This window comes from Salminus brasiliensis, chromosome 19 (assembly GCF_030463535.1).
Source record: "Salminus brasiliensis chromosome 19, fSalBra1.hap2, whole genome shotgun sequence".
NCBI classification, from domain to species: Eukaryota; Metazoa; Chordata; class Actinopteri; order Characiformes; family Bryconidae; genus Salminus; species Salminus brasiliensis.
Genome location: NC_132896.1, coordinates 25310311 through 25432206, shown reverse-complemented (window position 1 = coordinate 25432206; position 121896 = coordinate 25310311). Strand labels below are relative to the sequence as shown.

At 38.6% G+C, this 121896-nt stretch overlaps 6 protein-coding genes and 1 long non-coding RNA gene across 7 annotated transcripts; 3 read left to right on the top strand and 4 right to left on the bottom strand.

The window, feature by feature from the left end:
• Positions 1 to 7730: 7730 nt before the first annotated feature.
• irg1l (immunoresponsive gene 1, like) lies at positions 7731 to 12126 on the bottom strand. The gene is made up of 6 exons (XM_072663811.1): positions 11904 to 12126; positions 11255 to 11318; positions 10933 to 11120; positions 10191 to 10283; positions 9427 to 9632; positions 7731 to 8689 (listed from the first exon to the last, which is right to left on the bottom strand). Exons 1-6 carry the CDS (start codon positions 12066 to 12068, stop codon positions 7759 to 7761), a joined length of 1647 nt encoding a protein of 548 aa, XP_072519912.1. The 5' UTR covers positions 12069 to 12126; the 3' UTR covers positions 7731 to 7758.
• Positions 12127 to 15211: 3085 nt separating this feature from the next.
• Positions 15212 to 15654, top strand: LOC140541490 (uncharacterized). The gene is made up of 3 exons (XR_011977930.1): positions 15212 to 15288; positions 15405 to 15497; positions 15592 to 15654. It is a non-coding gene; the product is annotated as an uncharacterized lncRNA (long non-coding RNA).
• A 506-nt stretch (positions 15655 to 16160) lies between these two features.
• On the top strand, positions 16161 to 17906 carry LOC140541430 (putative threonylcarbamoyl-AMP synthase). Its single transcript, XM_072664053.1, has 5 exons — positions 16161 to 16195; positions 16296 to 16458; positions 16562 to 16727; positions 17184 to 17278; positions 17367 to 17906. Exons 2-5 carry the CDS (start codon positions 16392 to 16394, stop codon positions 17450 to 17452), a joined length of 414 nt encoding a protein of 137 aa, XP_072520154.1. The 5' UTR covers positions 16161 to 16195; positions 16296 to 16391; the 3' UTR covers positions 17453 to 17906.
• An 11554-nt stretch (positions 17907 to 29460) lies between these two features.
• Positions 29461 to 34524, bottom strand: LOC140540751 (uncharacterized). Its single transcript, XM_072663179.1, has 9 exons — positions 34458 to 34524; positions 33755 to 33868; positions 31316 to 32992; positions 31122 to 31221; positions 30776 to 30924; positions 30565 to 30677; positions 30346 to 30435; positions 30129 to 30251; positions 29461 to 30032 (listed from the first exon to the last, which is right to left on the bottom strand). The coding sequence occupies exons 1-9, from the start codon at positions 34522 to 34524 to the stop codon at positions 29826 to 29828; spliced, it is 2640 nt and encodes an 879-aa protein (XP_072519280.1). The 3' UTR covers positions 29461 to 29825.
• Positions 34525 to 35578: 1054 nt separating this feature from the next.
• LOC140541426 (glutamine amidotransferase-like class 1 domain-containing protein 3, mitochondrial) lies at positions 35579 to 39218 on the top strand. Its single transcript, XM_072664050.1, has 5 exons — positions 35579 to 35626; positions 36227 to 36339; positions 37023 to 37194; positions 37329 to 37530; positions 38810 to 39218. The coding sequence occupies exons 2-5, from the start codon at positions 36232 to 36234 to the stop codon at positions 39000 to 39002; spliced, it is 675 nt and encodes a 224-aa protein (XP_072520151.1). The 5' UTR covers positions 35579 to 35626; positions 36227 to 36231; the 3' UTR covers positions 39003 to 39218.
• Positions 39219 to 40801: 1583 nt separating this feature from the next.
• LOC140541323 (L-threonyl-[L-threonyl-carrier protein] 4-chlorinase) lies at positions 40802 to 44917 on the bottom strand. The gene is made up of 7 exons (XM_072663906.1): positions 44889 to 44917; positions 43199 to 43492; positions 42617 to 42911; positions 42003 to 42094; positions 41575 to 41714; positions 41075 to 41179; positions 40802 to 40951 (listed from the first exon to the last, which is right to left on the bottom strand). The coding sequence occupies exons 2-7, from the start codon at positions 43326 to 43328 to the stop codon at positions 40859 to 40861; spliced, it is 855 nt and encodes a 284-aa protein (XP_072520007.1). The 5' UTR covers positions 43329 to 43492; positions 44889 to 44917; the 3' UTR covers positions 40802 to 40858.
• A 2516-nt stretch (positions 44918 to 47433) lies between these two features.
• LOC140541413 (uncharacterized) lies at positions 47434 to 63047 on the bottom strand. The gene is made up of 7 exons (XM_072664028.1): positions 62647 to 63047; positions 55971 to 56121; positions 55185 to 55328; positions 52527 to 52661; positions 51262 to 51492; positions 50114 to 50239; positions 47434 to 47897 (listed from the first exon to the last, which is right to left on the bottom strand). Exons 1-7 carry the CDS (start codon positions 62748 to 62750, stop codon positions 47679 to 47681), a joined length of 1110 nt encoding a protein of 369 aa, XP_072520129.1. The 5' UTR covers positions 62751 to 63047; the 3' UTR covers positions 47434 to 47678.
• Positions 63048 to 121896: the final 58849 nt, after the last annotated feature.

The window sequence follows — 121896 nt, the reverse complement described above, 5'->3', positions numbered from 1 at the left end:
TGAGAAAGAAATATACTGCAAACATTTAATTCACTGTGTTACTGACACGTGGCACATGTTCATTAAATAGAGATTAGATGGGGAAAGAGAAAGATACCGAGGTATATCGCATACCTCTTTATTTGCCTTTGTCTGCCCACCTACGTATCTGCAGAGGCACGCAAAAGTTTGGACACCTCTGGCCATTTCTGTTACTGTACTAAGTAGTAGATGCCCTGATCTCCAAAAGGCAAAACGTTAAAGGTGAAACATATATTTTTAAAACATTTTAAGCAAGATTAGTTTTTTTAGTAATTATTTTTTGCTTTGTCTTGATTTGAGAGTAGGAAAAGAAAGGAACACTGTGCAAATGTTTGGGTATACCAGGAGATTTAAGCTTTACCAGTCTCAGATCTTAATTAGTTTGTTTGGGCTATGGCTTGAAATGTCAAAGCTTTATAAATATTCTGATTTCTCAAACCTTTTCCCAACAATCAGCAGACCCAGGCTGCCTATAAAAAATAGAAAGCTATAAGAAGAGAAGAAGAAGGCAGAGTTTGTAATAGAATAAATAAATAAAACTGCAGCGGGACATTTGCACAGTGCACTGGCTCAGGCATTTCCTCCTAGCAGAAGGTGTAAGCTTATATGAGTAAACTGAATAAAGAAATGGGCTGGATTGGCCACTTTTGGGCTTGTTTTGCAGCCAGTGGCATGATAAACATTTCTCTGGAAGAAGCAAGAATGAGTCAGAATCTACAATTGACTACCTCAAGAAGCACAAAAAGGATTTTGCCCTGGGCCCCAAAGTCAAACATCATTACAAATCTGTAGAAATACCTTAAAAAAGCAGTGAATGCAAGAAGGAACAATGATCTCACAGAACTAGAAGCCTTTTGCAAGGAGGAATGGGTGAAAATATAATACCGTATACTGTTGTACTTGCCAAAGGGGGTGTGGTGGCTTAGCAGTTAGAGCGCTGGGCTATTGATGACAGGGATTGTGGGTTTGCTGCCACTTTGTTCTTATTTTAAAATGGTAATGGATGACAATTAAATAGCAATATTGTATTAAATGTTGCTAAAAAAAAGGAAGAAATGTGAAATCTTTACCTGAATACCTGAATGAAAGGAAATCATGTCATTTTTACTCACTTAGCTATTCACAGTGACATAACATTAGACTGGGGGTACCCAAACCTTTGCATGACACTTGAATTCCTCTTATTTGTTCTGGCTTTGTTTGTTTACCAGCTGCCTTCTTTGTGGCATCTGGTAAACAAGCAGACCCAATGGCACCCAAGACACTTTTTGATGTGTCACACTGCTGGCCTAAGATAGCTATTCAGCTAGAGCTAGAAATTTGGTGCACATGTACATTCCACAGACACACCAACAACAAATGCACAAAAGCCTTTTTATTAAATCTAATTTAATAAATAGTTACATGTCAGATGTATAAAATTATTTGTGGATTAGGTTAATTGTATCTTGTTTTATAAGCCCTCGTTAACAATAGAAAATACTTAATTGCTTACTTAATCTTTGGGTTACAACAAGGAACAAGGATTTAGAGTGAGTGTTTATTCTTGATAAAACTGCAGCGGGACTTTTCCACAGTGGACTGGCTCAAGGCATTTCCCCCAAGCAGGTGTAAGCCCATATGAGTAAACTGTTTAAGTTGGCATCAGAAAACCTTTCATTAAGTAATTAGCCATTATGAAGTTACTCACCTTTCAAGAATGATGAAGGATAATGAGGTTCAGAACAAATCATTTCTGTTTTGATTTGGTGGCATCAGATTGCATTGCTGGGTGTTACATTTAATGAGGACTCTTTGAACTGTGAAAGAGTGGAAATGAAGAGCTTACATTCATCTAATAGGACAAAATGAATGACTACATTTGATACATATTCATTTACTTGATTCAATACAGCACATCCATTAAAAATATACACCAACAAACAATCTAAACAAAATATACACCAATAAACAGCAGATCACTCACTGGTCATTACTATACATAACCTCATTAACATTAGTTATATTGATTGGCTGTTACTGAAGTTTCTCACTAAGAACCACCACATTGTGGCACATTTTGCAGGGTGTAGAGCCATTACTCTCCAGTTTTAAGAATCTGGCTCAATATTAAAACCAGGTTCATATAAAGCTAGAAGGAACAAAGAAGCAAAGCATCCCTCTGTTGTTCTGTTTGTGGGTTAGATTTTTTTGACCTTTATTTGACCATTTGCAATTATTCCTACATTTTCCTATCACTATCAGTACCCTCAACACTAGGAGGATGAAGACTTGCACATGTCTCCAATGCCAGCCACCGGCATTGGTAAGCATCCAGCATGTTTGGAGGAAAGCGCAGCTTTTTACCACAGATACAACAGCTACTGGCCAGTATTACACTAGGTGGGCTGTAGGGGGGAACTGCCATTAATCTACCCCTGAGAGAGCAAGAGCAATTGACCATTTTTGTTCACATTAAAAAATGAAATGGAATTGGCTTCCTTACAATACATTATTGTTTATGCTGTTCTAGAATGACCAGGGGTCTGTATGCGGATTTATACAAGCATATGGGTGCAACAGAATGGGCACTTTAGAATACACTAGAATATCATGATGAGAAGAGGCATAAATATTAATTAGTAATGCATGTCTTGTTGACTTAGCAGTATGCCATCAGAATGATTATAAAGAAAGATAAAGGAAAATAATATGATATTAAAAAAACAACAACAAAAGCATTAACAGCAACAAAAGCAAACAATTGGTGCTGGATTAAGGTAGCCATATATTATCGCCCAGTGTGTTCTGGCTATTCATTTAACCTGACAATGCAGTAACAATGGGTACGTTTAAACTAATGTGTGGATTTTTTGTGCATTAGTAATAATGATTTTGGATTGCAGTGCATCACACATTATGGTATCTGTGATAGGTTTCTGTTGATGACACAAAAGCAGAGAAGGCTCATGTGCATTGGGTCACATAGCAGATTGTCTGTGGAGATCCCATACTATCTCAGTGACTGTCAGGCAGTAACACACAGGGGCATTGCAGTTCTTGTTTTGTGGGAATTTTGACAAAGACCCTTTCATTGTCTTAAAAATACAAAAGCCTTTGACAGAGTGCCAAAAGCTGCTGACAGACGAGACTGCTGATGACTCACCGAGACTTGATGTAGTGCTCTTTATGACAATAGATAATGGGCTTCCTGTCTCAGATGTAGGTCAGTGACAGTGACAGTGACATAGAAATGCGGCCAGGTAAGTCAGCTGAGAATTTTATTATGCTTTACGACAAAATTAGTCAATTCTGAAAAAACAGCGACTGGCTTTGATAAGGAAGAACAACACAGTAAGTGATGTAGGTTTGGGCTATACCCTGATCTTTGCCCTATGACGTTTTTTGGAAAACACTTCCACAAGGTTGGACTATGACGGGAAAGTCAACTGGTCAACAGTCCCTATATCTTCTTCAGTGTTCACTTTTGTTCAAACACTACAGGATAGTTGGCAATCATAAACAGTGTCCTAATTTCAAGCAGCTCTTAAACAATTACTTTCCAGATGACTCCTGTAGTGTGGGATGTGAATAATCTAACTTCTACTCTTTCAGTTTACCACAGTTAAGTCTTGCCTGCCCTATTCTAAATTACGAATATGAATCACATCTCACAAAAGATCCAATTGAGATCTTGGAAAGTTGGGGGTCAGGGCAACATTTTGAACTCTTAACTATGTTCCTCAAACAATTCCTAAACATTGTATCGAGTGTAGATGCACTTGAGCAGAGATATGTATTGTCTTGTGAGGCTGAATAGTCTTTTACTTATTAAACAAAAGGAGAGAAGGATCACATGAACTGCCTATCAAAGCCTGGATAACTATGGAAATCAAGGTAATCATATACATATGATGTTTGATATTGTTTTGCCATTGGGAAATAAGATTACCATGAAGGGGTGCACCTGCTCCATTATGATGTTTGTAGCACATATGAAATGAACAAATATTCCTCAGACCCAGGGTTCCCAAAAAGAACACTGCTTAAAGCATCACACAATTACGCAAAATACTATTATACTAATTTCCAGGCTCCACAATGTTCAGGGTATTTGGCTTCACAGGTGTTTAGGATTACTTAGGTTTGTCCCACTGCTTTATTAGTGCAGGCATAAGATACTCTAACCTTTGGTATACAAGAGCAGTGCCAGTGAAAGTAAAATCAGGCCTAAGAGCATAAATATAACTCTGAAATTGCAAAAAAAAAAACACTGTATGGAATATTAATAAGAAGAAAGAGCACCCTGGTGAGCTAATTAATCGCAAAGGGACTGGTAGGCCAAAGAAGCTGATGGCAGAAGAAACCTCTCTATGATGAAGGAAAATCCTAAACTGTCTGTCAGACAGATCATAAACAGCCTTCATGAGGCCGGTGTGCAAATCTGCAGAAGATGCCAGATGCAAACCACTAATCCGAATGGTCAGATTACAGTTTGCAGAAAGGTACTTAAACAAGAAAAGGTCTTTTTGGCAGCAAAGTATGGACTGGCCAGGATCCAAAGCATACCACATCATCTGGCAAACATGGTGGTGGGGTGTCATTGCTTGGGCATGTATGACCGCACTTATCTTTACTGATATCACTACTGAAGGCAGTTTCAGTAAGTGCCTCTAAACTCATTGGGTGATGCTTCCTACAGCCCGATAATACACATACCACTGCGGCAAACAGTATGAAGGATACTGTATATGTATAAAAATGGGGATCATTGGACTTAGTGACCTTCTTCCATTACTACAAATCCAGTTCTGATTGCTAGCATGGGCATTCTGACGCCTCTGTAACTTTGCAGCTCTGTTCACAACACGGCATGATGTACTGTGTGCTGTGAGACATCCCTCCTTTAACCATCATTTCAAATTGATCTGGCTTGTAAACAGAGTAGCCCTTCTGCACAAATTGACTTCATTGTGTTTATACATTGATGAATCTTGGGTGTCCAAGATCCCGTTTTGTGGACCATTGTCAGTAGGTACTTACAACTGAATGGGCTAACGCCACAAGCCTCAGCAGTTCTGAGATTTTCTGACCCATTCCTCTCGCATTGAACATGCTAACTACATGAACTGGCTGTCTGTCCCATACCATGACATGTGCTGTTGTCACAAGATATTCAACATTATTCTCTTCAACTGGAAGTGAAAACAGTGTTTGGACACATCGGTGTGTATATCAATACACTATACTGTGATATACAGGTTAAAAAAGCAGGCTTGGGACCAGAGGGTTGCTGGTTTGATCCCCTATGCTGGCAGGAGAGACAGTGGGGGTGGAGCTAGTTAAGAAAGAGAGCTTTCTCTTTCCATAAACTTTCACAGCTGAGGTGCCCTTGAGAAAGGTACCTAATCCCTGAAAGCTCCCTGGGTGCTGATGTGGTTGTGGTCATTGCCTTTAGTCATTGGACTGTGTGTGTTCATTTCAATTAGTGGGCTAAGTAAATACAATTATGTTGTGCTGCTGCACAATGACTGTATCAAAATTTAATTTAAGACGTATCTAAATTTGAACATTAGTGTAAAATAATAAGTGTGAAGATGCACAAGCTGCTCCTCTGCAAAAGAGGGTCTCAAACAAGCACTCTTCAACTCAGTATTTTTGTGGTCTCTTTGTGGCTTTATTGATATATACATAGCACCTCTGTTGATTCAGCTGTTTTAACACTGACTTGGCAAGAGTTCACCTGCTAAGGGGACACACTTTGCACTCCCCTCACTGGTTCAGATTTATGTTCCCATACTGATTCTCCAAACACTTCCCCCAGAGTAAAAGGAACAAGGAACATATTCCCTTTCCCTGCTTCCAAATCTGGAACCTGTACTTCCTGGTGATGCTAAACTAAATGAATAAAATGGCCATTAGTTGTAGTTAGTGTTTAAACATGCGGTGAGAGAAAGGCACTTGAAAACAATCGAAGGTCCATCAGTCCGGTTCTGCAAAGCACTCAAGTAATTTATTATCCTAGGTTTACCTTAAGTAAATCTCTTGGTTAAGAGCTTAAATGCTACCACTGTTGTTACAAGGACGGATTAACGGCCGAGAGGTTCCTTTATTTCACTGCAAAGCTGCAGTTTTATGTGATTTTCCTAGCTTGGGGTGCTGAATTACTTGAGTCACTTGAGTTATTGGTTATCCTCAGTTTAATCAAGTCTCATTGCCATTAAATTAGAGGCCCATGGATAGATTACCACCTTATGTGTTGTGAACTCCACATAAGGTACTGGAAAATACTGAAAAGAGGTTTGTTTAACCCTTTGGTTATACTGTATATATATATATATATATATATATATATATATATATATATAGTATAACCAAAGGGTTAAACAAACCTCTTGCCTTTACTATATAACCTTTTGAACCAAAATAGCTTTTGGCTATGTTTGCACAAATGCACATGAAAAGCTACATTGTGTTTTCAGTTTTTGTTTTTCAGTATGTGACCTTTTTGTTTTAGACAATACTTTGCTAGGTTCCTGATGCTTTATTACATTGATTAAAACATGATGTGTTTTGAATTTGTCATGGAATTGTCATTAGAATTCATAGAGTTTTTCTTTACTGAAAATCTCTCTATGTCTATGTTTGGTGTAATAGATATTAAATTACTCATTGTTTATCCCCATTATTATTTCCTACCTTCCAGTTGCCTCCAGTTGCCAATGACACATGGCCAATGATGTCTTTTCAGAATGATCAGCATAGTGTTCTGCATGCCATTTGTCCAGTAAGGGGTGCCTGAGGAGGATAGGTTCTCTTCTGAGTCTGAGGATAAAAGTTTGCAGTGGATGCAATGAGGAAGTTTTACTTGCCACCATTAGCTATAGTTTGCTCACTGGGAGCTCAGGCCTGAAGCCCTGTAAATATGGCTTGTGACAATACTGTATAAATCATTTTGACTTGCATTTGCTCTATGAATTACCTTGTATTGTATGAGCGGCAGACTAATGTTGTTACTCAGTTGAAGGTATTCTTAAAAAGCTTAATGATATATAATGATACATTGATTATACATGAAAATGATAAAAGTACTAGGTTTATTCCAAGCACTGAATGCTGGTTTATTTTAGATGTTTAATTATTTTGAAACTTTTAAATAGTTGTAGGATATAGTGCTCCAATTTTAAATAAGCAGCTAAATTAATTGTAATTGTATTGAATTGGAAAATTCAATGTATTTATATGTTCTTTTTTATTGTTTTAGTGTATGCACAAGATGGAAACTGAAAATTCATGTCAGATGTAAGTATAAAATGGTAATAAAATGGATCAGTAATAGTAAAAGAAGAAATCTAGAGAGGCAAGAATGGATTCAATTATTTTATTTGTTCACTGGCTCATTGAAAAAGTAGCCCTGATCACACTACTGACACACAAGTACAATTCCATGATATTAAATGTATACAAAGAATATACAAAAAACTCCCAATGACCTTAAACAATTATATTTAGTTTTTCTATTTAAATAGTTATATTTACATTGTTATGTTACATTGTTTCCTCCCAGGAAATACAGTACTGTATTCCTTATTTATGATAATAACTAATAAATCATTCAGTAAATAAATCCTGTTATAGTTTACATTGTAAATCACAGATCATTTCAATATTTGGGAGAAAGCAAAATAAAAGTCCTTCAATCGAAAGTACAGTAATTGTTAATAAACAAAGTGAAAATGGCGAGGGTTGCTAAGCTGGTTACTGCAGTGGAGCTAAAAGCGGTGTGCAGTCATCTAGGTACTCCAGCCCCTCCACAGCCTCCACAAGTGCATCCACTTTTTCTTGGGTTAGCACTGCACTGGCGTTGTTGTGGAACTTCTTGCGCAGGCTTTCATCACTGAGAGGGTTCCTCCAGTGGCCATAGAAGGTATCGCAGCGGCCTCGGAACACATCTCCGCTCACAAGAGTGACTTCCACCTCAGCATACATGCGGTCAAAGTTGGCTGGGTTGTCCTGGGGGTGCTCCACTCTGACACGAGATAGCAGCTCATAGAGCTCAGGTCGCAGGACCGCCTCGGCCTGGAAGGACTGCACTGTCACCTCCCCGTCCAGCAGGGCAGTGCAGGCATTAAACTGGAAGGAGTGGCGAGCCTGGTGCTCTGACTCTGGAAAGGGGCGGTTGATGTACTTGGAGTGTGGTACTCTGAGCAGGATGTCTTGCACCATGCTTGGGGAGATGCTTCCTAAGGACAGGTCCATTAGGGCTTTATGGACGGTGGCAGCAGCATCAGCCACCCAGTGCATGCCAAGGTGAGCCGGGAATCTCTTGAAGGCCATGTCCTGTTCCTCTAATAGGAAGCTGTGCTGCTCCTCCTCCTCTGGGGATGCCAGTGGACGCGGGGCGTAGTCCTCGTAGAAAGCACTGAAGCCAGCAACCCCGGGCACTGCATCCAAGATCAGAGGGCTTGCTTCCAGCCCCCGAGAGGCCAGGAGGGCGGCTTCAAGACCCAGGCGGGATGCATTGCCGATGTGGAGGGGTTTGGACTGAGTGGCCGCATTAGCCATTGGAGCACCTGCTAAGGAGGCAGCGATGGCCAGGGCATTACTGCATTGAAAATTGTCCAAGGAAAGGAGGCGAGCACAGGCAGCAGCACTGCCCATCGTGCCTACAACACTAGGAGGGTGAAACCTTGGGAGGAAATGGGAAAAGAAATCAGATTTATGTTATATGGATGAAAGCATTTTTTTTCTTTCAATTTTTATAATGCATTTAATATTACTATTAATATATTAATATTATTTAATATTATTGTTATATGGCAGAATACTAAAAATCAGTTTGCTCAGTCTTTGGACATCTTGAGTTTTTCTTTAGGAGTCAGCCTTTGGAAGCCACTTTAATGACAATACACTGCATGTGGATTCTCCTGAGAGAATTATTATTTTGTATAATGACACTCCCATGCACCATTAACCACAGTTGTCTGCAGGCATCATTCAAATTACACAGGTGGATTCTGGTTAAAGCACATTTTGGGGAAATAACAAATTATAAGTCATTTTATTCCACTCGAAGAGTCCAAATAAGAGTGCAAGGGCAGTGAGTGCAAACAGAACAGAAGCAGTTTGTAGGCCTATAAACAGTTCTCTGAGCGGGCTCAGATTAACGTCCTCTGAATCTAAATGCAGTAGGTGCAACCCTTTCCAGCTTCCAGCTGTAAGAGCTTGGAAAACGCCCATGTTGTTCCCCACAGAGCAGTCTTGTTGGGACTGCCCATAACATTACTATGCTTAAATTCATTACTCATGTTCTCAATATATTTTAAAACTCTGAGGTACCCTGTTTTGATGGAGTTATACTTTTGGTTGTCCTTGTCTAGTTTGGGTGAAATAAACCACGGCACATGCGAAAGAGACAACTCTCACCTTTTGGGAATGTTGCGGGCCTCATTGGAGAACCTCATGAGGCGTCCCTGAATTTCAATGCCCACATTGAAGGCTATCAGAAGGTCCAGACCACGTGGCTTGCTTTTGCTGGGCAGCATATCGCTGATGGCAAGCAGGGCAGGAAGCACTGCTCCTGAGGGGTGAGTTGCAGGGTGCCAGGTGTCATCAAAGTCCATGGAATGAACCTGAAGAAGACCCACACATTCAAACACGGTCTAGAGATCACATTCACTGGGGTATTAAGTGAATAATTTTCAAGGTGCTTTAGTCTGAGCCGTGCTATCTGTCTTTGTACTCATAGTTAAGAGGTGTGTTACTTCCATTATGGGGAATATGATGTAGCCCTAGGCTGTCACCCCAGCTCTAACAATAACACTTGAAGAAAGCAGAGCTTGACTGAAGGGAAATATGACCAAGGCCTAATAACAATCCCAAGTTCCAGAAGGACCCCTTTAATATTTCCTGGTCAAATACACAAGCTATGTTATGCTATGTTATATCATAGGGAGGATCCCACCCCACAAACCCTGATGAGACCTCATGTCTTTGTGGATGTACTTTCCACTCCCACTAAGCAAAGTGTTTTACCACTCAGTGATGACAACAGTGAAAATAAATGCATCAGAATGAAACTGTGATTCACTGGTTCAACCACCATGACCTCTTTCTGGGAAAAACAATATGGTGGATGGGACAGGACAGGACATCCCTTTAAAATATAAAATAATAAAAAAAAGTCTTACCGCTACTCCGTTGACAAAAGCAGCCAGGGTTGGGGAAAGCTTGGTGCCATTGCGCCCGTAGACAAAGCTGATGTCATCAGGAGCATACATGTGCTTTGGGAAGAAGAAAAAGAAGGGTCAGTGGATCAGTCTCTTATGCTAATACACACACCAGGAGAGGGATTGACATAACAGTCTAAGACTTTGTGTAAGCAGTGGGCACAGTGCTGGTTTTGTCCACATGCAGGGAAAAAAGCAGCAAAAGCTTGCCAGTCTAGACGAAAGACAGACATATTAAAGTCTATGTAGGAATGATGTGTACTCTGTAAAGGCCAGGCCATCGCTCTACAAAAAACACTGCCCTGAATGCCTCTCCTTGTGATCTACTTGGAAAACAGGATTTGATATGAACTAGGTTTCTAGGGTGGTGATTCAAATGTTTACCCAGTGTACTGTATTGCTCCTCATATTCTGAAGTATAGGAGACCCATTAGGTGTGGCAAGCTTCAGAAAATGCTTATAATTCTATTAAAGGGGAATTCAATGGTCCGATATTGTAAATAAAGTCATAAAGTGGTTTGGTGGTTTATCTAGAACAGATAATTTCTCATTAGACCACTCTAGGACCACTCACAAATGATTTTGTTTGCATCTTGAAAAATGTATTGAGTTGTACCACATACAGTATGGTCCACAGACACTGCATCAAAAAGGCACATTCTATAAATTACAATTTTGTTTCCTCTTGACTCTGTGTCCTTACCTGGCAGTGCTGGAGAGCCAACTCGAAGACTTCAGTGGTGCTACCCAGCAACCCTACACCGATGCTGTCCAGCACCATGCGCTTGCTGCGTTGAAGCACCTTAGACGACAGATGCCTTGGCTGCACACCCTGGATGAACCTGCCAAAACTGCTGGTCACGGTTTCCTCAGAGGCTGGGCGTTCCACCACTGAACACAAAGGCAAGAGAATTTAATGCCTCGTCCATTTCAGCAGTGTTCAAAGACAAATGTCTTGGTAAGACCAGTTGCTAAAAATGTTTGTCAATCTGGACTAAAATAAGAGGGGAACTGTTTTGGCTTACCATCTAGTGCAGATTTATGCAGTCCTCTGACCATGGTCAAGGTGCTCAGGGGTCTGAAGGATCTCTGGACAAAACAAAGATATATGCTTGAATGTTTCAAATGAAACACTGATGCTTTTATTCTAGTGTAGAATAGACCAACTTAGTAATATCTCTCTAATGTCTTTATACTCATTTATTTCCCCAAGCCTGAATAGTTCATTATGGCTGACTCATCTTGTCTCAGTATATTAAGTAAACCATTGCTCAGCTAATCAGGTTTTACCAGATGCATCAGGATGTCATTGAGGAATTACCTTCCATTACATAAACTCCTGACTGAAATACATTACAGGCATTTCTCTAGAATGTAAAAGCTTTTAACTTTCACTAACAACACAAATTAGACATGATACATCACTGCCCTGGTATGAACAGGTAAGGCTTGGAGCATCAGCCAAGCCAAATCTCACTAGATATTGGAAAAGTAAACTAAAAGCCCTGAGGGCATACAGTACCAGTTCATTGTATAGTACCTATTTATTCTATGATATATATATATATATATATATATATATATATATATATATATATATATATATATATATATATATATATATATACACACACACATATATACACATACTGAGAGGCCACAAAGTCTAATTACCTGTACTTTGGAGAGCATGTTGTTGTGGCGTGGTTGAGGTTTTGCCTTCGAGGTGGTGAAGTCTTTGTCTCTCTCTTTCTCTCTCTCAGTCTCTCTATGCTGGACTCGAAAGGTGGTGATGCTCCTTTTGCTCAGGTGAGTCTGCATCTCCTCTTTATATAGCATGACCCTCTGAAAGGTTGATAATACACCCCAGAAGGAAGTGGGGCTGGAACTTCCAAAGCATTGCTTTTTTTAGCATCTTGGGTGGGATTTCTCATCATAACAGCAGGAAGCTGATTGTCTTAGACAGGGGTTGGTTATGTTGTCCCTTGAGATGAGGCATGGGGTTGGCTCTGAGTTTTGGTGCTCCTCCTACTCCACAGAAGCACATATCCTTTAAACATAGAGCATCCTTCTACTGCAATCCAACACTTCAGATCAAGGACCTTCACCAGGTAAGTTCCTTCTTCTATCATTTGGTCTGATTTGAGAGTGGGAGAGAAGGGATGGCATAAAGAAGCTTATTAGACATCAGTGTATTTGAGAAAATGAAAATCAGCTGAACAAATGAACACTAGCCTTTAACAGCTTTAAGAAAATCAAAGAAGTCTTACCACAAGGTCTACATTGGTGTCCAGAGTTTGAAGGTACTGAGCCAAACCAGGATGAAGCCCTTGAGTCTATTCTGGACCATAAGCTCCAAAGAAGTGTCATGGCAATGGAAAGGAGATAGGAGTCCCATTTAAGTCAGAGAAACAATATTATGCTCTGCCTCTGTGGGGAGCTCCAGGGTCAGTGTCAGCGTCTCAGATTTGCCAGAGAGCTGCCGCAGCTGAACAGAGCACCTGTGTCAGCTCTTGATGGTGGCAGGATATGAAATGAAACACACCTGTAGAAGGGCTGTAACCAAATGCTTACTCTGCAAGCTTAGAGGGAGGGAAAGGGTGACACGGGGAGAAGGTCTGACAGGAATAGAAAAACATTCAAATATTCAAAATTACAAAAATGTAATTTTCAATTGTACAATTAACAAAAACTGTGAAAAAAATAATAAACAACAAATATATTGATGCTTTTTTTTATCTTTATCTATACTTGTGCAGCTGAACTCTAAGTTATATGTAAAAGATTATAAGCTTAAATTTAACTTCAACCTAACACCTAACCCTAAATATAACCTTCATACATCATATGGTGCTCATTCAAATTAAGTGTGGATGATTTTTCTGTTACTGTTTAATAACTATAATATTTAATTATGGTTGTAAATTGGTATCATAAATGTTAACATGAATTGTTAATGTAAAGACATATAAGCACCCTGACCAACCTCATTGTAACCCATTTAATATTCATTTTGTCTGAACTTTATCCTTTCATTTTCTGGAAATGTTTCTGGAATATATATATATATGAATGTATGAATATGTAAATATCCTGATTAGCCAATAAATAAATCATGACCCGAATATCCGAACTGCCCGAATATCGAAAGTCCTTTAAAATATTTCTTTTTCGTTTCCTTGATCTTATCCCGCAGCCTTATCAGCTAAAGTCAACCGGCGTGATGGCATCAGGAAATGGCTTTCCTGCTAGTTTCTACAGTGAGCCTGGAGTGCTTGGCCTCTTGTCCAATGGCATCAGTGCATTTGTTGTGCTTCTACAGAACTTCAATGGAGCCAGAACTGGGATTCCAGCATTTGGAGTAGAGAGCATCCTTGCAGGTATTTTTTTTACATCTGCTAACCACTATCACCATCTATTTGAATAGAAAATTACAATAAAAAATATTTACAGAACAATGAACTAAAGTTATTCTGCGTCGTTATGCTGTGAGAATCAAATCAAAATTTCCAGCCTAGAAGGTTCCTTATTCTTAATGTAGTTTTAATTCCTGTGTTCTTTCTCTGGGCCTGTATAGGTGTTCATCTGATTCTAATTGGAGGAGTGTGCCAGTTAATCGCTGGCTTCTTATCATTCCGTAAATATGACCATCTTAGTGGCACGGCTTTCATTGGCTATGCAGCTCTTTGGGGAAGTTACGGTGCAACAAGAATATTTATAGGAGCGAACCAGGAAATACACACAAATACAAATACAAATACTTCAACCATGATAAACGTTACACTCAACAACCTTTTCTTAAACTCCACTCCTGCCAGTGAAACCTCCGTCCCTAGATACATCAGTGAAGCTGCCATAGCTGGGCTGGTGCCCTACATCTTTCTGTCCTTGCTGTTGGCATTCTGCTCGGCCACAGTGAACTACATTATGCCCTTTGTGTTTGGAGCCATCACCCTCACATTGGTATTTGAGGCTGTGGGACTAGTGGGTAAGTGGGCTCTGGTGGTCTCAGGAGTTCTGGAGCTCCTCATTCTGCTCTTTGCCATCTATGGCTCAGCAGCATTGCTCATCAAAGGTCTGGCCCAACGCTATGTCCTCAAGGGCTTCGGTAACCCTCTCTTTAATGTGCTGCTCCTCGGGACAACCAACGCCAGCAGCTCTCAGAGTCTAGGCCAAGAGAAAAAGAAGAACACAAAATATGCTGAACCCATGGCCTTGGGCTTCTTCTGTGACACAATCTCACCATTCATCTTCGCCTTCTACGCTTTTGGCTACTTCCCGACACTCACACTAGGTGCCATCTGGATAACTATTAACTCTGCCACCCAGCTCCTGTCCAGTTACTATGCTTACCTGCGACAAGATTGTTACCACACCACCAAGTTTGGCCTGCATTGCACCTACTGGCTTGTGAAGACCTGGGAAGAGTATGTTGTGTCTGTTGTGACTGGAAGGAGTGAAGAAGCTACAGGAAGACAGGCCATGGTGGGAGACTGGTTCTTTCTGGCAGCAGCTCTGGTTCTCTGCATTGCATGCCTGAACATGGATACCCTGGAGCTTCTCCACAATGCCGCCTTCTTCCTGCTAACCATCTCAACAATCTCCCAGATCCCTCTTCATAGGTACTACATCTTTTTTGGAGTGATGTGTTCCATCTTCACAGCTCTCTCATTATATGGCACATTTGCACGTCTGATCAACACCATAGCAGAGAAGTCTCTGATTCCGGTCGGACCTCAACCTGTCTCAACTGATCGACTCCAGAATGGCCTAGGTTGCATGAGGAAGTCTCTAAAGGAGCAACCCCATGGAAAAGGCTCCCAACTTCCCGATGCTCTGTTTTACCTCACCAATGGAGTGGCAGCGCTCTCAGCCATCCACAACAACCAGCCCCTCCCAGGCTTTCTAGAACTGACTGTACCCTGGGTGCTCATCCCAGGAGCCATTATCCAGGGGTATGTTAGTCGACTTCAGGTTCAAGGTGGCAGGAGGTTTGGCTCTGTTATACCATCTTTCTACGTGGCCATTTGGGCCACCTGGACATGGTTCAGGTTTGGAGGTATGTCCATGTAATATCGCATTCAATGTAAATACTATATATGTAATTTCTTGTGATACACTCTTACATTGAATAATACTGGATTTCTAAATAAAACTTCGATCATCTATTTACAGGACATCATCTGCATATTACCACTGAAACAGCAGGTGGCTTTACAGCTGGAGCAATAGCTTTTCTGGTGATCAATGCTTTCTTGATGCTAATTGGTAAGTTTTTTTATTTAAAAAATGCCATATTTTGGACATTGCCAATACGTTTTTTACAAAGGTAAACAACATTTCTTATTCTTATCATTTGCAGCTGCCTATGGCAGTCTTGTTCTGCTGACATTAACCACCATCATGGAGATCATGGTGGTTTGCTTTCTTCTCTCCACCCTTGGTAGACTGCCCTACCAACTAGAAGGTAAAGTCTGTCTAATACAAAATAAAAAATGCGACCTTGCTATCATTTAACACACAACTGTAATGAGTTTATATTCTTTTTGCTATTCTTTTTTCAGTTGCTATGCTTTCACTATTTGCCATCACCTGTCTGTATGGAACTCTGGCATCACTTATCAACTGCATCTTCTCCAAGAATCTGATACCGCTTGGCCCTGCACTGATAAAGGTAATTTTTTCCCCCAACTTGCTTTACTAAATATCTCATGAACCATCTCAAGTTATCACTGAGAGATGTTGATTATACTTTGTAATTTCCTTATTTTAAGAATAAAAAGAAGAAAGAATCTGCTCCCACAACTCCATGTCCAATTGCTAGCTCTCGGGGGACCGGTGGGCTCCTACAGATTGCTAAATTGCTTGAAAAAGACTGTGTGTGTGGTATTCCAACGGATACTGTCTATGCCTTGGCTGCTTCTTGCAAGAATCCTAGTGCAATAGAGAAGATCTACAATATCAAAGTGAGCTCCAAGTTTTACTGCATACACAATGCATTACCATGTTTATTAGGAATAAACTAAAGATCAGGTTGACTAACCTGTGCGCATTCCTGGTTCATAGGACCGTCCTGCAGAGAAGCCCATCTGCATTTGTATCTCTAGTGTGGAGCAGCTTGTGGCAGCCAAACCTCCATTCAGCCCCCTGCTGTGGGAGTTCATGAGAAACGTCTACCCAGGAGGCATCAGCTGCATTGTGCCGAAGGGTGACTGGCTCTTCAAACTTGGTGAGGGAGCAGCATTGTAGGACATCATCATCCATCAGTATACATCATAGACTTATGTTCTTGGGTTTCAAGTAATCTTCTTGGGTGATTTTCGTTTTTTAAGGTGTGGGACCTGCATATGACCGTGTGGGGACCAAGGAAAGCATAATGATCCGAGTTCCAGACCACACAGTCACTGCTCACCTGTGTGAGATCACTGGACCATTGGCCATCACATCTGCAAACCCTAGTGGTGAACCTGACAGCACACACCATGACATGGTCATTAGGTGAGTTGTGTTTTGGTGCTTTGTTTTTTTTTCCTTACGTGTTTATTACAGTGTGGTCTTCAGAAAGGGTTGTTTAAATATCCTTCATCAGTGCAGTCCAAGTAGCAATCAAACACATACAATCCACTATTGTCAAACCCTTTTCCTAGCCGACTTTGAAACCTCTTGCTTACTGATCCATTCATTTAATAAGCAGTGTGGAGACATTTGTCAAAGGTCTTCACCTTTAGAAGGCGGTTCGCTGAACAATTTAATTATTATATAAATTGTTTATGTCAATCACTATTTCACAAACAGAGTTCGCTTACATAATACAGTGACACGGAAATGGCCCTCATTATTTCCTGTCTTTTTAGATTAAAAAGTCAATGAATCCTTTAGTGCCAGCACAAATAGTTCATCATAGTTCAGTAGCCAATGATATTGTTGTCAGTTATACTCTTGTCCTTCTGACAGTCGCCTTGGACACAAGATTCAAGGAGTTCTGTGTGACGGAGAGTCCAATGAAGTGGTAGCATCAACTGTGGTCAACTGCCTGAAAATCGATGAAGGTAATCTGAAACTGAAAACGCCAGCAAAGAGATTCTGTTGTCTGCATTTTTTTTATAGATGCTTACGATGTCTATGTTTTGTTCTCAGGTACGATAGGCATTCTGCGGGAAGGTTGCGTTCCTGCAGTAAAGGTGCGGCAGATTTTTGAGAGGGTGAAGAACAATATGGCATAAGAGCTCAAGGATCAGTCTCCAAAAGTAAACAAAAAACAAAAAACAAAAAAACACTAAAGGGCAAATGTTATGTGGCTACATGACACACATATATAAAACTTTCATGACAACTGGCATAAATCTATGTAGACATCTACATAGCATTAGTAGTCATAACCCTTACCTCATATGCAGTCTCTATGACAACTCCAACACTGATTGGAACAAGTCTTTATAAACAGTTATATAGGGTTAATGTCAGCTGTTATGAAAGACTTATGTAGGTGTCATCCATTCCAAAAAATGAGAATATTTTATAAAGATAATGCAACATGCCCACACAATGTCCTCATTCTATTTATCAGCAGTGTTAAGAATTGTGAACAAAACATTGTTGGCTGTTTATTCTATGTGTGCCAATATTTTTTTTTTTTGCTCCTGGGTGAAGACTCACTTTTTGCCAAATGTACAAATGCTGTAACATGATTGCTTTTTCCTGTTACATTTATAATATACATATATATATATATCATATTTTTGTAATATACTGACATAGATAATATAAACATGACTTCAGTGTAATGAAGGACAGTGGTGTGACTATTTATACACATATGCACAATAATTATATGCAGGCATATGTATTATTTTGCATGATAAATCTATTATATATCAATGTCATTCTGTTATTTGTGTTTCTCAGTCATGAATACATTTTAATAAAACTATGAAATTAGACTATGTGATTGTGTCATTATTTTAAGCATTCCAATGACATACACACAAAAAGTTAGAATACTGGATAGAAAATGATGCACTCTGACACAGACAGATCCTTAGAAAAGATGCTTGTCACAATGAATGAAATTAAACTATCAAATTCAATTAGACAAGGGCACAAGATCAATTACCAAAAGGGGTCAACTACCCATTATTATGCAACGAAGGGCTTGAACTACAGTATATGGATAGATAATGGTAAAGGCTAACCTGCTCTAGATCTGCCACCTATCCATCTAACACACACAAATGTAAAGGAATTTCCCTTGATCGTACCGATAGTGGAATCCTTTTTTTGTGCTACATACACTATAACCTTTTAGCAGGTTCTATATAGAACTGTCTATAGCAGGTTTCCCACCAATGCAAAGAACGCTTTAACCAGGCCAATAACCATTTAAGAATCTGAATGATTCTTTGAGGTGTCATGTTATTACATATAATCATTGATTTGATTAAATAGCCCTTGAAAAACTGACTTATTTTACCATTAGATGTTCTTATTTATGACCTTGTTTACACCTGGTCACTTCATGCATCTTGACATACAAAACACAAAACAGGTCCAATACAAAACAGACCACTCAAACCACTTCAGGAGGTGGTCTGAGACGCATTTGAGCCACATATTAGCGTGAATGCTCCTGTCTCTCCAAAAAAGAAAAAACGCATAACGAGCAAATTTCCATATTCTGTCCCACGCAACAATCATTTTGTAGTTTAATTAACTGGAGACACATTTGGTACACAATGCTATAGTATATTAAACAACAGTATATTAAATAACACACCACCATTACAAGTGCATCTTTGTAATAAGGCTCCACAAACAGTATCATTATGAGTGTACCACTGGTTGATCTATGTGTAAAAAATATATAAATAGTAAAACTTTAGATATGCATTTTGTTTTGTTTTTTTCTCAAAAATGTTCAGTTTCTACCTGAAAGACTGACAATGTATTTTGACATTGCAAAACAATGCTGTTTCAAAAGGGAAATGTTGTTGTCCATTTAGGCTCTTTTTATTTCTGACATATATAGTCATAGTTATACATAGTTATGAAATATTGCTAAATTAATATATGACATGATTAGACATTTTAAACCTAAAAAGAATAAACCTTCACGCAGAAAGGTTGATTACACAATAAGGTGTATTACTCAATAACTACAGGAATTTCTGTAGAAACTGGTGGGGCTATTCTTTGACAATAGAAGTTTGTAAAAACACTTTCGGCCTGCCACCAGGCCATTGACTTTATACAGAGGTTACGTTGGGCAAAGGAAGCATCTTCAGTTGAGGTTTCACTGAAAAAGTGTATTACAAATCTCTTCATCTCATCTATTTTATTTTTTTATGGGCTTTGTAAAACAGCCACTTCCTTAAAGACAGGAAAATATGATAACTTTGGGGAAAACACAGCAATCTCCTGTGGCTTTTCAGACACTCAAAAGACGATCCTAACCTGTTGAAATGCAAAGGTGAAATTTGCATCAACCAGTATTATAGACTTTAATGCTATCGAAGGCATTGGTTACTAAGTCATCACAAAAACATTCTAACCCTATTGAGAGTTGAATAGAAGCTTAAAGTTTCAAGTAACACATCATCATGGAGAGACACTTTACAATCTACTATCTGTCTTACAATCTAGCCTCCCAGAGGCAAAGGCCTCAATGTCACAGAATGTATGTGACTGACCGAAAACAACACACAAAAGACAAGGAAAAGAAAAAAAAAACTGTGTAGATAAATCTTCTGACAACACGCACCTGCTTCGGAAATATTGAGTAGCATGAGAGTTTACGCAAGACTTTTACAAATTGGCTTTGCCCCTGTTATCTACAGTGGTCTAAGGGGTGAATAGGTGAGATCTACAGGCTTGTAGTGTAGCACGCACAGGCTGTGGGCTGCTGTTGAAAATAGGAAAGTTCTGGCAGCAGTGTGAGACATCAGCACACAGTCTGAGAATTCAGAGAACTGGTTGAGACCGTGGGGACAAATAAACAGGCTCATGGACCTGGACTTTCCAACCTCTTTTACCAACTACACAAACACTCAAGAGTACTGATATTTTAAAAGCATTAAAGTGGTGCCTGAAGGCAGGTACTATCTAGAGGGTATGCACAGGCACCAGATGAAAAAAGGGTCTTTGAGAGCTATCGTTGCATGATGGATATTGTTGCTGTTCTCTTATCTTCACAAATGGGAACTTTACAGGGGAAGGAAAAAACCTTCTTCAATGAAAGTCAAAAGAAAAAGATCATATTCCAGGTCATTGTAAAGCATTTCTATCAGTCCATTCATCATGAAAGTCTGACACAATGTAAAGTATAGCTGCCAGATCGAAAATGACAAAAACAGGGATAAAAGGTGTTAGTGATAGTGACAGTGATGATACTGAATGTTTTATGGAACAGTCTTATTCAACACAATAAGAAATGCTTAATTTACTGTGGCCTCCTCAAATGTTGCGACCCTTGAAAACCCCATATTTCCACTATGAAAAAGACTAGATAATACAGCAGTGATGATTAAGCTGAAAAAATAAATTGCCACCGATTTCCACCATCAGAGTTAAAATTTCTGAAGTTAAAATATCTGGACATTTGCAATGCAGTGAGGAGGATGGTTCCAGTGGCCAAAGGATCTCCATGGGTCACATCTAGGAAATGAGTCATTAGGTAAGTCTTGGGGTCAGAACATCTCATAAACTAAAACGAGGTACCACATACATAACCACATGTTGTTGGGGAAGGGGTGTGGTAGCTAGCTTAGAACAGAGGAAACACACACGCCGGTTCTGAGCAACCCAAACTGGACTTTATTTACACGCAAAAACTGTCACCACGCACCAAGCAACTCAAACAAACATAACCCTAAGCCCCGAGAAGACTCTAAGTGCTACGTTTTACTGGCAGGCTACTACTTAGCTTTAAACAGTCCCGTGGGGCTTTTAGGCTCTGCATGCTTACCACCATGTGTCAGTTCAGGCATAGTGCCTACCTCAGATGTCCCTCCATTGTCCCCCCCCAACCCTGAATGGGCCAAAATGAGCCCTTTTAAACACATCCTGAAAAGCTCCTTCTTACCTGACTCTAGGTCAGCTGTGTTAGACGCAGTCTCTAGGCCTATGTGAGAGGCTGGTCCGTTGTACCTATCTCCTCACAGTGCCAGAAGATTACTGGAACTTTCAGTGGTGCCATGTTCTATGGTCAGAGGAGACAAAAACAGAGATTTCTGGCAATAAATACCAAGAATAAGACGCAAATGTAGCGACTGTACAGAGAAAAGTACCTCATCCCCACTCTAAAGTATGGAGGTTTATCCGTGATGTTGGCCTGTTTTTACTCCAGAGGACCAAGGCAACTTGTATAGATACATGGTATCATGTACTCCACTTTTAGGTACCAGAAAATGTAAAATGGGACGTATCAAAGGACGATCTTCCAGCAGGACTATGACCCAAAGCACATCTCAAAATCAACCCCAAAATCGTTTACTGACCACAGAATCAAGGTTTTGCTATGGCCATCCCAGTACATTGACCTAAAGAGGAAATTCCACAAGCATGTACCTCAGAGTATGAAGATCTGGAGAGTCTGTATGGTCTCAGATTCCTTGCCATGTGTTCTTCAGTCTTATTAAGCATTTTAGGAGAAAACTGAGAGCTGTTAGCTTTGCAAAGGGTTAGGTCTTTTTATTCAATCTCTGTTCTTCAAATAAAGGTTGGATTCCTGTTAATATTTCCAAAACGAGCGACAGAAATTGTTTTTATATATGTTTACCAAGGGTGTCAGTGTTTGAGGAAGGCACTGTAAATGTAGCTCGACAGGTTGAAAACAGCAAGTACGTAACAGCTAATCAGTCCTTTCACATGCAAGTGAAATAAGTACAATTTGAAAGGTAATGCTTACATTTACAACATTTAAATTGTATTGCTGTTTGATCTTTAGGAAGATTTATTTTTACCATGCATGCAACAGCAGAACATTTAAAAATAAACAGTAAAATTATATCAGAATTAAGACTTAAAGATTTGGTAGTTGGAAGCATTTTACAACTTAAGCAGACAGCAGAGATTTCAAAGAACTGATTGAGTTCAGGCAGACAAATTAACAGGCAGACTTGGGTTATAGGCCTGGGCCTTCTACCATTCCCATATGTACTCAGGCTAATCGAGAAACCCAGTAGTTGTTTTTGCACATCCAGTACTGGGCAGCTACTTTCGTTTTATTTCTAGTGTTTATCCATCTTCACTGAGGTCAAAACAGAAAGCACTGGGTGTTCACTGTGGCATTCTGTCATTCTGAAACTGCAAGCAGTTTTGGACTGAGCTTACACTCCCAACCACACCTTTCAAAAATAAATATATTATTGAGTTGTCATGGTAATGAATAGGAATACTTAAAATAATAATAATAATACTAACAATGAAAGGTGGGGAATTGTAAGTGTGAATGTCCATGCTGTATACCACTTAACCCTTTTAACCGTGAAGTATATATAGAAAATCATTTTGGGGTAATTCCTACAGGTTGAGTCATATCGAACAGTACTTTGTTTTTCAAATGAGTCATTCAGTCCATTAATAAGTGTCCACTGACTGGTTGAACTGCATACTACCAGTATTACTTTTGCCGCAAACATTTAACTGCAAATGAATGTAATATCTAGGCATCCACAATCAGTGCTAGATAATAAGACCTTCCTATCCACCCTCTCCAGTCCTCACCAGAGGTTTACGCCCTACTTCGAGGAGACACTCTTGCCAGTTAACACATTTGCTTCACACAGACCTTCCACTGGTGTCAAGTCAAGTCAAGTGGGTTTATTGTCATTTCAACTACATACAGAGTACACAGTGAAACGAAACAACGTTCCTCCAGGACCATGGTGCAACATAGACAGTGCACAAGGTTTGGTGCTTGGCCCTCTTTTTTTTCACTCTACTCTCACTGTACGCTGAACATCTCATCATGGATGGCAACCCTTTACCTGCTGCTCAACCCCAGGAAGATTAAGCCACTGTAAATTCCTACAGGTCCTCTTGCCATCTGTTTTGAGAACTTACTGGTCATTCCAGCTGCAGAAGCACAAAACCTTGGCTTGACTCATGTTGCAAACTCAGTGATGCTGGTTTGTCCTCAACAACATCCAGAGAATTTGACCCTATCTTTCAAGAGAGCCATCAAAGTGCTCTTCAGCCCCCCTGTTATTTCAAGGTTTGATCTCTACAACTCCCACCTAGCTGCTCTTTCTATGAATGCCAACAGGCCCTTCCAACCCATCCTGAAGGCAGCATCACAGCTTGTTCTCAGTGTCCTTAAGTTCAGTGAAGTCAATTCTTTACTGCATTCTCATTACTGCGTTCTGTAGCTGCCCACATCAACTTTGTGATGAAATAAACTTGGTTTGGATGTCTGATCAACTCTGTTTTAATGCCAACTGAAGACACTTCTCATTTGAATGCATTAATCTTGCACTTATCAAAGGCTTGTGCTTGTACTGACATGTTTTTTTTTTATTTCTTTGGCATTTAAGTATAGCATAGTCATGGGTCAGTTAAGTATTTTGCTTTTGTAGCTATGTATCACTTTTGTATTTGGCAGTATCGATACCTGGAGGTATTTTTGGTGTCTGAAAACTGAAAAATAATGTAAAGTGATGCAGACAATGGATAATTTACAAATCCTTTGGCTGTATAAAAGCAGTGCTGGAGCAGACTGTGTTACTATACTTTCATTGCTGTCAAAATGACTAGAAAAAAACCACCCAACAAAGAAAGACAGATGGACCACTATAACTCCGGATAGAAGTCTGGATATGAGAGATATTAAAGACAAATAGCCTAACTGTCTGGGGAGTACAGATTCCTACACCATGAAAAGCTTCCTCAACAACATCAGAAGACAGGTCAGCAGGCGGCTCACATGACAACCCCATGTCATCTCAAAGAAGTGATTTTATCTTAATCACTTGATTAGGAAGTGGGTATACTCCATTGGGTAGTGGGTATATTCCGTTCTGTATATTATTTTCAAAATCATGTTTTAGACAACACAGAAGCCTAGTTGTAGATATATGATTTTAACAATGTCCAAACCAAGAACCATGTGGAACCCTTACATCTCGTCCTGACAGAAACTAACTGTGAAAGGAAAGAGGAAAGAAAACATCTATACTGCATATTCTCTACTTCCTTGTAAAGTTTCACTAAAATCTATGAAAATGCAAATAATCAACCATGAGTCCATCAACTTCAGAAGACACAGATAGGGCATTAGATTGGAAAAGATGTTGCAGTTTGTTTTACACATAGTTTCAGGCTAACATCACCAGGAAACTGTTCATTTCCTCATTTTGTCAAGCCAGATCACATATGGCTCTCCAGCTTCTTAGTCAAACATTTATTATACACACATGACAGTCTAAATGCACCTGTAAAGTCTTAATTGCCACCTGCAGAGTTTATTTCCAATAACTGGAACAGGGGACTTTCCTGACCTATTGACAACGGTGACATAATACAGAATTGCATGGTAGTAAAGAAAACAAAATGGCAGATTTTTCAATTTTTTATACTTGAAAAATTATATTCTGTTATAAAAGTATAGTACAGCGCAAAAGTCTTAGCCAGCCATGAAAAGTATCTCACAAAAGGTATGTTTTTGACAGTAATATAATGGTAAATACAGTGTGAAGTTTGTCATTATTAATGTGTACAGTTGGATTTGGTTTCTGATGTCTCTACAGTCAGTGTAAGGATTTGTTCAGAATCCAGCAGCTCACCTGACTTCATTTAATGAAGGATTGATTGGATAAACTAGGTATTGGAGTAGCTGTAAATATTGACCTTTTTTAGAGAGATCTTTGGAAATGGTTAAGCTAACACACATGTTAGAGTTATAGGAACAAAGAAAGTGTTTCTACACTAGTAAATCTTTTTACTGAAAATACTTAATTGCCTATACATGTAAAACATGGATCTTCAAGGGCCCTTTTGTTAAGGCAATAGTTCTTTGGGATTTATTCATTAATTAAAAGTTGTTCTATGTATGTATCTACAACCATCATGACCACAAAGCATGATAATCATTTGGATGCTTAAATAGTTTTGCCAAATTGGTGTAAAATCTTTCATTGCTTGTACTGTATAGAATGTTTAACAAATATATCCAATTAAATCAATCAAGTTAATTCTGTATAGCACCAAAAGGTGTTCACCAGAGGCTCGATTTTCAGCACTATAGAGAAGCTATTCCACACAGAGAGAACTAAATATTTCAAATGACACGAACTTGTGATTGTTCACAGCTAATATACTGTAGAAAGAGAAGGGAACTGAGCATGTGACCAAAAAAGAAAAGAAATGTCACTCTGAGGCAAGGGTAAAGGTTTTGACAATGCCTGCTTTAAAACAATAGGAAATATGTTAATGATCACTAAGAGCTTTCACAATTCTGCCTTTGGACATGAAATCTCATGTATGGAACAGTTGAGACTGGAATCCTGACAAGAAAATATGTGTCATCCATCATGAATATTTTTCCACAATGCTGCTAAAGAAGAGCTGCTAAATTCAGATGTCAAAAAATGTAAAATGTAAAATATAGACAAACAAGGTTTTTAAACAAATGAGATACATTATACATTATACAAAAATGTTTTTTTGTATAATGTATATTGTTTAACAAATGAAGCCAGTTTTTAACTTTGTGTGAAAAACAATAAAACTACAAGCCCTGAGCCAGCTTGGCTTCAAAAAAATGTTGTTTTTCTGGGAAGTGACTTCAGAATGTTGATGGAGGAAGTGATACTAAAATTCAGTCAACAATACCTGCTCTGTTCAAGTTACCTATCACCTTCCTGAGCTACATACACAGATGGCAGTTAATTTATTTACATTGGAAGACTGTCAGCCAATCCCCATTAAATATTTTGTGTACATGTCAACTTCAGGGGAAAAAATGTATTAAGACTGCTTAGTCACGGTTATTATTATCTTTTTACCTATTATATTAACCATATATTAACTTTTTCAACATAAAATATAACAAAAGAAGTAATAGTGCATATATGTCTAGAAAATCAATAAATGTATGAAATATCTAAAATAACTTTTTAAATGATCAGATTGTATTGTATCATTTTGTATAGAACTTTTAAAACATAGTATAGTCAAATATAAATATTATTATATAGGCAATGAAAACACTTCACAACAAAGTAAAAACACTTTACAACAAAGTAAAATATTTAACAATAAAAGCACAATTATTAAAATGACAAAATCACCACAATAAAATCAATTTAAACGATATAGAAAATAATATATTTTGAAATAAAATGTAAATTTATTTCTGAATAGCTATGTTTTGGTAACACTTATATATATTATATTATATTATTATTATATTATATTAATATTATAATGTATCGGTAATCATCTAGACAGACATTCATAACACATTATAATGTGTTCATAAGCATTATCCATATGGCGGTAAATATTTATCAAAATTTATTACACAATACACAAAATCAGTTGTTACCATATTTTTGTTAGCATTTTAATTTGAAAGAAAATGTACATATATGTCCTTATGAATACATTTGTATACCGTTGTATGTCATTTTAAGTAAAAATTGCAATATGGACTTTTCAGTGAACCTGAATGAAGAATGAAGCCAGTTCAATAAATTCACCTAATGAATATGTACATTTGTGCTGTAGTTTTCGAATGAATATTTGTGCTGTAGCTTTCAAAAACAAGTATGAAAAGGAATGAGTGATGTGAAAGATAATTGCTCCCTGGGGAATTTTCAGGCCCAGGTGGATGTGTTGTCAAAACCTAGATCAAGTTCTACATTAACAGCACGAGGAAGTTAACCTTCAAACACACCTATTCTCCATTGCACACATTAAAGTCACTAAGCTCTTTATAAAAGCTTCCTTCTATTTACAGTTCCTTCCAGACATCTCACAGCATCTTTATGTCATGTCTTTCAGTCTTACTGACATTTTTATGAATAACATTTTCCACAGACGTATTTAACAGTGCTTTTTTGATAATAAAATGACAAGGTCACCTGCTCATAATTGAACTGTCCCGCTGAGATCAGAAATTAAAGTAATATATCTCTCTCTTTTGACTGTTAAAGAAACTTATACAATATACTCATTCTGACTTCTCAAGAATGATTATTGCATAAAATCCCCCAAATTAATGAAATCCCATTTGTCATTACAAATGCTATTATTATGGAGAATTTCTGTGTGTAAGAAAGCCAAAATAAGCCACGCAGCTAAACAGGCAGCTCATCTCACTGCCTTATAAATATTCATAAATATGTGATTATTAGCTGACTGTGATAAAAAGTTCTCCACATTAGGAGCAAATAGTCTGCCACCATTTAGTAAATTCAATTAAGTCATATGAGACACATGATAACAACAACAATAATAGTAATAATGATAACAACAACAACAACAACAACATCAATAACCATTAATCATAAAGACAATAATGATAATAATATAAAACTTTATTTATAGACCAATTTTTCTATGCAAATAATATCTCAATGTGCAGTGGCAACATTAAGCTTAATAGAAGAAGAAGCAAAACTGCAAGTACCAATAAGATAAAATAAAGTACAGTAAAGTAATTTACAGAAGACAAAGTAAAAAGATTAAGCAGAATAACACTAGCGTGCATTAAAATGTTAAAGTAAAGCTGTTTTAATCATGTTTGCAATTATTTATTAATACAATGTGTAAAAACTTCTATGAGCATTCTTAATATGTTGTCATACATTCAGAAAGCGTATATATGGCTTATGATCTATTACAATTCAAACCATGTTTATTATTAACCAGGAACACATAATGTGTCAATGTAAAGTGAAGTGAGAGAATTTATATAATTTTCATTATGAGTAAATAGTATTATTCATAATTATATGATATTGGTTTAATCTTTCAAAGACACATTATGATATATTAAAGATGCTTATAGGATTCTAGTCCTTGAACTAAGCAAACTGGGAGTTTCTTCAACACGGGCATTTATAAAATGCATTCATAATGCATTTTAGGAATAGTTATAAAGTTTTTTGATTTTTAACAATATGTGTAACCGTGTTTATAATAAGTCACAGTATAATGTTTATGAATGTTTTCATAGATTCTCATACATGTGGTATTCATAGAAAGGATTAATGAGGATTCAGTGGAGTGTAATCCTTGAAGAAGCATAATAACAGATAGAAGTTTGTTCTGTAATTTACACAGAGTATTAGCAGAAGGTCAAAGTCAGACGTGGCATCAATAAGAATGAATAGAAAAACAGCAGGCTGATGTTTGCCAAGACATTCTTTTTTAAAACTCCAATTAAAGCCCAAATAGATACCTCTAAAAGCTCCTTCACCAGAATATATAGCATGAAATGACTAGATACACTGCTTGATGCTTGAAGTCTTTATTTTGTGATAGTTTTGAGAAGACGTTTAGCTTAAAATGTGTGTTTTTATTTTTTATATTCACATATGTGCAGAGTGCTGCATGGTAAAACAGTCCCCAAAGAATCCCCCGCCCCAGATTAAACACTATTTTTCCATGACAACTTTTCCATATGAAAACAGAAGGCTTATGTAGGTTCACTGGTCATTTCGTGAGGTAAATCAGATGCTTACATTTGTTTTGTAGCCATTGCTACCCCTGGTTTCCATCACCACCAATGTAAACAACTGGTTAAGAGTTTCTCAACAATGTGCCTTTTCTTAACTCAAGTTCTCACTCAAATTTGCTTTACCAGGAAAGCACACATGCAGAAGAAGAGGCATTTTGTAGATTTCTTAGTTGGTAGCTATGAGGAGCTTTGCTGATTCCTGTATCTGTAGCTCTGTCGCAAAAAAAGTACCAAAAAACTACTAAACAAAGTACTGTATTTTCTACCTTATCTAGTTAATGAGCTCAGAAAACCTCTGAAAACCTTTGAAAATGAAGAAACATAAGAAAAATAAAGAGCTAAGCAGAAAAGCGTCTGAACAGCAAGAAAGCAGGAAGCAGCAGCAGACAGCTTTTAGCTTTTAAACATGCATTTTACATGGACAGTCCTAGCTTGTACTTTACTGTGAATAGACTTTATGGAACTGTAGCTATTACACGGGAGGCCATTACATATTTATATCATGGAACTAAAAACCCTCAGCAAAGTGTATTGTATTACCAATGGAAGCTGTTTATATGTAAATGTATTTTATTAACTGAACAAATTTTGAGTTTTATTAGACATGAAACATATGTAAAAATAAATTACATAAAATATTTAGAACAAATAAAAGTACACCCAGAAACCTTCCAGTGAGGCAGGCTATAAAGTGCTCAGTCACATGAAAGTCAAATGAAAACCCATTGTATTATCTAAATACACCATGTATCAAACTTTACATCACAGTATTTTACAATGCATACAATGTCAATAACATAAATCCAGATGGGCACTTTTATGATATCTTTGTTTTTAAATCAGTTGCGGTTTAACATTTGACACTTGTTGGAGAGTCATTATCATTACATTGAACCATAATTACTGTTCGGCTGCATTTACAAAAAATCTTCTTCACTGTCCTGATTGTGGTGCTGACTGAGGTCAAGCGAGCTCAGCGACTCTGCAGGGGTTCGCTGGCTTAAGCCTGAGTCTGTTTCGGGATCTGTTAAATATGTCTGAGGTTCTGTGAAGTCTACCTCAAAACCTTCATTCAAATGTCCGTTCCGATGTCTCATCTGAATCTCCTCAAAGATTTGCAGGACCTGGAGAGGATCGCAGGACAAAAGGAGTTTGTTAATATGCCTGAGTGGACAAAACACTGCATATTAAGATCTGTGCTCTGGATAAGTGCGCATTACCGTAGACTTTGGTATCAGACCGACCCTGAAAAAGCCGATTTGACCACTATCAACCTTAGTACAGTCAACGACAGTGGAGGCAATATTTTCAGGTGAAGGCCCATCACACAGGACTCCATCGACCTACGCAAACAAATACAATGACTATTGTATCCGGTGTGTAATAATGGGAAACTGACATGTTTACTCCATTTATTACTACAGGGTAAAAATTTACCTTATCACCCAACTTGGCATACACCTGGTTGTGATGGGTCGTGTCTGCCTCACCCGTCGGGTTGGCTGATGTAACAGCAATAGGGCCAACCTATTACACACACAGGAAAATTTGGAATAATCACACAAAAAATAACATTATATTTATGAATCAAAACAGAGTTAACAGATAATAAATACATCATAATAGACTAAATCACAACAAAATGAAACAACATACCAAGCTAATAAGGTGAGTTGCAACGGTGCAGTCTGGAATTCTGATGGCTATGCTTTGTGGTGTGCCGATATATTTTGAGGAATCACCCAAACCAAAGAATTCCATCCATGGGGCTAAGGAACAGAGCAAGGTTTCACAAAATGTTCAAATAAAGTTCTAATAAGGTGCCTGATTGTTGAGCTGCAGTGTATAAGGCTGTAAAGAAACCCACCCCTAGGAATGACCATGCTGATTGATGAGGGCCAAGCAGCCTCCATGAAGTCCCAGAGCACTGGATTGATCTGTTGCCTGACTGGTTCTAGCTGCTTAAGGGAAGAGATCCATAATGACATGGGACGTTCTTGAGCCTGCTTCTTCACCCTACATAGAAAATCGCACAATATTAGATGTGACATTTTAGTTTGGCCCCTTCAGCACGAAACTCTGCAATGCTGTAAATGTCCGTTTTTAAATTATGCAAAAACTGTGTTTTTTTCTAATAATATTTCAGTATAATCACTGTTGTTGATATGTTTGGATTATATTGCCATTGTCATTAGAAAGGAAATAAATCTTACTTATAAGCTTTCTCGACAGCCTCTGGCCGATTGCAAGCCGCCACAAGCACATACACTGTGTCAGTGGGCATTCCACATATTCCTCCATTTTTCATGATCTCTAGAAACATACAAACAATGTCATCATGATCAGACTGTACCAACTGTCAGCTACTCTTTCATTTGAATTTCTGCCTCAATGATAAGCATCTCACCTGCAATCTCATGTACAGATGTGGCTTTCCTTGCTGGCAGATGCGGACAGCTGTCCTTGCCTCCACCAAACCCGCTCAACTTGATCAGTGGGTCGCCAAATGGAAGTTGCGGAGTCTCAAAAGTGCTGTTGAAAAGGTTGGCCAAGAAAAAGTAGAAGCTAATCAAGCCAAAGATGATGGTGACACCAATGTCGTAGCCATAGGGCAGTGCCCCCACTGCGTCCAGCAAGAAGCTAATGAGGATGAGCTCAAATGTCAGGGCATAGACAAACCATGCTAAGTTGAGGAACAGGGCTCCTGCTGTCACTAGAACATTGAAAAGCATGAAGCTGATGATTCCCACTGCTACTTGGAATCCACGGACATCGCCATAGAGACCACCGAAACGTGTCAGGCCCCAAACTGTCCACATGAAGCCATAGAGAATGAAGGCTGCACTCTCTAGAGTCTTACCTCGGGAAAAGGCCACAGATCCACACAGCAACTGCAGCACGCCGCCTGAAACCACAGCCCATGGCAAAATTAAAACTGCCAGGGGATTCTGACCAGCTGTACTAGCAGTGATGGCAAAAGCTGCCAGAACACTGCAGCCATGAGCTAACGCCTCAGCATCTGCATATTTGGAATAGCCCAAATATGGTGCATGCAGATCTTTGTCCTGGGTTCGTAGAGAGAGTTTACTACCTCGACTCAGAAGATTCTTGAGGAGACCCTCACCTGTGGGTATCTTCTTTGGAGACTCTTTGTTGTAGAGGGTCACCAGGAGCACAAGGGCAGATGCTACAAATATAGCAGCTTCAACACCCTGTGTGCCCCCCTGAAAAAAGCCTCTGGGTTGGGCAGCAATTGCTATACAGTACGCTACGAAGAAGAGCTCGTAGAGGCTGTCGAGTAAGCTTCGCTGGCAGCTAAACAAAGCCAGAACAAAGAAGAGCACTGAGAAGACCGTAGGGAAGGGTACTGGGGAATAGGGCTCTTGATTTGTTAAGTCCTTCACTAGCGCACAATACCCTTCGGAAAACTTCAGTATGGCCGTAAAGCCATAGAAGGTGCCAGACAGGGTGTCCATGGCTCTAAAGGAAAGGACACACACGCCCAGCTGGTAAACCCCAGCTGTCCACAGCCATGGAACATGGCCAGCGAAGAGCTGAGGGACCACACCAAGCAGGGGACATGCCAGCACGCTGGCTGACAACAAGTTCATCACCAAACCTACTGCAACTACATCGTTAGCTTCCTGACCCTGTGCTAACTTTGAACTTGTCTTGCTCTGTAGACCCATCCCTGGCAGCTGAATCTTACCACGGGTGATGTAGGACAACAAGCGTCCGCTCCCAAAGTAAGCGCCCACAAAACAGACCAGGAGGTAACAGGCAGCAGTGGCTGACTGGCCAAAGTTTGAGTTAGCCAGGCCAGCAATCTGGTGGGCACATGCCAAACATATGGAGAGGGCAATGAAGGAGAAGACAGTCTCTCTCTGTAGGACAGCCACTATACAAATGATAAACAGCGCTAAAGTAAAAGCGGCAAGCCCTGGCACCATTGCATTTCTCAGCTGGTTCACTATTACACCTTCGCCTTCAAGGATATAAATCAGCCCTGAGCCACACCACAAAGCTGACACAGTCAGACACAAACTGACAAAGATAGAGCTGTTGGACAAACTCCGGCGCACTCCTAAAACAGAAGAAACGTTCTATTTAGTACAGGCATGGAAAAGTACAGAGAGACTGGTGCAGTGTACACTCTAAAAAATAAAGGTGCTACAAAAGGTTCTTTGAGTAATTTCACAGAAGAACCACTTTGGTATCCATAAAGAACCATAAAGAATATTTTTGTAATAGAAATGTGACCTTGATGAGTATAATTCTATTATTTTTATAGAATTATATTATATAAAATATGACATATATATATATGTTATATATTACATATATATATGTATATATATTTTTTTATTATATATTATAATTTACTATCCAAAATGGCTTGTGGGCCCTAACCCGTCTAAGCAAAATAGAAATAAATTCCAATCATGAAATTGTTCTTACACCCTGTATAAACTTCTCTACTTTAGAAAATATGTTTCAGACCAGAAAATTAAAATTATTTGAAATTATTATTTTAAATGACTTTCTCTGATGGAATAAGTCTTAAATGCTTCAGGCATCTGATTCCTAAAATGATGAGCAATTTTGACAAACGTTTTTTTTTTAGAACTACACATTTTACATCTAACCAATCTGAATGACTTTGTCTGCATCTTACCCATTTAGAAATTCCAAAAAAAAGAACTAACTACGCAGTAATTAATACTGTATTTCTTGATCAGTCTGAATGTCCTGCATATATATTGTTTTTTTTTTTTTTTTGTCTATGACTCTGCCTCAGTCTTTCCAGTCATATGTACCCTTCTATGTTCTCAATAATGACTCTCACCTGCATAAGCCAGCAGGGCGGAGATAATGAGGAGCAGTACCCCGAGAGATGTGTCCGGGATAAGGGGTTTACCAGAGGAGCTGCCATAGTTGTTGACCAGCAGCAGTAAAGAGCCTTTATCAGGGATGGAAAGAAGGTTCGCTATTACAGATTTCTAAAACGCTGTGAAACGCTCACACACCTCTCTGTAATACACATATATTTACTTACATTCGTCTTTCGGCAGTGGAGTACTATTAAGCGCCCTCTACTGGCGACATTTATTAGTGTGGAAAAGATCGGTACCACACACTTGAAAAGCAGATTTTATAATAGTAATAATATTAGACATGCACAGTTTTAATTCAGTTTATTATTTCACCATAACACTATAACAAAAAAGCAAAAATACAGTGTAAAACAAGAGTGATTATATGACTGTCATTGCTATAATTAATAATATGAATTATTATTATTATTATTATTATTATTATTATTATTATTATTATTATTATTATATAACTTCAAGTGTTTAACATCATTAAAGCATTTACTTCCGTTAAAAATATAGTATATTAAAATAATAAAATAATAGTAAATAAATGTAAATGTGAGAACAGTAGTTTTTATAAATCATGCCCAAACAAAAACAAAGACAGACATATATAAAATTCTAAATATTCTTTAATATTTTAATATTTTTTTAATGTGATGTGTAACCTACCGCCTGAGATCCCCAGCACAGCCACGGAGAAGTGCAGCGACTCGGGGTCAGACTGTGCAGCTGCCATAGTAACCGCGCCGAATCGCTGCGCGCGCTTCACTTTATACACTGTCTGCTACATTACGTCACATGTCAAAACGTCACTGCCCTTCCTCGATTCACTCGGGACCCTCCTGGAATTACATTTCGGAAACTTCCTTATGAGATCAAGTTTCCGTCAGGTCAGACCAGCGTTTCCCTGCCCTTCTTTAGAGCTGAGTAGGAGTGAACCGGACTTACGATAGACTGAATCCTGGCTCTGAATCTGACCAATGATTCCGATGCTATTCAGTCGCACAAAACACAGCTATAAGGAAAAATCAACTATAAATCAACAATATATGAATAAAACTATTATTAATAATAATGCATGTATTATTCAGTCACTTAAATGCCTTATCATTTATATATTTATATTAATGATATTTATATATCATTATCATTTAAGTGAGGAGTGTGAGGGTGGTAACTCAAAGTTCTTGTCTTAAATATTCCAATAAAGTGCGTTTTTATATAAAAAGTTACAAAATCACATGAATTCAACACATGTTAAGTGTGAGTGAGTGCAAAAGGTGTTGTAAGCCAAAGCCCACCCCACCCCCACAACTCAAAAAACATGTAGGTTCCATGGTCATTTTGGACATTAAATAAAATGGCTGTATTTGCATTGTAGACGTTAAAAACCTGTGTCCCTATCACCACTGCTGCTATCAAGATATCAAAGATATCGAGTCTGTACATTTTCTATTTTGTCTTTAAAGAGCATGACAAAGCAAAAAACAAGGGACAATGCAGGTGCCATTTACCATGCAGCCATGAGCAGTGTAAGGTATTGTGCTAGAGTTAATAGAACACCAGAATCAATATTGATGGTGTAGACACATTATTGTAATTGCTGGGCTTAATCTTACTGAGTAAACTGGAGCTATAACTGGCTTTCTTCCTTCTTGGCAGCTCTCGTATGAAAGTCCCTTGTCCAAAAAGGGTGTGTCTACACTGGTCCAACTCGCCTTTGTGGGAGGAACTACAACTTGAGGGAGTATAAAAGAACTGCCAGTCTTTGTGAAGAGACACTTTCAAGGCTTCAGTACTCCTCAGTGCTCCTTGCTCATCTCCTTACTCCTTTCAAGGTGAGTGCTATTTTTCCAGCTACCTGAACTCAAACTGTGGTTCTGAGAAAAGAAGAACCAAGCCTAGTCTGTTTTGTTGACTATTATAGACTCATTTATAGTCAGTGTATTCTGTTTACTAGTGCTAGACGCCAACATGTGTCAGGGAGAGCCATTTGGAGAGCCATGTTTATGTGTGTACACTGTGATGAAAGAGTGTGATGATTTCCTGTGGCTGTTCTTGGCCATCTGCATGCTTAGTGTGCTCTGTTGAACCGTTTTTACATGAACTTCCTGGAGACAGAAGTGTTTACTCGTTTCCTGGAAAGAGCTCCCTGGAGACTGGTGGTTCTGTTTGAATATTTAATCGTGTAAAATGCTGTGTCATTGGCACCTGTTGTTTACTTTTGCCACCTATCTCACTTCTGGCTTTGTCTCAGCGGTGTATAAAGCAGATAAGCAAAATGAAATGCAATAGTATTACAGACTTTTTGCATGGTGCCATCAACCAGGTAGATATTAGCATCCAAATACATTTACCTGCTTCTTGAATGACTCGGTGAAGCTGCTTGCATGTTTTTTCTTGGCTTGCTGATCATGCTGTTGGGGTGTGTTTCTAAGGTACAATGGCAAAACGTGTGGCTGTCATCCTTGCTGGCTGTGGAGTCTACGATGGGACTGAGATCCACGAGGCTTCTGCCATACTGGTACACCTTAGTCGGGCTGGTGCCAAGGTAAAACAAACTCACACACACACAAAATGTGTCACGTTTTCAAATGTAGGGTATCAGTTGTCTCTCTTGGCAAGATACCTTGGTTCCTTTGAAATGAAGAATGCCAAGCCTACCAGTTTCTTATTACACTGCGCGTGCATGCAAACCAAAATTACTTAAAAAATATACATTCATTTCAAGGGGAATGCTATTCATTTTTCTACATTTTTGCATAATTAAATCTTTGGCATGTTTGGAAGCAGATTTTGTCATGTTTACTATGAAAATATGGATATTTGGATTGCTAATTAAAACTACTTCACATGTCTTCTGAGCTTTTATATGTAATGTTGATCATTATAAAAATAGTTGTTATATATATATATATATATATATATATATATATATATATATATATATATATATAGTTGTAAAGTATATATTAAGTTAGCTTACATTACCCTGCTTAAAGGTCTTAAACATGCATTTTAGGCCACAACCATTTTAAAAGAAGGTCTCAAACATCAACAAATTTGTAACCATCTCATGAAATAAGCTTTTTGTGAGGTAGCTTTTATCTGGCTCCTATAACCACCACTAAGAACAACTCTGACCCTGAGTTTCCATGCCACTCTCCTTTAACGAGTAAATGGTGCTAAGAATCTGGTGGAGTTCTCATTTTATTGGACCACGTTCCTCTGCAGGTCCAGATGTTTGCCCCCAATGCTGAGATGATGCACGTGGTGAACCACTGTGAGGGAAAACCTTCAACAGAAAAGCGCAACGTGATGCAGGAAAGTGCCCGCATCGCTCGTGGAGAGATCACTGACCTGGCCAAGCTGAATGTAGCTGACTTTGATGCTCTCATCATTCCAGGTTCGTTAAAAAAACAGCCATTATTCAGCCTTTATTATAGAACCAAACCCAATTTGGTGTCAGGAAATCCAGCCCATGAGTCTTCATGTCATGCAAAGTTTCGAATAAACATGGCTTTTAACTGTTCTGTGCAGGAGGGTTTGGAGCAGCAAAGAACCTGAGCGACTGGGCCACCAAGGGGAAAGAGTACTCAGTAAAACCACAGGTGGAGAAGGTCATCAAAAGTTTCAGTCAGGCTGGCAAGCCTATTGCCATGTGCTGCATTGCCCCAGTGCTCGCAGCCAAGGCTATCCCTGGCTGTGAACTCACTGTAGGCCACGACTGCGAGTGTGAGAAGTGAGTATCAGGGTGTAATTTCCACTGCTTGAATGGTCCTTTAATGGTTTGAGAATGTCCTATTCATTCATCTCATTCTCAAAGAGTTCTCAAAGAACTGATGAACTATGCTTATGCTTAACTGTCAGCAGGCCAATCAGAAGACAATGAACAAAAAGTCACTGCACCAGTTGGCCATCAGCTTTGCCACCCGTAGTCCAACAGTGGCCCTTACCTTAGTGTACCTTAGCTTCCCTTTGATCCAAATGCAGCCTGTGAACATTATCACAATAACGTTGCACATACACCTTTACAAAACGCCTTATCTTTCTTCTAGTATCAGTAAACACAGAGAAATAGAGAGAGTGCAACTTTTTAGAAATAAAGCAAAGGCCGGTAAGATGCAGATGTGCTTATCAGAGCATACAGATATCCAAAATCAGCTTGTGTGTATATGCAGAGTGCTGTTAAACCAAGTGTGGGAAAATGATTATTCACCACTGTTAGCTCAAAGCTCAAAAAGTGTATTACTCTGAGTTTCTCACACCTAATATCTAATATCATTACGTGGGATAATAGCAACAACCTATTTGACTTGCAACTGTGTTCGCACAGTCTCCTTCTCATATCTCATACTCAACATATTTATTCTGTGTAGCATGAGAAGGGTGTTGTCAGCAACGGTGATAACATAGGTTGAGTGGTTTGCATATTGCAACTTAGCTTTGTGCTCTGTTGCTAAGGCACAACATCTGCGCCCATAGTAGAGTGGAACCAGAGGGGACTGCAGAGGCTAAAAACTTTAAATAGTGAAAATAAAATAGTTAAATCTTTAATTATTATTAAATTACATTACAAAAAAATGAATAAGAAAGTAATTTATAAATCATTTTCCCTGATCTGTAGCTCATGGCCCCAGTAAATATACTGGCAAAGTATATTTACATTTTAAAACGTTACCCTCTTAATGTAGCCAAGCTACTGCATCACACTGAATACACACAGATCAGCTGGAGTCTAAATAAATAAATATATAAATATCTTAAATGTTTATTGTCCATGTCTTTCTGTTGAATTCTGTGGAAAGTACCCATTAAATTGTCAACATAAACTTAATTGGCCTATGCCATGCCTGCGTCTGGTTTAAAACCCTGGGCCCTAAACAGATATTGACAGTGATATTGCATTACATCCATAGTGTCCATTCACTGTGGCATCAGGTCTCTTGGGAACATGCAAGCATTTTTCCACACTGGTTCATCTGCAGTACTGATCTCTCTCTCTCCTGTTGTCTTTGTAGGTGGCCATACGCTGGAGTAGCCAAGTCCATGGTGGAGCTGGGTTGTAAGCATGTCAATAAGAATGTAGGAGAAGTGCATGTGGATAAAAAGAATAAACTGGTCACTACTAGTGCTTTTATGTGCAATGCTCCCGTACATGAGATCTATGATGGACTGGGGGTGATGGTCATAGAAGTTCTCAAACTTGCTTGATTTGACCTCTGAGCTGATCTTTGTATTGTTTGTTGAAGCATATCGTTTGAAGTGTCCTTTAATTGTGTAGTGTGCTTTTTTCTGATTGTGAAGATGGTATTTATTTGTGTTTTTCACACAAGCGAAAAATACATCATGGTATTCTTACATTTTGACCATCTGTGTGAATGTTTTTATGTGATAATACTTCTTAATAAAATCACGTTTGTGTCATAACTCTGTATACTTATATTTTATTTCTTCTCCATAACATAATTTGCATTTGACTATGTTTGGTTTTTGAAAACTGGTTTTTGAAATTTTCTTTACTCCAGCTCATCTATCATTTGCGTCTACAACCAGACCTAAGCTAAAAATAATTACAAAATTGTGAATTAGGACCCTGTTGTCAGTGTATGATGATGTAGGGGGAGACCGTAAGAGAGAGGGAACTCTGATAGCTGATTTTAGACGGCTTCTGCTGTGAGCTAGAAGGCCAAACCTTCCTTTGACAAGTGTAGCTAGGACTGTGAAATGTTGAGTTCCAGGCAGGAAATGGACGGGGTGGTGGTTGGGTGTGGAAACAGAAAGCAATCAAATACAATGTAGTGGCACCATTTCACACCTCACTTAGTTCTGTTTCTGTTTGTTTAATTTTTTTAGTTCTTTAGTAATAGTAGAAATGTGTTTACTCATAATGGTTAAACATGACCCGCCACCATGTTTAACAGCAGAGAAACCCCAAATTATCTTATTTTTTAGCTTGAAATTTGATAGCTGTACATCACCAGGATACAAAGATTGTCTTAGGGTCATTTTTGACCTGGCAGTTCTAAAACAAGCACTGCTGTTTCTGATCCACTTGTACCAGCGCAACACACACTAACATGCCACCACCATGTCAGTGTTCAAAATTAATTTTAGCTGCTTTATTTAAAGGGGTTTAGTGAAGGCCGGTCATTTTTTTTAGGACAAGAGTTAAAGATCATATTCAACATCATTACAGAAGAGGCATGTGTTTAATGTGTTTAATATGTATTTTGACATTGAATTATTAAACTCATTTTGTTCCCTACTGTTATAACCTTGGAAGTTTGCATTGCATGTAGTTACCAATTAGTAATCTTTGGTAATAAAAGTCAAAGAACATAAGAGGTTAATGAACAAATCATTGATATGTAAAACTGTCTAAGAAAGATTTAAATTGCAAATGCATAAAATGCAAGTGCTTAAATATGAAATGTGAATGTGAAAGCTCTTGAAAGTACTTGGCCATGCTACAATCCTGAATTGTCTGTTTACATAACTGGTTTAATATTGGTCAACCTTGAAGTGGAACCATAGTGATATTGTTCAAGACAACTCGCTTCTACCTTAACCCCTTAACACATAAAGGTTTATTACACACTAAAGTCTTCATAATATGTCATGGATTGAACATTCTTTTGAATTGGACTTGCAGTGAATTCCATCCAGGGTTGTCTTTATTGTTTTCTGTTTGCCATGTCTTTCATGCATAATTTGGTCTTTGTAATTTGAACATAATTAAAAAAGAAGTCAAATCAAAAATGTTCATGATAAATAATTTATTATTTGAGTTTCAAGTCAAGGAAGGTAACAAACTGCAGCAAGCATAACTTAAAAGACATAAATGTTATATAAAGGCATAGTAGACACAGTAGAATTGACAGAGGCCTAAATGAATTATTGAATTAAATGATTCACATTTCTTTAATTAACTGTGATCTCTTCTGTAACAGCTGAAATCAATAACCATTAAAAATATTATAATCCTTTAGAATAATAATCCTTTAAAATATATCAATTATTTTAAACATGTGTGGACTACAGTGATATAACATGTCCATGTATTGAAATCACATTTCAGGTTTTTGGCTAGCGAAGTGATTGTACTTGTCAAACCCGCTAACCAGTGTTGTGGCAGGGAAATGCCTGGGACGTTCAGGATCCTGTGACAAACACAAAGAATTTTTTTTCAGTTCTGTAAGTTCTGTAAGAAAAATCATATTTCTTTCCAAACCATAAACATATATTATCAATCCAGACTGAAAAAGGCAGTGTTGGAATTTTACCTGAATTGGATAAGCTGCAGTAGGGATGTAGCGGATCACGAAGCCACAGCGCCTCCTCTGTGATGTGTTGGGATCACTAGCATGGACCAAGAGTCCATCATGGATCTACACGAAACAATATCATGAGTACACTGATACTGAAAGCTTGAACATTGAACATGCATACTTTTTAATAATATTGGCACAATTTCTATTTACTTTCCATCTAATTTAACATAAGCTAATTAATAACAACAGCAATACTTAATTATCCTTTGTATATACCACAATTTAGGATTTTTAGATTTTTTGTTTATTTCTGCAATATGTTAAATTAGCTAGTTAGTCATTGTGCATTATAATTTGTAGAAGTGTGTTCTCCAGAGGATATGTAGTTATTTAACCAGGGCTGGCAAACCTCTATACAAATGTATATGTTTAATATGCTATGTCATTTCAGACATACTATACATCATCACAAAAAAAAATTAAAAATTAAAACGGTGCATGTGCAGACTTACAGACATCTGCCCAGCCAGTAGGGGGCAGAGCACAGCGTTTTCTTCCTGCACCAGCTCCTCCGGGATCTCCTGATTGACAGTCAGCATGTTGCCGGCACGTTTAGCTTGATGGTGGGGCAAAAGGCCAGAGTGGTGAGTTCCTGTTGGAAAAGTAACAAAGCTTATAATTAAACCTAATACGTAACCCAGATTCCAGAGTACTATTTAGCCAGGAAAGATCTGCACACTTTAGTTTGGACAGACTGAAAGAAGCTGTTATATTTAGAACATACAGAAGCTGGAAAAATATCATTAAAGCACAACTTCCTTATTGACTTGGCGTCGGGCAATCTAGGCTGCCATGGTGTGAGAACTTGTGCAGACTACATGAAGAGTGCTTGACTGAGCAGAACAGAAAGTATGTACAAATGTGTCTGAACGATTTGTACCTGGAATGACTTGTAAGGCACCGTTGTCCTCCAGAGAGTCATCCAAGGCAAGCCAAACAGAAACAACTGGCCCGCCATCAAGTCCCCAATACCTATGAGCAAAGACAAAAGACAAGTATTTAGAACATGGCCTCCAGATCTGCAGTATGTACTGATGTAGATCATGATTCTAACAAATCAAAGGCATTAAGATCGTATGATCCACAACTCTGCATATCTACCTTCCTTTAGCTACAACTTTAGATACAGCCCTAATCGATCTCTTCAGAAGTGCTTGTTTAGCTAAATAAAGTGTTTTAGATTTGGACTGGAGGAACCTACAGAAAGAAGGGTTCAGGAGGGTTGGAGACCAATGTAATAGAGGATGCTGATGATGAATGTAGTCTAAATATCTAGTATTTTTCATTCATGAGATGTTTGTAAGAATGTTTAAAGTCATTTTATCCACTGAAATGGAGTTTCTTGCAGCATGTGTTGCTCATTTCAAAAAACAGGTTTAAGTAATCTTAAAACAGTCTTTAGAATTTAAACTGGGCTGCAGATAATTTCATTTGCTAAAATCTCATTTTTTATAATGTATTTCTTCTGCAGTTCTATTTTCACTTTTGACTTACTTCATGTCCTGATGCCAGGCCACATATGGAAGCCCAGAATCACTCTTCTGCTCAGACACTTCCTTCTCAGCCTCACTCTCTTGATGGAAAGGAATGATGCCATTGCTTTCTTCAGTCTTGGCAACGCTTTCTCTGGACACTGAATATTTGCAGATGAAGCGGGAGTCTAGCATGATCACATCAGGGCCCAGGACCGCTGTGATCATTTCCAGAACTCTGGGGTGTTTCGCCAGTGCCATGACCCAGTCATATTCCATATGAATATTGTGGAGGCTGTAGGAAGTGTAGTCCTCACCTGCAGCAGAACAAGCATATACCTAACTGTAATTAATAGACCAACAGAAATGACCTCCAGTACAATGTAGTAAGAGTATTAACTGCACTCATAGCAAATCATTTCTGACCTGTAATAATAATGGAACCATTGTTTAAAGAAACCATATACAGCCATTTCTCCATCACAGAGAAGAACTTAAAAGTCAAAGAACCAGGGAACCAAAAGTACATTTTTGATTGCCTTTGATTTTCAGTGCAATATTCTTAGTGAGAGTGTTTTATCATCCAAGCTTCTTTAGAACTTACCAAACTTCTTCTCCAGCTGGGCAAAGGCATCTCTTGCCTGCTGTAGCTCCTCTGCATTGAGTATGGGAATGCTGGTCAGATAGCCCTGCTGCTCGTACAGTGCCTGAACCTCTGTCACCTTTGTGCTCATGTCTGGAGATCCTGGAGAACTTCTTCAAGGGTTCTGGTGACTGTGACAGTGCTGTGGACGCTCTCGTCTACGTTGTATATTGAGCTTTCTCTTCCTGAGGGGCCTGAGCTCTAGATGTTCACTGTGTCAACTCGACAAGGACTGTTTTTATGCAGCGTAGGCCTCTGGAGAGAGAGAGAGAGAGAGAGAGAGAGAGAGAGAGGAAGAGAGAGAAAGAGAGAGAAAGAGAGAGAAAGAGAGGGAGGGAGGGAGGGGCTGTGAGTACAAGCATTTAAGAGACATCCTGACAGAGGTATTTCCTCCTATAAAAAACCTCTCCTTTCTCCCCACCCTCTCTACTTTTTTGCTCATTCAAAAACAAATTTATTCTTGGTTGTTTATGGAGCAGCTGAGAGTTCCATCATAGCCAGAAGTGCTGCTGCATGAGCAGCTCAATGGATAAAACGTACAATTGCGCAAATGGGTTGGAGACCAACTCCCTTATGAGACCTCGTAAACTCCGCTATAGCGACATGTTAAACGAGAAAAACAAATTGTTCCCAAAAATATCATACTGCAATACACCTGTTAGTAATGGCAGGCAGGTGCCACAGCACAGTGCATCACTGTTAACACAGTGAGTGCACAGTTAGACATTTCAGCATATTTCTGTGATTTTCCTTGCAAAGTAAATAAATGCAATGATCTTAAAAGTGTTTTTAAAAGCTTGACTAAAGTATTGGGACACTTGGTCATTCATTGTTTCATCCAAGTTCAAGGGTATTAAAAATCATCCTGCATTTGTTGTAGTAATATTTTATCTACTGTCCAAAGAGAGCTTTTTTACAAGATTGTTGCTGTGATTATTTGATTGAATTCAGCCAAAAGAGTGTTAGAGAGGTCAGGGTGTTGGTTGTTCATCATCCCACCTCATCCCTAATTCCCTAACTCAGCCCAAAAGTATTGGATGGAGGACCATCAATCATTCCAGAGAACACAGTTACACTCAATGCTGGGGGGCTTCATACTTCTCTAGCCCATTCCTGGCATTAGGCATGGTGGCAATAGGTTCACGTGTATCTGCTCAAGAGGGTCCTATTGAAAGACTAGACAAGCTGTGTGTGTATGTGCATTTGCACATCTGTGTCAGCAATGGCTGCATGTTGAAGTATCTGAATGCATTAATTAGAAGGGGTGTCCACCAACATTTGGATATACCATAGACCATATGTCAAATGTTTGTGGACACCACTTCTAAGCCCCTTTTTATTACGAATAATTAACTATAATTTTTTTTTGTTTGTTTTCTGGACAAAATAAAGTTGAATAAATAAATATGGCATAATAGTACACTTTGTCACTGTCACTTTTGAAATCTTTATATTCTGTCTACATTTCTTGTTGCATGGACCAATAAAAATAGTCCAAAATAACTTAACATCTTTTTAGGCTGACTATTGAATGTTAAAGTTATTGTGTGACCATTTAATACATATAGTATAATTTATATTTTATGTACAAATCCATATATTCAATACCATTATCCTCTACAGAATATTCAGACAGCGGAAGTCTTCCTACCTGCTTGAAGTTAGACTTGTAGATGTCCTGGTGGACTCTTTGCTGTCAGCTTGAGAAAGCCTCACTCTTATATACTCTTTCTGACCAGGACGCACATCAGGACTTTCCACAGTAAATTCATCATCATACCAGTATCTGCATTCCACAAGTTATGGGGCTGTGTGAAAAAGAGTGCAGTTTCCTTGAAATGAATTGGTATCATCCTTGAAGCTGAGTCATAGAGGCATGAAGGTCAGCACGGTCAGGAGGAAAACCAGTGACAGGGTGATAAGATTTCCTGGTTTCTTTGAGTATACATTTGTAATCAAACATAATCCAGATACTGAAGAAGTGAAACATGCAGAATCTTTCACATGAGACAATAAAGAGGTTTAACAGATGGGTATACAGCAGTGCCATCTACTGGCACTGTGCTACAATTTTTCATCTTTTCATCACTTTTTTTATTTCTATCACTTTTTAATTTATTTCTATGCAATCATTAAACTGCACATTTCCTTTTTCCGTAATGCTGCTGTTCACATGAATGACAAGCAACAGCATTCCACCCTTTGTTCTTTTCTAGTAGCCTAAACCAGAAGCCTTATTTTTTCTGTTGGCTAAAAAAGATGGGAGGAGTTACCTAAAGCCTTGTTAAAGTAAATGCATTGTTACTTCATTGAAAGAATGACTCACAAAGACACAGTAACAGGAAAGGAAACTGAGCAGGAGTTCAAAAAGTACCAGGTGGAACACTCCTGAAATATTGATCAGAGCTGTTCTGGTGCTGAAGCGACAGATTTAAACCTAAATAATAGGAGCTAGACACTTAAAAATGACTCCAAAATAAGTAATTTAAGACTCAATATAAATGTAAATTTAGAACTAAAACACATCTAATTCCCAGTGGTGAGAATCATATTGTTTGAATTTGAGGATTATTCTATTCAAAGTTAGCGTCAGAGCCAGGTTTATTTAGATATTAAGTCACATTGTGCAAAGGTTAGGATTAAGACCCAAGTTTAAGTGTAAGTCCAGGAATAAGGTTATGTATAGGTTTTGTATTAGGATTAGAAACAGGTTTAGGACAAACGCCTGGATAAGGTTTTGGTCTCAGATGATGATTAAGTTTAGGGACAGATGGAGGTTTAGGACAAAGGTTATAGTTAGCTTTAAGTCGTTTGGTTCATGTATAAGGTCATGGCAATTAATATGAATTTATTTAGTTGATAAAGACTAGAAAAAATCTACAGTGGTCTTTCCAAAAAAGTTTGAATGTGTATAGGGTATCGTATACAATTGTTATTTATTATTTAATAATATTTTATAAACCATTTCTAATATATAATTATATAATATATAGATAGGGGGAAGTAGGAAATAGGAAATAAATTGGGTTGGATATTTGTATGTCAATGATTTGTATGCAATGTTTCCGAATAGGTCACTTATGAATGATGGGAAGCAACGCTAAACAAGCATGTTATAGAAGGAAGCAGCAGTTTTGGGAAAAACACTACATGGTGTAAACCTGATAGCATCTTAAGTGATGGTAAACAACAAGAGGTTGTTTCCTCTTTTATCAAAATGTAATTTTCTGTGTCATATTGCTTCCTGAACTTCTGTTAAACATTCTTTGAGCACTTAGGCTAGCTCACCATTCTCTGGTTATCAGTGCATCCATTGTCTAACAGTGCATGACCTCAAGGTAAAATGCCAGCAGCCAGCCGTGACAAATACGTGCACCTTTACCTTTACCTTAAAGGACAATGAAATGATAATGAAACTAGTTTGGCTCCCTTGGAGAACATTACTAGCCATACTGAAGTACACTGTAAAATGTATAGTGACAGAATAATTGTGTTAAAGCCTTCTGTCTATCTTTGTAATTGTTGGTGATGAAAATGTAATATTGCAATATTGAAAGTGCAATATTCATTTTATCCATATCTACATAAGCTTTGGGCGCAGACTGACAAAAAAACTCCAAAACAATCTTCAACAAACAAAATAACAAGAATTTTGAATACATTCCAAATAATTTTGCAGCATGCTAGCATGCAATTACAATGATAAAACTATACAAAGTGTAAAAAATGGGGATATTGTGACAGCAACAATATATACAGTACTGTGCAAAAGCTTTAAGCTTCTGTGAAAATTTGAATATAAAGGTTCCTTATCTGGGCAGGATGTATTTTTATGTTCAGTAAAACAATTCTATACAACAAAATACAAATAATGTCTAATCTATATGTCTGTCTATCTGTATGTCTGTCTGTGTATATACGTATCTACTATATATATGTATATCTATCAATTTAACTATTCGTGTATATATGTAATATAAGTATGCATCTATTAGTGTGTTTATATGTATACACATCTGATATATTCTTTCAATCCTTCCTGTGTAAAACACTTTTTAATTTTTTTTTAAATAAAACAAATATTATCTACAATAACAGCAACAACAACAACAACAACGATAATAATAATAATAATAATAATAATAATAATAATAATAGAAAGAAGACAAAGAAGAAGAAGACTTTTAGACGTGTACAAAAATAGCTTTTATTTGGTTTTAATTATGTCTATTTTTCTAAGAAAAATACACGTGTCACTGTGTCTATATGAGCGCGTGCATACGGTTCAAGAGGTACATGATGAGAAAAAAGGTACAAACAAGCTAAGTGTAAGGCATTAAATAAATATTGTTTAAAAGCAGTAATATATTTGCTATGTAGCTTCTATTCAGATACATTTACATTCCTGAAGCTATGTATTTGTGTCTGCACATCAGGGGTACTAAAGCTGTCCATGGTGTTCACAGTGTTTGGGGCATATGTAAGCTGCTCTCTGTTCTTCTCGAGGCCTCCTTTTTTCTCCGCGGGGTCTCTCCTGGTCATTGTTGCAGCGGTGCACCAGCACCGGGTCCTTCACCCCTGGAGCTTTCTTCATCAGCAGCCTCTGCAGGATCTGCTTATCCGAGCGTTCTTTCTGAAAGTCATCCTCGTATACCTTCAGCTGTGGGGGGTGGGGGTGGGGGTGGGGGGGAGCATTACAAAAAGACCCTGTTATCTATCCACTATATTCGTAACATTTCAAGAGCAAGTGGATGTACTTTTTTACATGGTACTTCTTCCTGCTACATAATGTAGTCTTGCCACCCACTTTACATTACCTACCTTGTACTCCCACTCACTGGCCAGATTGTGCATAGCAACAGATGGGCTAAAGGCAAAGACTTTCCTCATACAAAATGCACCTACACTGAAAAAGCTGCATGGAATTGAATTGAGTTGATTTCAATGTGCATCAGCAGAGTTAGTGACATATGGAAGTAAACTGAAATATGAAAAATACATTCACATTAAAATCAACTCAATTCTATGCAGAACTTTGGTCCCACTTTAAATGGTCTCTAATAGCTATGTAGTTACATGTAGATAGTTCATACAATAACAGTGGACCTACTGGTGACGTTATTACTATTACAGCTGGATTATAGTAGAACAGCTTATGTAAAAACACATTGCCATTAACTAAGCAGTAAATAAGTTATAAATATTATGAATAGTAAATGTAAATATTGTATCTGACAAGCTGTAACAGCATGTGATCTCTTATGACACTGAAATATGTTTAATTAACACAATGAATGTCACTCGCTTTGTTAGTATTTACTAGTTTTGTTGATGCAACACATTTACTTCATTAACTTCCACAACCAACCACTTGTCACATAAAATTTTAAATGTATACAAGACTGTGCAAAATGCACATTATTTAAATTTGCATTAAACTTAACTTCCTGAGACCCCGTTTGCTTGGTGTGCATTTTTAATTTATTTGGGATTAGTAGGACCTAACAAGTATAAAAACTAAACTTAGTCTTTGTACAGGAAGTCGTTTTTGCAAAGAACAATGTCATATGAGGCCAAAAATTAAGTATAATGGTACAGAGAAGCAGAAAAGTGTTGTCCCCATATGAGGATGCAGGGTCTCAAGAAGTTAATAAGTGTGTTAAAATATGTTTTGCTAAAAGAAACATAAAGAATTTAGAATTTATTTTAGTCAGCTAGTCTGAAGAACAGACGTGTCAATATATACATGTGCAAAAGAGGCCACACACTAATTTCCAGTCAAAACAAAAAGCCTCTCAATGTTTGTAAGAAAGCAGCAATCATATATTTTACTGACATTCAACCACCCTTTACTTTTATCACAGCCTCCATGTTTGCTTTAATTAACTTTCTTCAAAAATCTACTGCTAGATTTTTTTTCTCCAAAGCCTCTAAAACATTTTCTACTTTTAACCATCCAAGAAATCTCAAATATATTCTAAATCTACAAGATATTGAGGTCTGGTGTCATTGTTTGAGCTTTAAATTATTCTTTCTTGCATTTTCTCATTAAAGTGGAACTTATTTTTGATGGTCGATCATTAGGGGTCGATTTTGGAAATTCCTTTTTCATTTAGTTTTCTTTCTCAATTCCTTTTTACATTTGTTTTCCTTTTTTCTAAACCTTCCATCAACTTCAGCCTTACATATCTGAATTATATTCTAACTAATTGTCTCAGAAATATCACCTTTATAAATGCCTAAATTAAAATTAATGTCTGGTTAGACTGGTAAATCAATAAATGTCTCTGAATTTTACACAGTACTTAATAAAAGCAGTATATGTGGCATCACATTTACTGTATGTATTATGATTGTGTTCATATTGATATATGTGATCAGTATCCAATTTATTACACTCACTAACCTGCCTTTATAGGTCTACAGGTGTGCAAATACAAGACCATATTCCACATCAGTCTGTTGCTCAATTTGTGCTATCCATCTTTGAACTCATTCATCATTGACCTGTTTCTTTCCACAGTGCTGCTGTTGAACTGATATTATTTTGGTTGGTGGGCCATTCTCAGCACAGCAGTACCCCCATCATGGCATTGGCATGGTAATGTAGTAGGGACAGTGCTGTTGCTGGTGTTTTTTCTACACATCAGTATCATTGCTGAGCCAAAAATAACCCATTAACAAAATGCATTCAGACACCAGTGGTCCTGGGGTCCGAAAGTGACCATTAATGAAGAGCTAGAGGGTAGTTGACACAAATTGTGTATCAACAGATGGGCTGCACAGTAGGCGCTTCTAATAAAATGACCAGAAAGAGCATCTCTCCTTCCAAATGGAGAAGCTGATGCTGTCCATGACTCAACATCTCTAACTCACCTGCTCTTGCAACAGTGCCATCTGCTGGCGCATCTCTCCCTCACGCCGCCGGAGCCTCTTGTTCTCCTGCACCATGCGTTCATGGTCCTTGTGTTCTGTCTTATAGTCAGCCTCATAGATTTTAGTCTGGAAGTAGAAATTGCAGTGGTTTTTATATATGGTAAAAATACGTAGACCACGTCTCTACTTTCCTTGCTGGGTTCTGAAGTCTCAGTGTTTCATATCCAATAGAAAATAAGATCACATTGGTTCGATTTCACAAGAATAGCTACAGTTGTAAATATTTATATTATTTGCTTTCTAATAATTAGTTTGATTCAAAACACCTTAAATATTCAATTAAACACTGAAGAGAGAGGCCTAGTTTACAATAGGTAAAAATAATCTAATACAATAATTAAAACATTGTTGTATAATTAAAATAAAGCTGTTATTGAATAAACATATTAAAGTCCCCCTATTTTACAATTTCCTCTGTATTATTTTCTCTCCTATCATATCACTATTTCCCCAACCTCCCTTTATCCCTTGGGGCTGAATTGGTAAGTATATGTATATATATGCTGGGTCCACTGTGAACCAGTGTTATAGTGAGGAAGTGAGAAAATCAGTTTTTATATAATATGTATCCTCCAATTGAATCATCACTATCACATAAAAACCTTGTATCTCCAAATCGGCAACTTTACAGAAAAAACATCTTAATTTAAATGGAAGTCAATATAAAAAGGTACTTTTTGAGCATTTATATTGCTCCGTTCATCATGACATTTAACCAGATTTAAAGAACAGCTGACAGATTCAGAATCTGTCAAGAAGAGAAAAATTTAAATACGAGGTTTTTGGGTAACAGCGATGATATATCTATAATTAACTACTTGTGACTACTTATGACAAGTGATTCCAAACGTCTGATTAGCACTGCAGGTCCCAGGAATAGAAACTGGATGATCTTAATATGTCCACTGGGCAGTGCTGTCCATCCACTCAGATGTGAGCAGCGTGTTTGTAGGGTACAGTCCATTTTACGATGAGAGCACAGACACTTATCCTTGACACAGTCGCATCTGATTCTTATCACTGAAGTGCGGCCCTGGGGTGAAATGTCCTGCACAGCTTGACCCACAGACTTAATGCTACTTGCTCACCTGACACCTCAAGGCCTCTAGCTGCTCTTTTAGATCCTGCACTTCTTTAACAGCATTGGCTGGGCTGGTGTGGTTTTCAAGGAGCTCACGGCTCGACCTGCTCCTCTGGTGGACCTCTGAAGGTGGAGCTGTAGTTGCGGAGAGCCCAGGGGTGGACACAAAGCTTGCGGGGGATTTAGGGGTACGCTCCAGGAGCTGAGGCTCTGGAGGTGAGATGACAGCTGACGTGTTCTGGAGAGAAAGGACAATGAAAAAGTGTGGAATTAAAAACAAGAACAACAGTAGCAGCAGCAACAGGAATAATAATAAGGATAAAAAAACACTTATTTTATTATTTCTTTTCACATTGATTTTGCAAAGACACAACGACTCTTGATGGATGTTTTAGTTACTTTCCGAAATGATCTGGTACTGGACCGTGCAGCAGAACAAAAAAATGATGCTTTCTTTGTGTGATTTGTCTGAGATTATTTGTGATGTTTTAATGTTATAATATGGTGATGGAGCTTTTAAAGGCCTTTAGACAAAGCCTTCTGTTTCCTATCACAATATAAACATTTAATTACATAGAATCTGTTAATTTAAGATAAGTAAGATAAATAAGATTAATCACCAGTACAATGTAAGACTGTAAAGATTAATGTGGGATTACTAATATTGCACCAATGGGTCCTTGCATTTTATGTGAGGTAAGGTCTTCATGACTGATAGAATATCATTAATATTATTTTAAAAACATTTAGATAATACTTGAAAACCCTTTATTTTGACTGGTCCTTTGTAGATGTATTGTATGTATAGTTTATGTATTGTTGATCTCTTAGATGACTTAATGAAGGAGACATATGTTACTTCAAATAAGCAGATTCACCTTAATTAATCCTTAACTCTGGTCCTGATCCTAATCCTAACCTCAACCCAAAACCTAAACCTAATCCTAGACTTAATTTAAGATCAACTTAAACCCTGGCTCTAATCCTAACCCTGACCTCAACCTCAGCCCAAAAAACTACCCTAACCTTAACTAAAATCCATTTTTCTCCCAGTTTAAATCCAGTTACAGAAGCATGTCAGCAACGTGTATATAACATCATGTTGAGGATGATGAGATGAAATGGTGTGATTTATATATATCTTTGACCAATGTAGTGACTATAGATTATAGATTATACTATTGTAAGACTTTATTGACAGTCTTACAAAACTGGGAAAACTGGGAAACAGTTACTATACATATGCACACATAGACACTGTATGGTAATCACCTGTGTTCCTAAAGCCCAGTCATTCAGTGTGTCTGTGCGGTGCATTCGGCTCTCCAGGAGGCGGACGTACTCCTGAAGATGCTGATTCTTCTTTAGCTCCTGCATCAGGGTGTGCTCGTAATACTCACTTTTATTCTGCACAAAACAAACCACGTATATGAATACAACTGAATACAACCATGTACACAGAATTTAAGATGCCTTATAGTCACAGTTTTAACACTCTGAAAGAGAACCTTGCTTTTAGAACCATCTTTCCGGTGCACAATAAGAGACTGTAGCCCATTTGTGCACAAGTTGCATAAGGCATCCAATATAGATCTTTGTTAGGTTCTGAGCACAAAATGGCCCTTGGCTGTACATTTGTAAAAAAGTGTGTAAAAACCTTGGCAGCCCCACTTTATGTGATGTTCTGGAACCAGTGCTACCATGTCAGTGTTACCGTTGTGTTCCACTACCTCAATAATATCTTGTCAATATCAATATCCTGTGGTCAGAAACTGACCGGTGATGACAAATTGCATATGATTAATGCTGGGCTACAGTCCGTAATTGTACAGCTATACAGTGGTGTGCCTTGTAAGGCAAATGGACCTCATAAAATGGCCAGTGAGTGGAAGCACAAGGTAGATTTTCCTAATGAAGTGGATGGCGAGGGCAGAGGTGCCATGCAAAAGCCTGGTCAATGGACCATTTCCCAGAAAGCTGCTGCTTTCCATTCCATTACATAAACAAGTCACGAGCCCAGCCATCCATATCACGCAACATGTATTGCAGGGAGCTCAGTTTTCAAGCCCTGCACAACACCTGATTTCACTAATGGCTCTCTTCTGTAACAAAGCAGGATCCCTAATTAGTCAAATTAAGTACTGCTGTGCGTGGCTGGAACAAATACCTGCAGACACTTCAACCGCCATAGCCAGCAGAATACCCTTGATCTCCTGATTGCACATCACAGTCCCTGTCATTCTGCCAAGACCCCATAATACTTGGCCTGAACCTTCATAATAATTTACCTGTTTATCACTAAGGATAAATTTAATAAGCCTGAACGGTGGGTCAACAACTTGTGAAACACAACAAAACCCTTAGATGCTCAGGACACCCTCTAGAATGAGGATGCAGAGGCAGCCGACCAAGTAGTCCTATTTACTTAGGTTGAGTATGGGCATGGACAAACTAGATGAGATATGGCACTAACGCAGTAATTCAAGAATGACAAGGAACATTACAACATAGCCTCATAAAGCTCTGCTTTCTGTTAGATATATAGTACTGGGCCAAAGTGTTAGGCACCTTATTTGGAGAGTAAGTGTAAGTTTATTTACTCAGTAAAACGCAATTCTAATCAGTGCTTTATGATGTTGAATCAGGTGGGCTGGTGATCAAATTGAACAAATCCTTGCGCTTTATGGGGCGTCTAGGTGAAATCTGGAACCAAGCTTTGTTCTTGCTCACAAGATAAGAACTTGCATCTTACTTACATCTACCTGCATTTTCCAAGCAAAACCAATCGATACATTGCTGTGCTTGACCAGTGTTTCATTCCACACATTTCATTAAATGTAAACTGTTTTAGATCAGCCCTTTTTTTACGTTCTACATGTTCTGGAGCTGATAAGAACTAGGTAATTATCTTTAGTGACATGATGGCAATTTCCAGAACAGGTTAACATAATTACACTGAAATGATTCAAATGTGTTGTGACATACATACACACTATGCCCAGAGCGGAGGGCAGCCATCGCTGTGGTGCCTGGTGAGTAAAGAGGGTTAAGAGCTTTGCTCAAGGGCCCAACAGTGGCAGCTTGGCAAACCCACAACCCTGTCATCAATAACCCAGTGCTCTATCCACTGAGCCACCACTGCCCCCAGTGGCCAGATTCAGTTTAATATCTAGGCAACAGACTAGTAGTATGCCATATAATATAAAGCTTAAAACTGTGACCTTACCCCATAATTTAGTGTATCACATTGTTACTCAAAAATGAACCACTTATGAGATATTTTCCTTTTTCATCTTAATAATTAGATGGCCACCTACTATCATGTTACCTAAATAATTACACAAAACTTTGTTAACCAATGAATAGAACCTGTCAGACATTTCAGTGCAATCTAATTAGATTTTATTACCAAATAGATCAATTAATTGCTGAAGTTCACATTTGCAGTACTTTTTTAATCACATAACATCTGGAACTGGTGGCTGCCAAAGTAAGCGACTTGACAAAAATTCAGGACAGGACTGCCTGCCCCAGAGTTTAAATGGAAGCAGATGTTGTAATGCTCCACCTACTGGCCAACACTGAAATTGCTTTAGTGTTAAAATAAATGCAAGTGAAAATAATAAAATCATAAAGGATTACAGTAAAATGTCTTTTGTTTTTAAACTGTCACAGTCTAGGATAAGTATTACATATCAAATATTAAATATATATTTTTCTTGTACATAAAAAAATTAATTCGAATTACTTTAATTAAGTAATTAAGTAATTCATTAGAGTGTCAGTGTTAAGAGATTGACTTTTTTTTTGTAATTACCATTAAAATACTGAAAAACACTGGATTATTCCCTTAATAGTCTTGTTTTGTGAAATGCCAACCACTGCTGAGAACCACAGGCCAGAGGACACTACAGGTGTGTGTTGTAGTACCTGTTCATGCTCCACTTTCAGCAGAAGTCTGCTGTTGAGTTGCTTGAGGGCTGTGTTTTCCTGCTCCAGAGCAGCCACGCGCTGCTGCAGGCCTGCACTGGTACTGCGGTAGATGTGGTCCCAGTCCTCATTTAGTTTCATCAGCTGTGACACACACACACACACACACACACACACATACATATATACAAACACACACACATAAACACTGCAGTCCTCTCCACATCTCCTCAGGCTGTGTCTCAGTCTCTTGTATTCTTCCTTGTGTCATAAAGTGAAAGGAGGATGGGAGGCAGGAAACACTATATAAAAAGACTAATTTTATCACAGAGAAAGCCTTTGGAAACACAAGGAATTCATTGTTGAATATATTTGCACTCCCTGAGCATGTCAGCATTTCAGGAGAGTTTGCGAGACACCTTAATAAAACAGCAAATGCTTTTAACGTGGCATTGAAGAAGAAGGTGTCCTTTTTGTACCTCTGTTGTTGTTTTTGTTCCCAGATGTCACTTTGTGATTCCTCTGTCCACATTACCCAGCAGGGTTAAAAAACCCAGGTTGTTTAAGATGGGCGATTTAGGTGGTTAGTGTTGCATCATTTCAGTGGTCAGAGTTCAGTAATTTAGGTAGTCAGAGATAGATGATTAAGGTAGTCAGAGCTGGGTGATTTAGGTAGTTAAGGGGAATGGAGCTGAGACATTTAGGTGGTGGGAGCTAGGCGATTTAGGTAGTCAAAGCTGGATGATTAAGATGGTTGGAGCTGGGCAAAGGCTGCAATGACTATACCTCTTTGTTGAGTCTGCGGAGCTCTGTGTTTTTGTTGAGGAGCTGAAGCTTCTCCTCATCTGCAGAGGTGATGGACATGCTCTCTGTGATAAGAGTCAGTTGCTCCTCACCAGACAGAAGCCTCTCCCCCTGGGCCAAATCTTCCACCTGTCTACACACACAGGGACAAATACAATAATCAACTTGGTCTTCATAATAGCTATTTTCAAGAGAAAGTACTTTAAAGAAAAAGTTTATGCACTTTTCTGTTCTAGTGCACTTGAGAGTTCTTGGAAGAGAATAATGCATGATACAAGAGAATTGAAAAGGTACCATTTTCCCTGACTTCAGTTAAACTACAGAAACCATGATGGATGAAATGACAGAATAAAAGCAAGAGCAAATATAAGTATAAATGTTTTGTCTGATTTGAGAACCCTTGCAAGAAAGGTTGTAACAGTAGTGTAAAACCTTTATGTGCTATTTAAACAAAATCCATAACTGAACCACCCAATACTTTTACACATTCAATTTGCTTTGGGTATGTTCATGGGTTTACACTCCTCATGGTTCTTTACTGGTTCATGTGTAAAAGCAATGGTTATATATTGCACAATTTCAAAGGGTTTAACTATTAGATGTCAATGGACCTTTTAGTAATTTAGAGTACCTTTTTTGCTCGAAGGACCACTTACATAATGTTGTATATGTAATAGAAGTATGGTAATGAAGGACAAGTACAACTTTTTTAACCCCAGACAGTTCTTGTGGTCTTATGTCATCCCTGATGCACTGTTAGATCCAGTATGACTAAGCTTTTCAATTTGTGTTCAGTGTGCGAAGCCATTCAGAGAAATGACAGATAGCTCTGAGAATTGTTGCTGGACAACATCACACCAGGTTGTTCAGAAATCAGAGAACGATGTAGAGAAAGAGGAACTGGGCTGTGTGCTGTGGTCCACAGGGACACACACACCCTAAGATAAAACAGTCTATCATCCACCACTTCAACCTCAGCACTACACACTCTTAAACACAAAGAGATGGTAGCCTGGACTTTTTCTTGGCCCAAGCAAGTTTCCAGATATACCAGCTGAATAACTACTGTGCCCTCTTGCTATTTCCTTTTTTTCTTTTGTTTGTTTGAGAATAAAAAACTAAAACTGGTGCCTTGTCTTTTCTGTTGCGAGTGCCTGTTAGCCTGCTGGTTTAACTAATGTAAGCTAATGTGAGTGTATAAATGTGTATGTGTATGTGGTAATTGGCACAAAAACACCTCTGTGGAGACTCATTTACCATATACACATCTAAATGTTGCGAAATGCACAATTGCTTTGGCAGATTTTGTGCAAAATTTTAAATTTAACCTTAACCAGAGAGCAAAAACTTTACATTCATTACATTCCTGCTTTAAAGTGTTGATGATGTTTTCTATTATTCTCCACAGTCACTAATAAAAGCAATGTAGTGCAGCTAGAAAGCACATAAGATAAATAAATGTTATTTTATAGCATTGTGTTCTGTTTAGTAACAGTTTTTTCGGATAGTACCATTCAAAGGCTTAGTCAGTGTCAAGTACACTGACTACAACATACCCCACCATTGTAAGTGTCTGTGTTGCTCTGCCATTACACTGCCAAAACATTAGTGTAGGAAGGCTGGAGGCTGACCATAGACAATGGAGGCTAATACTAAGCTGATTATGTTGGAGTTGGAGCTAATAGCTGTTACTTTTACTAAAATGTCTGCTACAAAAGAGAGAGAAGATGTCTGGGGAGATGGTCTGCATGGCCATTAAACTGATTGAAGCAGAAGGAGGGTGATTTTTCTGTGCTTGTCTGTCCACTGTGAGACATGGATGAGGAAATGCAGGTAGATTTGATGATTTGATTTGTTAAATGTAGCCACTTATCTCACATCACTATGCAAACAATCCATAACAGATGATCCATGTTCGTCCAATTATATTTATAAGGCAGAAGGAAGAAATACAATGCTTTAAAACAGGCCATTTACAGTTGTTGTAGTCTGCCTCCCTGCAATGAGTTGCTACATTTCTGGGGAGGTGCGTAGATTCAATGCAAAACAATAAATTGGCCTCAAAGGTTAAAGAAGTGGACCTGGGATCAGAAAATCATTCCACAAATGGTAGGTTGGAGGGAAGTGACATTTTTTTATTTGTTACATCCTTTATTTTAAGAGTACATAGGGATGGGAATTCCAAAAAAGTATATCCAGAGTATATGCACCTTTCCAGACACCACTTCACCACTTGACCTACTGAATCCTTGAGCACTGTGCATTGAGAAATCATTAAAAGTAACTACCCGAGTAGATCTTTTTACGATCATACAGAAACACATCATCATAGGTCATCACAGGCTATTGTATTGGTTCAGCAGTCGTTCTGTCTTTCGTTCCGGCTATGGCTGTTTAAGACTTGCCGTATTGTAAACTGCATCACTGCATGGTTTTTAACACTGTTTGATATGTTAGAGATGCCTCACTCATCATAGAATGGCAGCTCCTTGGCTAATGAATGTGAGAAACAAAACTGAAGCACATTATGCACGTATCATAAATTCTGGATTGTAAAATGTCAGTGCAGTAAGCCCTTCGTTAATTTTGGATGGTGATGGTGTGGAAATAGTGTACTTTTCAGCAATACTCCATGCAGTCTGTGTGATAGAAAGGTCATGCCAAAAGTTTCATTATAGCTCTGACCAAATGTGCGAGTAAATAAGTTATACTGTACATTATTCTGGATAGCTATATTCAACCACCATAGATGCACACACACAACCTTGTGTTCCACACAGTTGAACACTGAGCCATTTTACTATGCTTGAGTACAGCTAAACCATAGCCCAATATTAACCTAAGCAAACATAAATATATCTTCAGTTCTGCATATAAAAGAATAGCAAATCTATTGTAGATGTCTGTTGTTTTCTTACAAGGGTCACTAGAAAATCCCCCAACCATCAGATGTTTTCTATTCCTGTGTGTGTGTGTGTGTGTGTGTGTGTGTGTGTGCTTGCAAAATTGCTGGGACATTTTGCACCTTTGTACCGATGCATGCCAATGCACACAGATGCACTCGTTGTTTTGATGCAACACATATCAGGATGTTGGGTCATGTGGGGATCACACACACACAAACAATATATACAGGTATATATAACACAGCCTATTTAGCTAATTAAACATACAACACCATATTCCTTGTCTTTCCTAATGTCAAACTACAAAATCAGTGTGGCCTGTGCAAACATTTGGGCACCTTACAGAGTCAGAACCTAGTAGCATCCCCTTTGGTAGAGATCACAGCTAAATGTCTTTCAGTTCTTGTCAATGGAATTTTCATCCACTCTTCTTTGCAGAAGGCCTTTAGTTCTCAGATATTCGTATTGCATGCACAGCTTTCTTATGGTCTATTTACAAATTCTATTATATCAGTTTCAGTTTATTTGTTCTTCAGGTTGTCCATGGTGGTTGTGAGGTATATGTTGTCATTATCCTGTTGTAGAAGCCATCATCTTTTCAACTTCAGCCAACAGATGATTTGCCTCCAGGATTTGCTCCAGAATCTACAGAATCCATTCTTTCTTCCTGTACAATAACTTCAATACAATTGGCAGCCCAACTTATACATACTTCAAAAAAATTAGTTTCTAGGCAAGGTCACAGTTAAGGTTTCCCTTTTGATTCTGTGAAAATAATGTTGTGCAAGCAATGCTGCAAAGGGGAATAGTGCACCGCATTTGTGACTCAGCTAAAGCTTCTTACAAGGTTTTGACAGTTATTTGGGGTTTGATTTGCCTGTTTGACCAGCATTTAAGCAATTCCCTCTGAGATTTTTATTGGTCTTCCAGATCTTATCTTGAACTGCCGTTTACAAATAAAATTCCGCACTGCAGAAACCGCAAGCTAAAAACCTTTAGACTTCACAACAAATGCCCCACCCACACACTTTCTATTGTCTGAACCCACCATCACCCTTATTTTTTTTTACAATAATACTAGTTTATATATGTATATAATTTCCTATATGTATTAGGACTTTTCTAAGCTTCACCTCAGTAACCACAGACAAAGACATTATTTGTCCTCACCAGCTTAACACAATTATACACATCAAGTAACATTAAGTATCAAGTCAGGCCATTTATTGTTAACCTATTGTAAGACAGCCCAGCACACACACACACACACACACACACACAGACACACACACACACACAAAGGTTTTGAAGGGGAATTCTTAGTTAGGTGGGCGCTGCAGCCCACAGGTCCTGGAAGTTCACCAAAAGTCTTCTACCAAAAGTCTTCCACTCTTCTTTTGTAGCATTCTAGCCAGCTCTGTCCCTAAACGTATTATACTAATGCTGTTCTCACTGAAAGCGATCAATAAGGCATTAACAGGCTGCACAAATAAAGGTAGACGAGAAAGCAAAAAGGAGTGAAAAAGAACAAAAAACATGATCAAACAAGATCATCAGCCACATTAACCAAAAGCATTTAAATATGCTGCCATGGCCAAGCCAGGCCTGTCCAGTAACGTTTATTCTATAATTTGTAAAGGGATAGAATATGACCCCCTTGTCTTAAAAAGTTTTTAGTCTCATGGATGCTTTTGGAAGGACATCAAAATGTCACATTTTGTACCTGCAGGATAAAAATTCACTGTCATTCAGGCTGGAAATAGAGTGGAATAATTTAATTCTGACTCATGAACTTCGAAGCTAAGGGAGGTTATCAAAATAATCTATCACCTAATATTTTATACTCTTCCTTTTTAGGAGTGTGAAAAGTTATTACTCAGTCGTGACCATATTGGAGTGGGAAAAATGGATAAAACACTGTCAGAGGTCATAAATTGCAAGGTTTCTCTTCCCATTTAAAATTCCTGCAGTCTTTTAGTTGTTTTTGCTGGTAAAGAAAATTGGATTCTTATTTGTGGTGTAATTATTCAAAGGACAAAGTGGTTCAGGGTGATTCAGGGAGAAGTCGACTGAAGCACTTGCACACTGGCAGATATTACGATTAAGTAAAGTTACGACGAAGTAAAAGTCATAGCAACACTTTATTTTGAGAGTTCACTGGTGCTTTGCAGATGCTTGTGTGTTTCATCCAACAAAATATCTATCAAATACAATTCAACATTAGCTTCAAACCAAAACCTACAGGGCAATTCCACAGATGTTTCTCTGAAATTCAGTACTTGAGACATAAGCATAGTCAGTCAAAGTGGTGTAATGTAAAGCAGTTCTTTGTGGAGAAACTCACTGACTCAGATTTCTTTACAGTGGAGATGATAGGAGGACTGGGGTTACAATGTCTACAATACCAATATAGCCAGACTTTTATTCTTTTCATATTTACTTATTATTATGTCTTCAAATGTCATAGAAGAACAAATTCATAAATAACCATGTTTGTAAAAGAGATCTGTGGGTGTAAAGAATCTTAATTGGGCAAGTACCTTTACAACAAGTGATGGTTCTTTAGACATTTAAAAGGTTCTTCATACTCACAGATCACTATTACAAATATGACCCTTTATGGAACCAAAGGTGGGTTCTCTATGGCATCATTCAAATTCCAAATAAACATTTTGAAGACTTTTATTTTTAAGAGTGTATATATTAGGCCAAAGGTTCCAGCTTTGAATGCATCAGATGTCTTGTACCTTTTACCAGCACTGTAAACAGTTCTTATTCAGTGCTTATTATCTCCAGAAAGCTGCGTTTATATTTATAGATGTAACCTTTAATGTAACTAGGCAAGTCATTAAGAACATATTCTTAATTTATGGATTTCACACCAACCAATTTTCACCACCTATACAAAAATCTGTTTACATCTTAAAAAAGTTCAAATTCCCATTTAAACCTAATCCCAAACACAAATCCTGAATCCAATGTTATATATCAACACACGAGTGTCACCGTATTGTTTGTTAAGAATTTGATCTTATGTTGATTATCAACAGGGAAACCACATTTACATCATGTTTTACTATATTTCACTGTAAAAAGGCCAAATCATTAGGTACAGCCTACTGATATAATAATATTATTAAGATACATATATGTATATTGGCTAAATGTTACTTTACATTCTGTATTTGTTATTACTTTTTGTCATAAAATTGATAATGTTGTTACATAAACCTTTTTCAATTCAACAATTTGACAATTCAGAAAAGCCGATAAAAAAAAAAATTAACATTTGTATTATAGTATACATTTTTTAGAAAAATAAAGTGAGATGTAAAGTGGTTCAAAAATGATTATATTACAATTTTACCTTTTTTTTATAACAGTGTGGTAGGATAAGCAAAACTTCTGTCAGTGAAGCCTCGTATTTCCAGTAACCATCAAATTATTACAGTTTATGTAATCAATCCCTAAATGGTTGAACTGAACAAATACTATACAGTGACAGTGGAGCTCACCTGTGTTCTACTTACTGAATTCTTCAAACCAACTTATCAATAACTTTATTGATATACAACACATATTGACTACAGTTTAGTGGGTTTATCTATATTTATCTTAATGGTATAAAGTGTTGTTACAGGTTATCATGTACTTATGGCTGAGATAAAGTTAACATTTTTGCCACTTCTTAAACTAAAAAGAAAAAAAAACAGAGAAAACCATGAGGAATAAAGCTGCAACACTTTACTTACCCCGAGTCAATAGAGGTCCTCTGTTCATTTGTGTCCTCGGGGAGAGACTGCTGTTTAGTCGAAGATTCCTCTTCTGACAGTGAAGATAATGAGCTAACCTCCATGGCGTATTCTCCTACTCTTATTTATGTTGCCAATTAAAACTTGTGTCCACACAATGTAACCAGGCAAGAGTCAAATAAACAACGTAGAATAAAGTCTCAATTTAAAACCACTCGACACCTAAGGAGGAAGTCCAAAAATAAGCCTCTTACGCTCTCATGCAAAACATCACAAAATAGGAAGTGCCACCCAAAGCAGCATTTGGCACTGCTCGCCTCTCTGCGTTCACCACTGTGTTAAATAATGAGCTAATCTAACACAAACTACTGCGAGAAAAAGCAGTGTTCTAGCAAAGATTTTATTTCTATCTATCTGTAATCCACTGAAAGTGTCAACGTGACTGACAGTGTTTTGCTGATATGGTTATTAAAGTGTAGAGCAGAACAAGGAAGCGTGACGTTAAGCACCAGTGGAAATTCCTCTTTTCTATCATGTGCTTTTTGTGGGCTTTCTGTCTACAGAACCTAATCTCTCTAAAGCAAAACCACAAGCCTCCCACTGTTTTCAACGTATGACATACTGTACATTTAAATCGCTGTACATTAAAATGGAAAACTTTTCAGTCATTGTTTGGAGCAAGCTAATACAAAAAAAGGAGTAGAGAAGGCTGGTCATGAGGTCATGCTGTAAACGTCTGGATCATTGAATGCTATTTGATCTGAGGGCTGACAAATGCGATAAAGTACTGAACCAGCTTGTACCTCTGGAAAGACAAATGGCCAACCACAAAAAGCTACCCATTAGCCACTTGATGTCAATACTGCTTAATGATACATGAATCCTTTAAGTCATTTAATTACTTAGAGGAACGTGATTCACCCCTTAAAAAGCCTATGGTCCGCCGGCGGGCCGAAAGTGTTGGTTCAGCAGTCCCAGTAGCTACAGAGTAATACACCTTTGTGTATTTTGTGTCCCCGGGCGCTGGAGTTGGCTGCCCACCGCTCTGGGTGTGTACTCACTGCCCCTAACACGTGTGTGTGTGTGAGTGTGTTCACTACCAGATGGGTTAAATGCGGAGGACACATTTCGCTGTACAGTCCACACTGTACAGTGACGAATACGTGCACCTTTACCTTTTTTGTGTAATAAGCTTTACAGTGTTAAGGGGTTAAATGAATGAGGCTACTTTGTGGGGGGCATAATAAAAGAAATCCAAGATTACACTGAGATTGCTACATATTGCACAGAATGTTTAATGCAACATGTACATGTGACTATTTTTAAGTAAGACAAAAATCCAAAGGGTGAATTTTACAGGGCCTTCTAGGACTTCAGATAATGATTTCCAGAAACAGTACTTCTCTCATTTGCTGTAGGAAACAACATGTTAAATTCTTGGAACAACAAATGGAAAATTGCCCAATGAAAGTTTCCCCATGGCCAGATATAGCCATTTTTAGTCCCTTACATTGTGACAAGTATGTAATTTTAACCACGTAATTTGAAAGAGACAGATATTTTTCATTCGGAATGGGTGGGACAAATTTCAATATCACTCTAGGCCTGGAATATGAGCAGTAGTATATCCTGGTTTCAGCCAGTTCTTAGAAATGTAAATCAGTGGCAGCAACTCTGTACCATTTACTAAAAGCCCTTTACTAAAAAGAATCCATATAACCCCACTCTTACAAGCAATGTATTTCCCATGCTTTAAATGTCTCTGTTTAATCTAGAACAGCCCACATTTGTTAATGTTAATGTGCTTTGATATTAGCTTAGTGCTAACATTCTGATGAAATCTCACATGGGTACTATTGGAAATGAGCACCTTAATGAGTGGGTTTTTTCACATTTCTGACCATATTTTGACATTTATGGCCTAGACTGAAGGCTTAACCTACAGTTGGGGCCACACACTAACAGACAACTAAGATTATGTTCAGATGTAGAAGGCTTGATTCGATTAAAATGAACCTTACTGTGTTTGCCCTGTTAGAACAAGTGAGAACCCTGGTGTGCACCAGGTAAGTGGATAATGATCTTTTGGGGAGGTCGATAACAGGCCACTTCCAAATGAACTCTATTGCAGTCTGTTTGAAATCTAAACACAGACCAAGAGTCCTAGACATCTAAATGGACCAAACACGGATCAACTGCATATTATCTTTGGCTCTGATGCTGTTTTGACACATAAATATGGTTCATCATCTCTTCTCTCTTTACTCTATATTGAATGCATATACACATACATTACTGCAAACATCAGTTGTATTATGTATAATTCACTATTATTGTTCAGTTTTCACAATTGGATAGATCCCCTCTAACACTTTATTTAAATACATTGCCTTAAGTAGTATACGTATACAAGTTGCTAAACATTAGCATATATTAGACATAGGGTGAGTTGCCTTAATGTAGACACCTAAGCTTTATTTATTGTAGGTCTTTCTCAAATAAAGACAATTCTACCAGTGTATGAAGTCTGTATTACACATTGTTGACTGTGGTCCAACAAAATACAACATTTTATAATCCACTGTTGATTCACGTTTAAATGGTAACCGATGTATGCCAGACAGGACCTGACAATAAAATGACTTTTATTCTCCTAAGCCTTCAATTATAAACAGCAAGACATATCCTTAATCAATACAATAAAAGTCTTCTTACTGTGGCCTGAAGTGTATATGACAAGACAAAAATCAGTGCCACAGCAATTTCACTTGTAGGACACGTACTGCTGTGTGGTGATAAATAGAAGCTGCATACAGTCATGTGGAAAAGTTAGGGCACCCCATGAAATATATTTTAAAATATATTTAAACATATCATCATTTAAACAATATCAAGAGCCGGAGGTAACATTACTACAACACATAGAACTACTAAAAGAACTAAAACACATAAAACTGAAAAAAAAAAAAAACATTTAAAAAATGTAATTAAAATTTAGTAATCTGGCTTATGCAAAACATGCCCTCTGTGCCCAAATAATTCAACTTTGGATTCATTTGTCCAAAGCTCATTGTTCCAGATGTCCTGATCTTGATCTAGGTGTTTTAGTTAGTTTTGCTCTGATGGTTTTATTTTGACAGCAAGGGTTTCCTCCTTGCAGACCTCCAATGAAAACCATGTGTGTGGTCTCTTTATTTACATTTACATTTACATTTATGGCATTTGGCTAATGCTCTTATCCAGAGCGACTTAAAATGTTACTTATATTACAGAGGTGGGCCAGTGCAGTGTTAGGAGTCTTGCCCAGGGACTGTTATTGGTGTAACGCAGAACAGTCACCCAGACCAGGAATCGAACCCCACATGGGTCCACATGGTGTGGCGGCTCAGTGGCAGGTAGTGGTGTTATCCGTCTTTATGACGGTAGATGCTGTACTTTGGCTTGAGGTGTAGCAAGAGCTACCTGTAGATCCTGTAATGACATTTTAGGATGGTAAAAGACTTCTTTATGCATTTTGTGGTCTTTATGTTCATTGTTTTACTAATTTAACCACTAATTAACCACTAATGTCAATTATACTTTTCAATTTTAATAAATAATTCTACCAGATTCAAACTGTAATGGCAAATGCTACAAAACAACAATTATTGAGATACAGAATTTCTGCAGAACACTGATGGTATATGATCCATTTATAATAAGTAAATGTAAATGATTATGTATTACGCAGTAGCAATACATGCTTAATATTTCAAGTTTCATGTTCATTAGTCCATTGTGACTTATGACTATCAAATAACTAAATAATTAGCAAACTATTATTAATGATTAGGTTTCTAGATTAAAACATTTGCAGCATTTTTTAAAATATGTAACAATTGGATAGTTCTTGATAAGCATTAATTAACTATTATATAATAATTGGTTAATTTATTCTTTTTGCCATTAAGCTTGTCAAATGTCTTGCTGAGCCTCTGCTATTTTATGCATTTTTTTCTTTTCCTGGCCAGTTAATTGGTAACTCAGACAGTTGAACATTACACAGAGGAGATGTTTTCTAACAAGTCCCATTCGATATGGTCACTGGGGCATGCTTTGCTGTCCTTTGCTTAGTTTGGCAGTGCAGTATAGAGCTGGACAAAAACTATCCCACCCTGTTTTGAGTGGGTGAGTCAGTGGCCGTGCCTCCACTGTCTGTCATGCCCGAACGCCAGTGACTGTATTGCTGTGTCCAGCATTAGACTGCTAAGGCCAAGGGGGAGTGGCAGTGCAATGGCTTTATTGACCCAAGCCTCTGTCAAAGCCAAGGACAAATTACATGCTGTTACTCCATGGATTGATTTCTCTCCCAACCAAACACCAGATAGCCGGAATGGGAAAAGTGTGGATGGATGAAAAGGAAGTGCTGTTTACTGGTTAGTCATGGTCTAGTGAGTGCCCTCTTTTAGCTGCAACCTTATATTATAACTGGAGTGAATAACACAGGTTGTAGGTTTTGGGTGAATGCATATCTAGAATTCTAGGTCTGTGTTTGTTTAAGCATGGACAGTAAATCACATTTAATTTGTTGTTAGAAGAGGTCATTTGAACCATTCCATATACAACTGCACAAACTATTTGGGCCTTAAGTTGCAGACCTTAAAGCACTCTAACAAATGACGGTGATTGTTAGACTTTATGGCATCTACTTAAGCCATTAATGTCATTATTGCTGACATTATTCTAACTAGTACGCCAGTTGTCATAAGTATTTACCAGACAGCAGAGTTTACATTACCATCGCTTAACCTTGGCAGCTGCTTATAGAAGTACTAAGGCAAGACTTCTCATTCTGTACTTGCTTGCAGTCATACTGTATGTCACCAGGGGCGTAGCCAGGCTTTTTTTAAACATCTGGGGCTTAGCCCTAATATCCAGGACCATGCTTGCCTCGGATGATTTAGGCTTCACAAATCACTATTCACATTCACTCAAAACCCCCCATTCCCAATGTACAATAACTTAGTGTCAGCACAGTAACTTTGCTAACTTACATATTGTTGAGCCACATAAGCCACCCCTCTGCTGTAGCGCAAAAGCTGAATAAGTAAATGATTAATAATAAACGAGTGTATCTAATACCTACCTAATCCATCCCCATGCCCTACTGAAATCCTGAATGTCAGTAAAAGTAGGCCACTGAACCTGGTGTAATATTTTCCATAAGTAAAATTATTTATGCACATTATTCTATTTGACAAGCTTTACTGTCATTGTGATTACACAACAGTTCTGACAGTCCTGCTTAACAGTGTTTTAATGAAAGACGTCACTGCTGTTTATGCTGAGATGGAATATCAGCGCGATGCAGAGTGATGGTGTGTAGAGACAGACCTTATTTGTTCACAATACGAGTGTGTAGGTTTGTTGTTACTGGAGTGTCATTATTGTGATATATTGGTACTCATTGAATGCCTCTCAGCTAATTACATTGCGAGGTGCAAACTAGCAGGAATTCTAACTGTTCGGTTATAAAGGAATCAAATCACATGTAAGGAAATTAAAATAAAGGTGGAATCTTAAGATAACATAACATAGTTAATAATAAATCACATTCTAAATATTTCAGATGTAAATCAGTAGCATTTTTTTTGGGGGGGGGGGGCGGGTTGTCTGGAGAAGATTACAGGGAAGCATTGAAAGCATTGTCTCAAAGACTTCACTATAGTGAGGTGGACAACAAACCTACTTCCCCATAGTTTTCACAACAACAGAAAAAACAGGGACATTTTTACCGCAACACCTGATTACTGACTTTTACTCACATTTAACTGTCTGGTTATTATAACAGCTGACTGCAAACCACAGTGGGTAAAAGCCAGTTAACCTTTTACAGTACTAGGCAAACGGTTAAAGGACTCAACTATTCTGCAGCTTTGCCATGGTCAACTGTGGACCAAGATAATGCTGAGTTTATGATATTGTTAGAATTATATTTGTATAATTGGTGATGGTAACCACAGTACATTGGTGACCGTCAAAAGAGAGCTGGCAGTCACTTTCATTTGTCAAACAGAAATGTGGTGCTGAGGAGAGATTATGCTTAATACTCTCAAAATTACACCCCTGATTGGGACTCTGAGTGGTTTAGCAGGCTAATGTGCTACCACTATAGCCCAGGGGTCACAAGTTGGAACCCCGAGACTTGCTGATTTGCCATTAGCAGCCGGAGTCATGCTCCCATAACAATTGAGCATACTTTCTCCTAGTGGGTTGATGAAACTCCTGAAGCTTTGTTAGTCGGCACAAGGGTCTGGTAGCTGGTATGGTGGAGCTGGGGACCCGGAGCTATCCTCTGAGCGTGTTTGCTCTTTTAAAAAGAGCCGTTGCCTGTTTTTTTAGTGACCGAAGCATTGCTAGTGCTAGGGGCTAGGAGCTACAAACAGGTGGGTTAATTGACAGTAACACATTTAACAAATGGAAAATGTCTACAAAAACAACAAAACAAAACACTACACCCTGGTGTACATGCATCTACCTTGCTATTTAACCCTGGGAAAAAAAAATGAAAACCTAACTGGTCCTGGTTGCCTTATTGAACTTAATATAGAAAAACATACTTTTCTGCCTGTGATAGTAAACTGTAGTAGTTTTAATTCTGTCTCTTTGTAATCTCAGCCCACGCTTGATGAGTCACATGGTCCATAATGCCCACACAGACACCATGTTCACTGTGGTACATGCCTCATGTCCTCTTCAAATGTGCCCTTCCCTCCCACACAACCCTACCTCAGATGGTGCTTTCAGCGCGTCTTCGTTCAGGTGTTACATGCTTATCTAGGCTGGGTGCTCTGTTGTCTATAGCTGCGTTACTTAACTCTGACCCTGTGCTATGACAGAGAACCAGCTCCCAGCAGCCTAAGGTTCAATGCATTTACCAGCTCTGATACTTCATAGCTGATACCTTCAGCAGAATTTGTCTATTATTAGGATCCATCCTAGTAAGCTGTAACTAGGTTTATAGTTGTTGCAGTGTGGGCTATTGTGAGTGTGAATGTGATCTCCTCAGTGTCAGAGCATTTAGGATAGTTCTTGGCAATGATGCAGTTTTCTGATTTTGTATTATTATTTTTTTAATTTCAAGAAGCATGTGCTCCATTCTGCAGAGACCATCCAATATGATTTACTGAATGTGGCATTTATAGAGGATTCCACAATTTCTTGAGATGTGTGAAGTGGCCTCTGATGACCCTCTGCAGAGTCTTTGGCTTTGGCTCTGCAGAGTCAGTTTTATTATTAATGTACAGATGATTCGTGCTTGACTGTGCACGCACTGTTAATTAAGCCTAAGGTAAGAAACCAAATTTCATTATCAAGTTCTGAACTTCAGCAAACTCTCATCTCTGACTGGAAGTGCAGCTGAAAGGCTAAAATAGAGCCATGGATGATGTTTGTCACCTTTGGCGCAGTCATTTCTTATGAGAGTGGCTCTAATGAACTGGCTGCATGATATGTAATATACTGTACATTGATCGCGCTACATTTATTAAACCTGTTATTAAACAGGTGATCAAGACAAACCTTAATATGAATCCATAATTTGGTCATATTTGGTTCAATTTCCCACTTAGCCCAAATATAGTAAGGCAATTTTGGCGTTCTTTGTATCTTAGTTTGATCAACAATACATATTGAGATGAGCCTCCAAAACATTATTAAATGAGCTGCAGCTAAAAAAAAAAAAGCTGAAATATTTAAAAACGCGTAGTCTGTGGCTCCTCCCCTCCCCTCATTTATTTACTGTTTACTCCCCCTATCACTTGATGTCCCCATACTGGGAGGTATTTCACAATGACAGGCTAAACACTTGCTGCATTTTGAACTTATTATCACTTGATGAGCAGACAGTTGTTTCACACTAAAACTGTAAAATGATACTTCATTATTTACCTTTCCATTTCTTGGACACAGAAATGTAGACGGTTTCACAGTTCCAGGGTGGCCAACTGTCTAACTGGCTGCTTGTCAAGAGAACATAAGTTTGAATCCCATCAACACGACAATATTCCATTATCAGAAAACTGGCAATAGTAAGGCGTCACCCTGTGTGACAAAGCAACAATGGAGAATGGAGTACAATGTACTAAAACACATATAATTCAGTAACTACAGGGGCTTCTGTACAAACTGGTGGGGATATTCTTTAGTAATAGAAGTTGTTTAACAACACTTTCGTCCACAGCCACACTGAAGCTTGATTTCAATCAATGCTTTTATAAACTGGCATGGGTGGCATGGGTGTAGGTATGCAGTTTAGACAGTTCCATTGTCATTACTAGACACATGGTCTTGTTGATCCAGGGCAAAACTAAAGAATAAACTTTTACATGTGGGACAGCAAACATGTCTTGGCAAACTGATTGCATCTGAGGCAAGGGGGAAGTTACATTTTTGGTGGAGCATTCATCTTCTTATATGCCTCTTTCTGGTGAAGGTCATGATAGGTCTGGAACCTACCTGGAATCATTGGGTGCAAAGCAGGAAGGCCTCCTGACCAGCTTGCCAGTACACCGCAGGGTTGGTACTCCCATTCAACCATTCTGATTTCTGGCTAAACAGTTATATGAAACATAGCCCATTATCCCCCAGCTTTATAATGGAACATACCAGTGCTAATCACTTTCCACAATAACTTCCAACCCTAAAAAGACTTGCTGGAATTTCCTGGATATATATTTACCAAGTGTTGTCACTCAAGGCCCATTGCTCCTTGTAGCTTCGAATGCAATTTGTTTGTGCTTCCTATTGACCTTATTCCTATTCACCGTAGCCTAATGGCAAGGTTTAGAAGGCTGTTTGGATTATGTCAGATAGGATAATCTGTGACACCACCAAATGAAAAATGGAAAATGTTCCCTGCTCAGCTTTACAAACTTATAAATGATGCAACCTTGACATTTTCCTCAGCTAGCTGCCATAGAATCTTTCCCACAGTTCCTTTGTAGAAATACTCATGCTACAATATGGGGCCAAAAAAGCATCTTGGTCATGACATGTTGGTAGCTGTCCAGCCAAATCATGACATCAAGGGCACTAAGCTCCACACAGCCTCACGTGGGACATGACATTTTCAGCTCAGTCAGTGAGTAAGGTCTCACTCGTTCATTTGCATGCACTTGGAGAAAGGACTGGTGGATAAATCTCTTGGCCTCTGGTGCATGATGGATGAGTTAGCATGCAAAAGTGTGGTGCTGAAGGTCGCTGTAAATACACGCACTGTCAATAATAAAAGGGCTTTTTAATTAAAAGCTTAATACAACATGACTGCAATCCTATCCCGGTGTGGGAGGCATGAAAGACCAGGTTGTGCTCATGAGCTATTTCAATCTGTGGACACCATCCTGATCCATTCCTGGTAAGAGAGAAACATTGAAGACATAGATATGTTGTAATTAATGAGTTAGGGTGTAAGGAAAGGAGATGGATGGTAACTGTTAACACAGAGCTTCCTTGAAAAGACATTCGGATATAGTTCATTACACGCACACACAAATGTACTAAATACTTGATTAATACTGTAATACTGTGCAATGACAAGCAGCTGAGATGCTGAGATACCACAACTGTATAACAACCAACCAGCAACCGCATAGCAAGTGCCTAGAAACTGTGCCGCAACCGCTTAGGACACCATTGCAGCCATCAATTGCAGACACCTGCTTAGAAACAGGATGGTAACCACATGGAACCGCAAAGCAGTTGCCCTTGCAACTGCACAGAAACCATCTTGGAAAGCATAGCCATGATTAGTCGGCATAGTCGATGACGGCAATGCTGAAAATGTGTCACCGTTTTAAGCCAGTGCATCGTTTTAACATTTTTTTTTTCATGACTTAAGCTTTTTAGTTCAAATAACAACAGCTTTTCTTCATTACAACTTCCTAACTGCTCCATGAGGTCAGTCATTTCTAACACATGTCCAGTCGGCTCCATTCAGAGCTGAAGTTTTAAAATATAAATGTGAAGTCTGACTTAAATGCGAAATAGTTTTTTCTATATTTCCGAAGGCATTGAAGGTATAAGCTTAGCATGAAAGAAGTGCTAAAGGTGGCATGTACACTGGGCAAAGTTTTGAGGGCATACTACCGTCCACATTGCTCAATGACACTGGTGATTGTGTGCTTTAACACTGTTTTGTCGCAATTATGTCACTTAGGCCTCACATCCGCAGTAAGTACGAACCTACGAAGCTCTTATTAAGCATCGGTAGAAAAGATTTTTAAATCAGTTCTTGTAGCTGCTAAATAAACTTGTTATCAAAGTAATATCAAAATTAAATATTTGTTCACCTGCTACCTTAACGTTTCCAGTGAATATATGACTGGATATGAGAATCTGGGCATTTACATTAATTGACGGTAGTGTGTGCTTTCTTGTGCTTTGGCCTTGACTAGATATAAACCATATCTAATTACTCTTTGATTAAAATATTATATACATTTGATTATGTAGGGAATGGTATAAATACAGTAGATCGCATCCACTTTGATAAGGGGTATAATACCCCTTAAGGGGTATAAATACCCCTCTGCATTGCTGACTGTTCTTGATTAAACCAACAGTTAAATCAAAGGAATTCTAAATGCTCAATTTAACCTTTTTGGAGTGAAACTTGATTAATCACCTAGTCTGCCAGATCCTAGTGCTACTTTACATATGGTAACTCCACCATCCGATGTCACAGAACGCGAGGCAAACCTATTTGAAATGCTGAAGCAGTTCCACAGCTCAAAGCTGTTTCTTTTTTTCCTGACACCTAATGGTCCTACCTTTCTCTGCCTCTGGCTCCAGACTGACTAACAGTAAGTGGTCATTCATCAACTCATTTGTGAACCCTTTACAACAGCAGGTTTACATCATGCATGCTCGAACATGTGGTTACATATTGATGCGTGCTTACATAAGTGTGGCAGTGTGTGAGCACAGAACCACCAACCTGTGGGATGTAGATATATATTACACTATATGTCCAAATGTTTATGGACACCGCTTTTAACAAAAGCATTCAGCTACTTTAAGTTGCACCTAGTGCTGACACAGATGTGCAAATGCATGCACACAGTTTTTTTTCTCTCTACAAAGTCCTTGTAGAGAAGTACTGCCAATTGAAAAGGTCCTCTGACCTCATTGTCGCTTCTTTCACTGAATGCAATCAAATCCTCACAGTCTCACAGAGACAGTTACTCCAAAAAAAAAAAAGGATCCACTCTTTTTTAAAACCCTTGATTTCAAAAACAACAATGAGAAATAATGAATAAGCAGGTGTCCCAATACTTTTGTATTATATATGCACACACATATACACACCTATGGCTGTATAAGCCCATGATTTTCATGTGCACATGTGTAGATCTGCAGCCTGAGAAAAGTGAATACAGTCCGAGAGACAATGAGGAGGCATGAATTATGGCAGCCTTACCATTAGCTCCTGACAGACAGCAGCTCAGCAACTGAAGGGAGTATAATGAGAGATAAAGGGTGTAAGCCCAGCATCCATTAATGCAGAGTAGAGATACGAGGAGCGGGCCTGGTCCTTCATGGCTGGAACGAGAAAAACCAATCAGACTGTGAGATGAGGGAGTAAAACCAGGCAGACTGTGAGATGAGGGAATGACTCATTAGGGAGCAGAGCTGGAATTTGAACGATTATAAAATACTCACCCTGATGCTTTAGACATGGTATGGATGGAGCTGTACTGAATTTGTAGATATGAATAATGAATAATGAGAGATTCCTGGCTACAACAGGGAGTGTACGTTAACATTTTGAGGAGGTATCACTGGTGCTAGAAAAGATATAAAGAAAAAATATTGTAACACTGATATTAAAATTTCACATACACCAGCAGGATCTCTCAACTACATGTGTGTTAACAGTGCCAAATAATGCATTTTATCGGGTATTTGTTGAAAGTTGTTCTTTCATTTATAAATAGTAATAATGTGACTTTGGTTGGGTGAAAAGTGATAAGTTTTACATGCCCATTTACAACCCTGCTATTTTGCATTAGACAAAAGAGTAGCAATAAAAAAAACTGGTTTACAGCACTATGACAGACTCAACAAAGTCACACATTATAGCATAGTTTTAGTACTGTAAGAAAAAAACACTGAAATTATATTTCAAAGTCTTACTGGATATTATAGCTGTCCTCTCATTGTGACCTCCCAATGCAATGTGGTGTTAGCAAGCTAAAGAGATTGTAGCCGGGTTAGCTTTAAGCCTTGCTGTTTTTCTAAGCCTTGCTGATTTTCTATGGCTTTCTATGGTCTTAATGAAAAATAAGCTTGTGTGTTCCCTTCTGTTGTGTCTTTGGCTTTAGTTTGGTTCAGCTGAGGCAGTCCAGGTTGTTTTGAGGGAGCAGATGACAAAGAGATGGGATCTCATTTGGTCTACCTGGCTTTTTGTTTTATTGTGTGCAGTTTGAACCCCCTTGTCTGGACATGGGCACAAGGCCTGGCTCACATAGCAGCTCATATTTCCATAACTAGCAGAGTGTGGTGGTGAATATCTGCTTTCCAGTATCAACAAAACCATACTCTTCCGAAATCGCCTTCATGTTTTACCATTTTGCTAGCTTTAACAAGCTTTAACCAATGTTAATATCATAAATATAAAAAGTCAGAAGTGTTATGATACAATTGTATGGTTTTGAAGTTCGGCCTGTTTTCCAACCTTGTTTTAGTTATGCTGGATTGGTGGTTGTGGTTCATGATAGTCACATTATTCAGCATTGCCAAGGTAAATACTAAATCGCGTTTAGTAGTGCCTTAAATTGGAGGTATCCTTGAATTTTAGTCTATTCAAACTAGCTGAGGTTTTTCTTAAGTAAATAGCAAAGCACTGTTGTAAGTTGCTCTGGATAAGAGCGTCTGCTAAATGCCTTAAATGTAAATGTAAATATGGTTTGACATTCCAGGGCATCTTTAAAATAACACAATCTGATTACTTTTCATTCTTTTTGGATTATGTCTTATATATTACATATTTAATGGTAAGAAAAACAAAGTATTTCAGTAAGTCGACTTTGATTAAGCCCAAAGCAAGCAGGAAAGATTTTGATGACGGAAAAACAGTTGATATAATGTATGTCATGTGTACATTCATTTGTAAAGGCAGTAAATGTATCATACTGGAAAACACATCTATAAAATGTACTACATTCCAGCAACATGTTATACTGTATTAAGCAAACAGAGTGCCAGAAGTACTATATAGGGTAAACAATGTCTACAGTGTGACATTTTTAAAACACAACACGATAATTCCAGAAGTAAATGGTGTTAAAATGAAATTAATCTCTCATACATTAATATTCAACCTAATTAAAATGTTTTTGTCATTTACAATCAAGATATACATTTTTGAAAGCAAACAACTGGGTGTGCTTAATGAGTACATTTTGTACCCTATAAGTTTCCCCTGTCCCAAAAAGCTCAAAATTATTCAAAGGGTTGTTTATATGGTTGTTAAAAACAAACAAGCAAACAAATATACAAAAAACATTTTTCAAAATCATTCAAATCATTCAATTAAAGTTGTTTTTTGAAGGTAAAGAGACAATAACAAGTTCCAAACCATTCAAATGTAGCGACTCACTAAAATAGATTTTATTATTTCATTCACAAATGTTTGCAAAAAGTTGTGATGCTTAACCCAAAATAAAAGTTAAAATAACAAAAACTGTTTGTTCAGAGTTTTCAGACAGCTTTCAAAATGACCTCCAGGACATGGGAACACATGGACAGCCATATCTTATCTGATTGGCTTAAAATCAAGGGAAATTATTAAAAAACACATTATTTATTATTTTATTTAAGATATCAAACAAGATAATAACTATTTTGTCTTTAATTTGAGCTCAAAGATGGAAGAGTACTTAATGGGAATGCAAGCTTAATAAGTACCCTTACCCTAGTTAATCAACTATAATTATGCACTAAACTGTGCAAAAAACAAAAGTGCGTTGTTTGTAGAGGACATACTTATCTTCCCTTAGAAAATCAACAAAACAAGCAAACATTTGAGCAGGGGTGCCCAAACATTGGCAAACGACTGTACTTTATCTCAAAGTATTAATCACACCACAGCTTAGCAGGATAACATGTGATACACTGGAGAGCTTTCCATGCACCAAAGACTATATAGACTGTGAACACATTGGTATTCAAAAGATGCAGCCAGCTAAACCAACAACCTGACTTCTCTGCAGTGTTCAGGAGAGGTGCTCCTTCCCTCCATTATCAATTCCATTTGTCCGTTTCAACAAGGTCCCATGCTCTTCTGTGTGGAGGGTCTTAATAGGGTCGGCTTAGTTTTAATGTGGCAGCGTGGCTCTATTAATTCTCGCAGTTCATTACAAAGTACTCACCATTCCACAATAATTGGTCTGTTTAATGTCCCTATAAATGTATTAATGCAACCCTGTATTGATATTCAACATGAAGACGTTTGTTAAAAGAAATACGACCCTGCCACACAAACGACGTGCAACTACAGCACATTACGAATTTAGAGAAAGACAAAAGGAAAGTACTCCTAAAAGCAGTTGCGATTCTAGGATTGTTTAATGCCCTATAAATGTATTAATGTGACCCCGTATTGATATTCAGCCCAACGACATTTATTAAAAGAAGATGTATGATCCAACCTCGCAAATGTGCCACACAAATGATTACATATTTTTAAGACTAAAAAGAAAAGTGCTCTTAAAAGCAGTGGCAAATCTATGAGTGAATAAATAGGGTGATTGTTTATAGAAGGTCAGGAGTCCAGCAAGTCTGAAAAAATTGGTGTAATGATCCAAAATCACCCAGAAAACAAGAAGCAGACATATTCTATTAATTTCTATAAGATTTTATGTAAAGACAAATGAACACATTTACATCAGATGGAAAGAGCACAATTCACATTTATTATCTCATTATGTTAAATGTTATTTAACATTTCATGGTAAAAAAACAAAACAAAGCAAAAAAAAACACTAACTTTGGATAGAATGGCATGCAAATGTTTGACTAGGCACTCTTATAAAAAATGTCTGTCTCTAGTTAAGTAAGTAGAACAATAACTGATCTCCTAAAGACATAAAGAGTAAGATAATACATTCTTTTCAACATTTTAAGCAAGATTTGTATATTTGTTTTTTACATATTACAGTTAATTACTCTCAGATACCTCTCAGATAACTTCTCAGACCTCAATTAGCTTATTAAGGCAATGGCTTTTCCACAGTGATTATTAGAACAGGCAAGTTGATGCAAAATTCAAAGCTTTTATAAATACTCAGACTCCTCAATAATCAGTCATGGACTTTCAGGTAGCCGTTTCCTAAGTTTGTAATGTAATCCGCAGCCCCGAGAGAGCACAACTGGCCTTGCTCTCTTCAGGATGGGTAGATGGCGTCATCACCACTAAATTCAGCATTTTCAACGCAGGGTGCAGAATTTAATGAAAAGAACACCTCTCCAACTATTAACCACAGAAGTGTTTCAGCAAGTGGCACAAGGAACATTTCATGGGTAGAGGAAAGGATGGATTAGAACAAATACTGAAAAACTGAAGACCAAATGTGGATGGATTCTACACCCAGATAATGATCCTACATACACCTCAATATCCACAACAGACTACCTCAAGAAGCAAAAGCTTATGGTTTTGCCTTGGCCCTCATTAGAAAGGTCTGGATAGACCTTAAAAGGGCAGGCCATGCAAAACAGCCCAAGCATCTCACAGAACTAGAGACACTTAGCTGCTACAAAAAGCTATTAAGCTGTACTACTTGCCAAAGGGGGTGTTAGAGTATTGACCATTCAGGGTGCCCAATCTTTTGCTTCAGGCCCTTTCGAACCATTAAACTGTGGAAATAAAACATAGGGCTGTTGAATGATCACCACACCACCTCACCTCCAACTCCTCAACTAATCCCTAAATTATTGAATTAATGCACTGGCATTAGGCATGGTGCCTATAAGTACATGTTTATCTGCTCCAGAGAGTCCTATTCTATTGCCAGTACTTCTCTACAGGGACTATTTTTTTTTTTACATCTATGTCAATGAAGGGTGCAACTTGAAGACTGAATGCATTAATTCGCAGTGTCCACAAACATTTGGACATAGACAGTTTAGTCCTATTCACAGTAACAGATATTTTGACCAGGGGTGCTCAAACATTTGAATGCCACAGTACATATGTTCCCCAATAATTTCAATTAAACAAACAAACAATAACAAATGAAATTTCAATGACTACTCAACTCAAATACTGTAGATATGGTGAATGAGCCCTTGTTTTATACAAATCATTTGTTTGAATTGAGTAAATCTTTTTTAGGTTTTCTCGGTTTAATATATAAATAAATAACACAAACTGGTAATAGAGATAGATGAAGAACTGAAAATACCCACATTTTGCTACAATCATACAGTGATTCCAGGAAATCAATAGGCCTTTGTATGTGAAAGAGACCATGCTTGCCACAGGCAGGACATGAAGAAAACATTGCCATCAAATAGCATTTTTACCACTTTTGTTACATCCTGCTGGTATCTGAGTAACCAGCTGCTGTGCTGAAGTACCTGCTCCCAGATGTGTCTGAGTGGACCCTTTCTAATCTGCCCAGTAACAAGATTTTTTTAGAGACGTCCAGTTCCAGCCTGGTCCCCCCTCTGGCTTCACCTCTTCCTTAGAGCCAGACACAAACTACAGTATGGCCTTAGCAAACCGTGTTTACGTATTGTATCGTATCAGAGTTAGCCCTCAAAGAAAGCACTGAATATATTATGGCAGTACTTTTAATAAGCAAAAGGTGAACTGTGCAGTTCAAAGCCACATTTGATATTCCATTCAGCGCTGGAGCTAAATTGAACTTCGAACGAGACTGAACGGGACATTTATTTCAGCAGCCTAAACTGGTCAACTGTTTCTCATGGTAGCCAAAGGCTTTTTTTCTCCAGTCCTTTATTTATTTCTTTTATAAAAAAAATTGTAATAAGCAATGAAAGGGGAAAAAAGAGGAGGAAAGGTCTGATTTCAAGCCTGGGCCGTTTCAAAGAGCAGAGGAACTGAAGCAAATGGGAATCGCAATTATGGCGGGTGCTCCAGGCAACAGACAGCTTATTTATCAAGCCTCTCAGACGGGAAGCAGCACAGATTTCATTTGGAGGCTTTATATGGAAAAACGGTCCAATGCCATCATCCCGTTGGGGTGGGGAGACTCAACTGCACAGAGGCTTCTGATGTCACTTGTCTCTCTCTCTCTCTTTCTCTCTCTCTCTTTTGAGAATGTGCAAAGGCTTGTCATGTTGCAAAAGCCTGGCTATGAGGGGCTTCAGCTGCTGTTCGTCCCTAAACATTACTAGAAAGCAAGTGATTCACCAAGATGAAAGGCCTCCAACTGTCCTCTAGTCCTGTACGTAATGAATTACTATCTACCGAGTGACCAGATCAGATAATAAAGAGACTAAACTTACTGAAACATGCACACATTTCAGCACTGAAAACCTGTCATGCCACATGAAAGCAAACTTAAATATAATGAAATCCCCCTTCCTGCCTGAATGACTACAGACCAGTAGCACTCACTCCAATCATTATGAAGTGCTTCGAGAGAGTGGTGCTGTCCCACATTCAGAGCAGTATACCGAACACTACAGACCCTCTGCAATACGCATACAGGTCCAACAGGTCTACCTCAGACGCCATTGCCGCCGCCCTTCATGTTTCCCTATCCCACCTGGAAAATAAAGACTCCTATGTCAGGATACTCTTTATTGATTACAGTTCCGCCTTCAACACGGTCGTCCCCCACAGACTCACGTATAAACTCTCATCTCTTGGACTACATCCCACCCTCTGTGACTGGCTACTGAGCTTCCTGACTGGCAGGCCCCAGTCTGTCAGGATTGGAAACAGGACCTCAGCCATCATCACCACCAACATTGGTACCCCGCAGGGCTGTGTCCTTAGCCCTATCCTCTACACCCTGTTGACCCACGACTGTGTCGCCACCCATCCTGGCAACATCATTCTGAAGTTTGCTGACGACACCGCTGTGATAGGTCGTATCACTGGCGGAGACGAGGCAGCCTACAGGAAGGAGGTGGACAGTCTGGTGGCATGGTGTACCAAAAACAACCTAACCCTCAACACGGACAAGACCAAGGAGATGATAGTGGACATGAGAAAGGAGAGGAGACCTCATCAGCCACTATTTATCCAGGACCTTGAGGTAGAGAGGGTTAGCAGCTTTAAGTACCTAGGGGTCCACATCAGTGATGATCTCACCTGGACACTGAACACCACATATGTGCTAAAGAGGGCTCAGCAGCGGCTGTACTTCCTCAGGAGGCTGAGGAAATTTGGCATGTCACCCAGAATCCTCAGCAACTTCTACAGCTGCATCATTGAATCAATCCTGACCAGCTGCATCACTGTGTGGTATGGCAGCACTACTGTGAGGGACCGCAAACGCCTGCAGAGAGTGGTAAAGACTGCTACCAAAATCACCAAGATGGCACAACCCTCTCTGCAGAGCATCTACAATCTCAGAGTCCACAGGAGAGCTGCCTCCATCATCAAAGATCCCACCCACCCCCAACATGGACTATTTACACTTCTACCTTCAGGTCGGAGGTACAGAAGCGTGAAATGCCGGACTACCAGATTAAAGAACTCTTTCTTTCCCACAGCCATCAGACTCTTAAACAGTTGAGCTGATGGCTCCCCTCATAGACATCACTGTATTTATAACAATTGCACTAACTCATATCATTTTGCACATTAATAGTTGCACTACTGTACTTGACTGTTTGTGTCTGCATACAGCTGCACACATCGTTTTGCACATGTAACTGTTCTGGTATGGTTATATTTCAGCTCATTTTGCACAAACACCACTTTACTACAGACTGTTACAATGTAACTAATGTAGCACACACCTGCACAATGTATATAGCCTGTATAATTCTAAATTGTTTACATTTTATATTTTTATTTTATATATTCTCTGCATGTTTAATTTTTGATCCTTGTTATTTGTCTATTTATATTTATACTTTTATTCTATGACATCCAATGTGGGCAGCAAAGTAAGAATTTCATTGTACAGGGAAACTAGTTTCCTTACTGTGCATATGACAATAAAGCTTTGAATCTTGAATCTTGAATCTTGAATAGCAGCTGGTTAAAGCAGCATTATGCAAGAATGCCCTACACCACTGTCATAAATACAAATCAATCTCTGAGCCTCCTCATATGCACAGCTGTACAATTGTTGACAGGATTAGGGATACAGAACTGTAAAAGAAACATGTGAACTGATGGTGATCAAGTAATATTGCAGGATTTTACACAAATATGATTTGGATTACTCTGTATTACACAGTTTGGATGAGAGGTCTATGATGGACTATGATGGACTCCCCCTGAACTGGGGGTTACTGTTATGCACTAAACCACATTCATCAGCAACAGTTGCTAAGCAGTGATTACAGGACTAAGAAAATGAGTGATTGGCTCTGCCACTGATGCTGGTCTGCCCTGCAATATGGTAGAGATGAGCTGGGCCCACTAGAACTAGGCAAATCTATGTAGATAAGCTACATCTATTTTCATGGCAACAAATTCAGGCTTCAACTTTTTCCGTTAAGTTTTTGATGATATTTATAATATTTTTAATTGCTGTGACTAAAATACCATTTCAGGACTTGCGCAATACAGCAATAAAATACGAGGGAGTGCGTATTTCATCACAGCCGTGTTTTTTTTTTTTTATAATAACACATGACCTTGAGTGTTCTATTACTTTTATACAACCATTTACTTAAATGACCAAATAAATAGAGCTATAAACATAGAATTTAAATATGTTTTTAATGTTTCTTATACCAAATTATAGTTCCTTAACAAGTAGCTTGTTGCTACTTCCACTCACTCACTGCACAGCCTGCAGTTCCTTCACTAGCTGCAGCTTACATAGACCAACAAATGAAACTCTGTTGTATAAATAGGTACTAAATATAGTTACACCCCTGCACATATGCACAAATTACTGATGCATCCCAGACATGCATAAATCAAAGAAGAGAACAGAGAAAGTTACAAAGCAACAAGGGAAATTTCATTACCTGAATCCATACCTCAAACTAAACCTTAACCTACAACACCTAAATCTAATTCTAACAAAAACATAAACCAAACTTAATCCAACCATGGCCTGTCCATGTGAAATTCTTACAGTTTCTACAGGTGTTTCTGTACCTTATCCATTTTGTAGAAGCTCTGTAACGAAGTAAAGCAGATTGCTATGTTGCCAGTGTTTGGCTGGGTTGTTTGCATTAGGAAAAACAGAGCCAGCAGTGGAAGGGAGATTAATCGCAAAATATGTACTAAATATCAATGTCTTCATGCAAATGTTGATAACAAATTTGCTGGGGTGCACTTTAGTATATGTACACATTTTATGAGATCTTGTTGCAAACACAGGGTTAAAACTAAACAATGAAAGAAATTCAGATGTCCTATAGATACTCACAATTGTTTTTGTGGACAGATTAATCAGAAAAGTACTACAGATTTTTATTGAATCAATTGTGTTTACCACACTTTTTAACAATTCAGTTAACAAGATTTTACAATGAATCACACTTGAAGTAAAGCAAGGTTAACAGTGTATTAAACTTATAATTCATTAAAAACAAAATTAATCTTGCTTGGATGCTTTTAAGATTAGCCCGCTTTCCCCTACAGGCTGCACACTGGATACTATACTGCACATGGGGAATAGCATGCAGCATGCTGCATATTGTGGTGTAGTGTTCAGTATAAGATAGACATTCCTTTAAATCCACTGATGTGAATTGAAGTGAATAACACTGATTATCTCATTACATTTTTTGCTGAAAAGGTTAATGCTGGCTAGGTCTTGATGAATCTATGACTTGACAGCTGTTTTGGTGGCATGAGTGGGAGAAGCACAATACTACTACTTTACACTTTCAGTACATGTTTTAAATTAGTGCACTGTTGAAAACCTCTAGAAATGGAACAAGGATTAGATTAGAGGATTTTCACTATCACTAAACTTTCATCATGTAGCTGTGAAGCCAGCTTCTGGAATGGCCTTTCTGGACTGCAAAGCATTTTATACAATTTAAAATACCAAAGCAACCAAGTCTCTGTCCCTAAGACTGGAAAGAAAGTAATTTTCAAAGCATCAACAGAAGAACAGCATGTACACTGATTGGCTGGGTAATAGCAATACAAAGGCTTGAAAAATCATGGAGAGAATATTGCAAAAAAAAAAAAAAAGATTCATCACAAAGGTGAAGGGACTGATAAATGCCTTCAGTAAGAGGATCTGTGAGCCTCCAGTCTAAATGCATGACGATCTATCACACAGATCTTTACTAGATATATATATATATAAAAAATCTTTTCTTATCCAGCTGAGGTTATCATGCCTTCAGAGTGCTAAGAAATGATGTTGCTTTTGTTTGCCTGGATTACCTTGCAGGAGAATATACAGTACAGTTGAGATGCTGAACACAACAAAATCTGGACTTTGCACCATTCAGATGAAGTATGCAGCTCCATAGTGGCTTTCCAAAGGCTGTGATGGATGCTGGCCTTAGCTCTGTGGGGAAATATTTAATTAGACATACAAGCAGCACTGTGGCATAGCAGCAAACTGACCCCGACTATTCCAGGGCAGGTTAGGACAATCAATGGGATCAATTACGCGGGGAGGCGGGTGAAAACAAATGCTAGAATGAACCTATATGTAACCCAAACGCCTCATGAACGTTGGCTGGCCCCCTCCTGAGACTCTGAATGGGAGAAAAGAACCATGATACCATGTCTTGATAGTCATTTTCACAGTGGTGATTCCCCCCTCTAAAGGTAATCATCTTCCCATGTAGGTGGCTGCTATGACAGGACATGTCCCCACATCTCATGATTACTGTGTCATCACATGTAAATTCGCAAGAAGGCACAATCATTAAGATGCTCCTGGCCTTGTCTGAACTGTAAATCTGCAAGGCCATGAACACAATCTGCTGTTGGTGGGATCAGTGGGGCTGTGTAAGTGTCATGTGTAAATGAGAGAGTCCACTGTCTTTAGACCATGCTGTAGTAAGCATCCAAGCTGTAGTAAAATTACCAAGCGTGGAAACAGAGAAACGAAACCTGTGATGCTGGTTTCACTTCAGTTTTTCTTTGGTCAAAAAGCTCTCAAGCGAGTAGCTGCACTGAGGTGAAAGCATGCCAGAGGGTTTGTCCACAATGACTCAAAGCTCATGTGATGAATGACTCTACCGGCTTTGTCTGGACTTACACAGTGGTCTTGGGTTGCTATTGCTAATTGTGGACTTTACACAACATGTTCCATGACTTAATGCAACTTTGCAAAAATGATAGGGAAAATTATTTCCTAAAACGCAGCGCTTTTCCTAGATACACAGAATATATATATATATATATATTTTTACTTTCCGTCTTCTCCTTCAGAGTGAGTGAATGCATTTCCAGAAATAAAGAGCAGGAGGGGATGATAAATGATTGCTCAGGGCATGATAAATATGAATTCCTGAGATCATTAGGCACAGGAGACTGGAAAAAATGCATATTCAGCATTGGGGGGTCAACACGGACACCTTGGATATGTTTCTCCATAAGAGAGGTGTCCCTCTGCTATCTTGCCATGACTTGACAGCTCAGTCGATGCTTTTAATCAGCTGATAGGAAGGCGCAGAAAACTGGTTCTGCATGGGGGAAGTGGAAGAGAATTGATTCTCTGTTGAAAATAGCCTCCCAGCATTTTACTTCCTATACCGTGCTTCCATTTTACTGTGGAAGCATGCTTGTTATTCTGTAGACAACGGGTGCCCAAACTTTGTTTGTTGGTAGTGAAACAAGGGCGAAAAAACAACAACAACAATATACAGTGCATGCAAAAGTTTGAGCACCGCTGGTCACTGTTACTGTGAATAGCTAATTGAGTAAAAGATGACCTGATTCCCAAAAGTACAATCAAAGATGATATATTTCTTTAATAATTTGAGCAAGATACTTTTTTTAGTTCCATCTTTTACAGTTTTACAATAACAAAAAAGGAAAATGGTCAAAATGGCCTAAACTGCAGGATGGTCAACCTGCATTGTCAGGTTAGTAACATTCCCTCTGGCAGTATCCCAGCCTTTTAGCTCTTATTGCTGCGCTTTTGAGTCTTTTTGTTTGGGAGATTTTCTCCAATTCTTCCTTGCAAAAGATTTTTAAAGATTCTTGGTTGGTGGTAAATGCACAGCCCTATTAAGATCTATCCACAGATTTTCAAAGATGCCTTAGTTGGGGGACTGTGGCATTGGCACAAAACAAAAGTCTGAAGCACGATCGATCCACCCCTGTGCTGGATGGAGAGGTATTCTTTTCATGATATTCTACACCTTTTTTTTTGCATACATACATTTGCTTACTGCAGCATTTTTCATTTCAGAGTTAAGAATTATTTTTAGGTTAAGATTAGGTTTAGGTGTAGATTACGTTGAAGGTTAAGGTCAGGTTAAGATTAGGTTTAGGTATAGATTAAGTTTAGGTATAGATTAAGTTGCAGGTTAAGGTCAGGTTAAGATTAGGTTTAGGTGTAGATTAAGTTGCAGGTTAAGGTTAGGTTAAGATTAGGTTTAGGTGTAGATTAAGTTGCAGGTTAAGGTTAGGTTAAGATTAGGTTTAGGTGTAGATTAAGTTGAAGGTTAAGGTTAGGTTAAGATTAAGTTTAGGTATAGATTAAGTTGAAGGTTAAGGTCAGGTTAAGATTAGGTTTAGGTGTAGATTAAGTTGCAGGTTAAGGTTATGTTAAGATTAGGTTTAGGTTTAGATTAACATTAGGTAACATTGTTGAATTAACCATGTATTGATATTATAAGGGATTGATTAAGTGCAATCATGCATAATCACACAGTCTTGGAAAAAATATTGACACCCTTGGAGTTCTTTACCACCATTTCAGCCTCATTGTTGCAATTACAAATGCTTTGGTATTTACCTTCTTCTTGCATTTGAACAACACAAAAAAGCTGAGTGGTGGTAAGTGGTAAGAAATAACTGGATTTCATGTGATTCTTCTTAAATTTGTAATTGTGGCAGGAGGAACAGGTGCTGGTAATATAAATTATATGTTCAAGTTTAAATGGAGAAAAGTTGATTTTTGATCTTTGTGTCTTTATCCAGTCTGTTTCTGGAGTTCTGTGTGGAATGGAATCAGATTTGACCTTTTGACCTTTTGTTCTTTATTGTTTTTCCAATGCAAACTAAACAAAACATGAATATAAAAGTAATTGTAACTGTAACGCAGATCTGTATGAACTGGTGCATTTCCTGAAGGAAGTGCAAATGTGCCAATATTTTTGGTCATGATTGGATAACACCTATGTATTATTATATAAAGACAGATCCAGATATTGTGACCAAGATTTAGAAAATGATTGTTTTTATTTACTTAATTTCATTTATTTTGCTTATTTGCTTTTTTTTTATTTATTCATTGTTGTATTAAGTACACTTGGGTGGGCAGCAGTGCCATCTGCTCTTCACTAATTTTCTTTTGTGATGTCAATATTTTCTGTCAACATTTTCAGTATTTCTTTCTTTTCTCACTTACCTTCAAGTCACCTGCTCCCCTGCCCTGTCAGCATCCTCATACACTCTTTCTCTTTTCACTTTGTTCACACCAGAGTGCACACAAAATAAATATTCACAGTGAAGACATTTGTCCATGACTATTTCTTGTCTGACTGGTAATTATTATTTGAGCAAAAACTTCCTCCCTACTTCTATCATCTGATTAGTACTCATTTATTTTACTGCTCAAACACTGCAAAATGTCATTGTCACCCTTACACACACTACATGTTACACACGCATCACTACAATATTTTACACTTAGTAAGACTTCATTTGGGATTTCAAATCTAATCCAACTAAATATAAAGACATTAATAATAGTTGAATATGCCCATGGCAAATGTTGGATGCTGTGTAAATGTGGATGTATTTTCCTGTTAACTTGGATATGATAGCTATAGTATAGCTTTTCAAAAAAGGGTAGACACAGCCATTTGTTGTGGTTAAAATGTTGTGGCTGAGGGGGGCTTCAAGCAGGCCTAAGTTGTAGGACTGTTGCAGTGTGTATATATTTAGTTCATCAAATCATACAACTGTGTTAATAAACATTATTACACAAACATTTACTCATTTACCAAAACTAATAAATAGCCTATATGGTTCCTTTTAGTTCACTTGAGTGTCTCTTAAATAACTTATACTTAATACTTACTTATACCACCATTTACATTACTTTTGTATTTCCATGCCAGTGTAAAAAAAAAAAACATTTTTAAAAATGCATAAGTAAAATAAAAAGCTGTAGCCAGTCGCTTGTGCAGTGAAGCAGTTTGACCAACAGTTGATTTAGAAACAGGTACATGTAGACCAATAGTGGTGGTGATAAATCTGCACACAGAATGTGTGGTGTAGAAACAAATGCTGACTAGAGGTCATTGATCACCCTACTATTATAAGGAACATTATAGGGAATATATTTATTTATATATAGTTTTACATTACAGTATTTTTTTAGGCATTTGACCATATCTAAATATTCAAGGAGATGTAACTATGGCCTTGGATTAGGTTACACAATCAAATAAAAATGTTCATTTATGTAGTTTTTGCTTGGTTACAGTAATGTTTGGTTTGAGTGTTGTGAGGGCGTTGTAAGTCAATTCTTCGGGGAGTAGTCCGTAGTCTCGTGTCCTCTGAACATAGTAATGGGTGGTTTTACAAGATGATAAAAACCAACCAACCGATGTGGGCGTCTTCACTAGGAGATCAGACTGTTGTCCTTGATTACTCAGGTTATATTTGTCTTAACTGTAGTATTGAAACATTGACATAGTATTGAAATTATGCAAAAAACAAAGATGGAAGGAGCCAATTTTTTTTTCAGCACATTAAGTTGAGTTAACTCCATAAATCTGTGCATACATTAAACTTTTCTTTTATATCTTAATTAAATGTGGTACCAATGCCCTGCAAGGTCAGGCATCTATTCAAAACGCACACAGGGATTTGATATAAGATGTGCATTCAAATTCTGCAAAGCCCCATAAAAGTGAAGTATTATCATCAAGGCACTTCAGCATGAACTCCTCCTCCTCAGTTATGGCACAATAAAAAGTAAAGCAGATGTTTTTGGTGCTGTTGCTGGGTTGTATTTCTTGGCGAAAGTAGTCTCAAGAGCTTCCCATGTCTGATCTTTTTCTTATCTACTTTCTTGTTTGTTATTTATATGTTTTCAGAATACATTTAACAATATTTCCTGGAACATTTTCTGTAATTTTACAAAATATTACTGTCAATTATATACACAAAATACAATTTTCTTAACACCCTTTTCTTTTTCTTCAAAAGCTGTGCGGTTCATACATTTGCTGGTCAGTTTGGTTGAACAAAGGTGTATATGAGAATTACAGTATTACAGTGGTATGCATACAAATCCTAACATACTTTAACATGATTGCTTTTTGCAGTTTATACATCTAATGAAATCTACAGTTAACCAACAAGGTGTATTAAACTTGTTATTTAACTTATTTGAATATTTTTTATTATTCTAAGCATATATATGTAAAAGTAAAAAGTAAATGATTTCATTAAAGATGATTGTTTGTTTATCTATGCTTTACTTTCTGTTCAGGGGTGCCTAAAATGATGATATTTTGTTATTTTCCAGCACCTCTGTTCTCAGAAAATTATTTTTTAATCTGTGTACTCGTCTAGTCTGTTTATCATTGTTACATATCATACTATGTAGGGGGGGAAATCAGATTGTCTCTGGAGCCATTAAATGAGTGAATCTCTGGTTGTACTTATGAAGTCTGATGATGTTTTGGTCTCCAGGTCTATTCCAAGCACCTTTTGTAACCTTCTCCCCGCCGCCTTGAGTGTTGCCAGCTCAAAGGCGGTGAGCATTGCCCTTAAACCTTTCACGCAGACAGAGTCCATTTTCAGCTTCCCTTGCCAATAACAGCATGCAGGTCTTGCCACAGAGTGCTAGAGAGAAACTACAGTTCTGCTCTGCGTGAGATTACAGCTCTTTCTTCCCCATTCACGACAGACACAATCAAATTCCGAACTCTAGCTGAAGGCCCATCAGACCACTGCCTAATCCCATAGAGAGACCAGGAGGATGTGGTTCAGCAAGATTAGTCTTCCTCTAGACATCTTCCTCTCCTTTAACTCTCCAGAGTCTAGAGGAACAAATAGAGGACTGGCAGAAACAGGTGGCTAAATAAGCGCATTCTTCTGCATTCCGATGCTGTTCGCCAATAATGGCACCAGTTTCTTAAGCAGTGCTGCGGGCCTAATTGGGCTGTATCTAATAACCCTGCCCCTTGGGGTTTTCGTGTGACGAGTGGCGAATGTAATTAATGCAACAAAGGCGGATATTGCTTTTCTGACTAAAGGCAGAAGAAGGCTTCTAGCCACTCCACCAATTTTTAGATGATTTGCTTTAACTCTCGCCCTCCCTCCCTCTCTCTCTCTATCAGTTCAATTTTATAACCCAAGCCACCCACAGCTCCTTCTCTTCATCCTTTAAATGGGTGTTCTTATCCTGTCTGCAACAGAGCACCATGTTGTGCTCGTCTGTTCTCTTGGCTGACTTACCCATGCCCTGCATCATATGTGTGCAACACCAACCTGTCAGTAAATACATCTCCTGACCAACCGAAACAGATATGTTTTTTTAATTTAAATGACTATGTAGATAGATAAATAGATAGATAAATAGATAGATAAGAATAAGGTTCTACTTTATTTGTTTAGAAAATCAAAAAAATTCAAGCCCCTGCCCCCGCCCCTGTTGCCATGTCTGCCTCTGTTTGTGTCTTGTCTTCCCCAGCCACGCCTGTCCATTAGTGTTTCTACCAGTGTCTCCTTGGTAGCCACGCCCCCTTGTTAGTCCCAGGTGTTCCTTGTGAGTCCCTTGTTAGTTCAATACTCCTTTGTTTCAGCCTTCCTTTGTCTGGTCTTGTGCTTTATTTGTCATTCAGTACGTCCAGTGAATATGTCTGCCTCTGTCCCGTGACAAACCAAGACAGAAGACCAGACCTACAAATGGATGTGGTGGATAATCCTTGGGCCATATGTGCCCTTAGATGGACCCCCCTTCTGGGACCCCCTGTTGGGTATGTATGGAAGGAGAAGGATCTTCCTGGGTCTCTCCTTCATTTGAAGGCTTTTCCCTATGGAATGGGGAGGGACTAGGGAGATAGGTCTTGGTGTGGTTAGCCTTGGGTCTGAGGGCAATATAGGCAAGGGCTAACCGGGGCGCCTGGCATGAGTATCCTAGTTGGTGGGACATTCTTGACTTTCAGGTGCCCATTGCACCAGAGGAGTCCGTGCAAGCTCCCAGTGTCTGCGCCCAAGGTCCCGGCTCCAGTGTCTGCACCCAAGATCCCTGCTCCAGTGGCTGCTGCCAGTGCTTCTGCTCCGGCAGTGGCATCTGCACCTACTACAAGACAAGCAGTGCCAGCTGCCCGTTTCTAGTTCTGTTCAAGCAGTGGCGTCTGTGACTGCCCCAAGGCAAACAGTGCCCACCGCTTCTGTTCCTGTGATGACGATGCCCAATGTTCCTGTGACTGCGGTGCCCACTGCTCCTGCAATGACTGTGCCCACCGCTCCTGCTCCTGTGATGGTGGCGCCACGTCTGCTCCAGTGCCGGCTCCCAGGTTGTCTGCTCCAGTGCCAGCAACTCCCTGATCTATTTTTATTACTATATCACTAGTCATCTGCAACTTAACAGTTATTTTCAATAATTGAAAAGAAAGAGTGGAAAATGTTTAAAGGTACAAGATGTTCCACAAAAAGTGGAAGTATGTTCTAATAAAATGTCCAATAGAAAGTAACTGTGAAACACAGGCAGAAACTGTGAAACACTAAATGATTTGTCATTTCATACATTTATGTTGTTGCACTGTAAAGGTTACTATTGTATACACAACAAAATAGATTTGAATGGATTTATATGAACAATGATTTTATAATGCATATGTAATTATTAGGTACTTGTCTATTAGTTCATTAAATACAATACACACTAACAATTCTGGTGCAGGTGACTGATGAACCTTGGGATATGTGATGGGATATGTCTAGTCGCTACGGGCAAGGAACTTTTCAGATACTCAGAACATTGTTTCTGTTTCATATGTAATTGAGGGCAAGTGAGGCAATTTCTCAATGATTTCAAATGTTGACTCAGTTTAACTGTGTTTAAATGACAAAGAACGGATAAAGTTGATCCATTGGTTCCATCATATTATGAACAGTGGTTTCCCTTCTTTTGTAACCACTCAAAATGCTGAGATGCATGGAAGATGGAAATCCTTTCCATTGTCCTGCAGAGCGATCATTTTACATTAGTGAAATAATTATGCATGAGTAGCATAGGGAGCATGAAGAGCATTTAGATGATAAATGATTACAATTATGCTTATTAGTTTTGTGGCTGATTGCTATATTTCTGATTGTTCTGATTATACAGTTTTTGCAATGATGGCTTCCTTTCGGAAGTTTCGCCAGAGCACATGCTTGATTGTCCCATTAAGCTGCGGATAAACAGATTTGGAAACATAGCATTTCACAGAATGATTTAGGGAAAAAAAGATTCAGCCAGTATCCTCCTACTGTGTATCAGTCAACAGTTCACTAATTACCATCAGCACTGTAGAGTCGCCTGTCTTATGCTACTGTCAAAAAAAAAAAAAAAAAAAAATCCAAGAAATGATGCTTCTCTAATGGATAGATCATGTGGGTTTCTTAAAAAACACACACAATTACAGTACCATTAATCCATTACCACACATACACAGATGCCCACAATCCAACGCCAGGATCACACACACAGTGCGCTGAGTAGAAGGTGAGTGCTGTGTCAGCATATGTCAGTGAAGGTTGTGGGCAGTTTCACAGCACAAATGACTGACTGCACTCCTCATCCCAGTCAGTGCACTTCTCCATCCATCTCATTCCATCCTGGCCTCCTGTCAGGCCCCTGCACAGGCCAGCACAGGCCCAACATTCCCTTTTCTTTTGCTTTCAGTGAATAAACATAACTGCCTGGAAAAGCGCATTAGCTTTCATTAGCAATCTTAATTGAAGGGCAGTGCGTTCTTCTATCTCTGCCCCTCCATGCGATCTCTTGCTCTTATACAGACATCTATTATCCATCCCTCTAAGCCTCTGTCCACTTGTACCCTTTCATCTTCTCTCTCTTTCTTGCCTTATAGTCTCACACACTCTAATAAGTATTTACATTCCCCCACTCACCACCCCTCTGATGGCTATGACTTTCAAACCTTTTTGTAATTTGTTCAGCGAATGTTTTGCAGTTCGGACTTTGTGTGTGCTAGGTCACTATTAAAGCTTTAACTGGGTCTGAAATATTAAGCAGAAAAAAATTTGGAGTTTACACAAAGTTTTGAATCCATACCTCAATGTGAGCAAGGCAAAATTTTTGCCAGCACCGTCAATGTGAAGGCTAGCATGAGTCACATGAAGCCTGACAACTGCGGCTAACAGACACCTGCACTGGCGGTAATTGTGAGAGTAATGGAAATAAATGAGAGGGCCATCCTACCATTCAGACAGAGCAAGGCCAGTTCCTATCATCTCTGGGACACTCGGCCACGGATAGCTGTGAACCTGCAATGTCCAGATGGTAAGGCCAATGCAACCAGTAAGTAAAGCTAATTGAAAACACCAACAGCATAGGACTTTGACATTGGTGAGAAGGCAAAAAGGGTCCACAGGACCCCCCCTTCCCTGGATACTAACGCCTTCTTTAACTTCTTTACTTAACGTTACTTTAGTGTCTACCTATATATATATATATATATATATATATATATATATATATATATAAATCTATATATATAAATATTGCTATTTATAAGATTGTCGGTAAATGGACCTGCAATGTAATAATTTAATTGTACAGTGTAACTGCTTGTTTCTGCTGTGCATATGACAATAAACTTATTTTTTACTTATTTTTATCTTTACTTATAGATAAAGATATAGGTAGCAAACACATTCATTAAGGGAGTTTTTTGTCAGTATGTTCCTGAGACAATAATTACACAATTGTGATTATGTTAACCAACAGCATCACTGTTAGGTTCCTGTGTGTCCTTAAAGAACATCTAAACAAGCAAACTATAAAAATATTTATTCTATTCAGGGATTGACTTTTAGATTTTCAGTCAATACTGAATTCAAGAATAAGTAAATTAATTTTGTAATGTTATGTGTAACACATGGCTATTGTTACATTTATGAGTATTGTTATTTTCATTGTCATTGAGACTACACATTAGCTATTGAGATTTATTTTCTTTGACTCACACTTTGTGTTGTTATAAAGTAGCTCATACTGTTCACCTGATCTCAGCTGAGAACATCACTAAATTAGACGAATGGCCAAACACACTAACTCTAACTAATATACACACACACACACACACACACTAACATTTATAGTCCCCACCAGTTCCATATAATAGCCTACGTAATCGTTCCTCATTTCAAAATAACACTGTCCCTTACTGAATCAGTACGAGAAGTGAGAACTGTTGGATGGTGTCTCTCACTCAGCCTATACACACATCTAGTGGACATAGCTTTTCTCACAACAACACCCTCTTACACCTTAGCAAAAAACAAGCAGTGTTAGCAGTGTGGGTTGGGGAGGCGGGACTTGTTGTAGAGAACTAGATCTGTTTGTGTACCAAATACATTGACTAGACACTGGCAGGGCATTGCATTTTCTTTTTTTTCTTTTTCTTTTTCTGCATATTTAGTGATTTTGCTCCTGAATAAACAATAACACATACATTCTGTTCCTGAATAACCAATAACACATACATAAAAGAGCATTTGTGTAACGCTATAGTGAAGCTAACCGAATGCTTGTGGATGTAAAACAGGAAAAACGGTTTATTAACAAAGGAGAAGGATCAAAGCCAGGTAGGTAGGAGCAAAATGAGAGATATGGGCAATGTAATGTGATTAGGATGAACCAGACACTCACATGAAAACAGAAAGAATCTTTAATAGAGAAAAGGCAATCTACAGACACGGTAAACTAATCAAGCCAGGTCACAATCAGTAATAGTGAAAGCAGACACATAGGCAAGGCAAAATCTTAGTAAAGAAACTGGGCAGATTTCAAAACCAAAAGCATATGAGATCAGACAAACAAAGCAAAAGGGCAAGGCAAAAATCAGAAAACCAGAAGTCAAAAAAACAAAGAACGCTCTGAGTTAATAACACTCTGTATGCTTATCTTGCGATAACTCAATGGCAATACTTTGCAACGAGACTAATCAGAGAAGGGTTTAAATACAAAACAATGATGCATACACAGGTGTAGGAAATCAAAACTGAATATGAGAACCGTTCATGATTGGCTGGTTGAGGGCAGATGACAGTCACATGAGTCTAAGAGGAATCATGGGTTGTGTAGTCCAAAGAGTCCACTGAAACAGACGGTAAACCCAGGAGAGTGACAGGCAAAAATAGAGTAGGTGAAAACAAGTAGTCAAAATCAAAATAACAAACAAACCAGGCATCCAGAAGTAAAGGACAATCCAAAGAGCAAAAATGAATGCCAGACACAAACAGGTCAGACACAGTAATAGCACAGACTTTGCAATACTTTACAATGAGAAGGACAATCACACAGGTTTAAATACACATGAGGTAAATAATAAACAGGTGGTGAGAATCAGAAAGTAAATCAGGCAAAGATCATCTCTGCAGTTCTTTAACAATCCAGTCAATGTCTTTGAAAAAAAGCTAAAAGCCTTCAGAACAACCTTTATATGAGCTACTATTCTGTTTTCATGGTAGCCTCAAAGTCAATTTTATGGTCATTTCTTCTCACCACAGGGAGGACCAAAATATAGTTCCTCTGGAAAATGCAGCAGCAGCAGGCAATTGTATACCAAATACAGACTTTCAAAAACCCAATACACAAAAAATATGCAACCACTATGTTTAAGGTTATGGAGATATGGAACAATAACAGGGGGAAAGAGGGAATTAAAATAATTCTCAGCAAGAATGATGGTTTGCTTATGTATTTTTATCAACGCATACTGATAATACTCCTTAGTCAAATGTGCAGTCAGTGGACATCCCAATGGACCTTAATGCCAACAACAAGAGCATCACCAATGTGTCAGAACAATAAAACAAAGTCTTTTATTTCATTTGGAAGATGCTCTTATCCAGTGCAGTAGAGGTTCTAGGACTGCATAACTGAGTTGGCCATTGAGTTTGAAAGGCAATGTTTTTGAGATGGTGGTCCATCTCAGAATATTAAACCCAAATATTGTGAATATTTTCCATTTTGTCCCTTTTTTTATAATAACAAGAATTACAATGCTAACATAGGATGAATGCTCAGCATAAGCATATTTTTACACACACAGTGTAGTGACAGGTTTGAAAACACCGGAAGGCACTGCCTTGACTATGATGTCTTGTATGTGAAAGAGACTGTGCTAACAATTAATATTGTGCAGATGAGAGAAAACATCATGACCTTACAAATAGGACTGTTGCTTTGCTGCGCAGTTGCCTGATTGAGACCAATTCATACCATCATGCACTGAACCGCTCTTCCTCCCTAATGAGTGTGCAGGAGTATTTTTAACTTCTGCAGTCCCAGTACCTTTTCTACAATTTAATTTACTTTCCTCTATTAATAACATTCCACCTCACTGATGTTGCTGCTTCTCTTTAAGCTGTACTAAAATAATAAGGATTTTTTATTTTGTTTGTAGAAGAAACTCATAGATAGCAATATAAGTCACATATCCTTCACATCTTCAATAAAAAGCACATAACAATTTAAACTGTATTCTAAATAAGTCTGTATGCTCACTTGAGAAAAAACACAGTGCATCCAACAAAAACTAAATATATATCTTTTGTATTGGTGTATAAGCACAGATAGCATGATGCTGATTCTACACATTGATCTATTTTACTATATGAAGCAAGAACATGCTGGCACACCAGGAGCAAAATAAATTAATTGGTCAGTTTCCATTCTACCTCAAGGGGGGCTGTGGAAAGAGACCAATCAGCCAGTTGCCTGAAATACATTTTTGGGCTGGCCAAGAGCAACTTAAGTGTAATGAATTTACAGAGGTAGGTGAGTTAAGAATCTTGTTCTGGATAGTGTTATATTTGGTAGGTTTAAACACTAGTTAGTAGCACGTAGGAAGTGTTACCCACTATGCCATACCAACTGCAAACCAGCTCATGTTTGAAAAATGAAACAGACATGCAGAGTAACACTGATTGTAGGCCATGTTACTCATTATAAAATTGATATAACTATGAGTATGCTGTAGAAAAAGGTGAATGAGCAGTATGAATACTTTAATAAAGCCTATTGGTAACACTGTTAATAAAGAGCTACAGCTCATTAAAGGTCATTATAATTTTCCATTAAACCAGATAAGCTTGATGTAATTGTGCTGCAGGAAGACCTGTAATCTACCAGCTCTTTGTATAGCATTTTTTTTGTCTTTTGGCAAGAAGCTCCGGTGCAGCTTCTATTTGTCTCACGTAACAGATGATGCATCTGCCCTCCTCTGATCATCTGTTCCTCTTGCTACTGCTGCTGCTGATACAAGTGCCTTACACACTTAGCAGTCAAGCCTAACAGAGAAATGGATTTTTTTTTTTACCAACCTAATAGATCCTTCTCATTATGCGCAGAGCAACTGCAGCTGATGTTCACACACGCCTCAAAAAATCCAGAGAGTTTCTGTATGAGAACATTTGGAATAATTTAGATGGTTAGGACATTGGTATTATATTGCTATCAGCAGATAATGACTTGATTGCAATTGCCCACAATTCCCATATTAGAGCACTGAATATTTTCTTGTGGATGTTTGTTGATAGTATTAGCTGGTACATTAGAGGTAATACATGCACTCAGTTCTTGGATGTTTATTGGCCTTGGTGAAATAAAACTGATTCCTATGCTGCATTTAAGTGGTATTGGTTTTGTCGGCAAATTTCCTACCACTAACACCCTCTGAAGTCAGAGGCTTAAGTCAGACACATCAAACTTTTTTCAATTGTGACATGAACACTATTTCCATCATGGCCAATCAATGTATGTATTTTTTACATTAATTATAATAGTAACATCAATTTAAACACCTACAATCACACCATGGAATTTTGCTTTAAAAAATTCATATATATTAAAATTCATACATAAAAAAAGCTCAACGACCTCAACGATTTTTTTGAACTTCCCACACTACCACTTCAACATGACCTAGTTGGGTGAACGAGTTTCACCTTATTTAAACTTAGTTAAGTATGTTTTTCTGATCAGTTCTTAAATAAGTATAAGTTACAAATGTTAAAACAAGTTTTTATTGACATTTAAGCATATCCGGTGAAAAAATGGAAATGGTACAATATTCAATGACCTCAAATGGTACAAAGTTATAATAATGAAATAGTAAGACAATAATGAAAATCATGTAAACAGTTAAAAGGGCCTTTTTAGGGCACATGCCAGTTGCAGCAAGTCGCAAGATGTTGCAAGAGATTTACAATTTACAAACCTCTTGACTGTATAATAGAAGTGTTGAAACAATCTGCACAAACTGCACTTCTACCTCAGCATTTAGACAACACTACACATTCAGATTGCTGCCATTATGATATGATATTATGATTATGATAGAAACAGATTATGATAGAAACAGACAGACAGACCATCATAACCTTCTGGTTATTGTCTGGTTCAGGAAGAGGTCTGATATATTCAAATCCACAGCAGCATCAGAAGACAAGTTTCTGAGCGTCAACAGCCTGTGCAGTTCACATGACAACACCTTGCAGGAAGGCTTAACACTGGACCAAGTCTCAGTTTTAACTGTGAAGAGAAGACCTGGGGCTGCAGGTTTGACAGGTGGAGGGGCAGTAAGAATGTCATTACTAAAACCAGTAAAGCAAGCTTGCCAAGTCACAAAAATAGCCCAAGAAAAATTACTCAAAACATGTTTAATCAATTAGATTTACTTATCAAGCTGCTTTTGCAAAGGTTCAGTAGCTCAGAGGCAGTGTACCATTTCCCGCAAGCAGGATGCTATTGGAAATTCGGTAAAATGTAGAAACTGGAATGAAATTATGTGGTTCAGTAACAGGATGATTTAATATCTAGGTCAATCCTGGCATATATGTGTAAATATGTCAAAAAGAGTAAGAGAGAGCAATTCATCAGGCCCATCAATAATTAAATACTTAAAATTACTGTTAATAATATTTGTGAAACAATGTGTCAGCAGGCAACTACAGCTACAGTTCTTACTTCTAACCTATCTAAAAACTTCTTATCTGAAAACTTACTATGTGGCCAAATGGAACACATTTGCAAGCCCCTCCAAATAAATGCAGTCAGCATCTTTAAGTTGAGTAAATATGTAACCTATTGGAACTATACCTAATGCCAAGCATGGACTAGAGGGGTAAAAAGCACCTCAGCATTGTGATGTGGAACAGTGGAACTGTGTTCTCTGGAATGATGGTGCGCCATCCAATACTTTGGGGATGGGTTGGGGAGTTCGGGAGGATGAGGTGGGGTGTTAATCGTTCAACATCTCAACTTCACTGGCACTCTTGTCAGTGAACACAATCAAATCCTCACAGCAATGCTTTAAAACCTAGAAGAAAGTATTTCCTGTACAGTAGAGACAGTTACTCCAACAAAAGCAGGATAAACTCTTTAAATATCCTTTAATTCAGAAGAAACATTAAATGAGCAGGTGTCCCAATATTTCTGTCCATATGGCGAATGAGAAATCCTAACCCAGCTATGGTTTGCTTCTTGTGGGTGAGGTCTGTGAGTCTGGGTCATTCTGTCTGGGTCAGTCTGATTGTCTGTCCTAGGTTATTCTGTTTGTGCCAGTCACTCTGTGCCACTCAGTGTGACCGATCTAGGTTATTCCTCAGAGGTTGCCTAGGATCAGGAGAGTTAAGAGGGCTCATGAGAATGATGCTGTGCAGAGACACAGCAAGTCCAAGTGCTGTGGTGCTTGGGTTAGAGTTAGTGTCTATGGTTAGACACTTTTTCACATAATGTTGCTATGGGAATATGGGAAGATGACAAAAAGCATGTTCTGCTTGGACTTGCTTATATCAATGATGTACCCACATTCTCCTCTACCTGTTAGTCACATCAGGCTCATATCTTCAGGGCAAAAATAAAAAAGCAATTGTCTTGACTGGATATCTTTGGTGTAAAACCGCAATGACTTAATTTCCCCAAATTACCTTTTCTTACTGCAAAAACCTTACAAGAAACAGCAGACAGTGGTATATTTCCATTTCATGAAAGATGTGTAGTTCTATAGGTTGTTTAATTTTTCGGCTTGATTTGGAAATGAGCGTCTTTGTACTTCAGTGATTCATGTAAAAACTAAAACTAACTGATGCTTAAAATGTTTTAAAATGACATTTTAAAGCTATAAACAACACAAAATGTTTCATTCTGCCATCTGTAGCTTAAGGTTTTTCACAAAAAAAATCCTGTAAAAAACCCAGAAGTAGCTTCAGCCTTGTAGGGGCAAAAATGTTATGCTGAGGTTATGTGACGAGATGGTTAAATTATCAGAAGCAGGGCTGACAAATATGAATATTTGTCAGCGAATAAGAGCTTAAATGAGCAAGTACGTAGCTGGTATAACCAGTAAATTTACATTGTTGCTATGTTTAACAGTGTTTTAAGAACAAACTGTGTGCTGAGGGAGCAGGTTAGATGAACTGCTGGAATTAAAGCTGGTTGTTGTGTCATGTTCAAAGCTGGATACTATACATCAAGCATTCCAATCACATCCCTTGGATCACACCAACCAGTGACCAGCAACTGCAAATCAGACTTGAGAGATCATACTTGCTAAAGGGATATGGCAGCATTATGGAAGATTTGGTGTTATTCACTTCTAAACCACGGATGAAATGCAACTCACTGTATGAGCGCTGCCTCATGGACAGTTATGCATGTGCATTTGTTGGAGGTAAAAGAAACATGTCCACTGACAATGTAGAGTAATAATACAGTAACTCTGAATTACTCCACAGTGACTCTAATTACACAGTGCTATCATGAGAGGTCTCTTGCACTTTCCACTAAGGTCACAGTGCAGCAGTAGTGTCTCGGACCTTAAGTGACAATGACAGAGATGCCATTGTTCCTATAACAGTAAGTCAGTCTTTCATTGTTCCTCTGTTTAAAGAGAGCTATTACATTCTAAAACTAAAATGAAAGCACAAGTAGTTCCTGGCACGTTTGTATTTCTTTGCATGTATTTACTGAGTAATAATTCTTAGGGTATAATAAAAGTCGCAGAGCATAAAGGGCTGCGAACAAGAGATTGAAACAGAACAGTCCAGCAGAATTTAGCCTCTTCTTTTACCCATTTGCGGCCACAAACACACAAACAAAACTGCCCCCCCCTCACTTCCCGCTGGTGCAGTGAATTAAACCTGCAACCCTCTGGTCCCAAGCCTACTTCTCTAACCTAATGCTGCACCGGAACTTCCCTACCCCACCTTGAAAAGAGCAAAGGGTCAGCAATGCTACTGATGTCAGTGTTCTGATTCTACATGCTGATAAGTACCACTTTTGCCAATCACAATGTAACTCATGTGGCAGGTAAAAAGCTCCAATTTTGAACATAAGTGTTTTTTGACAGTGGTATGTGTATGTATGACATGTCCTAGCACTTGTTAGCAGGAATCTGCTCAGTTGGTATACAATGACTTCGACTGCCAAAACAGAGGTCTAGTCACAAAAGTACAGGCCAGTGTTCCAATTGCTTTGTGGAGACATTGTATGACTTCTCGACAAGTTCTCACAATGCCAAACTCAAATAAGTATTGGATGAAGCCATTCAGGCTGTCAGTTCCATCAAGGCAGTACAACGAATAGATGACCTTTCAAGACTTTTTGTCAAGGTAGAAGCAGAACATGGGCAGATGTTGTATTGCAGCGAAGTACGGTGACTGTCTGGGGCTCAGTGAGTTGCTATTACAAGTTTCAGGAACAAAAAAACACTGCAGACCTCAAAAAACAACATCTTGCAAATGATATGTATCTTAATGAGTTAATTGTTTGACTGCAAACTGCTCTCTGACAAACCTGAGGCTTGGATAGGAAAAATGCAAAAAATTAATAAAAGAAGTGTGAAGCTTTTACAATGTTGAAATACAGCACTGTATACATTGTAAACAAAAAAATAAATAAATAAAAAGCACATTTTTGTTACCTGAACAAATCGTCTTAAGTTTTGAAAATTAATGTTAAAAATGTTTGTGCTTCTTTTCATCAAACAGAGTGGCGAGTTACCTGAACATGCTACAACAACAAACAAACTAACTAAAAACCACTGTGTGATAAATGGCTATGCATTTTGGCAGTCATTTGTGATCAGATTATGCAAGATGCATATTAAAATCAGGTGTGAAAAGGGCCTGTATTATATATTCTGTTGATGAAATGAATCTAATGTGTTAAACATTTATAGGCACAGAAATTTCAGCATCTTCAAAGTGGCACATGTACCTAAATGTTCACCTCATCATGAGATTTAATGAGTCCTTGTAATGTCACAACTGTCCAGAAAAAGATAGGAACACTTCTTTTCAGTGGTCCTCTGTAGACAATTAATAAAGTCTTAACAGTATCAGTAGGACATCAACAGCATATCAGTAAAGTAGCAGCTAGATAGTAGGCTTAATATCTTACTTCCATTAAACAAAACCCAAAACCAAACCTTAGCCCAATCCTGACCTTAACCTCAACCCTAAATCTAACCTTAACCTCAGTCCCACACATAACTCTAAACATCATCCTGGCATTAAGCCTAACCTTAACCTCAACCCAAAACCTAATCCTAACCCTTACTTTGGCACCTTAATCTTAGCCTAATTCAGTAAAGCTCCAGTTCCAAACTGGTGTCAGCAGTATGTCTAGCTGGTTGAGGGTGTTAAGGTGGTCTGTGTTAGACCTGTTAGGTGATCAGTGATGTCTCAGGTAAACATCTACACATCTGAATTCAAAGACATTCCAAACAAAGTCAAAACAGCTGAATTCAGTAGATGTCTTCAGTAAAAGTCTCTAGATAATCTTCTGAATGTGCAGATGCTGCTATACCATGCTGATACACTGTTGATATGAAGCTATGTTGATATGAGAGTCTGATGAGTGTTTTAAATTAATCTAAAAGGGACCAATCCAAATAAAGTGTCACTGAAGTGTCACCATCTGCTGGCATTATGTGATGGAACAACTTCTAAACTGTGGGGTAATTGAATACAAAATAAATGTATTTTTGCAAAAAATGCAGATGCAGTATGAAAACAAGGGATTTAGATGGAACATATGGTTAAACTAAGAAGTTTGTGTTAAGAGACTCAACTCAGTGATTAAAAACAGCTGTGTAATAACATGACTTATAATTTTAGGCTGACTTCAGATTTTTCACAGTGATTTCCTTCAGGCTAATCAAGTCACAAAACAGCTTCAAGAGTATTTTCCATAAACAGGGCAGTCCCTGAAACAGATGAATGGAATGCATAATAAACCCTTTCACTGCAAAGCCAACTGTAATTGCTCTTGAAATAGAGTCCTTGATTGATCTGTAAATTACATTTCTTCACATTTCTGCATGAATAAGGATTTTTTTCTGTCCTCACTTACTTGAATAACAGAAGCAGAGCTCATCTCAGGGTGGACGATGATTAGCATCTTTTTCTGAGCCTTACAACACCATGTCTGCAACATCTCTGTGCATCCATTATATATGATTAAGCCTTAATCATTTAGCGACATAGCACCCTCTGTGACAGGCATGTCTCTAAAGACTCTCCATCAGAGCCTGGGATGGAAACATAGCCGCTGAAGTATCTGCAGTGTGTGGTCAGGACTCTCCAGAGAATCTCAGGTATGGCCATCTCACCACAACAGTACATATACCAGGCCAGGGACCTCAGAAGAGCCCACAAGATCAACAACGCCCCAATACAATCTCTTTACAAGCTCCTCTCCCATCTGGAAGGTAATATAGGAGTTTGAACACTTCTTCCAACCCTATCACCTCATACTTCTCTGCCACAAGTATCTGGTCCTTGATGTAGCTGGTCTCAACTTTTGTTCAGTATCAGCATCTTGTTGCTAAAAAGAGTCAAGTGTCCTCTGCATTAAACAGTATTGTGTATATTGAAGTGTACATTTACAATATACAAAGACATAGCCCTATAAAATGCAGTGATACACGGTTATGTTTATACTAACAGTATACAGTGGCATGCAAAATATCTCTTACTGTGAGCGGCTGAGTGAGTAGCAGTGGTGGCTCAGAGGTCAGAGTGCTAGGTTATTGATCACAGGATTGCAGGTTCGATATTCAGGTCCACTAAGCTGCTGTCATCAGGTGCTGTAGGATGGCTGACCCTGGGCTCTGAACTTGGCTTTTTAAGGTGTGGTGTGCAAATAGAGAATACTTTTGTGGTACTGTACCAGAATAATGATACCACCTCCTTCAAAAAGGTGACTTTTTTATTTCCATCCTTTACAGATTTCATTTAACAAGAAAGGAGCAAGAAAATAAAAAGAAAGTGCTAGAAACAAAATTGTGGGCACCCTGCATGGTCAGTACTTCGTAACGGCCACTTTGACAGATAGCGCAGCTTGTAAACACTTTTTGTGTCCAGAGTGTGGAATATAATATAATATTTGGGTGATTTTCTATAATTCTTCTTTGCAAAAGTCTCCTAGTCTTCTCTTACATGAACTGATCTTTTGAGGTCAATCAACAGATTTTCAATGATGTATGATTAACAGACTTTCAGGGCCATGGCATAAACCTTCAGCTGAAATATCTTGAACAGTAATTGCTCTTAATAGTAGTAATAGAAGTTTGTACTCTAACAAATAATTAAACAGTCTATGACTTTATGGTAGCTTCATTTTAACAGTAAGAGGTGGAAAATCTAGAAAATGAAAAAATATTTAAATAAAAATAATTTGCATTTCATTGAGGGAACTAAGTATTTGATCCCCTAAAAAACATGACTAATGTTGGCTCCCACAGACCACTGACACACCCTAATCTCAGTGAAGTCGTTACCTGCATGAGAGACACCTGTCCCAAATTGTCACCTGTGTAAAAGGCCACCTGCCAAGAGACTCAGTGACACTCCAACATCTCCACCATGGGCAAGACTAAAGAGCTGTCTAAAGATGTCAGGGGCAAAATTGTTGACCTACACAAGGCTGGAATGGGCTACAAAGCCATAAGTAAGAAGCTGGATGAGAAGGTGACAACTGTTGGTGCAATTATTCGGAAGTGGAAGAAGTACAACATTACTGTCAATCGACCTAGGCCAGAAGCTCCATGCAAGATATCACCTCGTGGAGTCTCATTGATCATGAGAAAGGTTAAAAATCAACCAAGAATTACACGGGAGGAGCTGGTTAATGATCTCAAGGCAGCTGGGACCACAGTCTCCAAAAAAACCATTGGTAATACACTGAGACGTAATGGTTTAAAGTCCTGCAGTGCACGCAAGGTTCCTCTGCTCAAGAAGGCTCACGTTCAGGCCCGCCTAAAGTTCGCCATTGAGCGTAGTAATGACTCCGAGAGAGACTGGGAGAAGGTGGTCAGATGAGACCAAAATTGAGCTCTTTGACCTCAACTCAGAAAACTACAGAATATGACCCTAAGAACACCATCCCCACCGTCAAGCATATTATTGTGTTTTAGGGGTGTTTTTCTTTTAAGGGCAAAGGCCAACTTCACCGCATTGCCGGTAAGAACGGGACCATGTATCGCAAAATCCTGGGTGACAACCTCCTTGCCTCTGCCAGGGCACTGAAAATGGGTCATGGATGGGTCTTCCAGCACGACAACGACCCAAGACATACAGCCAAGCAAACAAAGGAGTGGCACTATAAGAAGCATATCAAGGTCATGGAATGGTCTAGCCAGTCTCCTGACCTCAATCCCATCGAAAATCTATGGAGAGAGCGGAAGCTTCGCTTTTCCAAATGCACGCCTAAAAACCTTGGTTTTGCCACCAAGTATTAAATGATGTTTTACTAGGGGGTCAAATACTTATTTCCTTCAATGAAATTCAAGTTAATTTTTATTTCTCATTTCATGTAATTTTCTCAGTTTTTCTTTTGATATTCTATGTGTCACTGTTAAAATAAAGCTGGCATAAAATTATGAGACGTTTAATTTTTTGTATTAAAACTTTTAAAGTCAGTGTATATATATATATATATATATATATATATATTGTTGGGGAAAAATTGGGTACATGGAATCATGCCATCGAAATTCTGTCCTTACCCTCTGTGTTGAGATTCTTTAAACTAGACCAGTCTTTAATTGTCCAATATTGGTGAACATGTACCCACTGCAGTCTCAGCCTTCTGTTCTTGACTGTTCTGGGTTTTCTGCTGTTGTAGACGATGCACATCAAAGTTTAACAAGTTGTGCATTCTCAGATGCTTTTCTGGTCACCACAATTGTCCAATTGAGTTGTTATAGTTACCATAGCCTCTCTGCCAGCTCAAACCAGTCTGGCCGTTCTCTGTTGATCTCTCTTATTAAAAGGCATGAATGTGTAGAAATACATTCATACCTAATAAAATGCTCGGTGAGAATAGTTCCTTAAGGATATGTTGATATACTTTAACATGGAACAAAAGCAACAGATTTAACAAAACAATATAAAATAAAGTGTAAAACCATAATTCACTAAATAGAAACTAGACAGAGTACAGGGGATGAGAGGGGGTGGGGGAATACTGTTGTACATGCATTTTATTAGTGCACACAGATGGAAAATAATATCCTTAGCAGCTTGGATCACTGTCAAAAGAGCAGACCATAACAGAATTGAAGTGTCAGTGCATGTAAAGATATGTTACTGTGTCACATGCAAAGTGAGTAGGCACAGCAGGTAGTGCAATACATGTAAGTGAGGAACAGGGACAAGGTAGTTGAGTCTAAATGTAACTAAGGACCATCAGGCAGATCAGATCTTTTCAGCAGTCTGGCTGCCTGGGGAAGAATCTCCTCATGAGTCTGGAATACTTGGCCTGAATGTTCTGTGGCCTGCATCCAGAGGGGGGGATGTAAAGTCCATGAAGCTGCTGGCTTTCCTTATACACTGCTTGGTGAAGATATCCTTGACAGCAGGAAAACTTGACCTAGTAATGAGCTGGCCAGTCTTTACCTCATGCTGCAGTGCTTTCTGTCTGTCTGAGATGGAACAGTTTCATCAGGCCAACATCAGGCAGTGATGCTGGAGGTCAGGATGCTCTCTAAGATGCTTCTGTAGAAGCAGCTGAGGATAAGTGTGAGAATGCTGGTCCTCTACAGTCTCCTTAGAAGCCTCTGATGAGCCTTCTTCAGTAAGGAGGAACAGGAGGGGTTGTCAGTAATGTGCACTCCCAGGAACTTGATGTTTTGCACTGTTTCCACTGTCATCTTGCTGATATGCAGAGGGGTGTGAAGTGCTTGCATCGTTCTGAAGTCCACAATCATCTCTTTTGTCTTACTGACATTCAGAAAGAGATTGCTGTACTTGCAGAACTCAAGATGTCTCACCTTCTTCTGTTTCATTAATGTTGGAGATGAGCCCCACAATGTGATGAGGACTGTTAGTCTAGAAAGTCTAGGTCCCATTTGCAGAGCTCTCCTCTCCCTTCCGTCATGGACATTTACACTGCCCGCTGCATCCGCAAAGCAACCAGCATTGTGGATGACTCCACCCACCCTTCAGACAGACTGTTCTCCCTCCTGCCATCAGGAAGAAGGTACCGCACCATCTGGTCCAACATGACCAGACTCTGCAATAGTTTCTTCCCCCAAGCCATCAGACTTCTCAACACCAGAGATTGAACTGATGTTTTTTTCTGTTCCATGCACACACACACACTCTCTCTCTCCCCCCCCCCCCCTCTCTCTCTCTCTCTCTATCTCCAACCATTTACCCCAGACAACATGGGAAGCATTTTTGCACAAAGCATTTTGCACAAATAACTTTACTACCTCACTGGACTTAATATTATTGCACACTGCATAATTTGCACACTACCCTTAATTATTTATTATTCTCTGTCTGTACTGTGTTGTGTTGTCTGTCTGCACTTGTAATGTGTTGCACTTGTGTTATGTATGCACTGTGTCTATGTTGCACCATGGTCCTGAAGGAACGTTGTTTTGTTTCACTGTGTACTCTGTATGTAGTTGAAATGACAATAAAAACCCACTTGACACTTGACAGAGTGATAGGTTTGGTCCAAATAAGCAGAGTTTGCTTGCTAGCATTTGGGATATAACTGGCTGAGAATGCTTAGCTGAAGCTAATGAACAGCATTCTTACATAAGTGTCCTTGTTGTCTGAGTACAATAGATAGATGCTGTTGTGGTGTTGATACTATTGGTGAGGTGATTCCTTATCTTGAAGTCAGTGACAGTTTGAATGCCCAGACACATTTGCGTCACTGCATTGTATTCACAGATGAGGCCTTAGCTTTCCTTGCTGCCCTGAGCACTGCTTTGTCACCTGTTATGAATGTGACATGTGGGCTTCGAGCAAGGAATGGACCTCAGCATTCAGCCAGGGTTTCAGGTTTGACTGTATAGTGACTGTTGAGGTGATCACATCATTATATATACACTTGCTTATGTAGCCTTTGACAAACAATGCATATGTTTTGGCGACGGAAAGAATGCTTAGTAGTGGCGGAAGCAAGCGGTCAGAGTAGGAGAGCTGTCGTCTTTAAGCAGCAGAGTGCTCTTTGACATGTATGGAAGATTCTGACCAATCACGCATATTCGCCTGTAAGTCTGTATGGCATTTTTGAAGGATGTAAACAACTCAAGAGCAAGAGCTAAAGCCAGGGTAAAGTCAATTTTTTGTCAAAGTTAACTAATCGTATGTTTTTTAGAGCATATTTTTATTTATTAAGACTGAAAAGCTCTTTTGGCATTAAGCAGAAACAAAATATGTGTGACTGAGCTCAACTTTACTCTTTATACCTTATGCCGTAAATGCTTGTTTGAAAGATTTGCTGTGAAAGACTCTTTGGCGAACAGTGAATCAAAGCCAGTGATGAACTGCTTGCCTGCTAGCTTTTCTTCATTATTTAAAAAAGACTGTTTCTACAATATTTCTTTAAATTCAGGTTCTTTTACATTTCAACCTGATCTCTAATATAGACGTCATTATATACTGCCTTTGACAGACTTTGATTCACAACAAATTTTTCGCTACTGAACTCACACCTAGCTGACATCCCCTGGTGATCAAGTCCTGCAACTACAACAGGCTCATTTGGTTTGGGGTCTTTTCAGGGCACGTGCCCACATCCACAGAGGACATGGTTTATTGAAGTGACATGGAGGATGAGTCTAACAAGGTGTGCAGGAGGGCCTGGAAAAGGCTGGCCCAGCTCATCCTAGCGGTGTGGGGGCTCAGGCGGGATTAGAGAGACAGCGAGAGAGACAGTGAGACAGTCAGCTAACGAATGGTGGACTAGGGAGGCAGCGTGCATTTTCATTCAGCCTGAATGGCAGACTTGTAATGAGAGGGAGCGTTTGATGTCTTACGTACAATGTCTTACGTTAATGAACCTACGACTGAGGAGACCAGTCAGACATCACTTTAACATGCCAGACAGACACTGGCCTGAACTTGCAGAACAGCCCACTGTATATAGACTAGACCCAGATGGTCCGTCTGCTCTTCTTCATTTTAGTGGAGTTAAATCTATCATCCTCACATTTATCTCCACAATACTGACAGTAATACTGCCATTAATTCAGTACTCCTTACTCCTCCATGATGTAAAGCTCCTTTATTTATTGAAAACTGAAGCTGGTTGTTTAAGGGTGTTTTGGAGGCTCTAGAGGGAGGGATGCTTAGCAAATGTCTCACAGTTAGGATTATTGGGTTTTAGAGTTATTAAAACAAAGTTTTATTGGTTTATCTACTTGTGATTGTGTTGCACTCATTCATAATTTAGATCTTGGAGGCAGCATAATGCATACAAATTGCATGCAGACAATGACAGACATGCCAAGAATGGCCAAGTAATATTTTTTATAGCAATTGTGCAGTATAGTAATAGTAATTAATAACAATAATAAAAATAACAACAACAACAACAATAATAATAATAATAATAATAATAATCTTTTCCTAAGACAATGTTAAATAGAAAATGTATTGATTTGATTGGTGCAGCCCTGATTTTAAGGATTAAGTGAAGATGTAATGAGTTGTAAGATTACTCTTTATGAGCAAGTACTATATAACAAGTCACATTACAACAAGTAATTGTAAGTAACTGAACAATTAGTAATGGATGACACTGAATGGATGACAAACCCAACACTAGCTGAGCGACAGGCCTCATGCTTTTTGAATAAAGCACATCTTAATGAACTCCACGTTCTGAGTGAATCATGCATCATTTTTATAAATCTATAGTATAAATAAAGAGTATACTTTTTGATGGTAGATGCTGTGCTTTGACATCAACTGTTGAATAGCTACATGTAAGCCCCATGATGAGATCTTTATAAATCCCTCCCCAAACTCATATGCATCTACAACCTTCTTTCCAAAGGTTTCCTTCTGCAGTCATACATCATAATTTTGAATGACTTGACTAAAGAATCACTTGACGTATAGCAGGGACTTGCTTGAATTTTACCATGGTAACTTGAGACATGCTTGAGGCTTGAAGGCTAAGACTTGAGACTTCCTGTTGACTTGCACATGTGTCACTTACTCTCACCTCTGCTATTAGGTACATACTATATACTAATCTTAGTGGTGCATGTTTGGCAGGTTACACAAAATATTAATGTCCTAAGCCTTTTTGTAGTAACAGGAAACAATAAGGCATTGCTATGTCAACACACGTCACTCCACAACTTGCTGCTGCTGTTGACGCTGCACTTTATCTGCCATTTTCATAACCCCACTCAAAAAGCAACCTGTTCTGAGTATGTATCTAAGACACTCACTCATATTGCTGAACATTAATGACACTGTGTGTCCTTGTGTTATTCTAGAAGGATAAATAATTGTATGTTTTAATTCAGATTAGGCAAGTAGGCCTCTGAAGTACCACAGCAGAAACACATCTGGTGGCCTGGGTAAAACAAAATTAGTTAATGGAAATGAGGCCCACTCTAATGTTTACAGTCAACTTCATGTCTAACAGTCTTGCAACACATAACAGTGTCAGATAAAAGATACAGACATTTAAGACAATCAGGGATCAGTATATATGGGAGTTTTATTTTGTCAAACTGATCACATCAAAATTTCATTTAAAAATTACTGACCTAGCCTTTATTGTGTTGTTAAATTTTGAGTAATGTTGAGTAGTTGATCCTCTAACACTTTAACTCTTAATCCTATCACTAATTCTACACTCTTAAAGTTAAGATGCTACAAAGTGTTCATTGAGTGATTTCATAGAAAAACCACAGTTGTGAGAGTAAATAATATTTCAAATAATAATTTTCAAACCTTAGGTTCTTCACACATCTATCTCTTTCTCAAAAATGATTTTTCTATGGCTTAATTCAAAGAACCCTTTTAGCACAGTAGTGTAACACTACTGAGAATCATTGGATCTTCACTAGATAGTTTGATAACAATTGGGATATCTGTAGATAGTCTATAATGGGCTTTTAAAAAAACTAAAAATGAAAACCAAAAAGTTCATTTAATTAACATTGAACCCATTAAAATAATACTGTAAATAGTGATACTTTATTCTTCACCACGGTTACCCTGATATCTTAGCTTTGTTAGTACTGGGGACAGAAAAGAATGACTGGAAATAATCTGTCAGTTAAACACTTTGCTAACATTGTACAAATTCAATCACTGGAAATCTAAATAACTGAAATTACAAGGCAAAAGAATGTTTATTCATTGCAGCATTCACGCGCCACTTCATGATAATTAAATAATGTCCCCTAAAGACGATCAAATAGTTATTTAAAATGTCAGCCATCAAACTTTTAAAGTACGATGATTTATTATGCTTTATTTATGCACAGTAAGAAGCCACTGAGCACAGCAGCATGCTAATGCTGATTTATGAACAGGGTGTATAAAGGCTTGTGATTGAGGGAGAGCATTAGCAGACAGGGATCTGTAAAAAAAAGTATGTTATGTTATGACAGATTTTTTAACTCTGGTGTATGTGCATGTAATTATGACAATTAAAGTTCATACAGGTTGAAAAGTTAATTGTTTAATTTATTTAGCTATTTAATACTATAAAAAATGTTGTGTCCTAGGCTGATGAATGGCATTCTGGAGAAGACATGAACTTGCATCATTCTCAAACACAACCTCACATTTCTTTCTGGTTCCACGTTATATTAAGTGTCTGTAATAACTGTGTAGTTATACATTAATGATCAATGCAATGCAATGATCAATGAGTGCAATGACCCGTGTTCATTTCACTATTTCTGATTTTTTTTCAGAATTTTTATTACACTATAAAAAATAAGTTGAGCTCACATTTAAAACATATTCGATTACATCATTTGCTTTTTATTTCTGTGTACTTGAGCATACTTGAGAGGCCTACTTACCCTAAAAAGGCATTGCAGTACAGATTACTGGGGACCTCTTAAGTACTGTAACTGTCATCATCACCATCATCTTCTTATGATCTAATCTAGTTCAGGCTTGTGGTGGCAATAGGGCAAGCACAGGCATTCCTGCCTCCTGCCACTACGACCAGCTCCTCCTGGGGGATCCTCAGGTGTTCCCAGTCCAACTGGAAGATATCATCCCTCCAGCATGTCCTGGGATTTCCTCAGGATTCTCCTCCTAGCTGGTTGTGTCTGGTACACCTTCAATGGGAAGCTATCAGGGAGCATCTATATAAGATGCCCGGACCACCTCAGCTGGTTCCTGGCTCCTAATTCTATCATTAAGAGTGAGCCCAGCCACTTGAAGGAGAAACATGATCTCCATTATTCGGTCATTACTTAAAGTTCCAGCCACTGCACATAATCTAGGATCAGTCCTCGAAATAGGCCGGTACTCACCAGTATGCAGTACCGTACAGTATTTGTAATATTGCTTTTTAGGCTTGCTGGGGGGGGGGGGGAGGGGGTTCTTTTTCCACTTCAGATAATGCCAACGATCAATCTCACAATCCCCCTTCCCACTACTCATGAACAAGACCCTAAGATGCTTCTCCACTTGGGGTAGGTTTACATCCCTTACCTGGAGAAAGCATGCCTTTCTTTTCAGGGAGACTGAGATACAATCTTGACTTAAATTATTTTAGACATTTCTTTTGGAACTGTCTTTTTGAAGTCACTTTAACTATAGATGTTTCTACAGTAACTTACTTTTATTTAGTTTCTCTGGACTTTTCACACTTACGATCTTTAGCCCATGCAGTGATGGAACTGCTATTTGTATGCAGGAGCATGAAGAAAGTGCTTCAGATAAAGGCCAAAGGGAGATATGCTCATTCATCTTGTTAGCATTTGTCTGTCATCAGCGCCTCGCAAGCCGTTTTTGATTGATGACACGACTGAGGCACGACATGTGTCGTGTTTCCCAATTAATCACCACGGCAGTATTTACACAGCTGGAGTACCGGCAGGTCCCGCACTGAATTAACCACCCAACCTCAACCCGGAAAGAGCCTCGAAAGACTGGCTTATTATTCACCTTTATTAAGCTTTCTCTTTTGACCGTTCATTGTCCATCTGTTGGTGCTGTGGAGCTGTTGGCAGGCAGTAATCATGTTGAGGAGCTGGCACTGTCTTGCACCAGGCGGTAGCGGAACGCCATCATGTCTGTTTGAGTTGGGTTCACTCCTGAGCTTTTCTCTGTTTGATACTGTGCCAGCTGTCTCGCTCAAAAACTTCATCTAACATTGGACCAAACTCCGCAAAACATCTGCCCACATGCAAACATATGCCACCAGGACGCTTTCAGACAACTGTAGACAGCCAACTGTGGAGCTAGTGATTTCCTGAAAGAAAAAAAGCCACAGTTTTCGCACTGTTAGTGTCAGGACATCCAAACACATTACTCTCCACTGCCGGAATCCAGGCGCACACTTGTCTTGGTACAGAGGACAGCACAGCTCTGGCGTTTTTAATCTTCTGAGGTCCCTCATGACACATGTAGGCCTTTAAAAGCCATGTCTTTGTTCATTTCTCTCTCGTAGGTTATTGCAAGAGAAGGTTGACAACAAGAGAAGGCAAATTCAGTTGGAAGTGTAATTTTTGAACAAGCACCACATTTCTGTTTGTACACTATTAATATTTGAATGTATTAAAAAATTGTCAAAAATATGTCAGTGTGTCCAAAATCTTTAAAGGTTGACAACTGTGCCTGGAGATCATGGGGGCAAAGCATTTTGATTATCTTAGTAAGCTTTAAGACAACTTCTTGTCACAGCTTCAATCAACTGTCTACTACTGTCTACTCTCTATCGTAGTCAACTGCCTATCATGCAGCAGCACCTAACGCAGGTCCTATTGTCCATTCTTCAAAGAATTTCATTGAATTGTTGGCCTGTGCGTTATATTTGTATAATACACAAATTCTAGCATCTTTAATTTACACTGAAACATTGAGAACATAATTAGATACAGTAAAGGTAATCTGAGCATGCAGACAGAATCAATAATTTTACCTTTTCTTAATGCTTCATTAGGTTTTCTGTGAATATAATAGCCTCTTCATCTGCTTTAGTGGGCTGCTCAGAGGCCCAGTGATACTATACAAGGGGCTGCACATGTTGGCTGTCGCAATGGCTGTTTAAGTGCTATGCAGGAAGGGGTGCAGGGAGGGCAGGGAGAGATGTGGCAAACCGCCAAGTGTCCAGGTGGGTCCAGATGCAAAGACAATGACAGCTGCAGTTATTTGGGAGAAAGGGCACACTCACCAAGGCTAAAAGGAGTCAAGAGGAGAGGCAGAGTTCTCACTGCTGGAGATCTATTTCTGGCACTTGTCTATAGCAGTTGATCTACAGTTCTGGTTCAGGAGCCACCTCATAGTGCCCAATAGTGCAGGGTGGTATTAATAATAATAAAAAAAAATAGAATTTCTGTTTTGATGTCACTGAAATTACACCTAACTGAACTGTGCACAACTATACTGGGCCTTATTTATCATTTATTTATACTTATGTAAGCAACATCTGCTGTTTTTTTGTCACATTAACAACGACAAACAAGTAGATCAACTGATCTTTAAAGACTATCCAAAGTATCAAATAAATGACACAGATTTCCCCCAATACATTTCATTGTGCTAAATCAATACATTAACATTTTTAGCATTAGGCAGATCAAATAGTCATATTTAGAACAACTTTTAATCAAACAATTTAATCAAGTTACAGAAGTAAATTCTCAGCAAAAAAAAATCTATATAGTACTTTTAGGTGCAATATGGAGATCTTTTAAAACAATTTTAAAAGTTTCAATGTTTGCCATGATGGAGAAAAATAATTTATCTAGGCAAATAACTATTTGTATTGCCCACAAAAACCTTTGAAGAACCTATTTAACACTTTAAACAGCCAATGGCTCGCCAGCCAGCCAAAGGTGTTATTACACACTTTTATTACCAAAGAATAGTCCCACCCGTTTGCACAGAAGTCCCTGTAGTTACTCAATAATCCGCCTTAGTGTACTAAGCCTCGCTGTTTTAAGGGGTTAAAAAAGCAAAAGCAGATTGTATACAGCAAGCTCTCTTAAATTAGTAAATACTTGCAAGTATGAACAAAAAATGGATAAACCTAAAAAAATCCTTGACATGGAGAAGAATTGTTAAGAGTTCTTTAAAAGCTTAAGGGAAACCTGAATATCACTACCTAACACTAAACAAAGCTATGTGATTGATATAAGCTAGCTAGCTACTTACCATGTCAGAGGAGTTAGCTGTCTGCTGACTGTCTGCCTGGAGCATGCTGATGACACTCAACTCTGTCCTCCCTACTACCTACACCTAGGTTTCCACTCGAACTTCGACATGTCTAGTTGACATCTCATTGTGACTGGCAGCCCATCACCTAAAGCTGAATGGCAGCAACCTGAACTGCTGTACATCCCTGGAACTACAGGTCCTCACTGTGATCTTGCCATCTCCTTGGAGGTCACCCAGCTGCTTATTCAATCCCTTGTGATCTCAAGACTTGACTAAAACTCTATCCTTGCTCTTTTTTGTTGCCTTTGCAACTGATTCATAATGTAGCTTTATGGCTTGTCTTCAGTCTTCCTAAGTTTAGCCATTTTGCTCCTCTACTATGCTCTCTTCCTGGCATCTTGTAGCTGCCCACATTACATTAAAAACCCTGATGTTGACCTGCAAAGCCACAAATGGACCATCCCCTCTTGACTTAATGACAATGACGAAAACCCAACCCCTACCCAGAGCCCTTTGAGCTTCAAGAGTGGTTCGGCTAAAGCACCATTCTTCAAGAAACATGGAGGAAAAGCATCTAAACTTTCTCTGCCTTGCACAACTGAGAAATGGTTGTTAAAGTCAGCAGAATATGATCTGATCACCCCCTGTGGAGACTGTTTAGAGTGCCTTGGTGTTCACATCGTGGAGAACCTCACCTAGTCCTCCAACACCAACTCCACAGCCAAGAAAGCCCAGCAGCATCTCTATTTCCTGCAGAGACTAAAGAAAGCTCATCTCCCCCTCCAATCCTCTTCATGTTCTACAGCGGGACTGAATAGAGCATACTGAGCAGCTGTCTGGTTGGGAAATTCCACAATCACAAGATAGTGTGGATAGTGTCTACAGCGGATAGTGAGGACAGCTAAGAAGAGTCTCTTTCTTCAAAATCAGGGGCATTTACACCACACACTGCATCTGCGAAGCCACCAGCACTGTGAACAACCCCAATCATCCCTCAAACTCAGACTGTTTTTCTTGCTGCTGGGTCATCACTGATAGACACGGCAACAGCTTTGTCCCCAGGCCATCAGACTCATTGACACTCACATCCCTCAACTGACACATCCCTCTCTGTGAAATACCTTGAATGTCATAGTATGTTAATCATCTCTGCATCTTTGTCCTCACCACTTGTATTGAGTACAGAATGCTCTGTTTGTGCCTCATTATCCTGTCTGTCTTTCATATTTATCACATTTATTATCCCCCACTTTTTTGCTCTGTGGGTATTGTGCATCTTTGTATCTGGCTATCAGATTGGATGTTGTATTAGACAGTGTCGAAGCTTAGCGGTATCTGTTTATTCGATTCACAAAAGCTAGGGATATTTTCTGAGTGGACAACTAAGCACTACTGGAAGTAGCACTGGATAAGAATTCCTGCTAAATGCCCTTAATGTAAATGAAGCAGCTTGTTAGAGAGGCGGTTGGCTTCTTTTAGTGGTTCATCAGCTTTAAAAGAGTGGCATGCTTTACTTTATTATACACACAAGACAGCTGTATGCAATCTTCGACAGAGCCGGCAGTAACAATGTTTTAATATAATGTTATATTAGGGCTGTCACATCAATTTTTTGTTATTTTGTTCAAAATAAAAGGCTATGTGCATTTAGGTAAACAGGATGGTAATCTGAGTGGATCATCAGTTGGGATGCTAGCCATTATAATATAGCCAAAAAATATAGTATGCTCGCTCAGCAAGTTCAGCTACCAATAGCAGCGGATTAAGCTAAACACAAGCTGGTGTCTTTGTGTCAAAACACAAAACATTCAACAAAAAGAAGTAATTTGAATGGACAAAAAATGGAAATATTTAAGAGACTTAGAATTTTACTTGTTCAAAGTTGCCTGATTTCAAATTTCAGTGGTAATAGTGGAGTTATGACATGCCATAACCCAAACCCCTCCTCCACAGCCCTAACAACTTCACAGCAAATAACTTCGTACACCTCCACCCTGACTACTCCCTTCTTTTTCACATTCCCCTCAGCTACAGGCGTGCTCAGAAGTACTACAGGGCACTGCCAAGAATTTCAGTCCAAAAGCTTTTAGAGTTTGCCTCCATTCCAGCGCCCTCATGCTTGGTCCAAACTAGCAAATTGGAGTTATGACATGCTATCACTACATTTTTTGGAGGAAAACTCTCTGAACTCGTCATCCTTAACCCTATATATACCCCTCACTCTCACCTCACCTTCATGATGGACGATATTGCACCCACCTCCAACTCCCCTCCTGTCTTTTTCTTGTCACTCACCTCAGAAATGGGGGGTGGAGGGTTCGGGGTGCTACAGGTGCTCTGCTCCACGCATCTACCTAGGCTTCATTCATCTACCTCAACTCAAAGCTGCCCTGAACCATCACCACTGTTCCAGCGCCCTCAGGCTTGGTCCAAACTTATTTTTTTTAAACAGCTAAAGATTGGTGCCATTTGCATCTGCATTGATTGATGTAATGTTTTAAACTTAAAAAAAATGTGCCAACGTGTGTTTCCAAAGCGTACCACTAAAAACAATAAGCGCAGATTTGACACCTCTGACACCACACTAAAGATGCCACACCTGTTTCTTTATAAATAATGGACTGTTGCTTTTTATGACATCACAAAGACAAAGTGACATCATGTGTGTCTGTGGAGGAACGCCTTCTGACATTCCTTTACCTTTATGTTTATTTCATGCTTTTCCATGTTAGACAGGGTCTGTCAAGATAAACAACCCCATGAGAACTATTTTTCAAATTGATTAGCATGTGTGCTAGGTCAGGAGCTTAACAACATGAAGAACTGCAGCGGCTATTTTAGAATAACATTTACCATCCCATCACATACCGACATGACACATACAACCATGACACATACCACCCTGTCATGCTTTGTTGTAAATATGGCTCCCATAATATTAATGATCTAAATCTAGGTTATTATGCAAGAGCTGGGAAAATATGTTTTTCGAAGATGAACATATTGTTTAAAATTTTTCTCAGCTAGGCGACCCACGCTCACGGCAGCGCGCTGCGGTTCCAGGTTTGGTCGGGCTAGCCATTTTTGTTCAGTAGCTGGTCCCCCAGCTCAACCCCCAGTCCCAGTATTTGCCATGTTCATGTTTTGTTGATCACTGTTTTTCATGGTTTGCTGCTTTTTTGCCTTTTTGCCCTTTTGTTTGTCTTATTTTGTTAATGAATCAAAATAAGACAAACTTGCTTTGACTCAATCTCTGCGAGTGTTCGTCCCTCCGTGTCTGGCCTAGCATGCCATGACACCATTGCTCAAATGACATCTTTAAAAAAGAGAGAGCAGCACATGTCTAGAGTGGACGTATGCATTTTCCCAGTGTCCTCTTTTTTGAAAACTAAGCTATGGTTACCCTAGATAAAACGTCCTCCTGAACTATCATATCTACTATGTTTTTCCTGCTCTAATATAAGGAATTTAACTATACAGCTAATTAACAAGTGCTTCCTTGGTTGATATAAGCTCATTAGAGCAGGGAAAACACTTACATATAGCAGACGTAACTCCTCCAGGACCACTACTTCATATAATGCAGTCAGATGAGAGATCCACATGGTCCATATTTGTGTGTATGTGTGTGATAGAAGCTAAAACATAGCAGTAAGAAAGAGCAACTGCATAAAGCACAGCAGTGTGGGTGTTTACTGTATGGTTAAGTGGGCAGCTGTGATGGAGTGCTACGCGGCAACACCATTACTGTACATTTAAATCACAGCCTCAGCTAACAGTAGTGCATAAATCTTACACAAACAGGTGCTGAGGGACGGGCTCTTGGAGGTTACTCACTCGCACACACTTGCAAAAATCCTTCGGATCAAGAGCGGATCACGGACAAATGCTGTAATCTGTCTCCTCCTTATCTCCATGCCTATGCAAACACAGAAGAAGCAAACTTACACTGGTTTTTGTTTGTGTAGGATTCTGCGGCCCTTCACTCATCGGAACTGGAGTTGTTTGATCATGCAGGCCTGTCGTCCTGTCAGCGCAAAGAGAAGCTGGGTTTTCGGATGACGCCCTCTGCATTCTCACATCAGTAGAAGGCATGGAGTTTGGGAGCACAGCTGCCATGGGGCTCTGACAGGACCAGGGACAAACAACGTTCAGCGGCTGATAAAAACGCTATCACATTCTCCTCACTGCTCCAAAAGTGCTCAGCTCAAAGGGAAGCAGGGAGGGAATGTCTGACATTTTCCTGAAAGAACCCTTGAGTTTTGTTCATAGAGGACTGATTTATAAATTCTCTAACAACTCATTACTTGATCACAAAGGTTCATCTCTAGGGCTTTCAAATGATTCAAATTTAATTACAATTAATAGCATAATTCTGTGATTAACTTGCAATCATTTCTGATTCAGCCAGAATTCTATTGGGCCAACATAAAACCGCAAGCAGCTGGCATAGTTCAGCCTGGAAATGCAGGCTGATGGTTCAAAGGGCCACACTAAGAAAATGCAGTGTTGCAGTGTTGAAGAATTTGTACAGGACTCCTAAGTGGTGCAACCATCTAGGAATTGTCCCTATCATCAGGAGTTTTTAGGCTCAATCACAGGAAAGTCTACATCTTGTCATGGCATGTATGGCCAGACAAGATGGGATGGACACTCGTAGAGATGGAATTAAGCAAGATATTTATTAAACACAAAAGGAGTACCAAACAAAGTGCAAAAAAAAAACCCAGGGTGCAGCAAACTAAGGGTCAAAACTGGAACGTAAACAGAAGGTGACAAACAAAGTGGCAAACACAACAAACCTGGGACTGGGAGAAGCAGGGAGTGTCTGGGGATGAGTTGGACTTAACTAAGAAACTATACAGAGGACGGGACAAACAAAACCACAAGCCTAGCTTGGGATGCAGGGGAAACCAGAGCCACGCTTTGTGACGGCCTTATAAGCTGGAGTCACTAAGGAACATGAGCAGGAAGCGACGTAACACGCTTGTCTCTAGAACCAGACTAGGATCGAACCAGATCAGAACACTAGCCAACATAAACACACCACTGACGTGTGTAGAATCAATTGACGGCCCGAAGAAGCAGACAGCCAGCTTCTTAAATGCTCCCAGTCCCAGGTGCAACACATGAACATGAATCAAACTCAAATCGGTGCGGTGACCACGGCGGAGGTCGCGATAACAAGGGCCTGACACATCCAACTATACCTGTAAATCCAAGGCCTTATTTCAGTACTGTAGTTAACCCTTCCATTATGTTTAACTGCAAGGAACAGCAATAACTTTCCCAGGTCAAATTGACCCGGTGCATGTGTACCATCCGGACGTAGAACATTTATGTTCGTAAACATTGTCTTTTGCTCAGTTAATGTTAGTTTTGTCAATATTTAGTGTAATACATTTTTTCACCTCTTACAGATCATTGTTTACTTAATAATTCACTAATTTTTACAAAGAAAAAGTCACATTGTTGTTTTAAATTGTTGCTGTAAATTAGCAAAAAACAATACATGCAACTGTTTATTTATTCTATTTATTATAATAAACCCCACCTCATCCCCAGCTCTTCACCTCATCCCAGAAGTATTGGACAGAGTACTATCCTTCCAGAGAACACAGTTGCACTGCTCTACAGGTCAAAACTGGTGGGGCCTTTTACCCCTCTAGCCCATACCTGGCATTAGGCATGGTGCCAATAGGTTCATGGCCATCAGCTTCAGAAAGATCCTATTCTATTGGGAATATTCCTCTACAAGGTTTAAACAAGATGTGTGCATTTGCACATCTGTGTCAGCAATGGGTGCAACCTTAAGTAGGTCGTATTTTTGGACGTATAGTGCGTATTGGCAATCACATCTTGACCACCTAAAGCCCACAAAATCAAATGCTATGATTTACATTTTAGAGTAGTTTGGTATGATGGGAAGCTTTTACAGACTTTTTGGTGTTCGGATTCAAAATGCACCGGGTTGCTGCTAAAGTCGGCACTTGTGTTTACATAATCCCTCACCCCTCCAAGGGCTCAAATAATCAGCTTTACCTCAACTAATACAGGAATGACCCTTGAGAAAGAACGGA

Coding starts and splice junctions, on each gene's coding strand:
- LOC140541430 (XM_072664053.1), top strand. CDS start 16,392: ATGAGAAACGTCTACCCAGGAGGCATCAGCTGCATTGTGCCGAAGGGT. Junction 16,459..16,561: donor TGACTGGCTCTTCAAACTTG/GTGAGGGAGCAG, acceptor TCGTTTTTTAAG/GTGTGGGACCTGCATATGAC. Junction 17,279..17,366: donor CTGCCTGAAAATCGATGAAG/GTAATCTGAAAC, acceptor TTTTGTTCTCAG/GTACGATAGGCATTCTGCGG.
- LOC140541426 (XM_072664050.1), top strand. CDS start 36,232: ATGGCAAAACGTGTGGCTGTCATCCTTGCTGGCTGTGGAGTCTACGAT. Junction 36,340..37,022: donor TTAGTCGGGCTGGTGCCAAG/GTAAAACAAACT, acceptor GTTCCTCTGCAG/GTCCAGATGTTTGCCCCCAA. Junction 37,195..37,328: donor TGATGCTCTCATCATTCCAG/GTTCGTTAAAAA, acceptor TGTTCTGTGCAG/GAGGGTTTGGAGCAGCAAAG.
- irg1l (XM_072663811.1), bottom strand. CDS start 12,068: ATGCTATATAAAGAGGAGATGCAGACTCACCTGAGCAAAAGGAGCATC. Junction 11,121..11,254: donor GCATAAATCTGCACTAGATG/GTAAGCCAAAAC, acceptor CTTTGTGTTCAG/TGGTGGAACGCCCAGCCTCT. Junction 9,633..10,190: donor CTTTTGTCAACGGAGTAGCG/GTAAGACTTTTT, acceptor GGTCTTCTTCAG/GTTCATTCCATGGACTTTGA.
- LOC140541413 (XM_072664028.1), bottom strand. CDS start 62,750: ATGGAGGTTAGCTCATTATCTTCACTGTCAGAAGAGGAATCTTCGACT. Junction 56,122..62,646: donor AGGACCTCTATTGACTCGGG/GTAAGTAAAGTG, acceptor CTGTGTGTGTAG/ACAGGTGGAAGATTTGGCCC. Junction 51,493..52,526: donor ACTGGGCTTTAGGAACACAG/GTGATTACCATA, acceptor CTTTCTCTCCAG/AACACGTCAGCTGTCATCTC.
- LOC140541323 (XM_072663906.1), bottom strand. CDS start 43,328: ATGAGCACAAAGGTGACAGAGGTTCAGGCACTGTACGAGCAGCAGGGC. Junction 42,912..43,198: donor CCAGCTGGAGAAGAAGTTTG/GTAAGTTCTAAA, acceptor GTTCTGCTGCAG/GTGAGGACTACACTTCCTAC. Junction 41,180..41,574: donor TACTGGCTGGGCAGATGTCT/GTAAGTCTGCAC, acceptor TGTTTCGTGTAG/ATCCATGATGGACTCTTGGT.
- LOC140540751 (XM_072663179.1), bottom strand. CDS start 34,524: ATGGCAGCTGCACAGTCTGACCCCGAGTCGCTGCACTTCTCCGTGGCT. Junction 31,222..31,315: donor ATCTGTACATGAGATTGCAG/GTGAGATGCTTA, acceptor GTATGTTTCTAG/AGATCATGAAAAATGGAGGA. Junction 30,925..31,121: donor GCTGTCGAGAAAGCTTATAA/GTAAGATTTATT, acceptor TTTTCTATGTAG/GGTGAAGAAGCAGGCTCAAG.